General features: G+C 39.5%; 7 protein-coding genes across 18 annotated transcripts; 4 read left to right on the top strand and 3 right to left on the bottom strand.

Moving 5' to 3' along the window:
- The first annotated feature begins 35437 nt into the window (after positions 1-35437).
- Positions 35438-41453, top strand: LOC113068669 (high mobility group protein HMG-I/HMG-Y-like). 5 transcript variants are annotated; one of them, XM_026241476.1, is made up of 5 exons: positions 35439-35592; positions 36454-36563; positions 37728-37826; positions 38530-38589; positions 39405-41453. In XM_026241476.1, the coding sequence occupies exons 2-5, from the start codon at positions 36474-36476 to the stop codon at positions 39477-39479; spliced, it is 324 nt and encodes a 107-aa protein (XP_026097261.1). In that variant the 5' UTR covers positions 35439-35592; positions 36454-36473; the 3' UTR covers positions 39480-41453. The 5 variants fall into 5 exon arrangements, with proteins under 5 accessions (XP_026097266.1, XP_026097261.1, XP_026097262.1 ...); XM_026241477.1 differs by having other exon boundaries at positions 35446-35592; positions 36457-36563; XM_026241480.1 differs by having other exon boundaries at positions 35477-35592; positions 36415-36563.
- A 2944-nt stretch (positions 41454-44397) lies between these two features.
- On the bottom strand, positions 44398-46967 carry LOC113068666 (small integral membrane protein 29-like). Of its 2 annotated transcripts, XM_026241475.1 has the most exons (8): positions 46862-46954; positions 46626-46701; positions 46119-46164; positions 45830-45994; positions 45735-45760; positions 45064-45169; positions 44709-44785; positions 44398-44627 (listed from the first exon to the last, which is right to left on the bottom strand). In XM_026241475.1, the coding sequence occupies exons 4-7, from the start codon at positions 45935-45937 to the stop codon at positions 44717-44719; spliced, it is 309 nt and encodes a 102-aa protein (XP_026097260.1). In that variant the 5' UTR covers positions 45938-45994; positions 46119-46164; positions 46626-46701; positions 46862-46954; the 3' UTR covers positions 44398-44627; positions 44709-44716. The 2 variants fall into 2 exon arrangements, with proteins under 2 accessions (XP_026097260.1, XP_026097259.1); XM_026241474.1 differs by lacking the exon at positions 46626-46701 and having other exon boundaries at positions 46862-46967.
- A 903-nt stretch (positions 46968-47870) lies between these two features.
- Positions 47871-56659, top strand: nudt3a (nudix (nucleoside diphosphate linked moiety X)-type motif 3a). 2 transcript variants are annotated; one of them, XM_026241472.1, is made up of 5 exons: positions 47872-48155; positions 49164-49274; positions 52821-52865; positions 53739-53823; positions 54781-56659. In XM_026241472.1, the coding sequence occupies exons 1-5, from the start codon at positions 48057-48059 to the stop codon at positions 54951-54953; spliced, it is 513 nt and encodes a 170-aa protein (XP_026097257.1). In that variant the 5' UTR covers positions 47872-48056; the 3' UTR covers positions 54954-56659. The 2 variants fall into 2 exon arrangements, with proteins under 2 accessions (XP_026097258.1, XP_026097257.1); XM_026241473.1 differs by lacking the exon at positions 52821-52865 and having other exon boundaries at positions 47871-48155.
- A 3977-nt stretch (positions 56660-60636) lies between these two features.
- LOC113068664 (protein kinase C and casein kinase substrate in neurons protein 1-like) lies at positions 60637-103843 on the top strand. 2 transcript variants are annotated; one of them, XM_026241470.1, is made up of 10 exons: positions 60637-60870; positions 91505-91625; positions 94997-95153; positions 95332-95567; positions 95899-96042; positions 96180-96355; positions 96773-96893; positions 97546-97661; positions 98980-99176; positions 99497-103843. In XM_026241470.1, exons 2-10 carry the CDS (start codon positions 91566-91568, stop codon positions 99604-99606), a joined length of 1317 nt encoding a protein of 438 aa, XP_026097255.1. In that variant the 5' UTR covers positions 60637-60870; positions 91505-91565; the 3' UTR covers positions 99607-103843. The 2 variants fall into 2 exon arrangements, with proteins under 2 accessions (XP_026097255.1, XP_026097256.1); XM_026241471.1 differs by lacking the exon at positions 60637-60870 and adding an exon at positions 83227-83416.
- Positions 103844-108080: 4237 nt separating this feature from the next.
- On the bottom strand, positions 108081-112603 carry LOC113068623 (serine/threonine-protein kinase pim-2-like). Its single transcript, XM_026241399.1, has 10 exons — positions 112497-112603; positions 111716-111877; positions 111016-111246; positions 110198-110413; positions 109839-109933; positions 109597-109647; positions 109121-109502; positions 108781-108951; positions 108388-108510; positions 108081-108280 (listed from the first exon to the last, which is right to left on the bottom strand). The coding sequence occupies exons 1-10, from the start codon at positions 112564-112566 to the stop codon at positions 108258-108260; spliced, it is 1524 nt and encodes a 507-aa protein (XP_026097184.1). The 5' UTR covers positions 112567-112603; the 3' UTR covers positions 108081-108257.
- Positions 112604-116129: 3526 nt separating this feature from the next.
- On the bottom strand, positions 116130-122829 carry LOC113068662 (spermatogenesis-associated protein 2-like). Of its 5 annotated transcripts, none has more exons than XM_026241464.1 (3): positions 122494-122829; positions 118580-119350; positions 116130-118360 (listed from the first exon to the last, which is right to left on the bottom strand). In XM_026241464.1, the coding sequence occupies exons 2-3, from the start codon at positions 118928-118930 to the stop codon at positions 117047-117049; spliced, it is 1665 nt and encodes a 554-aa protein (XP_026097249.1). In that variant the 5' UTR covers positions 118931-119350; positions 122494-122829; the 3' UTR covers positions 116130-117046. The 5 variants fall into 5 exon arrangements, with proteins under 5 accessions (XP_026097249.1, XP_026097252.1, XP_026097248.1 ...); XM_026241467.1 differs by having other exon boundaries at positions 118580-119347; XM_026241463.1 differs by having other exon boundaries at positions 122388-122500.
- Positions 122830-122987: 158 nt separating this feature from the next.
- Positions 122988-128806, top strand: LOC113068663 (E3 ubiquitin-protein ligase RNF114-like). The gene is made up of 6 exons (XM_026241469.1): positions 122988-123305; positions 123827-123977; positions 125333-125439; positions 125621-125735; positions 125824-125931; positions 127488-128806. Exons 1-6 carry the CDS (start codon positions 123187-123189, stop codon positions 127551-127553), a joined length of 666 nt encoding a protein of 221 aa, XP_026097254.1. The 5' UTR covers positions 122988-123186; the 3' UTR covers positions 127554-128806.
- The last annotated feature ends 15373 nt before the right edge of the window (positions 128807-144179 follow it).

Genomic DNA, 144179 nt, shown 5'->3' with positions numbered 1-144179 from the left:
AAGGCTGCTGTGGGTTTTCCTAGCATGTGTTACAACTACTATTGAGCTAGGATGTCAGGTGCAGCTAGTGTGTCGTGAACCTTAACTTAGTGTCAGGTGTTCTACCTATTGTGAGGATGGCTGCACGTTTCTTCATGGTGGGTATGTGTAACTTTGTTACGCTAAAAGTTGGATATTCTACCTGTGGGAAGAATATGTTTGTTGACTGTGTTATCAGTAGATGTGTTTACCTCTGGGTGTAGGTAATGTTGTGTATTACTGGTGTAGTGCATGTGTGGTCAGATCTGTTCAAGTCTGTGTTGTCTCCCCCTTTTTCTAGCATGTCACTTAAGACTGGCTCTCAGCATCCTTGGCTTGGATGAGGGCGTGTCCATGGTCTAATGGGGGGTCAGTCCAGCAAGGCAGGAAGTTCTTTAGCAGACAGTCGGAGGCAGTTTGGCATGGCTGTGTGAAGCTGAGTTGCAAAACTTGTCTCCTATGTTGCATTCTTCTTGTGATGCCTTCTGGCCGTAGCAGACTTTCTGACCTTCTGTGCTCTGGTGGTTGCTGTTGCACAGACAGGGAATTTGGAACTTGGAGTTGGAGTTCATTTGACAGTTTGTTAGTGACTGAGGTGATGTCCTTTAGTACCTCAGATTTTTCATCAACAGTTGGCCGTGAAAGACTTGTTCATTCTGGGTTGTTGTTGAACAGGTGCTTGTCATCTCTGATGCGGTGCACCAGATGATCACCGGCCTTCCGTTCTGTCGCTGGTCACAGCGAGCATGACTCAACTTTGTGGTCACCTGCATGTAAATTGTCTTGAAGGAACTCTCTTAGTTGTTCCATGACTTGTTCCGTGTCTTCTAATGGTAAGCGGTTATGTTCTTGTGCATACTCAGCACTGTGCATGTCTGAGTGGTGCTGAGGTGGGTTTTGTTGTCGCTTACCCACACGAGTTGCTCTTGGATGAGTCAGGTGATTACCTTTGGATCTCTGGTTAGGTTTCCAGATGTTATCCTTTTGGTTTCTTGAGAAGCGTGGCTGGTCCCATGGATTTTTCCAGCAGTTGGGCTGAAAGCGGTCGTGGATATGGGCGTCACGTTCTCTGTGCTCTTGATGGAAGACTCTGGTGTTGTGATGCCACTGGGTGTCGTCCAGTGCAAAGCTTGAGTCTTTGTTGACAGAGTTCAAGAGTGTGGAGGTTTTGTTACCTTTCTTTGAGGCCAACTTCTGCTTGTTATAGGCCTTCTGTGTTAGGTCACGCAACTGTTGGATGGTCATGGAGTTCGGACAGGCCATGACACCTAGATGGTGACTGACTCCAGGGTGCAGATTCTTTAGGAAGAGGGTTTTGAAGTTCACATCCTCTTCAAGGTCAGAGTTGTTGTGTGCACCAAAGTAGGATTGTCGGAGTCGGTTGTAGTAAGCTTGTGGAGTCTCTTGACGACCTTGTTTGGTTTCCAAGGCAGTTAACAGTCCATGTTCAGACTCTGGGTCTGTAAACTCTTTAATCAGGACCTCACGAAGTCGCTGGTAGTTTGACTTGGTTTGACTGGGCTGTCGATCTAGAAAGTTTCGTACCTCGGAACTGGACGTGGCTCTAAGGAGGTATAACCAGTCTCTGTCAGTCACATGAGGTCTCACTTCCAGATGGAATTCGATATCTCGCAGGTAAGCTTGGATGTCGGGGCTCTCTGTGGAGTTCGGGTTGAACCTGCTGATGTTTTTAGACAGCTCGTTGAGGTCTTTGATGGTCATCCCGTGTGCAGCTTCAAGGCCTTGGACGGGAGGTTTTCTTTCGTTGGCAGGAAAGGGTTGTGTGGCGAAGGCAGGTGAGGTTTTGGGTTGTGGCCCTTCGCTCCTTTCGTCATATGCCAGTTCTTGGACGTGGGACTCTGCTCTGCTCAGCAGTGATGAGGCTAAGAGATGTTTCTCTTTTCTTGGCTCTAGTTTGTGCTTGTAAGCATTTTGGAGTTCTTTTCTGACCATGTAGAGCTCATCGTTGGTATCATCTAGTTGTTGGGTCAGATTGTCCATTTCAGTTCTGTACCTTTCAAGGTGGTCTTTCAAAGCACTGATTTCAGAGTTCTTGTTTCTGATGTCTAGCTTGGCTTTCTCTAGTAGCTGTTCGGCATACTGGAGTCTGTTTACCAGGTCTTTCTGAGCAGCCGTTGCATGTCGCTGGTCGAGCTGAGCTGCTGCCAGGGCTGCTAGGAGCTTCATAACTTGTTCTGTTGTATCCTGCTCCCTCTCGCTGGGTGCTTTGAGTTGATTTTGAACTTTCACTTCCAGCTTGTCTATGCGACGTTGAGCACGTGTCAGCTCCTCTTGAAGGTGGGTGATGTGCTTGTCGCTCAGTTCCAGCTGGGTTGTGAAGGCATAGCTTAGTGAGCTTGTGATCTTGACTAGCTCCTCGTGGTTGTTGTTCTGGCTTGAATCTTGTGTCAGGAATCTTCTCAGGATTAGGATTATTATTAAAAATAATAACAGTTCAAATGTCTTTGGAGTGAGGCTGTCTGTCATGCCTCTCAGCCACATGTTCACATCTTCCCCATGGGAAATGGGGTCTGCAGTCTGCGGCATGTTGGCACGCTGGGGAGAAGAGAGACTGACACAGATCTGTGTGGAGTAAAAGCCTATGTGTGGTGGGACAACTAAGTGTTGTATCAGTGATTGTGAACCACTAGTGAAATGTGGTGATGACTGTGTTGGTCTCAAGGTGTCTAAGTAGACTAGAGATGCGAAGACTTTGTCACTCTAATGAGGAAGAGGAAAAGAGAGACAGAGGTGAAAAACAAAATCAACTGACAAGCAAAATTTCTGTTTTTCAAATGAGGAAAATTATTTTTTTCCAATTAAATGTTATCAAAAACATAAACAATATTATTACATTTCTTGCTTTGGACAAAAGAATACAATAATAATTCTGATATCTCTTTTCTTAGTCTGACAGGATTGACACGTAGACCTTTCAGTTGGACCGCTCACCAGGGAGTCAGCGAAGGCGACAGTTGCTCAGCACGTATCTCTATTAAATTGATCTCAACGTTGGATGAGATGCTAAAACTTGGATTGCGTTTCCAAATGTAGGGAGGTTAGGAAGAACAAATGAGACGATGATTACAATCAAATTCATAAGGATGATTCGTCGTCTTTGGCACGATTGTGTATTTACTTCACTTAGAATTGATTGATGGTTCTTACATGTCCTACAAATGTAAAAAGAGAAGAGGAAAGTAAAGGAGAGAGAGGACGGAGATGGTAAGTCTCAGTAGCGGTTATCTCAACTACAAGGAGAGCGTTGTGTTAGTTGCTGCACAACTAATCAAACAAAATAAACTTTAAGTGAAAGAGGGTTGTCTTTCTAATTTATTTGAACTCGTAGTGAGGGATAACAATGTCTCCTTTTAGGGCTCAGGTTTGTCGTTCCCAGGCTAGGATACACAAAAGAAATGGTAAGAAATAGGAAAATTAAAAAAAAAATTAATAAATGGGCAAAATATGCAAAAATGAAATTAAAAAGAGGAAATCAATACGTAAAACAATAGTGGTTAAGTGTATAACCAAAACAGGAAGAGGGGTAAAACGCATTCAAATAAGTAAAGGTCTGAATAGCATATATTCAGATGGGTAATAAATAAATTAGGAAGAATAAGTTTACTTTAACTTCCAAAGTTCAAGGCTTATTCATTCCTAAAATAATTAGACCCAAAAGAGAATACTAGAAATAAAAGATCATATGAAATGATCTGAAAGGGAAATTTTAAATGATTCAAAATAAATTTAATGTTTCAATTAAATTTCAATTTGACAATTAATAATTGTGAGTCAGTATTTCCCTTTCTAGTAAAATGAAAATAAGTGGTTTAGTGAGGAAAGAGAGCACTAAAGAGAAAGAGACTAACAAGTGTTAGTTAAGATGTTTAAAATGGTTAAATCACGTCAGCGTTGCCCAAACACACATTATTCTACCACTGGATGGTAATGCTAACGGCTAACCTTTGAGGCTAGTGGCTTTAGTATAGACTTCAATGTAAATGCAATGGTTTCGTTAGCTTAGCGACACCGCGGAGTTTGTGCGCTGCGCGTGCACAGTTCAGAGTTGCTCCGGAAGTACGTTAGGCTTCCGGGTCACGATCGTCACTATGGCAACCAAAACACATTCTAGTGGATTAACACATGAATCGTTGCATTGTTGCAAATACAGTTAAGCATGTTACATGAAATGTCGGCTCATTTCAACACTGTACAAATAACAACACCGCCTTTCAGTTGGTTTTGCGATGTGGCACTTAAACTCTCAGTTTGTATAGAGTTAAATTTATCTTAATTCAAATAGCAGCTTCCTGCTGTAGTTATTATATCAATCTCAGTTTTTCTGGACACAAACATAAAAGTTTTCCTTCGCTGTTGGTACACAGTTAAAATTTACTTGATCAAGCTTTTAAAACACTCCCATTCAAATTACTCTCGGACACACGCAGTGTTACGCGAGATTGCATTCACTTTGTGAACGGATACAAATGGGCAAACATTGTTCTCTAATGTTTAACGTTAATTTAGGGGAGTAGAATATCAAATTTGATTCGGCAGTGGAACACGAACTGGCAATCAAACTATATGAAATATGAATACGGGGACTTACGGGGATAAATAGATTGAGGAACCCGCTCAAAACTATTCTTTATTCACCGATTTATATCCCTTTTGAAACACTAACAGTTTAGCTCCGTTCAGCAAACAGTGACTGAGATAGCGTTTGAGACACTGGAACACGCAGTGAAATCAAATCAGCTATAAAACAAGGCATTACACAAATGAGGAACACGCTCAATTTCTACCTTATTGTATGATCTCAGATGTTTACTTTTAAGTTCACTTACTGCTGTTAACAAAGGGGAGACGGACTCGAGTTAAAGTCTCCTCTAGCTCCTTTCATTCAAGCGGGAGGGCGCGCGCTGCTTACGTCACGCTCTCAAACACACACGTCTCGCAAGCTTCTCATCTTTCATTCCTTTAGCAAAACAAAGATTAAATAACTTGGTTTATGCTCACAATTTAGATTAAACTGCCCGCAATCATTCTCCACCATAATAAATGTAAGGGAAACAGGTCAATTTAGCTCAAAGGGAATCATTTAAGATTTTAAAGGGAATTTGAACAGAATCACTGTTTCACGGCTGTTCACGGAGACGCGCCTGCGGTTCAGTGAACGAGCCGTTTAACATCAAATCTGCGCTGGATACTAATATCCAAACTATAGTGAAACACTATCAATTAGCACAGTAACAAGATCAGCAGCTTAAGACATTAACTTGTAAGCACAAAACACAAGATACTTCTCTTTTCAATATGAATAAGGCTTTATTAGATAAATCTAAGACATATAAACTAATCTAACACATAAACGCACGCACACACACATTCACACAAGTTGCAGGAATATCGAAAGTTAGGGAAAGATGAGTTTAAGAGAATGGAAATATGGAATCCCAAGTTAACAGCAATACGTTAAATTGCATAGACATGAACAACCATCAATCACGTAATTAGCCCTTGCATTGAGTTCCTCAATGTGACTAAAATTATATTAGATACACCAGCACAACAAATATCTGGGGATACGTTGCCTTAGTTTCCTGTGAAAGGGACTCCAGTTGAAAGGGGTTTCCCGGTGTCGCTGATTGGCTGGAAGTTCAGTTGGCTGAAGTGACGTCTTGGGGAGCCCGTACTTGGGCGTTGGCTGAAGCTGGAGTTGTGTGGCTGGTCGGAGTTCAAACGCGCAGACGAGGTCGACGTTACAAAACTTAACTCAGAACACGAAACTCTCAAACGGAAAAGAAAAGAAATAAAGTTTGACGAGACTAGGTTGTGTTCCTTCTCATTGTGGCATAAGTAGCAGCAGGCAGGCACGCTGGAACCGCGCTCAAAGAACCATGATGACTAACCACATGGCTAGATGCTACAAGCTAAAGCTAGGTAGCAAAGCTACAAGCTAAGAGCAGGCATGACTGATAGCACGAGCAAGGCTGGAACTAAAAGCCGACATGGCTAATAGCAGCAGGCAGACTAGAACTAAAAGCAGACTAAAAGCAAGGCATGACTAAAAAGCAAGATTTAATCGTGTCCAAAGTTTTTAAACTTTCCTGTTGGCCACCCCTCAAATGTTGCCTTGACCAATCAGATATGTTCTTGGGGTGGGTATCATAAATCATTTGTTTATCTTACCAAGCATGTGGTTCTTGCCTCACAGGGTCTAATTTTGGACATGATTCCTATAACATGATTATGATATATTTTACAAATAAATGATTGTCAGGACAATATCAAGCAAGAAAATGCGATTATTTGAATACTAGACATGACTAGGTATCCTATAGTTATCAAAAGACATACACAATAAGTGATTATACATGATAGTCAAATGTGTGGGTTACACATAAATGAATATGGAGTTAAGCAATAGAATGATTCATTCATAAGTCTTTTTTGAGTTCATTCTGGTCCATATATAATGTATAAAAAGGGTTTCTTTGCCATTCTCTGGCAAAGGACTTTTCTGTGAAGACAAAGGTTTAAAGCCCTTCCCCCTTAGGAATTTCAGTCTGGTTTCACTGGCTGGGGGGGGAAGTCAATGCAAGTATTTAACTTGATCTCCTGGGTTTACATGTGATGTCCAGCGTTGCATTTCAATCACGAACAATAAATTTGACAATCTCTTCTTCGAATTAAAATTGTTAATAATTGTTCTATTGGTGTTAATGTTGAAAGCTGTTGTGTGAACAAGTTGGTTGGTTGGTTATCTTGCTTCGTTTCTGTGGCACTAGAACTGATTTATGACTTCCTGAGGAATTCAGCTCATGTTTCAGTGCACACAGCTCTGATAGACTCTTTGATTTGTCTGATTTGACTCATTTCTGCTACATCATATTGGCTGAACAGGTGTTTGACATCGGCCTCAGTGTGAGTGAGGGAGTCCTCTCTCCATCGGAACCTTGTACAGCTGTATTCGGTTACAGTGCTGGGGTAGTGTGCCCTGTCATCGGTAGTCAGGAGTCTCAGCGGTTTTCTCGGTGGCAGCTGTCCTCTCTTTGGCTGACAGCACAGCACGGCAAACCACAGCAGCATCCTGGTACAGATAATAGGGAGAGAGAGAGAGAGAAAGGGGAGAAAGAAACAAACAAGGCCTGTCTTTGGTTGGACAGGACAGTCTCTTTGCTTCGTGGGCGGCGCCTGGGTTTAGCTCGCCCTCGCCCATGTTTTGCCACATCTTGCTGCTGGCATGACGCTTGCCTCAGTGTTTTGTCAGTGGCTCTGGTGCTGCGTGGTGCAGCACATGCTGCGTCATGGAAATATATTGGCCTTATCCCCCTTTTGCTCCGTGGCATTACACGCCCTGGCATTGTGATGTCAGACGGTGCACAACCCACAATATTGTTCTGTGCACGCAGCATGGTTTGTGTATCATGCAGTGGTCTGGGGCTTTGGTTGTCAGTGACTGTAGACTGGTTGCCAGGGTGGATGGAGGGGTCTGAGAGGTGGTAAAGTCATTATCAAGGTTTCAGAAGCCCGCATGTCCGCTATGTTGGTCTGTGTAGACAACGGAGCCTGCGTAAGCGATTCTGAGGTAGGCAGTTTAGCTAGTAAAGTTCTTGTGCTGTGTGTAATCACTTCGACCGTGAATGTGGGTGGGTGGGTTGGGAGTGACCACAGAATGTTGTTTAGTGTGCCAGTTTTGGCAAGGGTGTCAGTGTGATCTTTAAAGTCCTCGTCTAGACTTGGTAACTTCGAGTGTCCTTTTTCCTTCTTCCAGTACACGATCACATTGTGTGTTTTTGTGATGTTATCACATTGCTGGAACAGGTGTTGGTGTTTGACATGCTTGTTGTTTGCAAGTGTGAGTCCGAGTTCCACACATTCAGGTGAGGATTGGAAGAAACCCAGCGTGTGGTGTAAGGTTTGACCACCTTGCAGGTTGAGCCGCACAGCGACCCCTTTGGTGTAAGCTGGTACCACCGTACCCTGTTTGTTGATTAAGGTACAGAGGCTTGAACTTGGGCCTGTTGTTAGGGCGTTGTACTCATGGCTGGCTGCTGGGGTTCCCGTGACCTCTGTGACCTGACCGTCTGGCTCTGTGGGAGTTCCCGTGACCTCTGCGACCTGACAGTCTGGCTCTAGCAACCTGTGTGGCTGGAGAGAAAGAGGTTCTCGCACTTGAGCAAAGTCTTTTAGCTGTTTGAAGTTCAGAAAAGGGTCAAAGTGTTCTAGCAGGTCTTTGTCGATGAGCAATGTATGAGTGTTCATTGGTGGGACATACATGGGATGTATTAGACTCATCGGAACGAATGTCAGGTGAATGGAAACAACCTGTTCAAACTGGATGTCATCCTGTCTGTACACCTGTACATTCAGTTCATAAGTTTGAGGTGTAAGAGTTCGATCTTGTCTCTTAGCTTCAAATTGGAGTCTTTTGAAAAGGTAAGATGAGATCACCGTCAGGTTTAATCCTGTGTCGATCAGGTCTTCCCTGTTGACTCCTTTTTGACCCACCCCCTTTTTGACAGGGCTGCCCAGGAATGTTGGCATTAGGGCAGGTGGGACGATCGGTGGGTGATGAGGACCGGTCTTGTGTAGCTCGCTGCGAAGGCAGGTAGTCAAAACAGCATTTTCTGGTACCTTGTGTTTGTGGTACCTGGTGTGAGGACCTGTGCTGTCTCGTTCAGTTAGCTGTAGCTGTTGACTGTGGAGCTCGGGCAGTGTTCTGGGTGCTTGGCTCATCTTCCTTGCGAGTATTCATGTGAAGAAGATCTTTCAGCACCCTCAGGATCTCTGCTGTCTCAGACGTGGCTGCACTGTGTTGCCCTCTGCTGGCTTGGAATGGTATTGACTCTCTGTAAAGATGTCTGTGACTGTGGTGTTGTAGAGCGCCATCTAGGGTTAACTCCAAGCAGTGCTCAGAGACAGAGACGTTGGGGTTTTTCACAGTCTTTTCACAAATAGTCTTTTGCTTGGTGCAAGCTTTGTGGGCTAAGTTCCGTAACTCTTGTGTAGTTCTGTTACAGGGACACGCTGGGACTCTGAGATGAAAACTCCAACTGGCATGTAGGTTTGGGAGGAACAGAGTTTTTAAGTTGAAATCCTGTTCCATACCTGGTTCGTTGCATGCTCCGAAGTAGGTGTTTCGTAGCTGACTACAGAAAGTCTGTGGGTTTTCAAATCGGCCCTGTTTGAGGTCCATAGCAATAAGGAGCCCATGATCTGAGTTTGGATCAGAGAATTCAAGAATCAAAGTCTGTAGCAGTTGCTGGTAGTACGCTTTGACAGTCTCTGGTTGACGATCCAGAAAGCAATGCACATCACGGCTGGCCGTGATTTTTAACAGGTACAATGTGTTCACATCTGTCACGTTGGCGACAGTTTGCAAATGAAAGTCAATGGCTTGTAAAGAAGCATGAACATCATGTCCTCCTGCAGGATCTGGAATGAATGTAGAGATGCTTCTGGCTAGCTTGTGAAGTTCTCTGTGAGCAGTGCAGGGTTTGGTGACATGCGTTCTCTGGAAGGGTTCTCTTCCCTCCGTTGTTGACAGATGTTCTTGTAAGCTGGCTGGTGATTTCCTTAGAAGGGAGATTACACCCCCTTTTCCAGCTCTGGGTTCTTGGCTGAAAGGGTTGGAGTGGCGGCCCGGGAGAAATTTTGTGGTGTGCGTTTCTCCGATCCAGCCACTCTGTAATCTGTGAAATTGTCTCAGTTCTGTGTGAACAGTGTAAAGTTCATCTTGGAGCTTGTCTCTCTGCAGAGTAAGCTTGTTGAATTTAGCTTGGGCCGCTTGCAAGTGTGTTTTGCAGGCCCAGGTTTTATAGTCTTTTTTTTTTTTTTAGTTCAGTCTCTGCTCTTTTTAGGAGAGCGTCGCCTTGCTGGAGTTTTTTGTTGAGTTCTTTTCTGGCTTCTCTCTCCAGATGTTCTCTTTGATCTGTGTCGAGGCGAAGATCTTGCAGGGCATTGTGAAGTCTTTCAACTCCTTTCTGTAGCTCTGGATCTGTGTCGTCCTCTTTCTCGCGCTGGTTCTGGGTCTCGAGGAGAAGCTGATCAAGATGACTCTGGGTTGGGGCCTGGTCCTTCCAGGCCTCCTCCGCGATGTTGCTCCGTTCACTGAGCGGTGCCTGGGCGACGAGAATGGGAACTAGGCTTCCGAAGATCCTGGCGAGTTCTCTGTAGTAGTCGCTTTGGTTTGGATCGCGTGCCATCAGTTCATCTAGCTCGGTGTCTAGTTGCTCTGGGTGCTGCAGGTTAATGGCATCCTTGGGCAGGAAGGGGGTCGTCACTGCTTTCAACCATGTCGAGAGGTGGCCCCCGTGGACTGCTGGACTGGATGCCTGGAACATCCTGATTCTCTGTCGGTGAGAGAAGCACAGCACACACACACAAAAAGACCAATGCAAGTTCGTTCTACGTTTAACGAGCTATATTCATACGGGCTGTGCCGTTTATGAGAATTTTGGGGCTGACTGATGCAAACAGTCAGACAGTTAAGTAGCCAATTAACTTGGGTCAACGAAGGACCTGAAATGGAGATTTGACAGGCAGTAGCCTAGCGGGTCGTGTGATGACACCGGCTGCTGGTGGTCGCTCTACTATTTAACTTCGTTGGTGGCTCCCAGGTTACTGTCTCTATGTGAAATGAAAGAAACAAATCACAACAGAACAGGTGGTAGAAAAAGATCAAAGTGAAACACAACACTTGAAATGAGATGAAAACAATAGAAACACAATGTGTTAGTGAGAATGAGGAGGCCTAAGCCTACTGCTAGGTTTTAAGATAGGGCCAACAGGTGAGTGGGCTATCTGGGTAGGAAACCTAGAAATATGGTGTGGCTTAAAGAAGCAAAAGGGTCAGAACACTTAAAATATATCCGGGGGAATATCTAATATTCTGTGGCTTATAATAAGTGGATAGGTTTTATCACTTTTGGTTCACCTGGTTGAATTGAAGTCATTCAGGTGGGAACCAGTGGCTTGGTCAACCTCCCCGGTGCTCCCCAAACACTGAACCGCAGTGTCCCCGGTCCTCCGTTACTCTGGCGTGTCGCAGGACAGCACGGCTTGTGACTTTTAGCACAACCTTTGGAGTGCCAAAATTGCTGATGTCTCTTGAGACAAGAGGGACCGAGTTTCACTCGCAGCCAGTATCGGTAACACCGGTCGGGCAGCCTTGCTCACTGGAAACCTGAGATGACTGTCCAATCACCAAGGGAGTTCTACAATCAAATACACAAAGGATGAACAAAGGAAACTTAAAGTTAATTAAGGTTTGGTTTGTTTAACATCAATTGAGTAACTATATGTAGAGAGGAAAGGTAACAGCTTTACCTAATCATGATAAAACAAAACAAATGAATTATGATAATAATGGTAATTATCAAAATAACCTAAGTCAAAAGAGAGAAGAAAAATAATAAACATCAAATTAAAAGACAGTAATGAAACAAGGGAGAAGGAGTAGCTGGTTTTCACCACAAGGGGGGGGGGAAGTACTGCTTCTCTGTCTTTAACCTGCTGAGCAGAAAACTTAATTCAAATTAAAAATTCAAAACTGGTTTAAATCAAAATTTAAAATAAGCATGTAAGAATTAAAAGGAAAATCGGAATAATATCCTATAATAACCATTGATAGCTTGTAAGTTATCATTAATGATCATGAAATTAATCAAACAGGGTGAGATTAATCAAAAGGGGTAAAAGTAGACATGCAGTTTCAAAACAGAAAGGAAAAGACAGAGGTCTGTTAGTCGATTTAACAGGAGACTGCCACTAGATGGCTTACCTTCTAAGTGGGTCAATCAGTGGTTGACCTGACACATCTAGATTTCCACTATTAACAATTACATTTTAATTCAAATCATGTTTGAACTAAACTCAAAGTAAATGTAAACAGTCAAAGGCAGGGAACATTCTTTTGTTTCCCTGTAATAATATTCGCACGAGCAAGAGTGTAAATGCAAATAATTATCGAGAATTTAGACATCCAATTCAAATATACATCACAGGGGATTATAAATTAGCAATCAGAGCGCATTATCTGAAATGGCCACAGGTTGGCAGCTTTGCACTCATGCAAGCTGGAATCAGAAAGCAGGGTGTACCCTGAAATTTCTAACCCACACGTTCCCTCTAGTGTTTAGATAGAGGAATTACAATTTCAATAGGACTTAGAATTTATCTGATCATTTGTCAGGCTGATTTTCTGCATCAAAAATCACAAGTAACAAACAGAAAGTTTTAATCTCTGAGGTGCTATATTAACATAGGTTGAAGGAAGGATCCATTCACTTCCGAAACACAAATGTAACAAAAACAGGAATTTTCCAACTGTTGACTCCAATAGACATTTATCAAAATAGCACTTATGATTTAAATGTTTTAGGTTTAAAATCGGGTAGCTAAGCCAATTCTAGACCAGGAGTTTTTATCGTTTATTTTTTTTTGAATATCATGTGGTTTACCATGAATTCAATAACGATATTTAATAACAAGGCCTTTTTACTGAATCAGAGGAACATCGCTCATGTTCAGATTTACATGTTGCAACTAATAAAAGATTTCTTCATCTTTTAATTATTCATATTAAAATGTTCTCACTGTAAAAAGATTTTGGTCTTTCTTAACAGGATACTTTTAACATTATACTGCAGTTTACTTTCATTAAAAATAACAGTGACTATACTGTTAAGTTTCTATGAATACCTAGGTGCTACTGACCAGCTTTTTGCCTCAGTCAGTTAGGAGTGGGTTCGCGTCTTGCGACTTACCTCACAAGTAACGTTACATAATTTCATAGTGCACGTGCAGAAATTATTAAAAACCATATACACAGATTGATTGCTCACAAAACGAAGTTTGAAATGGCCGCGTTCCTCCAGCAAAAAAAACAACAACAATGAGTTTTACATAGTAATTAACTCAAATGATATATAGGGAATTTGAATAATTAATCAAGAATTTGATTAATATATATCTCAGATGACAGTTACATTTAATTTTATTGCTTATGAAAAATAGCTCAATTGCCAATACCAATACTAATCACAGGGCACTGTAATTTACTCATTAATATGTCAATATTACATTCTTCATATCAATTATTGTGATCTCTTACTGTAAATTACTGCAGATCAAACCGTGGTATGTCCAGCACACCACTGTAGACCTATCAATTTTCAATAAAGTTATCACGCCTTATAATTCAAGGAAAAGTATTCTCTGGCCATGAAAATATTATCCTATCCTTATGATAAATTTAGTTTCTAAATTTAGAGCTTGTAGCTAAAGATCAGACATCTCAGTGACTCGTAATGTGAGTGGGGTGGAGTCCAGGCCAATCATTTTATATATGGGTTTTTAATAATTCAACTAGTAATACATCAAACTACAAATCACACAGAGTAAATATGCGTACGAAAATACAGACAATAAACATTTACAAGACATAACGGAATCCAAATAAAAGAGAGAGAGAGAGAGAGAGAGAGAGCGAGAGAGAGAGAGAGAGAGAGAAGTGTAGAAAGCGAGAGAGATCACAGAATGAGCTCAGGTATGAAAATCAGTCAGTAAACCTTAGTGGAACCAACAACGAATCAAATAATAGCAACACTTTAAAGCAGCATTTAAATCTCCATAGAAAACGATACTTGCATGGCCCAGTGGGTGAGCGTGGTACCGGCGACGCACGTGTGATGTCACGTGGTCCTTTGAAAACTGCGCGCGTGGGCCGGAGGCCGTGTGACGCGCGCGCAAGCTGCGCTGGATCTTGGCGTGAGCGTGGAGTCACGTGTTCCTTTGTTGCAAAGAGGTGTTCGTTCATCTTCGCGCGGTATTTGAAAGGTTCAACAAACAATGTTCCAGAATTCGTCTTCATTGTGTGGAGAGGCGAATAGTTGAATAAACTTAGTAAAGAAAAGAAAAGAAAACAACGAAAATGAAAGTTTCCAAATGAGCCATGAAAATGGCTTTCCTCTCCTCAGTCCGTGTGCTGAGGGGGGAGGAGAACTGAGCGCGGCCCGAGGCCGCGCGGAGCGACGTGTCCGAGAACGGAGAACGGGAAGAAGAGCAAGAAGAGCGCAAGAAGAGAGGGTGGACCTTGTTTGGTCAATTCTTATAGCTTGAAATAGTTCACGCCCATTTTCGAGGGAGCATCCAATGAATGTCCGCGATCTGAAGCGGAGGGAAAGTTCCTTTGTCTCGGTTGAGACAACCCCCTGATGATTTAGGGCCTGTCCGATTTCATCAGGAATATTAAAGCAAGTTCATTATTCCAGATTAAATACATTTTTCATTACTTTGCTCTAGATAAATGGGTCTGTCAAAGCATGACGATTAGAACAAGACTAGACATAATATATATATGACCAAAGATCTAATTTTTAGATCGAATTACACATTTAAAGATTTGTTTAACACATGATAACACTGCAGATGTTGGGAAACATCTAAATGTACCAAAAGGGAATACGTAATACATTTATAAAACATGAAAACAGAGAGTTAATGAATACATTCCATAGAATGCATTGTTCAAAAGAAGCCAGTGACTTGGCTTCTCTCCTGTCCTGTGTGGTCGTAAAATTTTACGAGCTACCAAGGAGTGTGGGGGTTGCAGAACATTTCCTTTTGAGAAAGTTAAAGTGAGGAGAGACATTTCCTAAAGTATGAGCTTGCAACTTATACTCTTCACATAACAAGGATTAACCATTTTATGCAATCCAAAAACATAATTAAAATACATATTAATAATAAAATGAAAGTAAGGAACTTATACAAAAAGGTTTCCTTTGTCTCCAGTGTGTTGGAGGAATTTGGGGGGGGGTTTCAGGTATCCTTTGAGGCTCGCATGGGTATCGTAAAGTAATTTAAGTCCAGCCAGGCTGGCATTTAGTACCAACAGTCTGAATTTATAAAACAGAATTTAACCCATGAATCGCTGACCTGCATATCTGTTACAACATTGAGAGCATAGGCCGTAATTTAGATATATTTTTGAGATGGAACAATGCAGTGTTACAAATGCTAGAAACGTGGCTTTCTAAGGAAATATTGCGATCAAGTAGCACATCTAGGTTCCTAACCGATGACGAAGAATTGACAGAGCAACCATCAAGTCTTAGACAGTGTTCTAGGTTAATACAAGCAGAGTTTTTAGGTCCTTTAATTAACACCTCTGTTTTTTCTGAATTTAGCAGTAAGAAATTACTCGTCATCCAATTTTTTATATCGACCATGCATTCCATTAGTTTTTCAAATTGGTGTGTTTCACCAGGCCGCGAAGAAATATAGAGCTGAGTATCATCAGCATAACAGTGAAAGCTAACACCATGTTTCCTGATGATATCTCCCAAGGGTAACATATAAAGCGTGAAGAGTAGCGGCCCAAGTACTGAGCCTTGAGGTACTCAATACAGCACTTGTGATCGATATGGGGATGAATAATTGTATAGCTTAATATAACATAAATGACGTCCCTACTTAAAATATGTAGTGGAAAACCCAGTAAAGATTTATGTTATTTTAAAAAAAAATCACATAGTTTTATACATATTTTGCTGTTTTAACTGCAATACAAGTCAGAATAGACAACTCGGAAAATAAAATGCTGATATGATGACTACAGCTCCTAAAAGAGCTTACAGGTGGAGATGGATATAAGCATAGGTTTAAACCAAATGCTGTATCATCACTTTCCTCCACAAGGAGTCTAAATGCCCCGGATCTCGAGGGGAAATCCGTGCTGAGAAACTCTTCCACCGGCCACAGCATCATGATTAGCATCGGCATGTTTACATCCTAACAGGATGGCATAGCGCTTCTCGTATCTGCCATTTGTAAGCTGTTTCACTAGCTGAGATCTAGTAAAAGACTCAAAAGCATCAGGGCTGAAGTGGAGAGAAAAAAGCGGGTCTTTAGTTAGTTTTATTCATTCACATGCATCTTCCCATTCTTTTGTCCTCTTCTTATCGCTAGGTGTCAGGGTTCTTCCATAAAATCTTCAGGAGGCATTCATAGAATATTCAAAATTACATTTTATTAACTGCCACACTCATATACTGTTCACAATAGTGCAAAAAATATGGGAAAACAAAAGAGAAAAAAACGAAAAAAAAAAAAAAACTAACTGATAAGTAAAATCAACATGCTACTGAGTTCTGGCCCTCAGCTGTTTCTCCAGGGATCCCTCACCAGAATTGACCCAGCCATAGACAAATCACACCCTTTTATCAAAACAGATCAAACCATTTTCTCATTACATATCTATATTTATAAGTAGGGGTATTGATGGTGCAGTGGATTACACACGTGCCTTTGGTGTGAGAGACCCGAGTTCGAATCCATTGTGAATTACCAATGTGTCCCTGAGCAAGACACTTAACCCCTAGTTGCTACAGTGGCGTGCGACCTCTGATATACAGGTCCTTCTCAAAAAATTTGCATATTGTGATATAGTTCATTATTTTCCATAATGTAATGATAAAAATTAAACTTTCATATATTTTAGATTCATTGCACACCAACTGAAATATTTCAGGTCTTTTATTGTTTTAAAGCTGTGGTAGGGAACTTTTGACACTCTAGCGGTTAATAAACAGAACTGCTTGCGTCTTGCGGAAGATCATCGTAGCCGGAACTACTTCTCTCTGTTTATGTCTATGAAGAATCACAAAGGTACTGGGTTACTCCGCCGCGGTGTCCCCGAAACAATCTAAAATAGTCCGAATATAAACACTTATTATAGGTGCACCCTAGTGATTCAGGACAAGCTAAAAACACGGTTTGGAAAATGGATTCATGGTGTACTCGATAATTATATACATTTTTCTACATTTTGAACACAAACAAAGTTACGGACCGCAGCTCTGATTGGTTATTTTTTACCGGGAGCGATGGAGTTTCTGCAAATGCAATAGGACCACTGGGAAGAGCCAGAGGAGCTTGATTTTTTTCACAGATTATCTGTCTCATATTCTACTGTCAGGACATAATGACAGGTTTAATAAATATGTAAAAAATATTTTTTTACAAAAGTTCCCTACAGCATCTTTAATACTGATGATTTTGGCATACAGCTGATGAAGACCCAAAATTCCTATGTCAAAAAATTAGCATATCATGAAAAGGTTCTCTAAACAAGCTATTATCCTAATCATCTGAATCAACTAATTAACTCTAAACACCTGCAAAAGATTCCTGAGGCTTTTAAAAACTCCCAGCCTGGTTCATTACTCAAAACCGCAATCATGGATAAGACTGCCGACCTGACTGCTGTCCAGAAGGCCATCATTGACACCCTCAAGCAAAAGGGTAAGACACAGAAAGACATTTCTGAATGAATAGGCTGTTCTCAGAGTGCTGTATCAAGGCACCTTAGTGGGAAAACTGTGGGAAGGAAAAAGTGTGGCAAAAACGCTGCACAACAAGAAGAGGTGTCCGGACCCTGAGGAAGATTGTGGAGAAGGACCAATTCCAGACCTTGGGGGACCTGCGGAAGCAGTGGAGTCTGGAGTAGAAACATCCAGAGCCACCGTGCACAGGCATGTGCAGGAAATGGGCTACAGGTGCCGCATTCCCCAGGTCAAGCCACTTTTGAACCAGAAACTGCGGCAGAAGCGCATGACCTGGGCTACAGAGAAGCAGCACTGGACTTTTGGACAAATTTTGCATGTCATTCGGATATCAATGTGCCAGAGTCTGGAGGAAGACTGGGGAGAAGGAAATGCCAAAATACCTGAAGTCCAGTGTCAAGTACCCACAGTCAGTGATGGTCTGGGGTGCCATGTCAGCTGCTGGTGTTGGTCCACTGTGTTTTATCAAGGGCAGGGTCAATGCAGCTAGCTATCAGGAGATTTTGGAGCACTTCATGCTGCCATCTGCTGAAAAGCTTTATGGAGATGAAGATTACTTTTTTCAGCATGACCTGGCACCTGCTCACAGTGCCAAAACCACTGGTAAATGGTTTACTGACCATGGTATTACTGTGCTCAATTGGCCTGCCAACTCTCCTGACCTGAACCCCATAGAGAATCTGTGGGATATTGTGAAGAGAAAGTTGAGAGACGCAAGACCCAACACTCTGGATGAGCTTAAGGCCGCTATCGAAGCATCCTGGGCCTCCATAACACCTCAGCAGTGCCACAGGCTGATTGCCTCCATGCCACGCCGCATTGAAGCAGTCATTTCTGCAAAAGGATTCCCGACCAAGTATTGAGTGCATAACTGAACATAATTATTTGAAGGTTGACTTTTATTGGTCGGATGAAATATGCTAATTTTTTTGGACAGGCATTTTGGGTTTTCATGAGCTGTATGCCAAAATCCTCAGTATTAAAACAATAAAAGACCTGAAATATTTCAGTTGGTGTGCAATGAATCTAAAATATATGAAAGTTTAATTTTTATCATTACATTATGGAAAATAATGAACTTTATCACAATATGCTAATTCTTTTGGAAGGACCTGTATATAGCAATTGTAAGTCATTTTGTATAAAAGCATTAGCTAAATGAATAATGTAATGTGAGCATTAAGTTATATTTGCCAAAAAGCAATAATAAAATATACTGGAAAGAATGGCCTTTATTATAACAACATTACAATTATCAAACAATCCAAACCCCTGTCGTACCCAAACTACATTTCACATAATTCCTAACACAGGATATAAAGGATTGGTATCTTTCATTCTATTCAACCATTTCAAAGCTTTATGATCCATTTCAATAAGGAAATCGCGGCCAACCAAACAATATTTCAACAAGTCAAGAACCCATTTCAAAGCTAAACATTCTTTCTCCACCACAGAATACCTAGTTTCTCTGGGAAATAATTTCTGACTCAAATACACGACAGGATGCCTTCCTCCATTCTCTTCCTGCATCAGGACCACTTCTAAACCTAAGTCAGATGCATCTCTTTGAAGTACAAATGCCTTTTCAAAAATCAGGACTACACAAAACAGGTTCATTGCTCAGCATCCCTTTTAACTAACGGAATGCTTTTTCTGCAGGTACTGTCCATTGCACCTTGGGCAGGTGATTACGCAGGTGATTAGCCCCAAACCCTGACAACCAGATTACACCATTCACGTATTGATGGTTGCACTATATCCATTTGTTGCATCAGTGTTACCTCATCCTCAAAAGCAGCCAGCAATCATTCAGGAATGCGGTAACTCATTAGTTTCGGCTGAGCATTTTCTTTTAGCATGATTCTATGCTTTATCAGTGTCGTGTAGCCTGGCTGATTTTTAAACAACTCTGGATCACATAATTGCTGAAGTTGAGTTCGCTGTTCTACCGAAAGATGGTTAAGATCAACAGGTGGCGAGGGCTGACTACCAGGTAAATATTGTTCTTCCGCCTCTTCCTCATCTTTAACCAGCCTGACTAAATTAACAATGGTGCTTTTACTCTGTGGGTACCATTCCTTCAACAAATTAATGTGCATCACCCAATGTGCTTGTGCCTGTCCTATGGTCACAATGTCATATGTAGTTGTTCCAATTTTTTTAGTTACTTCAAACTTCAACTTCTACTTCAAACGGCCCTTTACCCAAAAGTTTTTTTTCTGAGCTAGTGAGCATCACAAGAAACTTTTGACCCGGCTCGAAAGACTGCCACATTGTCTTCCTATCATACCATGTCTTTAGTTTTCTCTGTGTTTCTTTTAAATGGGCAGATGCAAATTCGGTCATTTTTTGTAATTTTTTGTCTCATGGCTAACACATAATCAATTACACTAGTTTTAGTTGACGTCTCCAAATTCCCCTCCCACAATTCTCTTACCAGGGGCAATGGTCCCTGCACTTCATGACCATACATCAGCTGGAACGTTGAAAACCCGGTTGACGCCTGCGGTACTTCCCTATAAGCAAACAGGAGGTATGGTAGCCACTGAGACCAGTCGGTTCCCACCTCATTCATGAATTTACGGAGCACTGCACTAGAGTTTGATTAAATCTTTCCACTAGCCCGTCTGTCTCCGGATGATAGGGAGTTGTTCTTAACCCTTTTATCCCCAACAGTTGATACACCTGTTGCAGAAGTTGAGATGTGAAGTTCGTTCCTCTATCGGTCTTTCTTTCGGAATACCTACTCTTGAAAAAAAATGGACCAGACACAAGGCAATAGCTTTAGCTTTGATGTTTTTTAAGGGAAACACTTCTGGAAACCGTGTCACATGGTCACAAATGACTAGCATATACTTATAGCTGGTCTTATTTCATTCCAGCGGACCTACAATATCCATTCCCAGCCACTGAAAGGGAATCTCAATGACTGGTAAAGGAATTAATGGGACTTTATGGGGTTGGCGAATTCCGCTATATTAGCACTCAGGCCAAACTTTACAAAACTCAGCGATGTCCTTTCAAGAGGACATCAATTCTAGAGTGACTCTCCCGTCTACCCAAATGTACTGCCCATGGGATGGAATGTCCATCGTTATCACTGTATTACGTACACTAAAAGGTAATACCATTTGTAATTGATCTCCCGTTTTACGATACAACAAGTCATTCATTACGCAAAAAGATCTCTCTTGAAACAGGAATACCTTTTGACCCCTTTTCCCCTGCCTCAACCTCCTAGACTTCCTTACTTTACATTGGTTCATAGACAATTCAGAGTCAAAGAAAGGCATAGACATCAATGGGATTTCCTCTTCACATTCATTCTGCCTGCTTTGTGCCTGAGTCAGAACTACATTACAGCTATACTGAAAGGGTACCAAATCCATCAGAGCAGGGAAATCATGACCTAAAATCACTGGTTATGGTAAGTTCTGTTCCAGTCCTACCTATAACTAATAGGTTTGCCCCACTATCCCCAGATATACATCCATGACAACATACTGCCGCTCCTCCCCGTGAACCCATCTCACTATTACTGGAGCATCACTACTAGGGACAGTCTTTTCTCTACTTCCTGTTGGCCTTCTGTAATCGTAGCTCTGTGTAGCTGTTTTTATTTTTATTTTTATCTAGAATCTTTATCTTACTATCACTCTCTGTTTTTTATAAAATATAACTTAATTCACACCATATTTCTGATATTATCGATCAGTCTTGATCAAGGCTGCATCTCATTTCTAGTCTTACTTGATCTTAGTGCTGCGTTCGACACCATAGATCATGACATACTCATAGATCGATTACAAAACTATACAGGTATTCAAGGGCAGGCTCTAAGATGGTTTAGATCCTACCTGTCCGATCGCTACCATTTTGTTTACTTAAATGGGGAGTCATCTCATTTATCATCAGTAAAATATGGAGTGCCACAAGGATCCGTCCTAGGTCCCCTTCTATTTTCAATATACATGTTGCCCTTTGGTAATATTATTAGAAAATACGGAATTAGCTTCCACTGTTATGCTGATGATACTCAGCTATATATCTCAACGAGACCAGATGAAACTTCCCAATTATCTAAGCTAACAGAGTGTGTTAAAAATGTAAAAGATTGGATGACAAATAATTTTCTCCAATTAAATTCAGATAAGACAGAGATACTAATTATTGGACCAAAAAACACTACACAGAATCTTGTAGATTACAATCTGCAACTAGACGGATGTACTGTTACTTCCTCTACAGTCAGAAATCTGGGTGTTATATTAGACAGCAATTTGTCTTTTGAAAATCATATTTCCAATGTTACAAAAACTGCATTCTTCCATCTTAGAAACATTGCCAAGCTACGAAACATGTTATCTGTTTCCGATGCAGAAAAGCTAGTTCATGCATTCATGACCTCTAGACTGGACTATTGTAATGCACTTCTAGGTGGTTGTCCTGCTTCTTCAATAAACAAGCTACAGGTAGTCCAAAATGCAGCAGCTAGAGTCCTTACCAGGTCAAGAAAATATGATCATATTACCCCAATTTTACAGTCCCTGCACTGGCTACCTATTAAGTTCCGTATCAGTTACAAATGATCATTACTTACCTATAAGGCCCTAAATGGTTTAGCTCCTGCGTACCTAACTAGCCTTCTACCATGCTACAACCCATCACGCACCCTAAGGTCACAAAACGCTGGACTTTTGGTCGTTCCTAGGATAGCAAAGTCCACTAAAGGAGGTAGAGCTTTCTCCCATTTGGCTCCCAAACTCTGGAATAGCCTTCCTGATAATGTTCGGGGTTCAGACACACTCTCTCTGTTTAAATCTAGCATTCGAATAATGTATCTTTTAAATTGTGAGTGTAGTTGCATCAAAGGTGCATTTTTATTCATTAGCTTGGGTTAAACTAATTTTACTTTGTTGGATCAGCAGCTATGCTAATGATGTCTGTATTTTGTTTCTATGTTTCGCCACGGGATTTACATCCTGTGGTATCTAGGATTTACACAAGCTCCAGTCTGGATCCAGAACACCTGAGAAGAGATGATGCTGACCCCTCAGAGGACCCCAGATGATGCTAACCCTGAAACAACAAACAGAACTAACAATTATTGCCAAATGTGTGACTGAATCATATAATAACTTAATTAATAATATTGATAGTTCATCGTCTAGCTGACTACGTCTTTTATTATTATTATTTTTTCTAAAATCCTGTCAAATGTGCACAAACTACTAGCTACTACTAAATATTGTAGAAACATAATTTTCTGTAAAGTTGCTTTGTAACGATTTGTTTTGTAAAAAGCACTATACAAATAAACTTGAATTGAATTGAATTGAATCTTATCAGATTAATTTTGATCATTCACTTTTATTTTATATCCGTGAGTGCAGTACACCTGCAAAGTGTTAGCTCTCATTAGCTTGTCATTAGCGTTTTCATTCGAACCTATCGCTGTTTTCTCTTCTCCTCTCCTCTCTCTCGCTCCAGTTTTTCACAAGTTCATCAAACAACCACAGCAAGAATATTTCATCAAGCACAGTGAGTAATATGGCTTCTCCTGCTATTGTTATTTGCATCTCTTGCCACATGTACAGTTTATCTATCTCTGTCGCTGATGAGGGATTCACATAAATTCAGGGAAATAGTTAGGCTGACAGAGAAGATTTCAGAATTAGAGACACGCATCCAAACTTTTATTGAGGACAGTAAGAATTTTAGGGCTCTAGATACGGTTTTGGATGCGTATAGCTCAGGGATTCCTGTACATTGTTCGGTTCCGGAAACAGAGCCCCTGCAGCAGGGCAACTGGGTGACAGTGAGACGTAGTCGTGGCAGCTTTATATTTCTTCGCGCCCAGTGAAACACACCAAAACTTGATGACGAGTAATTTCTTACTGCTAAATTCTGAAAAACAGAGGTGTTAATTATAGGACCTAAAAACTCTGCTTGTAATAACCTAGAACACTGTCTAAGACTTGATGGCTGTCAATTCTTCGTCATCAGTTAGGAACCTAGATGTGTTACTTGATCGCAATCTTTCCTTAGAAAGCCACGTTTCTAGCATTTGTAAAACTGCATTTTTCCATCTCAAAAATATATCTAAATTACGGCCTATGCTCTCAATGTCAAATGCAGAAATGTTAATCCATGCATTTATGACTTCAAGGTTAGACTATTGTAATGCTTTATTGGGTGGTTGTTCTGCACGCTTGGTAAACAAACTACAGCTAGTCCAAAATGCAGCAGCAAGAGTTCTTACTAGAACCAGGAAGTATCTTTTAAATAATATTTAATATTTTAAAATATTGCTTATTACTTATAAAGCCCTGAATGGTTAACACCTCAGTATTTGAATGAGCTCTTGTTACATTATAATCCTCTACGTCCGCTACGTTCTCAAAACTCAGGCAACTTGATAATACCTAGAATATCAAAATCAACTGCGGGCGGCAGATCCTTTTCCTATTTGCTGCCTAAACTCTGGAATAACCTACCTAACATTGTTCAGGAGGCAGACACACTCTTGCAGTTTAAATTTAGATTAAAGACCCATCTCTTTAACCTGGCATACACATAACATACTAATATGCTTTTAATATCCAAATCCGTTAAAGGATTTTTAGGCTGCATTAATTAGGTAACCCAAACCGGGAACACTTCACATAACACCCGATGTAGTTGCTACATCATTAGAAGAATGGCATCTACGCTAATATTAGTCTGTTTCTCTCTTATTCCGAGGTCACCGTAGCCACCAGATCCAGTCTGTGTCCAGAGCAGAGGGTCACTGCAGTCATCCCGATCCAAAAAAGAAAGAAAGACAGCGGAGACCAGGACAACTAGAGCCCCAGATACAGATCCCCTGTAAAGACCTTGTCTCAGAGGACCACCAGGACAAGACCACAGGAAACAGATGATTCTTCTGCACAATCTGACTTTGCTGCAGCCTGGAATTGAACTACTGGTTTCGTCTGGTCAGAGGAGAACTGGCCCCCAACTGAGCCTGGTTTCTCCCAAGGTTTTTTACTCCATTCTGTCACCGATGGTGTTTCGGTTCCTTGCCGCTGTCGCCTCTGGCTTGTTTAGTTGGGGTCACTTCATCTACAGCGATATCATTGACTTGATTGCAAATAAATGCACAGACACTATTTAACTGAACAGAGATGACATCACTGAATTCAATGATGAACTGCCTTTAACTATCATTTTGCATTATTGACACACTGTTTTCCTAATGAATGTTGTTCAGTTGCTTTGACGCAATGTATTTTGTTTAAAGCGCTATATAAATAAAGGTGACTTGACTTGACTTGACTACTAGCACATAATTCAGGCACCAGCTCAGATTCTACTAGGGTTTGTGTGCAACCTGTATCTATTAAGGCAGTGGCTTTTTTTTCCATTCAACTCAACAGTTCTTATCACCTGACTTGGAATGGGAAGGTTAACAGGTTCAGGTAGTGTTTCTCGAGGTACATAACATATATTAGTAAGTGTTTTTGTCAACTGGGGACACATTGGCTTCTCAGGACCTAATTGACCAGACTTATAACACTTAATAGTCTCTACACCAGAGCCACCAAAGTTCTCAGTTCGTGTTACACTTGCCTCGTTTGCAGACCTGCTTCCTTGAAATGCTGTACTTGAAAATGGTCGTATGTAAGATCTGTCCCAGGCTGTCTTCCAGTGGGAGAGACTCCAGGGCTCAGCTCTACGTCGTGCTGCCACGAAGATAATTTAGAAGGGCCGCCTCCTTAGCTGAAGATGGACTGTGTTCTTTGATCCACGTCTGCACTTCTGGGTTAAGCATCTGCAGAAATTATTCAAGAATAATTATTTCTCTGATCTCCTGGTTTGTCCTCTCTGCCGGTCTCACCCATTTCTGATACAAGTCTTTTAATCGAACATTCAGTTCTTTAGGGGTCTCTTCAAGCACCTCCATAGCACGAAATCTCTGTCGGTACATTTCATGGTTGATGGAATACTTCTTTAAGATAGCCTCTTTTACCTGCATGTAGTCAATTACATCTGTGACATCCATTGCCACATATGCAGCGCGCCTTGCTGGTCAGCAACCGAATGAGTCTAATGGCCTAATCTTCCCTCGGCCATTGGCACACCTCAGCAATCTTTTCAAATGCAGTTAAATAATGTTCAATGTCATCCGACTCACTCAGTTGTTGCATCTTTGGTTCCTGCAGCACATATCCATGGCTCCTATTATGAGAGCCACTAGAAGCTCTTGGCGATTCCTTTGGCTCATCGGCTCCCCTATCTTGCAAATCCTCCAACAAAGTTTGCCAGACGACCTCAACTTCAAATAAACGGAACTGATGCTGAAGAGATTTCCATCTCGTCTCTTGTCGAACTGCCTCTTGTGCTTGACATGCATCTCTCTCTTGCTGATCTCGCATAAACCGTTGAAACATCTAATTAAGCTCCAGCACTTCATCCTCCGACTCTTCATCAGACATACGGCCTGCCGCACCTGCCGCATCCTCCATCAGTATCTCTCCCCCATCTGGTACGACATCGATGTCAGCAGTAACACCAGCATGCAATGCTTTTTGGGCGCCATTCCTTCCATATTTGACTCTATATAAACAACCTCCTCCTGGACAGAATCCCACCGCTGCCACCATCTTGTCAGGGTTCTTCCATAAAATCTTCAGGAGGCATTCATAGAATCTTCAAAATTACATTTTATTAACTGCCACACTCATATAGTGAAAAAAAAAAAATATATATATATATATATATATATATATATATATATATATATATATGGGAAAACTAAAGAAAAGGGCAAAAAAACAAACTGATAAATAAAATCAACACGCTACTGAGTTCTGGGCCTCAGATGTTTCTCCAGGGGATCCCTCACCAGAAACCTAAATGAAAAAGAAAGATATAATATATACATAAATAAACTCTATAGGCATTAAATTCCATTCACCATAAAGCAATAATAAAATGTACTGGAAAGAATGCCCTTTATTATAACAACATTACAATTAACAAATAATCCAAACCCTTGTGGTACCCAAACTACATTTCCCATAATTCCTAACACAGGATATAAAGGACATCAGGAAACTATGCGCTCTTTTAATTACAAACCCTGGTTCCATGCTGCAGAACCACGGGTAAGATACTCAGTCCTTCAACTAATTAAAGAAAATATTAACCCCTATCTTGTGTAGTTTTATTCAATCACTAGCGTGCACTCTAGTAATGAATTATGTCGCTCTTTGATCTTCAATGGGCGCATAAGAGACAACATGCACAACTAACACTAAATGTTTAAGGGTAAATAATATTAAAGAGACAAAATAAATACATTAAATTTATAAACAAACAAAAAATTAATCACTTAAACAAAAATCAATTTCTCTTACAAAAAAAATGAATTAAATTAAAAGAAGTCTAGAACAATTGAAATGAACTACCGCAATTCTTACTACAAGTGTGGCCTTAGCCATCACACTAGGAAATCAGTGAAGTCTTCTATTGCTTCTCTTGTTGTCCTCCGACTGAAAATTACACCCCAAAACCACACAATGTGGTATCATTATCAGTATTTTATATTCTTGAGTTGTGTATTCTGAGTTGTGTCATGGTAAAAAGCGGCAGTAGCTCACCAAGTGCAACCATTTGACGTCATCAACGCAGAATGTACTGTGCAAATAAAATAATGGTACCCCCTATAGCGTAAAAACTATGTTGATTTTTTATTTTAATAACATACATCTCTTGTGGAATTCTATTAAATATCTCAATAAGAGACATCATTTATGTTACATTAAGCTATACATGTCTTAATATCCAGGGATCCCTTTAAAATCAGTTGTTGGTATATACAGGGTCTGCACTCTTCTACTTTCGGTAAAACGTCTGCAGACCAAGACTTACTCAGCGGTGTAACAAATATGGACATCTGTATCTTTCATGAAATGTGGTGTCGCAGTAATGAGGCTTTACATTGTCCAATAAGATACAAAGAAATTGTAGTTCCTTCATTATATACTTATATGGCACAAAGACAATTGCTAAAAATTTTACAATTGAAACTTCATCTATTTGTCTTAAGGTAAACTCAGTCACATCACAGCACAATCTCTAGCTCTGTGCACTCTATAGTCCGCCTCATGACCCCATTACAAAGAGCACAGCTTTCTGAACTCATAGACTGACTTCATGCACTTTCAGTCAAGAGGACATGTTCTTATATGTGGAGACTTAAACGCCAGAACCGGAAGAGAAATGATGTCAATATTGTAATGTAGATAATAGTCACATATCCAATGACACCACGTTTCATTCTTCATTAATTATCACACCAAGAAACAGCTATGATAGTTTAGATGACACCCATGGAAAACAAGTGCTCAAACTTTGTAAGGGTTTAGGGCTAACATCATTAATGGCAGAACCAGAGGAGATGGTTTAGGAAGATTCAGGTATTGCTCCAGGTTAGGAGACAGTGTAGTTGATTACTCAGTTACAGACACTGATACCAATTTTATTAATGCCTACAGTTAGACCCCAACTTCCCATTTCTGCCCACTCTGCCGAAGTTCTGCCGAACTCTAGCTAAATTATTCAGTCTGATCTTATGGTCTGGTGACTTCCCTGAGGCCTGGTCTGAAGGACTGATCACACACAATATATAAAGAAGGAGATAAACTGGTAATTACAGCGGTATCTGTGTGGCCAGTAACCTAGCAAAACTTTTCCACATATGACATTCCTCATAAGACACAACATCCTAAATTAATCATAAATAAGCTTTTTAGTAAAACAACATACAACCGACCACAACTATTGTCTTCACACTCTAATGAACACAAATCCAAAGCACAAACAAAGAAAAATATTTACATGTTTTATTGTTTTTTTTTTTTTGTTTTTTTTTAATTTTTTTTTTAAAAGCTTTCGACTCTATTTGCAATGAAGGTTCACTTAATCATTCTGATTACTCATTTTTCTTCTACTCATCTTTTACTTTGATGATGTAATCATATTTTATATTTTATTCTGTATTTAAATGATTTGGCAATACTGTAACTCAAATGTCATGCCAATCAAGCAACTATTTGACTGCTTTTTTGTTTGTTTGTGGTGTTCTGCCAATCACAGTGCACTGTGTCAGTTGGCCAATCAGAGCAGACTGCGCTGTCAGAAGGAGGGACTTTGTAGAAAACAACTTTGAGAGAGACAGCTATAGAGGACCTACAGTAATGTACAGTATTTTTTTTTTTTTTTTACATAATAGCATGTCAACATATTCTTTTACACAAAATACACCAAATAATGATATACTATTTGTGTGTTTTTTTTTAGTTAAATTCAATTCAGAGATTGAAATCAAAGTTAATTTTAAGTATCTTCCTCACAATATAAATATGACTCAACATTATAAATTGTAAAATACAAATACACTAGGTGATCAAAGATTTAGGTTGGATGATTGTAGTTTAAAATGTCTAAAAGAAATACCCTAACTCCCCTAACTCCTCCTCAAATTAAAAAAAGAAAAATAAGAGCTCTCTAAAAGGGGAATTCCACTGTTCTCTTTCTTTCTCATAGTTCATACATGAATCTCTCACAAGATGGCAGCAGAAACAGTGGTCTTTAGTCCACCGCTGAACACTAAAGGGAGACCTCTCAGTGTCTGGGACAACAGGTGTACCTCTCGTGAAATGATGAAAACATCTGTCCAAACTAATTTACGGAGGTTATGCAATTCCTACAAAACAAAACATTCGAGATCTTTTGTGTTATTATGATATGCATCAAAATATTATCGGTTCATTATGAGACTGGACAGATTAGACCATGGAGTCTATGTAAGTCGTAGCCTACTGGTTCGAGAGTTCGACTTCTAACCCTAGGGTTGTGGGTTCGAGTCTCGGGCCGGCAATAACACGACTGAGGTGCCCCTGAGCAAGACACTGAACCCCAACTGCTCCCTGGGCGCCGCAGCATAAATGAGGCTCACTGCTCCGGGTGTGTGTTCACTGCTGTGTGTGTGTTCACTGCTGTGTGTGTGTGTGTGTGTGTGTGTGTGTGTGTGTGTGTGTGTGTGTGTGTGTGTGTGTGTGTGCATTTTGGATGGGTTAAAAGCAGAGCATGAATTCTGAGTATGGGTCACCATACTTGGCTGAATGTCACGTCACTTTCATTTCATTTTTTAACTAATGGGAAACACTAATGAATAACTATACTCTCTTAAATATACATGTTCTTTATCCAGCAAAACGGTTCTTTAAAGAGCTGTTCACAGAATGGTTCTTTGGGGAACCCTGAATGGTTCTTCAGTACAAACCATCAGTCAGTAAAAAACTGTAATTTTTATGGAAAGGTATTTTTTTATGGAACCATTGATTCCAGTAAGACGCCTTTATCTTTATGAGTGTAGTGAGAGTGCAGACAGAGCTTATTGTTGCACTTACAATGCAACAGTCGTAAAGGGGGCCAGGAAAAAAATTAATGAAAGAAAAAATTACTTTTGTTGAAGTGCAAAGATGTTAAACCACTGTGTGTTGTAGTGCACATATAATGTGTTTAAAATGAAGTGCCTGCTGCTCTTTAAGATCTGTGATGTTTTGGTTTGTTGGAATTGTATAACCTCAGCAAATTTGTTTGGACAGATGTTTTCAGCATTTCACTAGATTTGTAATGAGAAGGGTTTGTACTCCTGTTGTCACAGACATTAAAATGCTGCTTACCAGTGTGCTTACATCCATGAAGGATGTTATTTATTTCTTTGGTGAAGAAAAAGTACACACTTTTGAGTGTGTAGTAGGCAAGCTTTGGGACATACTATAACATCATACACAGTTGTGTCTTCAGCAGAAAGCTCTGTCGTACAGTTACACTGTAAACTGACCTGTCAATCATCTTCTCACAGTTAATATCCTCCACATTTCACTTACCACATCAGAGGGAAAAGAAGAAGCACATTGACCTGCGAGTCAGAAGTAGAAAAACTCATATATTCTGCATAATGATGAATTTATATTGTTTCTAAAAGTTTACATTGTTGTTGCAGATTAAATATAACACAGGTCATAGCATTAAATTAATATATATATATATATATATATATATATATATATATATATATATATATATATATATATATATATATATATATATATATATATATATATATATATATATATATATATTAATTACCAGGTTAAATGTAGATTATTAGTAACTCAAACCCCTTTATCTAAACCTCTCTTAACTGTTATTCATGTTTTTTTTATATGTTTTTTATTCGTGTTTGTAATTATGAATCAGCTCGAGGCATATGTACTAACCATGCTGTTATATTTGTCAGTACAACAGTGAGGCTAATCAATGATGCTGTCTGCAGTATTTTTATTTGCTGTCCATTCAAAACTAGACCACTCAATTAGACAATGACTTACCGCCCCCTACTGTCTAGTTTTATTTCATTAATAATAATGATGAAATAATAATAAAGAAAAATATATATATAAAAAAAAAAAAAATTAATTAAATTAAAACTAAAATATCTCATTGCATTATTTAGCAGCAGTCACATCTCAGCCACTTCCGCTCTGCAAAGATGGATTTTGTTGATAGTGTTTTTATTTGGGGAAAACAAAGAAGAAGAAGAAGAAGAAGAAGAAGAAGAAGAAGAAGAAGAAGAAGAAAAACATGAATATATTCAATAAGGTCATACTAAAAATCTCCCAGGGGTCTCTGGGTCCTCCTCAGACCCCCTCTAGATTTGAGCTGGTTCTCGGATGTCTGGCTATAATATAAGCGGCTGCACTCATTCTGAATTTGGTATGATTGGACGATTTGTCTTTGTATTAAAATAAACGCAAACCCTTCACTTTTTGTTTGTTTGTTTGTTTTTGGTACTTAACCAGCCATTGGCTGTATAAAAAGCCTTTATACATTTTTGAGAGAGCTTCTGTCTTGGGGCGCGTGCACGGAAGTCGATTAACACTGAAAAGATATTGGTGGATGTTTTCGGTTAGGCTAAATGTTTTAAATTATTATCTAATGGAAACTCGCTTAGTTTCTTACTCAAAAAAATAAATAAATAAAATAAAATAACATCGTGCCCAAGTTTGTTGTCCTGAGGAGACAAATGCGTGCCATATAGTCTACTGCTCAAATATGGGATCAGTTGTTCAGTTACCGATGATGAATAACAGTCAAATGAGGGAGAAACGTTAGCTTTAAGGCATGTATTTACATCGGTGTATCACAGTGTAGTAAACACGTGCGCCGGTTTGTTCTGACTCACACTTGACTCAGTGATAGTGAATCAGATTTAAAAAATGGCGGGGGATTGTTTCTGTGCTCCACTTCCTTCCTCTGCCTTCATTCAGAAATAATACATGTTGTCTCTCCTCCCCTGTGTCCTCGAGGCTCGAGCCAGCCCACCGTGTGTGTGTGTGTGTGTGTGTGTGTGTGAGAGAGAGTGTGTGACTCAAACCACGGGGAGAAACCCACACACAACCCGGGACATGCGGTTCTTTCCAAAACAGTTTGTTTATTCATTCATTTACCTATTCCATCCCTTACGAAAATGACCATAGTTTTATTGCATATTGCAGTGAAAGTAGGAACCATTTTTTTGGTGTATTAATTACCATTTGTGTAGTCACAGTTACTACTAATAATACCATGGTTAAACTTCGGTTAGTGTCTAAACTATGTTTATTTGTGGTGACCACGGTTTAACTATAGTAACTATGTTTGTTTTTGGTTTTATTTGTGGTAAATCCATGGTTAATTTTCGTTAAGCTTCTCATTTAAATGTCTCATAAGAGGTTCAGTCCCTGTAAGTGTAAATTCTTCTTATTTATTATTATTCTTACATAAGAGTTACCATCTGGTGGTTTAAGGAGTAATACAAGACGGAGAATATCTGTGAACTTACACGCAGTGTGTGTGTGTGTGTGTGTGTGTTTGTGTGTGTGTGTGAGGGGGTGGGGGATGGAAAACACTGCAGGAAAAGCAGGAAGTGCATGGAGAAATTTAGTTGGGAGTAGTTGGAGTGCCAGAAGAGCACATGCTGAGCAGAGAAGAAAAAAATACAGCTGTTGATTCATATTTCATGCACTGTGTATTGCTGGGGGTACATATGTGAACATGACACATGCCTCAGAAAGAACAAGCTTCAGTGCCATTAAAACCAACCTCAAACAAGTGTAATATTAAGACAGGAAGTTGATGGAAAACACCTGAAATGTTTTGTCTGTTTGTCATCGGAGTCTTTTTTTTTTCAGTTTCAAATTCCAGAACAACAACTATTTATTTAATACAGAAAAAAAAACATAATTTGATCAGTGGATAATCACTGACTCACAATGACTCGTCTGTAAACACTGAGATCGGAGGAAATTAGTCATATTAGCATGTTATATCAGTGGCATGGTTTTGCATTTAAAAGATGTCTCAGTAAACCAAATGGCCCATTGTGAAGACACAGGACCGTAAAATGTGCCAGAGGCTGTCTTAATGGTGCTGTGCTTTTACTCCTATTTGCAACACAATAAGCACATTGGCCTGTAGCTGCAGCATCACACCTTGCTTTGTGTTGTAAATATACAGAAATTATTAGCCTACAGCCTTTCCAACAGGAAAAGAGCAGCCTTTCACAAGTCACATATACTTTTAACGCTTCTCTTTAGATGCATGCATTGATGTTTGCTGCATCACCAGAGCTGTTTATGATGGTGAATCAAAATGCTGTTTTTGTGTCGGTCAGTAACTAAACATTTTGTTGAACTTGAGAACAGTGTTGAGAATTAAATGTGCAACTTTCAGCACAAGTTTATGATTTTGTGAGGGACTGACCCCAACAAATACAACATGGTGAAATACTGCACTTCTTCAGGAAGAAAAGTCTTTAGTAATTTAATCGGTGAAGGAGATGCGGATTAGCGTTGTCGTCTGTGTCCCAGGACGTCCAGAGATGTTCTGTGTGTGTCAGTGTGTGCAAATGTTTTAAGTATACAGGTGCTATAACAAGTCTCAGCTTAACACAGTACAAGAGCAAGGGCTTTCAAATAATATAATAAATAAAAAGAAAACAGATAGAATAGATAAAGAATAGAGCAAGCTAGTGTTAGAGGTCTTTTTTGCTTTTGAAAAAAGAAAAATGAAAAGAAAATAGAATACAAAAAAGATTAGAAAGGTAGTTAGATTTTTTTAAAGAATAGAATTAGAATAGTGAGTGTTAAAGTTAGAGGGTCAAATAAAGATGGAAGAGATGCTTTAAGCAGATTCTTGAAGATAAGGACTCAGCTGCTCGGATTGAGTTGGGGAGTTCATTCCACCAGAAGGGAACATTTAATTTAAAAGTGACTTTGTGCTTCTTTGGGATGGGACAATCAAGCAACGTTCACTTGCAGAACACAAGCTTCTAGAGGCACATAAGTCTGAAGTAACGAATTTAGGTAAATGGGTGCAGAGTCAGTGGTGGTTTTGTAGACAAACATCAATGCCTTGAATTTTATGCGAGCAGCTATTGGAAGCCAGTGCAAACTGATAAACAGAGGTGTGACGTGTATTCTTTTTGGCTCATTAAAAATTAATCTTGCTGTCGCGTTCTGAATTAATTGTAAAGGTTTGATAGAATTGGCTGGAAGACCTGCCAAGAGAGCATTGCAATAGTCCAGCCACAGAACAAGAGCTTGAACAAGGAGTTGTGCAGCATGATCCCAAAGAAAGGGCTTGATCTTCTTGATGTTGAATAAAGCAAATCTGCAGGATCGGACAGTTTTAGCAATGTGGTCTGAGAAAGTCAGCTGATCATCAATCATAACTCCAAGGCTTCTAGCTGTTTTTGAAGGAGTTATGGTTGATGTGCCTAACTTGATGGTGAAATTGTGATGAAACGATGGATTTGCTGGAATCACAAGCAGTTCTGTCTTGGCAAGGTCGAGTTGAAGGTGATGGTCCTTCATCCAGGAAGAAATGTCTGTTAGCTACCGTCGGCTCATCAGGATGGAATGAGAGGTAGAGCTGAGTTACATTACTCACATTACTATATGTGAGTAATGTTGGTCTTGATGATTAATATGACCTTTGGCTGGCTCTCATATCTGATCAATCGTTTGATATTACCGGAAATTAAGGTTTAGTGCACCCAATTCTGAATCTATATATCTATTGATCTGTCTATCATCTATCTATTCATTGTTTATTTTCAAGACTGGTCATAACTTTGTCAGTTAGCTACATAAAAAGGTAGATTTGTCTAATTTGAATATGAAAATGTAGCTTAAGCTTGATTACCGCTCAGTTTATTGCCAGTTGGTCAGACTGGTTCTTAGTCTATGCCTTAAGATGTTGTCTATGGTCCCAGGCGATCTTTAAATACCGTCTTTTGCTGGGCACATAGAAATGTTTGGAAGAACATGCAGGTAACTCAGTTATTACAGACAATTACTTTAAATAATGATATACTAATGCACCCACAAAGAGCAATTTGCAGTCAATTAAATACTGTAGGGAACTAAAATATGATTCATTAAACCATTATAACTTTGATTAATTTCGGAGATTGTTATTGGTCTTTCAATCAAACATTTAAGTCCTTTTTAAAAGCCTTCCCACACAGCTTGAGTTTAAAATAGATCTTGATCTTTAGAAAAAAAAAATGTCGCAACTGAAAATCCACACATAGCCTACTAAAGCAAAATATAATACTCGTTGGACAGAGGCATACATAAATACAAAATAAGACACAAAATAAGTCCTTTTTTGCACAAAACTCTAATTTAAGACTCTTGAAATTATAATGTTTTCAAGCTCTAAAAGAAAAAAAAACGCGCCAAATTTTTTGCGTGTGATTCTAAAATTGGGGTAAAGTAAAAAGTGTAACAATGCAGTTAAGACCATTCTTTTTCTAAAAACGAGGGGGTCAGTAACAATAAAACCTGTAACAACACTGAAAGCGCTCGGGTGTGTCTGGAGCCGACGCGATCGTGATTGGCAGGGACCACAGCCAATGCAGCTTATTGGTTCGTGACGATCCCAAACGCACGTCCCGCCCACTGACTCCGCCCCGTCGGTCTATTTCCGGTGTGGAAGACCCCGTGAAATGCCCCTAAACTCCCGAAGAGGAGTGTTGTGTTTCATTCATTCGTAGCTCACAGACCGCGCGGCTTTACACGCTTCGGACATCGTCCCGACCGATCCTTTAAAAAGGGTACGTTTTAAATCTATATTATTTATTTTCAAGCTGGCTTTAGAAATGTTCGCTCTCTGCAAACAGGAAAACAGAAATGGGTGTAATTTGTTTGGTTTTAATGCACAGTTGAACAGGATTAACAAACACTAAACAGATTGGCGGGCTCGCGTGGCGCGTTTTTCTTTAATTTATAACATACGCCAAGTTCTAGTAAGTTTCTGCAATCCACACCCTTCTCAAAAATATATATATATATATAACAGTTATATATTTAAATATACCGCAAATATTGCAATCCTTAAAAAAAAACTCTGGGTTTTAAAACAAAAGGCCAAAATCGTTTGTCTAAAACCGTCGCTTTGTCTCTTGTTTGCATTCTCTTTTACTTTTATTATTATTATTTATCGTTTAAAGCTCTTCGCAGTGTAAACAACCGAACCGTGTTTTCACGCGCTCGGGGATTTAAAAGGGCGCGAATCTCGCGCTGAGAGTTCGTGTTCCGGTTCGTACTGGAGCTGCGGGGTATCCGTAGAAACCGTTCGCCTTTGAGCTTTCTCTTTTAAAGCCCCGCTGCAGCACAGCGAACCTCCCACGGATTGCATATATACTATTTTTAAGGTAATAATATCCAATTATTTAAACGGACACGACGCGATTTAAATACGTTTGCGTTGTAACCTACATTGCGTTGGGTTTGAGTTCACGCTAAATCGGGCCTAGCGCGTGTTGTAAACAAACGGGAAGCCGGTCGTTCCGCGCACTCTTTCACTACCCTCCATGTAAAGTTAATTTCTACCAAACGACCGCCTTGTAACGTATTTAAAATGTCTATCGTTTCAGCTGATATCGTGTTTGTTTATCGCCTGACTCTCTTTGCAGCAGTTTCGCAGTGAGGCAGAATGAGTGACTCTGGCAAGGACACCGTGGCTCCTAAAGAGAAAGACGGAGCGGAGAAGAGAGGACGAGGAAGACCACGGAAACACCCGCAGGTATGCACTGCTTTATATGGGCCACTGTGGTATTATATGGTGTTTCGTGTTGAACACCGCCTTAGTTTGTATTCTGGGCTAAAATGATGCATGCAATGTGTGTTTTTGTCCTTTATTTGTGTGTGTGTGGGGGGGGGGGTCTTGCACATGGGCTCAGAAAATCAAAACTATATTTTTGTGTGCTTATCTCGTAAAGCTCTGAACTGATGGACTGTGTTGAGGTCTTTGTTTGGTGCATCTTCGGCTCCATCGCACACGCTGAACATGCAGTGGTCATCTGTAGTGGTAGAATGACCAAGGCCTGTAACATGATCTCTTTAAACCAGCAGTAACCCACTTACTGCTTCAGCTGCGCACTGATTGGCCGCTGGGAAATGCCAGCATCTGATTGGTTCATCCCGCGGTCAGTCATTAGGGCCTTAAGAGTGCATTGGGTTTAAAGTTTCTATTACTCGCTCATGTAATCAGAGTCTTTGAGTAGTAATCCAGGGCCACCATCATACAGCAAGATGCATTACTTTTGCATCACTATTTTGGCTTCTTATATATAGCATATATGTTTACACCAACAGTTTAAAAACGTTTTAAGCATTTGTAAGTAATCTTTTCATTTTTATTGAAGTGGGCAACAGACATGTAACATGCTTAAATGGCTTACTTTCCGTATATTCCAGGCCTTTGAATTCCTTTCAATCAAAGGATGTAATTGCTTTATCAGTAAAGGATTATTATTATTATTATTATTATTTTTTAATTGTCAAATGACTGGGGCTATAAATGTTAACAAGTGTTGTTCTTTTGCACACTTTTCTCCAAGTCAGATGACGTAGATGCTAGTCTACATTGACGTAAACCTGGTTTCCTGTCCTTGAGATGCACAGCAGGCTTTATGCATTATTTACTGTTGGCTCGCACCATCCGCTTGTATAGACCTGACAGGAAATATTCTTTACACTGACCCTGAGCTGCTCATTTAACTGCTATAACACTGATAGTATTTGTAGTGTATTTGATTCTCTTTTGGCAACCAAGGCCTGCATGCCACCTGTTGGTCTAAAAGTAGCAAGCAGTTGTGTTAACTATGAACAGCAGATGCTTGATAAGTTATCCATCAGTATATGGTAACCAACAGTTGGCTCATTCATGTTATTTACCCTTTTCAAGGTTCAGCAGGAGGCAAGTGGCTCTCCTACACCGAAGAGGCCTAGAGGAAGACCAAAGGGCAGCAAGAACAAGCCCAGCTCCACGGCATCTAGGGGCAAAGTGAGTAACATCTCAGTGGTTTTGTGCACAACTAGCACCTCTATGATATTGCCACTAGAAACTGACAAACCTGCATCTGTCTTCCTGCTCTAGCATGAATCAGAGTTATTTATTGGCACATGCAACCATGTGCATATAGCCACTGTTGCTGACATGGAGTTAAATCACAAATATTGGCATCTATGCTTCCGTAAACATAACAGCCCATCATGTGTGTTTCGAACGTGTAAACATGACTGTTTACAATCAGTTTCTTGGCTCCTCCTCTTTGGTGCATCTTAAGATCTAAACAGTCTTGTTTTTTCGTCCGAGCCTGCAGATAAAGCAGTTGCTCAGTTCCGGTTGAGTGTTTTGGCTTCCTGTGGCGTAGCAGGCTCTGTGTGTTGCAGGTGCACAGGCAGATGATAGCCCCGCCCCCTGCTTCTACCCTTCCTTCCCCTCCATCTATTGTCATGACGACAAGTGACCCATATGCACACTGTCTCTTCCTTTTGTTTGTGTGTATGCTGTCGTTTCTCTCTCGGCTTGTACCAGCTGTCTCTCAGCTCCGGACCAGGTGGCTGGTGAGCTGCTCATGTCCGCTTCCAGTATAATAGCCAATGAACTCGCTGCCCCTGGGCGGCCTGCCAGCACGAGGACACCGGCGCCCTCTGTTGTTCAACTGCATGCAGAGCACCTTGTTTATTCTCCTTCTCTCTTTCAGAAAACGGCAGCGGCTTCGGCACCCGCAGGGACGAAACGCAGAGGACGGCCCAAGAAAGCAGTGAGTTTTCATTTGTTTTCTGCTTGGTGCATTTCGTGTGCCATTTATAGGGAAAACCACAAGGCTAAATGGGTGTTTGTGTGGTGGGAAGTTGCCATGAGCAGCAACACAAATATTTGTCTGATTCTCATGAGGGATTTCTTGTAGTTCGTTCTCCCCCTTCGTTTCTCCTGTCGGTCTTGTTTATAAGAACCGATCAAATATCTTGAAACCTTTTATTCTGCTGTTAAGTCAGTTTGGCAGAGCCCAGTGCCGCCCCCCGTTTCCTCGACAGCTCACTGTGCAGTCATCAGCCTCACATCTTTGTGCTGCATTCCTCTCACATGAGGCACGGTTCTGGCTCCGGGCTTTAGTTCTCCTCATTCAAACATGTCCGCAGGAATCCAGCGAGTTGAGTCACACAAACCTTTGGCTTTGAGTCACACTACAAGTTACTGTGGCCAGGCTGGGACGCTTCCTCCACTTACTCATTCACACTAAGAAAACAGGAGGCACTTAGAAGACTGCTTTAAGTTATTGGTGCAAGTTATGAGTCAGCAAGTCACCGACTCTCTGATGGAGTTTACACGCTGAAGTACAGTGCGTTAAAGGTTGTAGTGTTTTATGAAACTTTACATAGGCAAATCCTCCATGAAAATGGAGGTTTTGAAAATGTGATCTAGGAGTGTGAGCCATTGTAAAGATTGAGTCTGTCCCTCACAACCTTGTTTTCATCCACAAGAAATTCAATATGACATCTAACCTGAATAACATTTGCTGTCATGCTAATGTAAGTGTTCTCTCATCTGACTGTTTGTTGCTGTCTGTGTCTTCAGGAGAAGGAGGAGCAGCCATCTAAGTCCTCTGAGGAGGAGGAGGAAGAAGAAGAGGAGGAGGAAGAGGAACAGTAACTAGCAACTTGTGCTACCTCACAATCCAACGTTGTTTCTTCCTGTTGACCAGAGCTGGACTGACCCTCCCCACCCCCTCATTCCCCCTCTTTCCTTTTACACTAGTGCAACCCTCACCCTCCAATTCACCTTTACTCTCTAGCGCCCCCTAGTGTCAGGGAGGCTTGCACACTTCATGCGCCTTCTCTGTGTAACACCACTGGAAAATGACTCAAAATACTGTATGTCCATTCATGGATGCATGCACACGTGTATGTCTCGCACTCAATGGGTAATTGGTCGATAGTGTCTGTCATTATACTGGACAAAGATATGCTCTGATGGCGGCTTGACACAAAGCGATTTGCAAAATACTGAAGTTTTCTCTTCTCGCAAACAACAGTTTCAGGCCTAGAGAATTCAAGTTTATTTTTACAAGTCTAAATCTAAAATATGGTAGGTTGTGTGAAATTCATGTCGTTGTGTTCTGGACAAAGGTGAATTGACCTACTCGATGTTTTTACTTGGGTTGTGTGTGCGTGTGGTAACTCGATGTCTCCAGTTATACTTTTTAGCTACTCCGTGATTCAAGCTAGAAATAAAGAGCTTATTTTTTTGAGTGAGCATAATCTAGAGGACTTTTAACTTGTAATCAACATATCATTAATGCATTGTCGTGAAACATTTTTGACTTTTTTTATTTTTTTTTGAATGCCCTCCTCCGACTCGCCACCATGATTTCACTGATTGCCGTGATAAATTTACTGGCACACACATGCTACGTAGTGAGTTTCGACTCGTTCTCCGTGCAGGTCAGCTTTACTGGTTGTGCTAAAGAGCAGTTTGCTTTTCTGGCTATGTTCAATTTTGTTTTTGGAGGATGAAGATTGGTATTAATTTTTCTTTTTTTAAACCACCAACTGGTCCTTGTTCCAGAAAAAGCACCGCAAATGATTTGACACCAGCAGTGCTTTTAAATCGTTCAGCCCCAAATCCGTGAACTATACATGCGAACATTAATCACTAAACTAGAAAATGCTACGTCATTCCTTTCCCAGCCGTGTCGCTTCTGTCCCGTTACAGTCCACTCAGACAACTTCTGCTTGATGTGTTTTGGGATTTAGTTTCGGTTTCTTCACTCTTTTTTGACGTGTTAAATTCCATGTCAGGGAACGCTGATCGGTCCAGTGACTGGGTCTCCTCTCAGAACTTAATGCTGCTACAAACATGGTTAATTAAACCCGGAATACTGCAACCAGGTCAGTTCTACTCTGGACTTGACCGTCACGTTCATACCTCACTTTACAACAGCCTATGACGGATTACTCTGCTCTCTTCTGACGATGTTCAACTGGTCTCAGTGCAGCCTTTGGCAAGCGTGCTTTTGTTTCTTTCCAAGTGCAGTGTCTGATTCTTTTACAGCTGCCTCCAGTGTGGGGTTTTCATTGCTTTTTTTTTTTTTTTTTTTTTTACTGATTTTGCTTACAGCAGTGTGCATCAATGAACAGAAACTAATTTTTTTCATATATAAATGTCTGGACACACCACAGGAATTACTGCATTGGATCGGAGAGATGCAAACCATATTCACTGACTGTGGTAGAGCTATTTTGTGTTTTTAGTTAGTTTTTCTATACATGCGTTTGGTGCACTGAATTGACTCTTTGATCTGTTATATATCATGGACAAAATGATTTAGTGTGGCACCTGAAGGTTGGGGCTTTTTCCTCCTCTTCTTCCCTCTTTGTCTTTGTAATAATCGACATCCTGCTAGTTGCTTTCCCTGCGCCCCTGTTCAGTAGATCATGATGGTACTATGGCTGTTTGATGCAGTGTTTTTAACATGCCCCCTCCGTATACTGATGTCTTGTTTTTATGTGCCCGTGCACACAACTGGTTTGGGATCAGTCTTTTCAATGTATACACTCGGCATTTTCTATTGTGGACTGCAGGAATTTATATTCAAAATGGTAATAAAGTTAAGGATTCGTACAATCTTGTGTGGCTGTATTTCTTTAAATTATTAATTAGCATTGGACCAATGGCAGCTGATGAAAATATTTAATTGTTTAGCTGTCTGAAATGAATGGCCTGTAGTTTTCCTCAGAGTGTTAATAATGGAGTAAATCTGTTTTACACACCAGGAGTCACTTCAAACTTATTCCTTTCTCTTATCCTCAACTTCAGCTCCGCTGTCCATATAGACATCCAGATCCAAGCTGATTAAGAAACACAACAGATTCTACACTTAGTCTCTCTCAAGCTCTCTGTGTTTTTGTCCAATTAAAGTTCTGTATGGTGTTAATGTCTCCCGCCCTGAATTATAAATCCTAATTTGTTTGGGGTAATCAGTTTTGCTGGGCTAACTAAAGGCTATTAGCTATTTAAGTGTTAAAAATAAAACTCCCTTCACTCTCTATAATCAAACCTTTTAGGAAAATATTTACTGTAGGCAAATAACTAGAAGAAAACAAAGTGCAATAAATGGTTAAAATCTTTGACTTCAATAATAACTTTTAAAGGATATATATATATATATATATATTTTTTTTTTTTTTTCATTTTGCAAAACAGTCACTGGACTGCATTGCTGTGGATCATTGTGATGTTTTTACCAGCTGTTGGGACTCTTTCTGATGGCTCCCATTCAATGGAGACCATCCATTGATTCAGTGCTACATTTAGCACTAGCAACGGATGTCGACAACAAACAGGACAAAATAAGGCAAACAAATACATACTCACTAGTGTAGTAGATGAACACAAGGTCCTGCACACAGCACCAGAGGGAAGTCTTCTGTTATGACTGGAAGACTGGGATACTGACATTATGACGTGAAGAACTGTACATGCACTCCCCCCACCCACAATTCCTGCCGGCCCGAGACTAGAACTCACAACCTTTCGATTGGGAGTCCAACCCTCTAACCATTAGGCCACGTTTTAGACTCCCTAATAATGTACAATCTTAAATAAATCTTAAGAAAAAGAAATCTTTAAATCTTAAATCCAGATCCTCCTATCAACCCTACTGGCAAATGGCATCTCAGGAACCACGCTTCAATGGTTTAAGTCTTACCTATCAGATAGGTCCTTCAAAGTATCTTGGAGAGGTAAGGTGTCCAAGTCTCAACATCTAACTACTGGGGTGCCTCAGGGCTCAGTTCTTGGACCACTTCTCTTCTCTTCCCTGTCATCATTAGGTTCTGTCATTCAGAAACATGGCTTTTCATACCACTGCTATGCTGATGACACTCAACTCTACCTCTCAATCCATCCTGATGATCCGACGGTAGCTGCTCGCATCTCAGCCCCTGGATGATGGACCATCACCTTCAACTCAACCTTGCCAAGACAGAACTGCTTGTGATTCCAGCAAACCCATCGTTTCATCACAATTTCACCATCAAGTTAGGCTCATCAACCATAACTCCTTCAAAAACAGCTAGAAGCCTTGGAGTTATGATTGATGATCAGCTGACTTTCTCAGACCACATTGCTAAAACTGTCAGATCCTGCAGATTTGCTTTATTCAACATCAAGAAGATCAAGCCCTTTCTTAGGGAACATGCTGCACAACTCCTTGTTCAAGCTCTTGTTCTGTCCAGGCTGGACTATTGCAATGCTCTCTCGGCAGGTCTTCCAGCCAATTCTATCAAACCTTTACAATAAATCCAGAACGTGGCAGCAAGATTAATTTTTAATGAGCCAAAAAGAATACATGTCACATAAAATTCAAGGCATTGATGTTTGCCTACAAAACTACCACTGGCTCTGCACCCATTTACCTACATTCGTTACTTCAGACTTGCGTGCCCTCTAGAAGCTTGCGTTCTGCAAGTGAACGTTGCTTGATTGTCCCATCCCAAAGAAGCACAAAGTCACTTTTAAATTAAATGTTCCCTTCTGGTGGAATGACCTCCCCAACTCAATCCGAGCAGCTGACTCCTTATCTTCAAGAATCTGCTTAAAGCATCTCTTCCATCTTTATTTAACCCTCTAACTTTAACACTCACTATTCTAATTCTATTCTTTAAAAAAATCTAACTACCTTTCTAATCTTTTTGTATTCTATTTTCTTTTCATTTATTATGCAATTATATATGTGTGTTTATGTGTAGAGACCTCTGACTAGCTTGCTCTATTCTTTTTTTATTCTGTTTTCTTTATAATATTTAAAATCCCATGCTACGTGTACTGTGTTATCCTAACTGTGACTTGTTATATCACTTATATATCATTGCTCTTTTTGTTGTTTTTGATTGCCTCCATTGTCCTCATCTGTAAGTCGCTTTGGATAAAAACGTCTGCTAAATGACTAAATGTAAATGTAATGTAATTATAAACACACTGGTTTGGTGCATGGTTTTGGTTTGACTTTACTGCACTTTGTGATTCTTCTTCTTATGTCCCTCCAGCGGCTGATGAATCAGTAGTCTCTCACACATTCACAGAAGGCAGATAGAAACCTCTCTCTCAATAAGATCTGTGGCACACATTGAGAAAACACATGGGGTGAATTTCTATTACGTGACGACTTTAAAAATAAAAATTCTGTCATCACTTGGCCTCGTGTCACTCCAAACCTTTAAGAGTTTCCTTCTTATGCGGAACATAGATGATATTTAGAAAAACACGCTGTCTTCTGTCCGTATCTTTACAATCACTGGGCTCCAGTGTAGATAAGGGTTTGTAACAACACGAGGATGAGTAAATTACGGTTGTATTTGAGGGGTAACCCCATAGTTTAGCACTCTCTCCTTCTGACATGAAGCTGAAATCTATGATGTTTCCAGTGCATTAGGAAATGAACAGAGGAGACGAGTCACCTGACAAACTAGTTAACAAAGAATTAAAGATAAAACATAGTTTCTTGAGTGATGCTTTAACCCAGTCTGGTTTAGGTTGACTCACACAGAGCACATGACACATCTCGGTGCACACTCGGTAATATGAACAGGATTTATTAGCGCAGAAGACATACAACTAAAATAAATAAAAACGAACACAGTGGTGAATTCACATCCTGCTTGATATTGAGACAGTAAAGCTGTGCTTCAGCTGGAGCATCCCCTGAGGTGAATGATACGCGTCTGCAGTCTCCTGGAGCGCTCTACTGACACTAAAGCTCTTCGGGGAAATCAGTCAGTAACTTCCCATCCTGTGAATCTGTAACACAGGACGATGAGACAGAATATGAGCAGAGCAGGTCCACAGTTTATGTGCAGAATCTCCAGCTTTGAGGCGAACCTTGATTCTCATGCATCAGGATCCTTTGAGGTCAGGGATCTGCGCTGCTGATACGTCCTCATCCAACCCTGCACCACCTGGAAGGCCAGAAAGAAAAGCTTGTTTTATTACAATGATGAACGAGTTGAAAATGACAGCACGCAAACGTGTGCCTGTAAATACGTGGAACTGTGAAAACATCCCATACTCCCATTCCTTAAATCTACTTAAACATGATCTGGTCTAGTCATCATCTGTCTGGTGGCACGTGTGTTTCTCTGGAGCACATGAACATCTAATGACTGACATCAGTGGAGTGACATGTGCTTTCAGTATTAGATATCAGCGTTTTTCATTTCATAACAGGACGGATTACCTTTGTGTCTTCCTCCTTCCAAAGGATGTCCTGCTCTGCCTCGTTCAGCTCTTCGGTCGGGTCGTAAGTGTAAACTGGAAGCAGCTGATGGCGCAGTCTATCGATCCTAAAAGTGCACCGACACAAGCGGCACAACTGAAACAAAGTCTTTCTGACTCTGTTTTATTCCACTGATATAGAAAACAGGCTGCCTGATATCTACTTCAGTGTTTCATGAAGAAATCCTTACAGGTTTACTCATTTTCTTGTGAACTACACTATCGGCAGAAAGTCTGGAATAGCTATGATTTTTAATGTATTGGAAAAAAAGTTTCATCTACTCACCAAGACTGCATTTATTAAAAACAGTAATACTGTGAAATATTATTAAAATTTTCAACTGTGTCTAATGTAATGTATTCCTGTGATGCACAGCTGTATTTTCATCATCATTCCTCCAGTCTTCAGTGTCACATGATCTTCAGAAATCAGAATAATATGATGATTTACTGCTCAAGAAACATTTCTGATTATTATCAGTGTTGAAACAGCTGTGCTGCTTCATACTGATAATAACAAGGACCATTATTAATACTCGAGCACTGTTAAAAATGATAATTGAGCAGTTAATCAGCATATTAAAATGATTTCTGAAGGACGCAGAAGACTGGAGCTGGAGTGTGTTTATTTACCTCTGTCTCCTCTTTATGTACATCACCTATAAAACAAGAAGACACATTAGCAGTTGACTACAGGACCACACATAAAGCTGTGTGTCAGCACGCACCACTGCTGCGACGCTCCCCAGGACACAGAGGACGAGGACGGGCACCAGCACGCTGCTGAGGGCCGTGTCTCCGCTGAGGGTGTGAGGGGGCTGTGTGCTGATGTTCATGCTGTAACACACTCTGTTCACTGCTCATCTTCTGCTCTCACCAAGCACTGTCAGATCCTATATGACCCAAGGGATGCTGGAGAAGAGCTGGAGACTGTTAATCTCTTTTATTTCAAACTTGTTTGCACTTCATTCATTTGATCAGTCAAATGGACTGTTCCTGGATAGATAGATACAGCACCTTTAACTGCAGCGGGGGAAGCTCACCAAACAGCTTCAGGGTCACTCTGAAATCAAAAGAAAAAAGGTTTTGTTTTTTCCCCTCATTATGTCAGTTTCTTTAGGATAATCCACCTCTCTAATATTCTAATGTCTGGATTATTCATTTATTTGTAATTTTGTTTACTCTCATCGTGCAATGCAGCATGTTTTAAAACGTACACTGTGTTTTCTTTATTTAAATTAGCATTTAAATCAAAGCCGTACACAAATAAATAAACCTATCATAATATAATATTGCAATTCTGAGTAATATATTATTGCTATAGCATTTTTTAGCATTTAATGCGTATTTTGTATTATGGTTATCACGTTTTATATATACAGTATTGATCGTAAATACCACGGTTTATAAATATCCTATTCATAATCATATTGTGCAGCATTTTATTTCTAAAGCAGTTGACATGACACAACGGGACTGTCATCACCAGTCATTTAATATACAACTGCAAACCACACAACTTACATTTATATTAGGGAAATATAACGTTTAATACAACACGTCCAGCAAAGGGCTGATATAAGGAGAAAGCGTCATGACACTGCGAAAAGAAAAAACAACGACAACAACGCATTCAGGGACATCTTCTGCTGCAGTTTTACTGTAGTGATCATCGATAATAGCATCAATGTCATCAAGATAATGATGAGCGCTAATAACAGCGTGATTCATGAGCAGACAGACTGATAAAGCGAACCCACCTGAGTCCGTCAGACGAGCAGGACGAGGACATGAGTTCATCTGTCAGTGTTGACGGAGAGCAAGTCCTGCAGTGAAAACAAACCGATGACGTCAGAGCTGGGGGGAGGAGCCACGCCTGCGTCATTCTCAGTGAACAACAGCAGATGTCGCCACTGCATACGATCACACAGGTCAAGTACAAATATTATACAATTACAGACCTCAAACATACTTCATCGGATTTTATTTGCAGGTTGCAGCAATACTTTTTGTAGCATCACTATATTTGCATTTAAAATAGATTAGATTATTTATTAATTGTTAGATTTTGTAAATAATATTATATAAATGCTATGTCAGAATGTCAGTAAATGCATCCAAAAGGATCGACAGGCAGAGTGCGTTCACAGGACAGCCATTGTCTTTATCTTATGTGTAACGTTATTTGATTTAATCAGACGACGGGTCAATTAAATTAGGATTTTTGTGCTGATTAACATCTTAGAAGGAAGAGCTTGTTACACAGTCTTTCAGACACGGTTTCATATTCATCCCGTTTTCTGACAACAGAAACAGACAAATATATAAATGGAAAAAGTTTTATTGGGAATTTGGTTGCACTAAAATACAGTATGTAAGCCATAAACACAGGGAGGCAAACGACGCAATGACGTCATTAATATGCTAACTAGCGTATGACTTTTGCTTCTCGTTTCTTTACATTGAAAGAAGTTGACAGCAGTGGAGATTTCTTTTACAGCTGTCAAGTTATAAAGATGTATAAGGTCATGCCACTATGACGATTGCTTTTAGAAATGACAATAATAATAATAATAATAAACACAAACTTTGGTTTTATATATATATATATATATATATATATATATATATATATATATATATATATATATATATAAAACCACGACTCTACGGAGTTATGTAATATTTAAACGTTAGTCCGAGTTTATCCAGTTACACCTCAACTACGCAGCATCATATTCACGAAGAGGAAACACGCTTCGGGGTTGTCCATAACGCAACGCAATTTGCGCAGAGCTCAGAGTAATGGCGTCTGTGCGAGACAAGCTCACAAGACTCACAAAATGAAGAGACGGAGGGGCTATATATGTTAGCAGAGGGCCTTTAGAAGGGTTAGTGGGTGCGGGATTGCAGTGAGACTTGACGGAAGTGGAGGACTTTCATCTGTTGAGCGCGATGATAAAGCTGAAGTCTAAGCAGACGCGCACGTATGACAGAGACGGCTATAAACAGCGCGCGGCCTGCCTGTGCTTCAGGAGCGAGCGCGAGGAGGAGGTGACTCCAGCAATCACTGCACCTTACACACACACACACACACACACACACACACGCACACACACCCACACACACCCACACCCACACCCACACCCACACACACCCTCGCTACATGTGTCAGCTCGTGCATTCAGACATGTCTACAGCTCTGTGCGTATGTATGAGGGATTGTGATTTTATGATTCCATTAAAATATTTACGGACTCTCAGCCTGTTATTTGGGGGCATTTTACATGTGTAAATCACATGCTTTTACCTTGCATTGTCTTGTAAATATCAAATGCACTGGCTCGTGGTTATCGTATGCACAGTGGTATTGAATTTATGATCTAAATCTGATACCCTCACTGTACCATGCTACTGTCACCAGTTATATATATAACCGTGATGGCTAATATCAGATCAGGCTACAGTAGCAATCACAAAAGTATCTACAGCATTTGCACATAGTGTTACATATGTAACTCTGTATTTGTTAAAATGTTATAGAATACATTTTTGGTGCCCTTAATCATTATTCTCCCTCATTACAAACGGTAGTTACTCATTCTGCAAATTTTGACATCTGCATTAGGAAACCTGATCACCTGCTGAGATGTCCAGTTGGCTGGATGCTTCAGTCCAGACCATGTAGACAGGTTCTGAGCGGAGGATATTGCTAACAGTAAACAGTTACTGTTCAACGTTTTAGGAGAAATTTGAGTTTGTGTACACATTTCTAATAAGCAGATCTTGTTTTCCCCTTCTGTTTATGATGTTAAACCAATAATTATTTGTCCAGTTTGAATACATTTTTTTATTATTTGTGTTTAAATTTGATAGTTATTGGGTTAAACATGAATAAATGAATGTTTAATGATGATCGCCACATGTAGAATCTGGGTCTTGAAGAAAAGTCAGTTGAAATCCTTTGGCCTAGAGTTATCTTTTCATGTGTGTGTGTGTGTGCTGTGCACCGTATCTCTGATGTGAACCGTATCTCTGACGGCTGTGTGTTGTCTGTGTCAGGTGCTGCTGGTGAGCAGCAGCAGTCATCCGGAGAGATGGATCGTTCCTGGAGGAGGGATGGAGCCGGAGGAGGAGCCCAGTGTTGCTGCTGTCAGGGAGGTGTGTGAGGAGGTAGGCCTTCCTTCCTCAGAAAATATTATAATGTGTTGGTCATGTTTCCAGTGGAGGGTTTCTGATTTGCAATCTATTGCACTGGGGAATTCAGAATTGTGTAGAATTTGAACAAACCTCACACTGTACCGATGTGATTAGGGATTAGGGGTATAACGGTACACGTATTTGTCTAAAAATATTCGGTACGAGTCTTTAGGTTCAGTCAGCCAGAAACAAAGTCTCTTCTTTTTAAACGATGTCTTTTTTGTTGAGGAAATTCAAACAATAAATGCTGTTTTGACGCTCTTTGATGTGGCACGACAGATTGCTGTTTAAACAGCTCACTTCCTCTTTACTACTAGTTTAAACGTGAAATAAACATGAATGAACATCTCCTGCCTCATGTAATCACTCAACCAGTGCTTCAACCCATCATCTAGATTTCATTTAACTCATTAGTGTGCTATGAAAGAAGTCTAGAGAAGACTTTATAGTCATTACATTCTACTTTACCTGTTAGTAATGTTTAAATAAATATATTATGAGAAGTTATGAGAGCCACTGCAAATTAATCTATTTCAACAACGAATAATTTTTTTTACAATTAAGAAGTTAATTTAAAAACTACATTATGTGAAATTTACGTTTTTGTTGATTATTATGTTTAAAAATAAATATTAACTCAATTTAAGTTGTTAATTTTAACCTTATAGTAACATAAAAGGGCTCACTGTAGTCTTGAGCATTAGCTGAGGTAGATTTTTATTTCTAAGAATATTGGGTAGCAATTTGTTCAGTAAACCAGTGCAGTTTAATAAAAAAAAAAAAAAACAAGTTTAGTTTTTCCCCTGCTGTGAAGAAACTGTGAAGTCAAAACCGAGGCACGTACTGAACTATTCTGTTTGTGTACTGTTACACCCCTATTGGGGATGCGCCAATATTTCAAATATGGCATTTTCATATTTTGGAAGAAAATATAAGCCCTGCCATGCTTTGTTTAGAGCAGTAACCAGGGAAACGCTGTAAGCTCCGCCTGCTGCGGTGTTCATAAGTGCTTCGTTTACAGCGGTAACCAAGGAAACGCTGTAAGCTCCACCTGTTGCGGTGTTCATAAGTGCTTCGTTTACAGCGGTAACCAGGGAAACGCTGTAAGCTCCACCTGCTGCGCTGTTCATAAGCGCTTCGTTTACAGCGGTAACCAGGGAAACGCTGTAAGCTCCACCTGCTGCGCTGTTCATAAGCGCTTCGTTTACAGCGGTAACCAAGGAAACGCTGTAAGCTCCACCTGTTGCGGTGTTCATAAGTGCTTCGTTTACAGCGGTAACCAGGGAAACGCTGTAAGCTCCACCTGTTGCGGTGTTCATAAGTGCTTCGTTTACAGCGGTAACCAGGGAAACGCTGTAAGCTCCACCTGCTGCGCTGTTCATAAGCGCTTCCTTTACAGCGGTAACCAAGGAAACGCTGTAAGCTCCACCTGCTGCGCTGTTCATAAGCGCTTCCTTTACAGCGGTAACCAGGGAAACGCTGTAAGCTCCACCTGCTGCGGCGTTCATAAGTGCTTCGTTTACAGCGGTAACCAAGGAAACGCTGTAAGCTCCACCTGTTGCGGTGTTCATAAGTGCTTCGTTTACAGCGGTAACCAGGGAAACGCTGTAAGCTCCACCTGTTGCGGTGTTCATAAGTGCTTCGTTTACAGCGGTAACCAAGGAAACGCTGTAAGCTCCACCTGTTGCGGTGTTCATAAGTGCTTCGTTTACAGCGGTAACCAGGGAAACGCTGTAAGCTCCACCTGTTGCGGTGTTCATAAGTGCTTCGTTTACAGCGGTAACCAGGGAAACGCTGTAAGCTCCACCTGTTGCGGTGTTCATAAGTGCTTCGTTTACAGCGGTAACCAAGGAAACGCTATAAGCTCCACCTGCTGCGCTGTTCATAAGCGCTTCCTTTACAGCGGTAACCAAGGAAACGCTATAAGCTCCACCTGCTGCGCTGTTCATAAGTGCTTCGTTTACAGCGGTAACCAAGGAAACGCTGTAAGCTCCGCCTGCTGCGGTGTTCATAAGTGCTTCGTTTACAGCGGTAACCAGGGAAACGCTGTAAGCTCCACCTGCTGCGGTGTTCATAAGTGCTTCCTTTACAGCGGTAACCAAGGAAACGCTGTAAGCTCCACCTGCTGCGGTGTTCATAAGTGCTTCGTTTACAGCGGTAACCAAGGAAACGCTGTAAGCTCCGCCTGCTGCGGTGTTCATAAGTGCTTCGTTTACAGCGGTAACCAGGGAAACGCTGTAAGCTCCACCTGTTGCGGTGTTCATAAGTGCTTCCTTTACAGCGGTAACCAAGGAAACGCTGTAAGCTCCACCTGCTGGCAGAAAGTGAATCTGCGTCTGTTCAGCTCTTTCATGCAGATATTTTTTACGTATAGTTTCATAAAACTGAATTCAAATCATTCTGTTTTTGCTTCAGATATTGAAATTATACAAACTAATTTAAATTAAAAACTGCTCATGTTGCATGTCTGCAGCATCTTTGTTTGGATCATGATTAAAATGCAGTTATTGCCTCTCATTTTAAATGCAAAGAGCACAGACAAAGCCTTAGTTTGTTTATATGACGAGATTTATTTTATTTGTGTTACTTATTTGATTTAGGCTTGTTTTAAAATGTCAATTTACATTACATTATATTTACATTTAGTCATTTAGCAGATGTTTTTGTCCAAAGCGACTTACAAATGAGGACAATAGAAGCAATCAGACCAATAAAAGAGCAATAAATTAGTAATAATAAAGTGCTATATTAGTATATTATAGTGTTATATTTCCATTTCACAAAGAAATAATAAAACTATTAACATTATTATTAACATTAATACCAGTAACATGTAATGACCAACATTGGTTACTGTAAATAAGCAAATATATATAATAACTGCTGTAAAAGTATTGCTGGCTGTTATCACCCAGTGCATGAACTATAGTGGATAAATTCTATTTTGTAAATTTTATTTGCTTTTCAGATTGTACAGATTTGCCTTTCTCTGTTTTTGTTTTTTTGTTTTCTACATTCATAAAACCTTTCTCCATCTCTTACATCTGCATCACATGATGTTTCCATGCTTAATCAAAAAAATTGGTTAAAGGTAAAATCACAAACAAGCCAGTAATCTCCGGTTGAGAAGTACTTCTGTTGCAGTGGTTTGTTTGCTGCAGTATGTGCAGATCCATCCTGTTGATAGTTTCATATGGCTCTCTGATTTAGAAGAATTCTGTCAGCTTTCCCACATCTTGACTCAGTGGGGTGTGGATATCATTTCTACATGTTTTCTGTATGCAAATTATTGTTTCTTCCAGGTTATTCCAGCCTTTTACAGTGAATTAAAACAGTTGTGTTCTCTTGTCCTCCTCCACTTTGCAGATTTCTGTGCAACTTGTGAAAAAAAAAGATTTTTTACATTATAGATTTTTAACTGATAGATGCTGAATAAGAGGTTTCAAGATGCTTTAAAATATTGCAGTACATTATAAATGCACTGAATTCAGTGTTTCACTCTATATTTTATTCCCACAGGCAGGAGTAAAAGGTACATTAGGAAGATTGGTAGGCGTTTTTGAGGTGAGTGTTTTCTGATGGGAAACAACAAGGTCAAAAAGAATAAATAAAAATAAATAAATAAACAGGTTTTGAGAATAAAATTTATGATAGGAATCTAACAAGAATAGTCAAAGTTTCAAGATTAATAGTAAAATGAAGACATTTCTGTCACTGATGGGGTTTTGGTTCCTTGTCCTTTGGCTTGTTTAGTTGGGGACACTTAATTTCTGGACTTGACTGATTGCACAGACTAGGCCTGTCACAATAATCAATATATCAACTTATGGCATAATATATGTACATGAATCATTTTTGGTGGCACAATTTATTAAGTGGTATTTAAAAACATGGTGACATTAATTTTAATGTAAATATAATATATTTACATTAAAATTAATGTCACCATGTTTTTACATCCCACTTGTGCCTGTGTCTTCTGCAGCTTCTCGTTCATTACATGGTGTAGTCACGAGGGGCTCGTTCAGATTTAAAACAGCTTCATCTGCAGATATGGCCTTGTTTAGGGATCTGTGCCTTTGTGTATACAGACATCTGGCTGCTGAGTAGTGATCCTGTTTTTCAGAAATACAGTGCACCCTTAATTTACAGAGAAAAGACAGACCGGGAAAATCTGTAGATGGAAAAATCTCCATTTCAAACAAAAGCATGTAATTTGACCGCTTTCCCTGTCAGGTGCTGTGACGCATAAGTCTGCTGTTTCCCACGTTTGAGCTACTTTAAAATGGGAAGAATCAGCAGTTTATTTGTAGAATTTTGTAGAATGTAATGTTTACATTCAAGCCTTTTTTCGCACATAATGTGTAGCATTAGCATACTTATATATATGATTTAGTATTTCCTGTGAGGCTGTTAAAAATGTTTTTTTCTTTACAGAACCGAGACAGAAAGCATCGAACGTATGTCTATGTTCTCATCGTAACCGAGGTTCTGGAGGACTGGGAGGACTCAGTAAATATTGGTAAGAATGTACCAATATTATACAAGAATATACAGTGTTCACACAATATATCGGCTTTGGCAATATATCAGTCGACCACTAATTTAAACGTCATTGAATTACGCTGTAAAGTGAAGCATCGGCAGGACATTGGCGCCCTCTGCAGGTATGTTATAATACTTACAGTACATAAGTAGGTTATGTTCATATTATTATTTACAGGCATATTACATATTCTGACAGTGATGTTCAATAAACACATGTGATTACTTGGTTTTGATACATTATTTGAAACAATTATTATTGTCTCATTGTTAGTTCAATATATATGTAATATATATATCAGTCAATATAAAGCATTCATTTTTCACTTAATTAGGTCTATTTTGGCTACAAAAAATATCAGATTACTCGGTTGTCAAAATTAGTCAGGATTATCTTGGTAATTTTCCAAGTGTATGAAGAAGCTTTTACTCTTCAGGTAATTCATATAGTCATTAAAAATTATTTTGAATAAGGAAAGCGATAACTTTGCCATGGTATCTTTTCAAGTTGCCTCAACCATTGCATGCTTTGCATGTGCTGCGCTTTATTTTTTACCATTTTGTTTTATTAGTTTATTTATTAGAATTTGAAAGATGATAACAATATTGTGATCTCTGATATTGGTCCTTGAAAACGAAAAAAGAAAAAAAGAGAAAATCTTAAAGTCCTTGAAAGTACTGGAATTTAATTTGGCAGTTTCCGTACGAACCCTGGAAAGTGGCAGCAACCACATCAGCAGAATTTAGATATGCATTTTTTTTTTTTCAATTACACTTACTTTTCTAAAATAATCGTCAGTGCATCAGTTTGTGCTGTGAATAGTATTGCCATAGGATCAAATAGGACCAGCTCAGAGCTCTCCTAATCACAGTTATTCAGAGGCTCATGAATGCAGCATGTTGATGGTGGTCTGGTGTCTCTTGTTGTTCTCAGGGAGGAAGAGGGAGTGGTTTAAGACCGAAGATGCCCACCGTGTGCTACAGGGTCACAAACCTGTGCAGGCATCTTACTTCAGAGCCCTTCAGCAGGACTGTATGAGCAGCAACGGCACGTCTCTGGAGGACACTTACAACATGAATCACAACTCTCTCTCCAGCATCAGATAACTGGCACAACAAACACACAAATTCACCAGGATTTTCAACCTTTTTCTCCCTGACTGAACTCCTATTGCAACTAGTACGGTTTTTTTAATTTCAGCACAATGAAAATGAAATCTGATTGCCTTACCAGTCTTTTTAGTGTTCAGATGAAGATCACAGTCTGGGCTCAGTGAGAAAAGTCCTAGAATACTGCTTCTGCTTATTCTTACATTTGAATGAATACTTGCATGAGATTTTCTTTTTTTAATGCAACCTCACTTTACTATCATGTCTTGAAATGAGTAGTGTCTGTCATGTTGTTGCAGCGTTTGCCTTTAGCCTCTATAGATAATCTGTTATATAGAGTGGGTTGAGTGGGTTTGCATGCATCGCATATTCAAAGTGTTAGTTCTTTAAACTGCTTAACAAAAGAGAGATTTCGTCTTAAATTGATCAAAGTAGGTGAAAAATTGCCAATATTACAGAGTCACGTTGGGGATTTCTCTCGTACGCAGCTTCTCATCCGGTTCATTCTCAAGAGCACATTTGCTAAATGTTGTAATGTCTATGGGGTTTACTGGTTTGGGAGTGCAGTGCTTTTACCATTCAGGCTGGTTTTGATTGTGATTGAAGGAAAGTCTTGTGTGGTGCTTTTTCTCAGACGCACCATTTATTGAAGTGACTGGTCGGGCCGGTCCAGTTGAGTGCACTTGTTTTGTTGTGGTACAGGACTTCGTTTCAGACAGAAGAGAGGGATGAAAGGAGATTGTGAGCTTGAATTGTACATCTCAGCAGCTGTCAATAGCCCATTCTTCCTTTTCTAGAGTTTTGCACTAGTATTCATATAACAATGGCAAAATATACACATTGTTCAGATTTAGTTGGGATCATTTCAGTTTGTCCCGCTTATAAACTTTAACCCTAGCTTGTGTGTGTGTGTGTGTGTGTGTGTGTTGTGTACAGTACGAGGGTTTGTGTGTGTGAAGTAATGTGAATAATTAAAGCACTAGATGCCATGGTTAGCTGTCTGTGTAATACATTGCCTCTTGTGTAAGAGGATTGATTTCATTTCAAATGTTTACAACTTGATTGTATTTTCTGTTCAGACACTGGATATCCACTGACCTCCTTTCATTTGTTATAGAGGACTGGTAATGGTGCCATTTCTTTTTTTGAAATGCACTTTCCTAGGTCTCAGATGATTTAGTCTGTCCTAATACTAAAGTTGTTTCATTATTTTGTTTATGATTTATGTAATTGTCACAAGCATGTACTTTAAATGAGGATTGTTTAGGTCTTACTTTCACCTGTCTTATCAGTATTTCAGTGTTTTTCTCTTTAATCAGAAAGCACAAAAGTTTATTGTGAATAATGTATTAAATTACCAAATCTAAGATGTTCTCCATGGGCTAAAAACAGGAGAAATGTCCTGTGTTCTTGTAATAGGATTATGTAGCTGGTCCTCCAGTGTTTGTATAAAGGGTTTCTGTTCTTTCAGTAGTGAACTCAAAAGCTGTGACCCAGTGAGAGCGCGTGTAACCGTCCTGACACAGACTGATGCTCGTCTAATGGTGAATCATGGGATCATTCTCTGCACATTTATTCCAGTCATTAGAGGAATGGGAATAAGCAATGATCAAATTACTCTGCCATTCATTTCTCTGCAGGTCTTTGTACTGAAATAATGCCAGACTTACAGTCCTTGAATTCTAAATGCTCCATTATTAGGAGATATATATATATATATATATATATATATATATATATATATATATATATATATATATATATACTACTCTGCAAAAGTAGGCCATTAGTATTTTCACCAACAACAACAAAAAGCATACTAGTGCTCTAAGACTTCTGCACTGTAGTGTATTTATACATATTGGAGTTTTTAAATGTACCAAATCGTTGGTGTTGTTGAGATGTTTTGGTGAAAGTATTCTTAATTTCTTGAGTAGACTGAAAACATTTCAAGAATCTCTAAATCGTTCCTCAGCTGCTCCCCTTGCCTTTCATTTCAAGCACCGTTTACCCTGTATCACTGCTGTATCTGATATTGTGAAAATCAATTCTGACTCAAGACTGTATAACAATTGTGTCAACAATCTATAAATAAAAGCAAAAACTCTCCATGCTCTACATGAATTGCAGGAGCCGTTGTTGTCAGTTCAATAGAGTCAGTGGCAGGCTAAAGAAACTGTCTCTGACCGGTGCAGGAAGAAACCTGTGCACAGAGAACAGATGCAGATTACTCACAAGAAAGAAAAAGATATTCCATTTGTTGTAAAAGTGCACTAAATGTTGCATTATGCCTATAGGTTTCGTAAAGGAACTGCACAGTGTTTCTGAGTTTAATGAAAATGTAAAAATGTAAAATATATATTTTTAATGACATCATCAAAATTAATAAATAAAACGCTTATTAGATAAATGAACTTGTTTGTTTACCTGCTTGTCTTTTGAGCATTAATCAACAGTCAGAGTATAGTGGACGTGCAAATGTGATACTTAATTATTGTAACTTTATTTCAAAATCTCAAGGGGGACTTCAAGTAAATATAAGATGAAAGAGCTTCAAATAAAAAATAATTAAAAATATTTGTGAATCCCTGCAATAGAAGTAAATAAGAAATAACTTGATTTTGTGGATTTTTATGTCTTTGAAAGACAAAAGCCTTCCGATAACATATCATGCATGCATTGTTAACTTATTGAGTGATAATTCATATAAAAAATAAAATAATTAGTGTTGAAACTCTTTTTAAACCTGAAATGCTCTTTATAAATCCATTGGTCAAATGCTGTGGTCACCTGACCAGTGATTGCTCAAACTGAAGACTTTCTGAAGCAAAGACTATTTCAGTAAGGAACACTTGAAAGATGAACAAGAGGAATTTATTGCTATTAAAATAATATGTACTGTAATCATGTAATAAAAAAGTAACTGTAGTCTGGATGTGAGTATTTAAAAATGTAATTTAATATTATTAAAATGATCATTTTAAGTACTACATTTTTGATTATGTAATCCAGATTACATGTATTCAGTTACTTCAAGCTCTGGCCGAACTAGTCTCAGAATTACTCAAACGACAGCGATGGTAGCTGCACATGGGTCCTGGTTAAATGTTTGTCACAGGATGTTCTCAGGTTGGTCTGGAGGTTTGAATACGGTCGGACTGTCAAGGATTAACAATGCTTGTGAGTATGTTTCCCATAAACACATTTCCCCAGACAGAGGAGAGGAAATGAGAACCTAAACATTTCTACGCCATATACAGGTGCTTCTCAATAAATCAGAATGTCTTGGAAAAGTTTATTTCAGTAATTCAACTCAAATTGTGAAAATCACGTATTAAATAAATTCAATGCACACAGACTGAAGTAGTTTAAGTCTTTGGTTCTTTTAATTGTGATGATTTTAGCTCACATTTAACAAAAACCCACCAATTCACTATCTCAACAAATTAGAAAATGGTAGCATGCCAATCAGCTTAAAACACCTGCAAATGTTTGCTGAGCCTTCAGAATGGTCTCTCAGTTTGGTTCACTGTGCTACACAATCATGCTGATCTGACAGCTGTCCAGAAGACAATCATTGACTTCCTTCACAAGGAGGGTAAGCCACAAACATTCATTGCCAAAGAAGCTGGCTGTTCACAGAGTGCTGTATCCAAGCATGTCACCAAGAGAGTTGAGTGGAAGGAAAAAGTGTGGAAGAAAAAGATACACAACCAACCGAAAGAACTGAAGCTTTATGAGGATTGTCAAGCCAAATCCATTCAAGAATTTGAGTGAACTTCACAAGGAATGGACTGAGGCTTGGGTCAAGGCATCAAGAGCCACCACACACAGACATCATTGAATTTGCAAACTGATCACCTCCATGCCACGCAGAATAGAGACAGGAATTAAAGCAAAAGGAGCCCCTACCAAGTATTGAGTACACATACAGTAAATGAAAATACTTTCCAGAAGGCCAACAGTTCAGTAAAACAAAGAACCAAACACTTAAACTACTTCAGTCTGTGTGCATTGAATTGATTTAATACACAAGTTTCACAATTTGAGTTAAATTACTGAAATAAATGAACTTTTCCCACGACACTCTGATTTACTGAGAAGCACCTGTATATCAAGGCAAAGCAGATGACAGGGATCCCCTGTAGTGGAAAAAGGGAACAACCTTCTTCAATGTTTTATAGACTAACAGAAGGTTGAAGAACGGATGACACTTGGTTTCATGACTGATTCAGTATGTTCAATGTCTTCATGAACACGCTTCAGAACCAAACAGTGAAGCAGATGGGATTGGGGGAGCAATTCACACTTAAAATAGCTCTGTGTTCTCGGTCTTTGTGTGAATCTGAGCCAGAAGAAATAAAGCCTCATAAAGACTTCCCAAACCAGTGAGAAAACTAGACAGCTTTAGACTTAGAGATGTCAAAAATCTGATTCAAATTCATCATAATTCATTTTTCCAGATTTGGAGAAATGTAGCATTGCATCAGTGTCTCATCAATGGATGCTCTGCAGTGAATGGGTGCCGTCAGAATGAGTCAAACAGCTGATAAAAACATCACAATAATCCACACCACTGCAGTCCATCAGTGAACATCTGGAGAAGACAAAAGCTGCGTGTTTATAAGAAAGAAATCAATCAAGATGTTTTGAACTTTATCCTACTCCTTCTGACTAAAATACCAGTCCATTATCCACTGATTTCCCCAGTAAAAAAAATAAAAATCTCATCTGAGTCAGAAGAGAAATATGCACAGATCGAAACAGCTCTAACAAACGTGGCTGGATATGATTTGAGAAACAACAGGAGATGGACTTTTTCACTGGAGAAGTGTTATTATGGATTATGGACTCATTTTTTTTTTTTTTACACGAAGCAACAGTTTGAGGTTAAAAATGTTTGTTTCTCACAAACACACAGCATTTGTCTTCTGCAGATGTGAATTGATGGACTGGAGTGGTGTGGATTATTGTGATGTTTTATCAGCTGTTTGGTCTCTCATTCTGACGGCACCCATTCACTGCAGAGCATCCATTGATGAGACACTGATGCATTCTCCAAATCTAATAAAGAAACAAACTCGTCTACATCTGGATGGCCTGAGGGTGAGGACACTCTCAGATATTTATTTATTTATTGGTGAACTGTTCTTGTAAATGTCCCCTGGTCAGTGTAAACATGAATTACAGAGCTTCAGTTTCTGAGAAATATTGGGTGCATCACCTGGCTTTACTCCCACACAGCCATTCATCTGAGGGATATTACGCTGTAATCAGATTCATATAATGTTTTATAAGTGAGATGAAAGAGTACTTGTCAGTCTTACTGACAAAACATGTAATGTGTTTTACATAATATGTATTTCCCCTGAGCAAAGATTATATAAGTGTTGAATGTTTGGCTACCCTTAAGAGCAGGCATGGGTGTATTACACATACATTAATATAGCCATCCACACAAAATCCTCAGTGTGTTGACTTCACTCTCTCAGTATTAGACTGAAAACTAAAGACTCCAGAAGAATAAGATGACATGCTCTTTTCAAGAGGCGGAGTCTGTGGGCACGAAAAATATATACTGCACTATTTGTATGAGAGCTTAATAGGAAAATAAATCAAGAGATAAAGTGTGGTACCCCCATGAAGCAGCGTTCAAACAATGCTAATAAAGCACGGACTGGGTTGTAGAAATGCGGCTGTTTTCCTCGCGTCATGTTTCGCGGTGGTTCCGTGTGGTTGGGCATCACGCGTGTGAAGGACACACAGCTCGGGCTGAACCATCCCCCACCGGCGGAGAGTGCGCGAGCACATCGCTGCGCACATCGTGATCCGGTGGATGCGGAGGGACATGCGCGCGGGGTCACCTTCTGTCACTGCAACGAGACAACCGCACGGAGCTCGTCCGTCATTTTCGGTAGGAAACAATAATGATTGCATCTTTCGGCTTATGCTGAATATTCATGTATGTTGCATATTTGACCTGGGTGTTGCTTTGCGTAGAAGCGTTTCTGTTCAAGCCTTTTATATCCTAAACATTGCTTGTTTACGGTGTATTTCGTGCACATCACGGCATCATGTTAAACACCTATGTGTTCATAAGAAGAAAATAAAATACATAATATAGCGTGCGATTCAGTCGCGTCGTTATGACCTTACTTGATTCTATTATAGCTCTTAACATTAACTACAGGCTTTCCATCTAGAACAGAAATAAAACGTCACAGCAGTTGATAAAATGTCGGGAATTTCACTCAAATCAAAACCAGGTTGAGCGCAAATCAATCATTTTAGCCAAATCTGAGCAAGGCCATGTTGATAATTCAGCATCTCCTCACGGTTATTTCTAACGTAATGAGCATCAAACATGACACACCAGCTATGCTTTCATCCACATAGATGTTTTTCTTGAATTATTATTCTTCAGTAGCATCTCTGTTTGACAGATGGCCTAAAACAAAACAAGAAAACCTCGCCACATCTGAAGTATAGGAACAGGCTATCAATCCGTTTGGGAATATTTTACCAAATATACGATTGAAATGAAATGCAATAAAACCTGTCGGGAAATATAAGGAGTGCGATGAATGAATGCGTCCCGACTGGTCGTTATGTAACAGCTAACAACAACAACACTTGACAGTCATCGGTGAAGAAAAGCCCGAAGCATCACAGAGACATGCAGCACACAGCGCGAGATACGAGTCAAGTGTTTGCATTTTGTGAAATAGTGTAGTATGATGATGAGTAGTGCTTTAAATCGGTCTCATTCCTTAACCATGTTTAAATGCATGAAAGGCCTTATTCCTATACTCGGAGCAGAAAGAGAGGAAGACTTTGATGGGCTTCAGGGTTTGATGCGTCACCCACTGAATGCTTATACAGATCATGATTTTCAACCAAACTGACACATTCATTCAGCTCACATCTGCCAGGCCACTCTTTCAGGCTCGTAAACATCACACTCTTGTTATACTCATATACAGACGAGTGCTCGAGTAGTTTGATCAATGGTGATATTTGAAACCAAATGTCAGTTCATTTAAATATGGAGTTATTTCATTAAATGATAGAGTGGAGGTTACTGAATCTTCAGTTCATCTGCTGTGTTTCTGCTGATAGAGGGAGCTCTGGATTACAAAAAGAGACAGTATATTTTGTTTGACTATTTAGCTCAGTCATATTTACTTCATTACTGGACAGTGTGATGGCTTTGCTCGGGTAAATATGGTTGGTTTAGTTGTGTATGTTGGCTGTGGGGATGCTGGTGGAGCTGTCCGCGGTGCTGAAACCAGATGTGCCCTCTGTCTCTTTAATAGTGATAAAACCACATCTAATGTATGATATTAAGAGTTTAGAAAATGGCTTTAGCTAGCGTTTCCATTGCCGTTAATGAATACTGTTAAACACAGTTAATTAAAAGTAAGAGAAAACTAGAAATTGTCAGAAAGGTGTAAAACAATGGTTTGTTAAATTTAGTCACACATTTTAAACAATCTGGGTGGCAGTGTGAAACACGTCAGGTTAGTGTACTGTATCATTATAAGCCTTTATTACCCTGTTTTCCTGCATTTGTATTGAAATGGATATACCACAACACAACAGAGAGGAAATAAGCGTTTCATATTTAGAGTTTAATTATGATTTAAGTTCTAACAGAACATACAGTATTGGCAGATGCATTGAGATCACACAGACAACACTGACTAAATGGATCTGAGATTTCATCTTAAACACTAATGAATGACTGTATGTAAAAGCTTCAAGCTAATGAAGTGTGTAACGCTTTTCGGTACATCAACCTGAAACATCTTTCATTTTAAGAGCCCAATTTAACAAGAGATGGAAATCTCTGAACCTTTATTCATCAGGGAAGGTGGGATTTTTCCATGACTTTCATGAGCTCACAGCTTCAAGTCTGTCAAGTCAACGAAGGACAATAGCAAAGAGTAATATTTAGCTCATTGGTGATTGTAAAAGAGTTAAAGTCAGTTCATTGATGATTCAGTGATATCATCATCCAGTTCAGGACAGAAATGGAGAATAAATCTTGGGAGAAACCAGGTTCAGTTGGGGGCCAGATCTCCTCTGACCAGACAAAACAATCATGGTGTGGTTTAATTCCAGGCTGCAACACAGGTGCACAGGAGTCATCTGGTTCCCGTGGTCTTGTGCTGATGGTGGTCTTCACAGGGGATCTGTCTCTGGGGTGCATCTAGTTAACATGGTCTCCTCTGATGTTCAGGGCTGTAGAGGTCATCTCTGGATGCTGAAGCTTCAGTCCTCCTGAAGTAACCCATGGTTATGTGTCTCGATTAAGGGCAAAATTGTTTCATTTGCAAGTACTGTATTATTTACAGTTAACTACTGTAATATACACTGTATTCTGGGTATTTTTACAGCATTTACAGTAATTTACTGCTAATAGGAATTTGCAGTACTTTACTGTTTATACAAAAGCAGTAGTGCTACTGTAAATAAAGTGATACTACATTTGTGCAGATGAAAAACATGAACTTGCTTTCTCATTTCTCTCATTTAAAAATTATCCAGCATGTGTATAGCTTTAGTATTTCCTCTAATAAAGGAAAAATAAAAATAAATACATCCAATAATCCACAATTGCATTTCCAATAACTTACACCCCACAAAATCTAAATTATATTTGAATGGGAAGCCAGAGCAACAACCTGTCAGAGGTTATATAAACGGAGGTTTGTGTCCGGTGCACACTTCCCTTCTGAGAGGATCGTCAGATGTCACCTCGAGTTTTCCTGAGGTAAGTACTTCTTACTTAACAAATCTTCCTTTTAAAATGTAAACCATTACCAACAGCAATGAAAACATTTACGCCTGTGTATACGCCCAAGAAAAACAAGTAAAGACATTAATTCAATAGTTAAAATACATTCCTCATTATGGCTTCTTGTTTGTTAATAGAAGCAAAGTCTCTAGTGCTCTCTGAACTTTCATATTCATTTTTTTATGTTATAGTATATATTCTCCTCTCTCTTTTTTCAGTGTTGATTGTCATGTGATTGTGTAAGTGATCAATCTAGAAGTCCTCCTAGATCTGTGATTTATCAGATTTATCATCATTAGTGATTAGTCAACGATCACTGATGAAAAATGATGATTCCTCTTCTTCTCTCTTTTGCTTGTTTCAACAGAAGCTAATGCACCCAAAGGCTCTTGTAAGAACCACGGCACTGAGCATCTATGGCTTTGTGAGTATGTGTTTTTACTAACTATCAGATGCAGTAAATTAACATTAGATTAACTGCAGCTATGCTACACAGCAAATTTGTGTAATCAGTCTTAAGACATTAAAAAGATGTTTAAAAAAAAAAAAAGATCAAGCATCCAGCAAATGTGATTTGCCATTTCAATTACATACTGAATTAGTCAATAATTATTTATGCTAAAGATTCACACACATGTATGCAATATCTCTCACACATTCATTCATTGTAGTTCCCTCATTTCCTTCCCTTTTGCTTGTGTGTCAGCAGGAGCTAACTGCACCCAAAGACTGTCTATAAACACATTTAGATCAGATAAATTCATGACATAAAGATACTGAGATAAACCCATTTCTCACACATTTTCCCTCTGTTTTGTTTCAGATCAGCCATCAGTGGTTATGGAGGGGGATGCTTTTTGTTGCCATATTGTCATGATCTTTGCTTTGATTTGTTGCGATGAATTCATTTCTCTATTATAATTATTATTAATGTTGCAGAATAAAGCACACTGAAAAATTGATGTTTTTAAAAGTGACAATGAATAAAAAAATTATACTGTTATACTGCAATGAATTAAATTCAACACATACATTCATGTTAAATATTTGAAGATTTGCTTAAATAGTGTAACATGAATTACGGTAAAGTTATTGTAATATTGTTATACTGTAAAACTAAGTTGCAGTAAGGATATTTCACTGTACAATTATCTTGTGGTAAGGGTATACTGTAAAATTAAATTGTGGTAAGCTACTGTAAACGGCCGGTTAGTAAGTTACCGCAAAATCACAGTAAAGTGTCTATCAGTGTATGGTACGGTGTGTCCAGATTAACGGGCAGCAAAGTACAACATTCAAATCATGAGTCCTCTGTATTGTCATAAATGATTGTTTTCTAGATTATTATAATGCAGAGTTGTGCTGTGTATTACTTTGTGCCTTCCTGAGTTATTGCATCATTTCTAAGATAATTATCTCCTTCTGAATCACTTTTCTTGTATGTTGTTTTGAACTAAAGTTTCTGTAAAATGCTCACATATAAATCAAATGTCAAATTAAATGCAATCGGTCACACTGCTGTGAGTTTGCTGTCACTTCAGAGATGATTTTAAATGTCACATCCTTCAGAAATAGCCTCTTTGTAAAGCTGCATTATGACGATTCATAAAGCAATCTGTGCTGAAATGTATCGCACAAACTGTAAAGATCAAACTGAACTGATCAGGGATCTTGTGAGATATAAATGGCAGACGCTTTTTGGGCTTCTCCACATAAATGTATAGTTTACACGAGGATCACAGATTTGTTCGGACTGAAAGAAAGAAAGACACTTGCTGAATACAACAGCCAAAGAACAAACTAAACGCCAAGACAGTCTGCTTACTGCAAACCAAATATTTACTATTTTTAACGCTGTTTTCCAGGCCAATTCTTTAACATAATGTTCTTTAGTATATTTGTCTTATTTTACAGTATAAATATATTCAATCAACATTCTTGAATCGAGATACATTTACTTGAGAAGCAAAATGCCTTAAGATATTGGGTCTCGTTTTCTAAAAATCATTATCAAAATTTTGTCAGTTCTTTTTTCTTTTGGGAGAAAAATCTGGGGCCAGACAAATGATCTCGTTTTCCCTTTGAATTAAGCCCACTAGCAACTCATTTTTGCAGTGTAGGCCTATTTACACCACATCCATGTGCCACTCGCCAGTGTTGAGCAGCTGTCAGTGCCGTCTCTTCAGTGGCAGGACTCTGGTTCCCAGCATGCACTGCAGCATGGACGTCTCTGTTGTTTACTTTGCCGTTTGCTCTGATGTTGAGTTTGTTGCACCTTTGAGGCACGTGTCATGTACTGGAGTGTGAACTGCACATCTGCTTGTGATTACTGAATGCCACCATTGAGTAGCTTCTTCACACAGAAATGAATATCTGAAGACTGTGTTGGTTGCTCTTTCCTATACAACTACAAAGAATGGATGAAGCTTTACCAAAGCAATTATCTTTGTTTGAGAAACAGATTAAATGTACAGTTTTTTCTCATGTTTCGAACAATGTTTTCTCATGTTTGCACATATAGTTTGAAATCAGTCTGAACTAGCGAGCTACACTGACTGATGGTGTCTGTTTGTGCCAGCCTTCAGTCGTATTCAGGCTGAACCAGTGGCACGCTGACTCTCACCTGGCCTTGCCACTGCTTGACACTGACAGGAGATATCTGTTTAATTGACAGGGTTAGTCTTAACTGAGGACTTGTGTCTGGCAGTGGTCTCTGCATGTAGCTAGCTGTGCTCTTAGCAGCTGTAGTAGCACAAAAAGCCTCTTGAATGTCTCCTGAATGGCACTTAAAGAAATGAAATATGCTTTATGAATAATCAGTTACATTAATTAAATGGCTTGGCTTTTATAGCATTAGCTTGCTCAGCAAAACCTTAACTGAGTCAGCTGTCCACACTGAAAGCATCAAAGCTAAGAGTTCAAGGCAACTGTCAGATGACATTCTTTGGTATGATAAATATTATTAAAATGTTTTTCTGTCGTGTATAAATTAGAATTGAAAGATGCTTTAAAATAATCGACCGGGAACATCAGAACCTGGTATAGATGTGACAGACAGATTATTATTTTTTTAAATTTGTAACAAACAAATAAAATAGATGCTGTTGTTCATAAAGTGGATCCTGCAACGAATACCTCTGTTTGTTTTAATGAAAACGATTTACTTGTGCTGCTTATTTGGATTGTAGTCAGGTTGTTAGCCAATCTTCTGAGAATATTACATTTTAATACATATATATATATATATATATATATATATATATATATATATATATATATATATATATCTTAGTAAATAATGACTCTTTTGTGGCTCTATAAATAAATGACTTGCATTTTTTTACTCAGGAGACTGATCTTTCTATAAACTGCTTTACTTTATGAGATGCCCTCTATCACTTAATCACACAGAAACTGATAAGCCATTTATCTTATTGTTCCAAGATTAACTGCCAATCCAACATCTGATTACTTGATCCATAAATGTACCAATTATCTAAAAAAAACCTTGCAAACCATGTGCATCATTGCTGTACAAATGCTACTTTAAGAACCCCGTAAATCTGCAGTTACTCCGCGCTAACAAACCTGAACAAACGTTTGGACAGTTGTCTAACACGCTTCACTTGGCGCTGTAATGATTCGTTTTTCTGGAGACGGTTCAGATCAATCAATGAAACTGCAGCAACACATATTAATGACTGCTAAATGTCCATTTAATGACTGAATTCATTGATTACAGACCTCGCTAGTGGACAAATCTGATTAATCACTAAAGACTTAATCTTTTTTATTTATTTTATTTGAATTAAAAAGTAGTTTTATGTAGAGAAGTCATTGAGTCCTTGGTGATTTGCAGTGTTTGGCCTGGAGGAAGTATTCGCTGCTGGCTGGTGTTGGTGAGTTCAGGATGCTCTTGTTGTGTTCGTGGCTGGAGCTGGCTGTGTGTGAGTGATCCCCTGCACCTCTGCTGCTGGGCTTTTATACGGTCAGCATCGTGTGAGAGCTACTCAGCATATTGGGAATGAACAGCAATGCTAAAAAAAAGTGATTCATAGCTTATCTGGTATTTGTCTTGACTAAGAAATACAAAACTGGTAAGGAGAGACTGAAAGATGTTGGGATGTTCATAATGTCTGTCCAGGGTGCCCTTTAATCCAGATCACACACTCTACATAGGGCACCATCTTACTCAAGGAGGGCCCCAGGGATGTTATTTAACCTGTCAGTAACTGGGAGAGCTTGAGAAACTGGAGGAACCAGCCTGTCGACCTCAGGGAATCAGTCTTCTGATTCTGATGGGTCCTTCAGTATCTGTTCTTCCTCTCCCAGTTCGTAAAGAAGGCATGCCAGTCCTTGAATAGTTTGGAGGCGCAGATGAGAAACCTCAGAAGTCATCCTTGGCCTACATCCTTCAAGGACACGTTGCTCTCTCTCTCTCTCTCTCTCTGTCATGCATCATGAAGACCTTTGAGAAGCTCATCCAGAAACATGCCCGACCACTGATATGACATAAGGACATTAGGTAGTCATAAATCACCCAGAGCAGAGGACATCACACACACACACATATTAAGAAAGACTTGGAAAAGTCCCCTTGCCATTTAAATGCATTGCAACATGTCTACCATCCACACGTTATTAGTTTGAATAACTCTGAACTATATGCTTCAAAGAGACAAAGGAAGGCAGCACAATATAGATGACATTCCTTCATTTCTTACTGTGTTCAACACTATTCTGCCGCTTCATCTTTAGAAGGCAAGGCTGACATTAGCTGCGTCTGGTTTCGCAGGCTGTCCTTCAGCCCAGAGATGGCGTTTATCAGTGCATACGGAGACGCTATCATTTAAAGTGCTCCTATTAAGCTGTTTGAAAAGTTCATATATTAGATTTGGGAGTCCCCAACAACAGGTTTACATGCGTGCAAGGTCACTTAAATTTTCTTATTATATGCATTAAATTTGACCTTATTTCTCAACGACTCTCAAACTTATTTGTTTTAAGGTTCATCTTTCCAAACCCCTTCTGTGCATGATGTTTCTCTGCTCTGATTGGTCCGATACATGGAGTACTGATAAAGCACTGCAGTTTGTAAACCAATGTATTGCTACATCCTTTATCATGACTCCAAGTAACCAAGGTTTAATCTTTAATATTTAACAGTTTGCGAATGACTCATAATTGTATCCTAATTTAGTTACTTGGTGTTCTGTAACGAAGCGCCTACTTTGCATCAGCAGCACTGATTTAATGACAAACAGTGAAGGTAAGCTGAACAAAGTGATGGCACCTGAATTCATAGCAAGTTTCTAACTAATTTCAATAATTTGAATGTTAATCATACATATTATAATATATTTTGTGTCAGGTATGCAATGGTATGCACAATCATGATCCTACTGAACAGCTACTTCAATTAGGGCACAATATTCAGCAATCAAACATTTATTTATCAATCATTGGATGCCTATTTGGAAGTTGAAAACAAACATTTTAGCTTTTCAACAATTATTAAAGGACCAATATGTTTTGTTTTTAAATGTAGCCAGAAACGTAGCAACAGAACTTGTCAAGGAGTATTACCACACTCCAACCACTGAATCTATTGAGAGACATAGAAGTAGAGGACACATACACATTAATAGTGTAGTAAGTATATTTACTTATAATCCAAAAGAGAATACTACAGAGCAGCTATTCCTAAACAACTGAAACGTTTTAACAGAAACGGTCAAACGTATGTGTTAAGCTCCACGCGAGTTTAATATTACACCAATATTGTGGCATTAAAAAGTAATGTTGTACAACACTGAAACAGTGTATTATTATTATTTTCACGTACAACCGATGAACTTAACATAGGCTCAAAGTAGCAATCTAACGTTTATTGTGGGGCTGCTGCTTGGTATAATAGTTTACTAAAACGAACACCAAAACTTAACATGAACTGTTAAAAATTAAAGCAATTTATGCAAAAAAAAAATAAATAAATAAAAAAATTGGAGAGTTGGCAGACTGCACATTTCTTACCTTGACCACCTTCTTCCAGATGCATACATTTTCTGTTCTGATCTCAACCAGTTTGGGCAAAGAGCCGATTGAGTAGGGACCAATCAGAGGCCGCATTGTTATGATGTCATCATGTAGACTTCTTACAAAGTATTTTACAGTATTTTAAAACTACAAAAATACATAAATAAACTGTTATTTTGATACAAAATATGAAGCCATTTTCATCAACCCTATCAAATACAAATTACAAAATACTATTTTGCATTTGAAATACATGTATCATAAATACTGCCCATCCCTGAGCACAGAGCATAGCATCTTCTCTACATTATGTTATCCACACCAACAAGATTTTTGAGGGGGGTTCAAGTTTTTGCGGGATGTTCACAGGTGGGCATTATGCAAATGTGTTAACTTGTGACATGTGAACTTCACGGAAATGGGATTCGAATTACAAATGACTTGTTTAAGAGGTTCAGAATCAACTCTTTCTTTTGAGAGACTTTATTTATGATGCACTTTCAGCTTTACAACATTGTGTGAAAGGCCATTTTCAAAAATCTATAGTAGGGGCACTTTAATAAAATGATCTATGATTTTTTTCTGAAGATGTTTGATTCTTTTAGAAACAGTTTGTTGATAAATAGCATAACCATTTTTAGACTTATTGAAATGTCTATTGAATATGAGATAACAGAGTGAAACGAAAATCTCCTTGAGGATGTGTTTAGGAGTTCTTGTTAAGGATGAAAATGCTTGGATTTAATGCATATTAATATTGTCAAGCAATAGTTCTAGTTGAGTACCTTTGGAAGAAGCTGAAGCTTTTCATATAAAATATAAGAAATACTGAAATAAAGTCAAGAAGTCTAATGTCCTATTTATCATATGATCTCTAAGAGAAAATCTCATCTGGATTGTTCATAAGGATCAGGTGTAATTTGTTAAGCGAGCCATATCATAAAAGAAGTGGACTTCTCAGAGAGGTCCCAAACTCATCCTGTTTCTATCACAATAACCTGAACTGATGCTTGGAAGAGAGGTTTAACAGAGCAAGCTCATTAAAAAGCAGCAAGATCTGCTGAAAAAGAAAGTTTGCTGCTTCAGTTACTGATGCTGTAAGAGAGCAAACGAAACAAACGGACAATCAGACACAGTAGTGTGTGCCCTCAGCAAAACAGCTAACCAAGGCAAGGCAAGTTTATTTATATAGCACATTTCGTACATAATGGTAATTCAAAGTGCTTAACATAAAAGAAAGCAACATAGTCATGAAAAAAAAAAAAGAATTTAAAACAGTTAAAAACAAAAAATGATTTTACATAAAATAAAGTGAATACGTAAAATATAGTGCAATCAGTTCGGACATTGCTCAGTGCTCATTCAATAAATGCACAGCTAAACAGATGAGTTTTGAGTCTAGATTTAAATGTGACTAGTGTTTTAGCACATCTGATCTCTTCTGGAAGCTGATCCCAACTGTGTGCGGTATAGTAACTAAAGGCGGACTGGTATTTCTAACTGACTCGATCCTAATGATCTGAGTGGTCTGTTTATATTCAGTGAGCATATCTTCAATATATTTTGGTCCTAGGTGATTGAGTGACTTATAGACGAGTAAAAGTACTTTAAAATCAATCCTAAATGTAACTGGAAGCCAGTGTAAGGATCTGAGGACTGTTGTGATACGCTCAGATCTTCTTGTTCTAGTCAGAGTCCTGGCAGCAGTGTTCTGGATGAGCTGCAGCTGTCTAATGGTCTTTTTGGGAAGGCCAGTGAGGAGCCCATTACAATAGTCCACCCTGCTGGTGATAAAGGCATGAACTAGTTTCTCCAAGTCTTGATTTGAAACAAAACATCTAATTCTTGCAATGTTTTTTTAGATGATAGTATACTGATTTAGTTACTGCTTTGACATGACTACTGAAACTAAGGTCTGTCTCCAGAATCACACCAAGATTCCTGACTTGATTTTTAGTTGTTTGACCCCTAGAGTCAAGGTATGCATTCACCTTGAACACTTCATCTTTGTTTCCAAATGCAATGACTTCAATAGTTTTTTCCTTGTTTAACTGAAGAAAGTTCTGGCACATCCAACTATTAATTTCATCAATGCATTGGCAGAGGGAGTCAATGGGGCTGTAGTCATTTGGAGATAAGGCTAGGTAAATCTGGGTATCATCAGCATAGCTGTGATAGACAATTTGGTTCTTTCTCATTATTTGACTTAGTGGAAGCATATACAGGCTAAACAAGAGCGGTGCTAGAATTGAGCCTTGTGGCACTCCACATGTCATGGACGTCCACTTAGACTTATGCTCTCCTAGACTCACATAATAACCTCTCCCTTCTAAGTATGACCTGAACCATTTGAGTACCATCCCAGAAAGCCAGACCCAGTTTTCCAGTCTCTCTAGTAGTATGTTATGATCAACAGTGTCAAACGCAGCACTGAGATACCAGCACCTATAATCTAAAATTGCTCAACATGGTGTTATCAAGATTGCTCTTTTTCAGGAGGGGCTTAACAACTGCAGTCTTTAGGGAGTTTGGAAATGTCCCAGACAGAAGTGAGGCATTCACCACTTCTAAAAGATCTGCTTCTAAGCAGTTAAGCACACTTTTGAAAAATGATGTGGGAAGTGTGTCAAGATAGCAGGTTGACGATTTTATGTGCTGCACTATTTCTTCCAAAATTTCGCTATCAATTGCTTAAAAAATAGACATAGTATCTTTTTGATATTTTGGCCGAATCTGTCTGACCTCTGCATTACTTGAGGTTGTGCTAATCTCCTTCCTGATATTGATGATCTTCTCAGAAAAGAAAGAAGCAAACTCATTTCATTTGCTGTCTGAGAGCATTTCACTGGGAATCTGACTTGGGGGGGGTTGTCAGTCTCTCAACAGTGGCAAAAAGAGTATGAGTGTTATTTAAGTTACTAAAGTTTATAAGGTCTGAGAAGAAATTCTGTCTAGCTGTGGCTAGTTTCACATTAAAAACATGAAGGCTGTCCTTATAGATGCTATAGTGAATTTCAAGTTTCTAGAACAGTGACTGCTGAGATATTTGTAAAGAAGAGGATGGTGTGCAATTCACAACCCACAGGTGGAGCTGACAGTCATCTTCAATCACAAATACACAACACAAAGCATGCATGCATTGACAACAAGACTATACACCATACTGATGAATGTCAGTACTACACAGGCTCTTGGACTAGTGCTCAGGATCATAGCAATGAACTCACAGCCTGCAGAAAAATGGTACAGCAGTGCATTTGGAAAGGGAAATTAGCATACGCTATTGTCCAGCAATCGCTGTCATTGTTTTTAATCATTGCCAATTTTTTGGCAGCTATTGTTATATGAAACAAATGAAATATATCTCTTTGATGGGTTGCTTCTATTAAAAAGTTGAGTCTTTGAAAGAAAAAGAAAAGAATCAGAAAGTGACTTGCAGTGCATTGATGTTTTCATCTGTTTATTCCTGCAGCTTTAATATTGGGTTAATTGGGTTAAGATAAAAGCTTATGAGAAGTCTCTAAATTGCAATAAGACCTGCACTGTGACAGTATTTGTCAAAGTGAATTGAATGAAAATATAGGCAAGTGGGAAATTACTGTTTTCTCTCTATCTCTCTTTGCTTTTAACAATCCAAACAGCATAAATCTGGTAGTGGAGAAATGAGTGCTTTTCTTTCTCACCTACATTAAAAGTAGACGTTCTGTTCTGCTTCTCTGTCTGTCGATTATGTTTCTGGGCTGAGTAGTCTTCTCTGCTAAACCCATGAAGCCATCCTTTCAGCTCAAGGAATCAGAAGAAAAGTGTGTGTTTTTATTATTATTGTTGTGTAACTTGGGCTTAGTCAAGTCACCGTTATTTATGTAGAACATTTAACAATACAGATTGTGACAAAGTAACTGAACAGCATTAAATAGGAAAATAGTGTGTCAATAAAGCAAAAAGGCAGCTCATCACTGAATTCAGTGTCATCATCCAGCTCAGATCAGTTTAAATAGTATCTGTGCAATCAAGTCGACGATATCCCTGGATATTAGTTCAGGAACATACTGTAGCCTTTCAATGTTGAGTCCTTGAGCAAGACACACAGCCTCGAGCTTCTCCCTGTCCCTGTATTAAATCAATGCAAATCTCATTGGATAAAAAAGGTCTGTTTGATGGCGGGTAACCAAATATCAGTCAGATCAAACCTCAAACCATTTGTTTTCATATCAGCAGCTCTCTACTCAAAATAGAAGCAGAAACATCCCGTTGTGTCTCATTGCAGAAATCTCTCAAATTAAAACTAGAAATGTCTCTTTGTGCTCAACATTTGAGGAAATATTGTATATAACCATCATGTGATTCCTTAATGCATTGTGATGTGCTCACTGGAAAAGATTCATACATGATAGCAGATGAAAAATACTGATTTAAATACATTTTATTGCCATAAAATACCATGTCCTTTGTAGTAAACGTTGCACAGATGTGAATTATGTACGTCACTGTAGGAGTTCAAGTTTGATAGCCCTCTTATGCTATCCATAACTATAAAGAAAGAAGGATCTCATCTGAAAAGTCTTCCAGTCCTGTTTCACGTCTGAGATCTGATGATCTTGACACGTTTGACCATTAGAGAGAACAACAGTCTTGTATGAGTAGTTTCAAAACCAGAAGTGCTGAGTTGTCTGGATTTAATAACATCACCTGCTTCAGGGAATAGTTTCTGTGGAAGCACACAGAACATCTGTTCAACAAACTAGCTTATTGTTTAACGCACTGTTGTGTGGCAGATTATTCCTATAGCAGCATATGTCCAGTGTCTTGAAGGGTAATGTGTGTGTGCGCTGTGTTTGTTAAATCCTGATGGCAGACAGGCATTTTTAGTTTAACTGCTTTCTTCTGCCTGTGGTAAGTAAACGAGAATGTATACAAAATGTGCTTCGTTATGGGATGATCATTTGACAGGAATATTTTCTTACAAAGTTAAATATAAATAGTTTATATATTATCAATAGTAAATAAAACTATTTTATTTCAGCTAGTTGAACATTTTAATTTAGTTCAAGTTGATTTTTTATTTAAATAATATATATATTGAAATGAATTTTAGATGCACAAATACACAGTCTACTTTCCCTCTGGTCTTGTCACTGTGTCTGTGACTCTACTCTCATTGAAGGGACACTGTGACAGATCTGCATTCAAAAATAAAAACATACTTTCAGTGAAATGACAAATATCTGGGAGTACAGTCTTGAAAGACAGCCGTCTTCACCTCTCATCCTCCTCCTGTTTCTCTTTCTCTTTCTGGCGTCTTGATTTTGGCCACATCTTCTCTTGCCAGTGATCCGATGGGAGCGTTACGAGTGTGTGACGTGCAGAGATAAACCACTGAACGTCTGAAGGGGGAGTCCCTTCAACTGATCGTCTCCCATTATCTGGACAAAACACTCTTTATGTTAGCTTACTTGTGCTTAGCAAATCACAAAATCATCCTGCAAAATAGATGTTACCAACAACTATGTTTCCAGAGGATCACAAATGCACACACACACACACACACACACACACACACTGACTGATGAATAATCTCCTAATGGCCATTCTTTCTCACTACAACAGACCCCTTGAACCTCAGTCACATGACTTGCTTAATCATGGCTCGGCCAATCAGGCTGCTTCTGATGCAAGCTCTCTCTGAGGGAGCGCTGTCTCCTAGCAACTCCCAGCATGCTCTTCTGGCGTGCTGTAAGCTCCTCAGATATTAGCTCCGCTCTGAGCTGCTTAGATGAGATAACAGACTGTAGCCAGAGCTCACCTGCGGGCCGCTCTCTCTCTCTTACACTCCTCCTGTCCATATCACCACACATACAGCGGCAGTTTCTTCTCTCAGTGTTTGGTTCTGCAGAAAAAAAAAAAAAAAAACTTAATGGTAATTTTTCACTATGGACATTTAGTTGAATGTCACGCTTGTGATAAAAATGTATCTGTATCAGAGCATGTTGCATTATCTACAGCAGACTGAAAATAATTGCACTAGTTGGGGTCATTTCATCTACAGCGATATCATTGACTTGATTGCAAATAAATGCACAGACACTATTTAAACTGAACAGAGATGACATCACTGAATTCAATGATGAACTGCCTTTGACTATCATTTTGCATTATTGACACACTGTTTTCCTAATGAATGTTGTTCAGTTGCTTTGAAGCAATGTATTTTGTTTAAAGCACTATATAAATAAAGGTGACTTTGACTTTGACACTGAAATTAGATTGATCTGATATACATTTTAGCAGCATTTTCTTTTAATCTGAGCATAGATGAGCCAAACCCATCTGTCACATGATGAAGACAGAGAGACATGGTAGTGCTCAAAAATTATGGTTTGATCTCAAGCAATTGTTTTATTGTATTTTATTTATTAAAAAAAAAAAAAAAAATCGGTCTGATGAGATGTTGTTAGACTAGACTAGGCTATATGTCAGTAAAACACACTCCCCTGTCCCATCAGATGCTGTACTGTGCTCACGGCGCACACTCTTCAACAGTAGCCTACGCAGATATGTGGAGCACACTCACTTCATTATAAATAACCCACACAAGAAATATGAGAAAACATAACTAGTTCTGTCATCAGTCATGAAATCTCCAAAAAGGCAATTGAAGCTGCAAACTGTGTATGTATTTTATCACTATCTGCATGTCTCATCCATGAGTGTGCAATGTTGGACAGCAAGCATTTGGGAGTTTTGAGAAGTTGAATGCTCAATAAAGCTACAGTGAGCCCCTTTATTAAAATACCTGGAGGTGAGGAATAATACAGAAACAGTCATATTCACTCAGTATTACCTGACAAATATCTCAGTTACTGTTAAGTAGAAATTAATTGTACTCAGTTGTGTTTTAGGCACAAAAAAAGTCCAGTACATTATAATTAAACACATTTTTATACTGAAATAATGAGGATATATCAACTATTTTTTTTTCTGCATTGCATTGTGCAATTTCATTAAGTCAGTGTTTGAGCACAATCCTGTCTTCTTTCTATGTAAATTAGACTCATTATAGATTGTGCCTGCTATGATTACCACTGCACTATTAGTGCATGTGAAAAGCAAACAGATTTTTAGTTTAAAAGAGACTTTTTCTAGCTATCATGGCAGCAGTGATTTATCAAATGATGGAGTGGAGCAGTTTATGAGCTTTAAATGACAGAGAAGAGCAGGGATGTATCCAGTCAAACACATTTAAAACGTCTGGTTTGAACTGCCTTCTCATCTGTTTCAGATCAGCTGTTCTGGACGCAGCGAGTCAGGGTCGGCATTGCAAATCATCATGAGTGATTTTAAACACAAGTAATCTAATTAACTTATCCCGAAATGAGTTGTTAACTCCATTGTTTCACAATCTTTGTGCATGTATGTAATTAATCTTGTACTGAAAATGCATTTTGCATGTAACACAAGAGTGTCAGCATACAAAAAGTTAGAGCATGTATTATGGATGCACTTATTGCTTTTGCATTTATGCTCTAAGTCAGTGTATTTATGCGTATAAAACGTATAAAAGAGACAATAGCAGAAAACTGTTCAATATCAGTTCATCTGAGTAAATTCATAAGACTTGTCTGCAGCAAACCCTGTTGCTGCAGGTAGATGAGTGCGATATATTTAGCAGCAGTCTCTGAAATCTGCTTACTATAATAGGTTTACATGTATGTACAGCAGTTTTCATTCACTAGACATGTGTTAACCCTTCACCATGATTTCCCAAAGAAACCCATCCTATTAACCTCACTTCAAGAAATAGTGACAATATGTACTATAAGCTGCAGAAATGAATTATGTCTCTCACGTGGGCAGCACAAGTCAAGAGTCCCAATTGCTGTTAATTAAAGAACGTCCTTTAGTGTTTAATGCTCATGTCTTCGATGTTCCTGTTGCTTGACTGGTAGACAGACCTCAGTGCTAGAGACAGCAAGGCTGCAGGCCATACTACTGTGGATAAAAGTCAATTTAACACATTCATTTACTACAATTGTAAAAATGTATGCTTTTAAAAATGTGCATGTTTAATAATGTTCTGTGACCTCTGTATAAAATCAATAACAAGGTGATTTCCAACAATCAGAACAATTAAAGTTTTATGTACAAAAAGAAAAAAAAAATTGTGAGTTTGCATGTCGGTCCAGATCAGTCCAGCAGCTGTGCCTTCAGATGACAATCATGAGGAAATATAGTGACTTAGCCAATTTGTGTCTATAATCCATCTGCAACATTAATATAATGACTATATATTAGATATATATTCTAGACTTTCAACTATATATATATATATATATATATATATATATATATATATATATATATATATATATATATATATATATATATATATATATATATATAAAAACATAGTTTATACATATTTCAGTGGTGCCTTGGGCAGAAGAGGGACTGGGGGGAGGGACGGGATCAAGTTCGGGACATCTTTGTTGCTAATGAGACCCACCACAGCTGTGTCATCTGCAAACTCAATGAAGAGGTTGGAGTTGTGTGAAGGTGTGCAGTCGTGGATCAGCAGAGTGAAGAGGAGGGGGCTCAGCACACATCCTTGGGGTTCCCCAGTGTTCAGTGTGATGGTGCTGGATGTGTTGCTGCCGACCCGTACTGCCTGAGGTCTTCCAGTCAGAAAGTCCAACAGCCAATTGCACAGTGAAGTGTTGAGCCCCAGCTGAATCTGTTTGTAAATGAGCTGCTGAGGGGTGATTGTGTTGAATGCTGAACTGAAGTCTATGAACAGCATTCTGACATATGAGTCCTTTTTGTCCAGATGTGTGAGTGCTGAGTGGACGGCAATGGTGATGGCATCATCGGTCGACTGGTTGGACCGATATGCAAACTGGAAGGGGTCCGGGAGGGGGTGGGGGTTGGTATCCGGGGGGGTGGGGGGGGTTGGGGCAGACTTGATGTGGTGCATGACTAGCCGTTCAAAGCACTTCATGAGGATGGGGGTAAGTGCAACAGGACGGTAGTCATTGAAGCAGGATGGAGATGGCTTCTTCGGGACTGGGATGATGGTGGTAGTTTTGAAACATGTGGGAACAACAGCCTGACTCAGTGAGATGTTGAAAATGTCTGTGAAGACATCAGTGAGTTCTGCTGCACAGTCTTTCAGTACAAGCCCTGGGATGTTGTTAGGACCCAGAGCTTTGCATGCATTGATCCTGCTGGTACAGTTCATCCTGTGCTGGTACAGTTCATTTAGTGCGTCGTTCCTGTTGCTGTTGATGTTGTTCGGGGGAATGTAACCCGAAATGAGCAGTATGGCAGTATATTCACTATATACTCCCGCTAAGAGAGCTCTGTCTGCTCGATAGCACGTCAGCTGGTCCAGCTGAATAGCACCGTCTGGAACGCTGTTGCTGAGCCATGTTTCCGTGAACACAAAAACACAACACTTTCTTACAGTCCTCTGAGTTGAGCGTAGTAATTGAATGCAATCCAGTTTATTGTCCAATGAGCGTATGTTAGCCAGTACGATGGTGGGGATAGATGGCTTGTGTGGGTAAGCCGTTAGCCTAGCCCGGATACCTCCGCGCTTCCCCCTCTTCTGCTTCCTCTCACGCCACTTGTGGCACCTCCCATGTGGGCGAGATACAGTAGTGGGGGTCGGTGATGGTGTAGGCCTCCGTTGAAGACAGAGATCCCGCAGCTCCTCCGCGTGCACGGAGTTTAACTGTAAAACAGACGTGATGACGACGTACAAAAACACTGCGACTCACAAGACAAAAAAACATGTCTTAAAGTCTATTAACGTCTTATTCTGCATATCATTTTCTAGATCATTTAACCTTTATATTTAACAACTACAACAAATACCTGCTTTCTGTCAATAACCAGCATATTATTCACTTACTGAGGAAAAACCCTTAAACTCTGCAGACCCGGTACCGGGTCCGAAAATAGCATGCCAGATGTTTGTGTCTCATTTGCATATCCTTCCTTATATGGCATTTGCCCAAAAATGGGTTCATTTGAAAGCTTAGAGTGTTTTCTTTACAAAGAATACCATTAATTGGGGTTTTATGATACATAAAGTAGTCAAATTAAGCTAAGAAATATATTTCCCCCCCCCCATAAATTTCCATCTAACGATTGCGAATACGTTTTCGTAAGAATGTGTATTTAAAATATTTTTCACAAAACAGTCAAGTCATATATCACAAGAAAGCTCTCATTCTCAGGAATCTGATGATGTAGATCATTTTATTGTGTGACAATCACAGATCGAATGATCTTCAACAGAATCGCGATGTAAAATTTCTCACCTTATTATTTATACATTTTGCACCGCTTCAGTCAGCCGCAAACAGCCACGCATACCTATATACTCGATATAATCTTTTAGATTAGAATCTCTTCTTTCAAACAAGACCATTTTTACGTTTCTGCGTGCTTCCATTGCTGAGATATAAAGCGTTTTGTACAAGTGCGCAAAAGCGCTCCAAGGGCTGTATTATTGAAAAGATCTTCAAGTCATATAGACGGGTCTAAATGCCTTTCTTCTGCTATAGACGTCTGACCTCTTTTGTGAAGCGCTATTTGTCCTAATTGCTGTCATTCACAAGTCGTTCCCTCCAATCGAAGCTGTGATTCAGCACCGCGGGGGTGCTGGAACTGGACAGCGACTGCCCACTCTTTTCCACTTGTGGAGACGCAAAGGTCTCTGGGAAACTGAGTCTTTGGCTGCTTCTAAACAAAGGACACGCGAGGAAAAACTACTAATGGCCGAAGCTCCGGATTTATAATGCATAATATTCATAAAACAAGTTATGGGTGGCCAACTTCGCCGTGGAGAGGTCAGGACGCGCATCTGGTAAGCCTATACGCGTGCTACTCGCTTTCATACATTTGATTCTTTATTCTGAGGCTTGGAAGCTTCGCTAGCAATAAGCTAATATGTTTATTTTCATAACTGTGCAGTGTTCGACCGCATCTCAGTGAATGTACAGTAATCCGTACAGTACTGGGGGAATAAACATAAATTAGTTTGTTGACGCTCCGAAGTTCGCGCAAAAGCTTCGGGGAGCTTGTTTACGCTGTATAGAAACCGAAGCCAAAATACACGCTGATGAAAAATCAAAATATGAAATATGAAAGAGACAGGCGAGGTCTCTCAATCTCTACACGATGCAGAATAGACATAAATGAAACGATATGAAGCTGGAGATTGTGGATTCTATTTTAGATTGTGATAGACCAGATATTTTAATAATTCTATGCATGTCGCTATTGCGCAATATGATTTATTCTCTTTGAAAGACTGTTCAGAAAACCCACACACAAAAAAAGCACATTGTATTGAGATGGTTCATCATATGTGAAACAACATAAATAATACTATTTGTCACAAACAGCAGCTTTTTATGTAACTTCTGAGTGTTTTCTGTCAAATAATATACAGAGATCACATTATTCCATACTGCAAGTGTGCAAAAGATGACTTCATACTTATTTAGACAAAAATTTTATACAAAAATGGTATTATTCCTTCCTTCAGTTGGAATAGAATAACTTTTGCATAGATTAGGATAGAAAGAAATTTCTGTTTTCCTCTAATAGCTGACAGTTGGAAGAATCACAAGACATTGGTCTGAAGTTGCCAGCCCCTTCAATGCCTGAGTTATACCATTTCAAACTTCAGTTTACACAAATAAAATAAAAAAGCGCCTTGTTTTTTTCCCTATTTATTATAACACAGACAGCATATATTGTCATTTTTATCAATTTCAACAGTGTTTTATGTAATTTCAAAGGGTTTCCTTTGAAATTATACCAAACTTTCTGAGCTTACACTGTAGCATTAGTATAGGCAGACATTCAAAATTAGGTAGGAAAATGAAAAACGGAAATCCCCAAAATAGCATTTGTGCTTAAGAGTTATTAATAGTGGGCATGTGTTCCCTAAACTTAAACGTTACCTTAAAATGATTCAAATATTGAACTGACAGTCCTGAAAACAGAAGAAAGATTGACAGATGACAGTACAAACAAAGTCATGTTAAATGTCTTTCAGTTCCATTTATTTTTTCACAGACATGGAAGCTATTTTCCAGATGAACATGTTGGATGTAGTATTGTAGAAGCAGTGTGATGTGGTTATTGTCATTCCAGCTCTGAAGGTGCACCGTTTGAGAGTGTTTTTCTAGAGAATCAAAGCTTCTTTCAGTTGTTTGTCAGCTTGACTGGTTTGATGTGATTGTTTGTTGAGTTTAATTTTACCATATGACGGGTTCCACAGCTTCATCTTAAAAACACAGAGTGCACAAATTTCCCCTCACCAGAGCGACCCTGCAGCTTTCCATCACAGTGTTCCCCAGTGTGCTGCCTCCCGACCCGACCTCTCTCTCTCTCTCTCCCTCTATCTTTCTCTCTCTTCAAGGCATGATATGTGTATTGTAGTGTTGCCAAAGAATTTGAAGTATATGTTAAATACAGAATATAATAACAGCACCTAAATAATAAAGGAGACAATAAATGAGTAACAAATAAGAGGGAAAAAGAGCAAACAGTATCTCTAATATTAATTATAACAATTATGTACAATGAAGAATATGTAAAATAACCAAATGAACCATTTGATGTGTATGGTGTAATTTAGTAATTTAGAGTAAAGAATGAACAATTCAGTGCTTCAGACTGTGGAGAGTATGTCTCTTGTAGTGCTGTATTTGGAGCAGACGAGAGGAAAGTGTTTCTCATCCTCAGTTTGATTCAGCTCACAGTGTTTGTATAATCACTCTTCTCTCTGTGTCCAGGATCTTTTATGTCTTCCTTTCTCTATTTCCAAATCATGATCACGGAGTCGATATTTTGAAAGGATTTGTCTTTATTTAAATTTTCTAAATGATAATAATTAGCATTTTGGTATTTCAGCGTGTAAGGGGTATAAGCCCAGGTCAGCGCTGCAGGCATTGCTAGAAGTACCTCTGTTTACACTTGGTGATTTAATTTGATCCATGTTTTAATTGGCAAAACCGTGGTTTGATGGCATTAAATGCCCCCCGTGCCTCTCATTCAGGGTCTTCACAGTCAGACTGAAGCCCCCTGATGCTGAGATCTCAGTGTAAGTGTAGCTGCTGCTGTGCTCCAGAACTGAACTGCTATCTGACCCTGGTTTGATCAAGGTCGACCGTCAGAGCCCACTCCTCACAGTACTGTTCTTTTTTTGACCGCACATTTACTGTTTATATGGATGATAACATCAAATGTTTTCCACCAATGCCAATTTGAAACAATCTTTATAGTTAACAATCCAGCCAAATAGAGTCGAAAGCGTCTCTCTCTCGTTCTCTCTAACTCTCTTTCTTTCTCTCTGTCTCTCTCTCTCGTTCTCTCGCTCCTCCCCGTTACCCCTCGTCTCATGCCGTCTAAGCCATTCAAGTGGAACACTGCAGGATTATCCTCTGCATGAGCTCCAGACGCACTCCACAACCAAGACCGCATAAGAAACAAGTACTGAACTAAAACAATAAACACTGCTAATATCACCGACCGGACCTGTGTAATCATATCTGGATTATTTTACTCTTAAAAATCCTACCATTGTCTGTGAATGGGTTCTCCGGTGGTAAGTCCATAGCTTGATTTATCAAAACAAAGAGCTGGATACTTTGTGCATGGAAGGTTTTTTGTCATTTGGAGTAGATTTATTTTGGGGCTAGTTATTAAAAATTTACATTAACAACAGCCTTACCAACTGTTAATAAGCAGCAGATAATTGTTTATTGAGACAAAGGGTGCCGTTAATAGATAGTTAATGGTAAGAATTGATCACCAAATGAAAGTGTGACCAGTAAATTATAGTTAAAAGTGTCCAGCATATGTGTGAAGTCTTACAGTACTGTGGTAAAAACCTCCTTTGTGTCTCATGAAGGTGGTTGAGAGTGAGTAGAGCTGTAATCTACACACAGAGAAACTGTCTGACGCTATTTGAAAAATCTCAATATCAGTATACCACTATAAATTACCTTTTTAGGTGCACTTACATAGCTAGATGATCCAAAACTCATAATCACACAATAATATAGCAGAAGATTCAGCGGTAACGCATGCTTTGCAGTAACAGCCTTTTCAAGTCAAGTCACCTTTCTTTATATAGCGCTTTAGCAATATAGATTGTAACAGAGCAGCTGAACAGCATTAAACACCTTATTTAGGAGCTCTTTTAGGCTGCTCTCTTTAGGGTGCGAGTGTGCTCATTATACCACTGTGCCAGACTGTTTTCCTTAGCCTTCCTTTAGCGTAAAGGAGCAACCGTATATAAAATGCTAAATTATGAGTCCATAATTTCTGTAACATCATCAAGTTGTTCTGAGTTTTTGGATGTGCTAAGGATGTGCTAAAAGAGATAGCTGTGGAAGCATTTCCATCAATATTGCTCCTCTGTATTGTTGGCAGTATAGCTGTGGTGTGGACTTCACTATTGTCAAAGAATTAGAATGATTAAGACTTTAAGTTGTAGTTAAGTTATCGTATAGTTATCATCCTTGGTGTAAACTGACCTTTATTATTTACTCTTATGGAATTACTTCTTAAGATACCTCTAGTGGAGACACAATGTCCTTCCACTTTGGTCCTCATAATCTGAATGAGTGAGAGCTGAATATGGACTCGCTGTTGAAATCATGAAATATTAATATAATTACTGAAACCCAACTGAACACAGTGCTATTCCTGATATTAAGTCAAGTGAAGTCAAGTCAAGTCACCTTTATTTATATACCGATTTTAACAATATAGATTGTAACAAAGCAACTGAACATCATTAAATAGGAAAATAGTGCAAATAATGCAAAAAGGCAGTTCATTATTGAATTAATTTATGTCATCATCCAGCTCAGTTCAATTTAAATAGTATCTGTGCAATCATTTGCAATCAAGTTGACGATATCGCTGTAGATGAAGTGTCCCCAACTAAACAAACCAGAGATAGCAAAGGCAAGGAACCGAAACTCCATCGGTGACAGAATGTAGAAAAAACCTTGGGAGAAACCAAGCTCAGTTGGGGGTCAGTTCTCCTCTGACCAGACGAAACCAGTAGTTCAATTCCAGGCTGCAGCAAAGTCAGATTGTGCAGAAGAATCATCTGTCTCCTGTGGTCTTGTCCTGGTGCTCCTCTGAGACAAGGTCTTTACAGGGGATCTGTATCTGGGGCTCTAGTTGTCCTGGTCTCCGCTGTCTTTCAGGGCAGTAGAGGTCCTTTCTAGGTGCCGATCCACCATCATGTATGGATACGTACTGGATCCGGGTGACTGCAGTAACCCTTTGATCTGGATACAGACTGGATCTGGTGGCTACGGTGACCTCGGAAATAAGAGAGAAACAGACTAAAATTAGTGTAGATGCCATTCTTCTAACGATGTAGAAAGTACATTGTGTGTTATGGGAAGTGTTCCTGGGGATTAGGGATCTCCCGCCAGCTGTTGATTTTAAAATTCTAGATATTATCAAATTGCCAGTTTTGAGAACGCAGTGGATGTGGAAGACTATAATGTAACAAGAGCTCATTCAAATACTGAGGTGCTAAACCATTCAGGGCTTTATAAGTAATAAGCAATATTTTAAAATCTATACGATGTTTCATAGGGAGTCAGTGCATTGTTGACAGGAACGGGCTAATATGGTCATAATTCCTGGTTCTAGTAAGAACTCTTGCTGCTGCATTTTGGACTAGCTGTAGTTTGTTTAATAAGTGTGCAGAACAACCACCCAATAAAGCATTACAATTATCTAGCCTTGAGGTCATGAACGCATGAATTAACCTGTGTGAAAGAAATGTGGCATTGAAGGGAAAGATTGCTATCAAATAGCACACCTAGGTTCCTAACTGATGACAAAGAATTCACAGAGCATCCTTCAAGTCTTAGACAGCATTCTAGGTTATTACATGCAGAGTTTTTTGGTCCTATAATTAACACAAAATTTAGCAGTAAGAAATTACTCCTCATCCAGGTTTTTATATTGACTATGTATTCCATTAATTTTTAAAATTGTTATGCTTCTGTGAGTGTCATCAGCATAACAGTGAAAGCTAACACCATGCTTCCTGATGATATCTCCCAAGGGTAACATGTAAAGTGTGAAAAGTAATGGCCCTAGTACTGAGCCTTGAGGTACTCCGTACTGCACTTATGATAGATATGATACTTATTCATTCACTGCTACAAACTGATGGTGGTAAGATAAGTACAAATCCTCACAGATACCATTTTTCTCTAAGAAGGAATATAATTGTTAGGATACTGCCTTTTCTAGTATCTTGGACAGAAAAGGAAGAATCGAGATCAATCTTTAATTAACTAGTTCTTTGGGGTCAATTTGTGTTTTTTTTGATGAGTTTGATGGTTTTGGGGACATATAATAATTCTTTACATTTATATAGCGCTTTTCTAGACACTCAGAGCGCTTTACATAGTCAGGGGGTATCTCCTCATCCACCACCAGTGTGCAGCATCCACCTGGATCCTATCCTAATGACAATGAGGAATTAATAATAGTCAGAAGAGGATCTATGACTTAGATGGTATAGGGTCTAACATACATGTTGTTGGTTTAGATGATTTGAATTTATACAATTCTTCCTCTCCTATAGTAGAGAATGAGTGGAACTGTTCCCCAGGAGATCTATAGTGCACTGTCTGATGCGATACTGTAGCTAATGGCAACATGGTTTATGGCTAATGTTGTAGTCTCTGTAAAGCCTTAATTGGCATTAAAACAAGTACACACAGGAGTTGTCACGCTAAAGAAGGTTTCAGAACAGCTCTGCTGGCCGGTAAAGTGGACAAAAGAACTGGCTAGGGAGTATTTGAGACCGGTGACAGGAGTGTTGCGCAGAGTCAATAAAGCTAGGTGAGGCTCATACCAGACTGAGCAGTTTTCAGCCTCGATTTGACAGTCTTTACGGCTCTCTCTGCCATGCCATTGGACTGAGGGAAATTTGGGCTGGAGTGTGTGATGTTGAAACCCCAGTCAAGAGCAAATCGAGCCATTTCAGCATTGGCAAATGGTACATGATCTGCAATCAGGGTCTCAGGCACACCATGTCTTGCAAACAATTTAAAAACAATGTGCTATCAGTGAGGCTGATGTTTTGTCTGACAACTTTAGGACTTCTGGATATTTAGAGAAATAGTCCACAATCAGAAGAAATGAACGTCCCTGTAAGTCAAAAATGTCAGCACCTATTTTCTGCCAGGGTCCCGTTGGAAATGGATGTGAGATAAGTGGCTCCTTTTGATTTTCAGGACGACTCTCTTGACAGAAACTACAGGCTTCCACCATCTGATGTACGGCTTCAGTGAGTCCTGGCCAGTAGAAGCATGGTCTGGCGTGTGCTAGAGACCGCTGTATACCCCCCTGATGTGCAGCATGAAGTCGTTTAAGCACTTCTGGTTGCAGTGCATGAGGTACGATGATGCGATCATCTTTCATGAGTAGCTCATCTTCTATGCTAATAGTGTGTCTGACTGGCCAGTAAGCTTGAGCAGCCAGTGGGACATTTTTCTTTCTGTCCGGCCATCCTTAGCTGCTGTTTCAGTTGAAGCTCAGGATCTGACTGTGTGGCTTGTTGGATCATATGCATGATGTTACCACAAGGTGATTCTCCATTCAGTGCATAGATGACTTTCTCTTCACTCAGGTCTAGACTCTCCATTGCATCAGACCAGATGTATGCTCTGGACATCGTGTCAGCGATATGCATCTGGTTGTAAACAATGTGGATGTCATACCTTTGTAGCTGGAGCAGCATTCTTTGAAGGCATGCTGGTGCTGCGCCTATGGGTTTGGAGAATATCACCTCAAGTGGTTTGTGATCCGACTGAGCTCTAATGGGTACACCGTAAACATGCTGGTGGAACTTTCTCAGAGTGAAGACTATGGCCAGTAGCTCTTTTTCTATCTGGGCATAGTTCTTTTCAGCGGCAGATAGCTCTCTCGAAGCATATGCAATTGGTTGCTGTTGCTGCATTAGAGCGGCCCCCAAGCCGTCTTTTGAGGCATGTGCCTGCACTTCTATTGGCTCCTTTGGGTTGAAATGTCCAAGGACAGGTACAGTTGCTATGGCTGTTCTGAGTTTTTCAAGTGCTAACTGCTGTTCAGGATGCCATTGCCAGTCTATGTCTTTCCTTAGCAACAGCCTGAGTGGTGCAGTGAGGGTGGCTTCATTGGGAATGAATTGCGACAGGTAGCGTGTCATACCTAGCAGACGTTGAAGGGAATTTCTGTCAGTGGGAGGGGAAAACTGCACCTTTGAGATTGCACCTTTGAAAATCAAGACCTTGGCCTCATCAGGCTTCACTCCATCAGGGGTGATTAAGTGGCCTAGGTAAGTCACCTCATTGACCATATACTGCAACTTGTCTTAGTTGAATCTCACATTTAGACTCAACGCTCTGTTCATCACTTTCTCTAGGATGACATCATGCTCTGCTTTGGTGAATGCCGCTATGAACATGTCATCAGCCACCATGAAAACACCTTAAATGTCCCCAAAGCTTTCTGAGTTCAAGCGCTGAAATACCTAGCTCGCTGACTTTATGCCAAAAGGCATGTGATGAAAACGGTACATGCCCCACGGCGTGTTGAAAGCACAGAGATCTGCTGACTCCTCATCTAGTTGAATCTGCCATTAGCCGTCCTTCTCATCCAGGATGGTGAACAACGTTTTGCCGGCTAGCTTACTCCATATGTCCTCCAGAGTGGGAGTATTGTAGTGGTGGCAGAGTATGGCCTTGTTAAGGTCTCTGGGGTCCAGGCAGACTCTCAGTGTGCCGTTCTTTTTTCTGTAATGCAGAGACTGCTAATCCATGCAGTAGGTTTAGACACTTTGCTTATTAAACCCCTTTTCTCCAAGTCATCTAGTGTCTCTTTAAGTCTGTCATGGACTGCATATGGTATCTTCCTGCAGCCGTGTGTTACCGGAGGAATGGACAGGTCAGTGTGAATATGGTGCAATCCTGGAAACTGGCCCAAACCTTGAAACACTGATGCACAGCGGCTGAGAAGCTCAGTTTTTGTGGCAGGTGATGACGGGGCGAGAGCGTCTACTTTTCTTATGAGGTCCAACTGCACACATGCCTGTCTCCCCAGTAGGGCTATATCTGATGCTGTAGTCACAAAGAACATCATGTCAGTTGTTTTATTGTTAGCATGCACATGTAGTTAAACAACACCTTCTGGTTTGATGCGGGTGGCTCCATACGACACAAGCACTGTGTTTGTCTTTTGGATGTTCACAGGAACCTGAAGCTGATCAATGATTTTCTTTGGAATGACATTTGCTTCGGCGCCCGCGTCGAGCTTGAAATCGACAACTGTGCCTGCTATACTCAGTTTTGTGTACCAGCCAGTATCTGATGTGTTTGAGTATACTACCAAACCACAAACAGTGCGTCTATTCCAGATGCGCCTATTCCATCTCAGTATCTATGTCAATCGCGTCCATTTTGGCTTTAGATTTGCACACTAGTGCAAAGTGGTTCTCTTTGCCACATTTTTTACATACTCCATTATAGGCAGGGCACTGCGTTGGCATGTGAATGCATCCGCATTTGCCACAATTTTTTTAATGTGCTCTAGTTGGCGCTGTCATTTGTTTGTGCACTGCCGGTTTATTTGTTCTCCATTTAGGCTGCTGACCATTTTTTGTGAGGGCATGCACAAATTGTGTTTCTGATGGTGCTGCCATAGCTGTATATTGTGCCCTCGTGCCTTCTTTAGCTCTGCACATGTCAATGGCTTTTGAAAGGGTTAACTCGTTAACCAACGTTGGCTACCAGCCATACAACAGTGGGTCATACCAACTACACAAACTGTTCATGTCTGCGGTGTAACATGGGGTTTCATCAAAATTATGGGTTTTAATGACATGATTCATGGGCAATTCTAATTCAATCAGTAAGACTGTATGTTGATGCAAAATAACTAGGTAATCTAACAGTGGGCTGAGCAAAATAAAGTTTAAAATGTAAGAACTGATTCAGTGTAAACGGTTCATAGTCTAATAAGTTTTGTTTAGTGTACAGTTGCTGTTGTTCATGAAGAAAATACCTTTTTAAGAAATTAATATAGAAATTCTCAATAAACCATCCATTTATGTTCAATTATGTATTTTTCTTAACCTTTCTGGTAATGAATTACTGTTCAGTGATTCAAGTCTTTTTTGTAGGGCAGACATCATTAATGCTTTTTTATGTTAAATGCTTCATATTACTTGGCTATTATAAAGCCACGATGAAACCTGAAGACTCTTGCCAGATGGCTGTCTGTGTCATTATGGGTCCTCTGTTGTGCTCAGTATGTGTCATCAGACATCGTGGGCTTAAGGAATTTGGGTTTTTAGAAACTGGGTTAAAGACTCATTAAACATGTTCACTTTCCCATTGCTCAGGGGTCCAGGTTTACTGTGATATCAATCTATTTATATTTGTCTCAGCTATACTTCTAGCTTTGTGAAGCCCATGGCTAGTAGAGCAGGTCACACAGGTTCTGGTTTATTGATGTAAATCTTTTTCACAGTATACACAACTTTTTTTTTCCCGCTGATAAAGAATTTGTGGTAAATGTGTTAATGAAGTAGCAGGAAGTAAACTTTTAAAAAGTATTTAGTATGGAAATAATTAACTTTGCATGTAGAATATTGTCTTGACTATGAACTGAATGTAATGTTTTTTTGAATATTTAGTTGCATATTATTTGCAATATGAATGTTGCAAATGGTTTCCAAAATGAAAATGTATTCGTTTAAATTTATACGAAATGCAATTAGTTGAAATAAAAAGTGCTTGTTTCATCTTCATTTGCAACTTCATGATTATTGTATTGTATTAATCTACAATATTCATGATTTCTATAGTCTTTTTTAAGGTTAAAGTGTACAATTTAGTACATTTGAAATATATGACCTCTAAAAGTAATATTGGGGAAAACATTACTGTTAAAATAACTTTACATGCACTTTAGTATGTCAGTCAAGACATTAAAATAAGTGTTTTTAATGTAAAATAACTGCTTTAAAACATGGCAAAAGATTAATTTGGCATTATTATAAGTGCTCTTTTTAAATGTAAAAACATATTTTGAATATTTAAGAAACAATCATGAAAATGTCTCTTGAAATACACTTAAGCAATCATTTATCTCATTAATATTATATATGCAAAACATTTTTTAAATACTTTCTACATTTAAAGGAAACTACAAGTGCACATTCATTATAACTAAGCACACTTCCTTTTCACAAGCAAATGCATAAATGTCAAAGAAACCGTCTCTACTTCATTTTACCTCTTGACTGTCTGATTTCTAAAAGTCCTTGTATGATTTTTTCAATAGACTCTGATAAACAATGTTGAGGCTCATGAAGTGTTCTTCATCTTGAACTATGACTGAGCATCATCACTGATAACATTGTGTTGTTAGCACTGCGTTGTTCATTCTGCTGCTAACCAATATATTGCATACTAGCATAATATATTCTAATATTTGGCTTCTTTATTTTGAATATGACCACCTAGTATTTTATAATTTCAGACAGATGTTTTGTGAAAATTGAGCTTATGCTTTTTTTCAAATGAATTTGCCAGTTTTGATATTTCATTCTCAAGTGCAATTGCATTCATACATTAATTTGTCTCTGTCTCTTTCTCTTTAGTGCTTGAGGAAGTCCGCTTTTCTGCAGACGTGCACAGTATTGCCTCACATCACCCAGCACCATGTCTGGCTCTTACGATGAATCCGCTGTTGCTGATGAGGCCATGGACAGCTTTTGGGAGGTACAAAGACCACCATTTCCTTCCTTTAAATGTTGCATTGCTAAGTTATTCAGCCGGTCATCAATAGTTGTGTTGTTTTTTAGCCAGCTCTGGTTGGAAAACAGGAGGATGCTGTGTTCACAGTATCTCAATCTGCCAGAAAGCTCTCAATGAGCTCTATTTAGATGACACTGTCGGCTCCTGTGATGTTGCCAGAGCTCTTCACATCACCCTTTATGAGGCTCTGGCAGCACTACAATCTTAACATCATGTCAGTATTAGGTCAAAGTAATGGCATATTCAATCAGTGCTCAGTTAGCGATGTAGACCAAGATTTTAGTGTGTTTTTGAGCAGTTTTAAGTAGATTCTCCAGCACAAGGTCTATTGAGTTCCAGAGCAGCACCTGCATCCTGACTATAGTCTGAAAGCATTGGAAGTGCCAGATTCACGTCTGACTTATATGGGTTTTTATTTACAGGCTTATATGACTCATCAGAGCTTGTGTGAAGGTCAGTGTAACTGAACATGAGATATAACCTGACTAGAAGAAGGACTTTAATCTAAAGGCTGTTCAGAATGGAATATTACACTGTAAAATGTAATAAGTTGAGTATACTTAGAAAACAACTGAAACTAATTGCCTTAAAATGTTCACAAAAAGTAGTTCATTATTTTTTAGTTGATACAGCTTAACACAACTTTGTATAGGTAACCAGAATATGAAGGTAATTCGTAACTTAATTTGATAAGTTAAAAAAGAACTGACTCAAACACAAAGAATTGTTTTTCATGAAAATAATGAAAACAAGTTTTATGTTAAAAACATAACATAAACATTTTTTTTTTTATTTACCATCGACTGGTTAAAGGGGGGGTGAAATGCTCGTTTTCACTCAATATCCTGTTAATCTTGAGTACCTATAGAGTAGTACTGCATCCTTCATAACTCCAAAAAGTCTTTATTTTTATTATATTCATAAGAGAAAAATAGTATGTACCGATTTTTCCCGGAAAAACACGACCGACTGGAGGCGTGGCGTGTGGGCGGAGCTAAAGAATCACGAGCGCCAGTAGGCTTTTGCGTTGAGAGCGTTTGGAAGCTGTGACATTACCGTGAGGAAAAAACCAACCAAAACAAACCATGGCTAACAGTCAGATTCAGCGTTTATTTATGATCCAGAATCAGATCCAGAGGCTGAAACTGAACGAGAGCAGCAGCAGCAACGACTCGCTCCAAGCGGGGGCTCGAACCCGGGTCTCCGATGGGAGGCAGACGCACTAACAAGAAGGCAGAGATATTTGAAGCAGTTTTACTCACCGCCTGCGGTTCCAACACACGATCGTGACCCTTTTTCGTTGGGATTGCATCATCCTTAAGAAATAAACGATACGCAAATCCGTCGTCAAACTGGGCCTTGTTTGTAAAACAAGCATCTTCGAAATGCAGGGAACAAACACGAACACTTGCACAACTCCGTTGATGCTCTGTAAAAATAAACTCCATCCACTGGTTCCTTAATGCTGTTTCTCTTTTGGTAATCTGTGCAGGGTTGTCTTGCCCTGGCAACCAAAAACACACTTCTTTTGTGACATTTCGCGACGCTCTTGCTCTGATCAGTGATTGTCTGTGCACAGCCTCTCTCTGCTCTGCTATACGGGAGCGCGCGCTCTTCCGGCAGAAGTGCCCTTAGGACCCATATAAGGAAATTACGCTCCATCTAACGTCACACAGAGCCATACTCGAAAAAAAACTTTCCGAAACTTGTGACAAACCGGAAGGAGTATTTTTGGAACAGAAATACTCCTTCAAACGTACAACTTAATTCTTGAAACTTTGTCCATGTTTAGCATGGGAATCCAACTCTTTAACAGTGTAAAAAACTCAGTATGCATGAGATAGCATTTCACCCCCCCCCCCCCTTTAATATTTACAACAAACCTTTGGCCTAGTGTTGCTTTGGTCTGAACACAAACTGCAGAAAGTGCTGAATGAAAATGTAAGTCCACTGTCTGACAGCAGGTGGCGCATATGGAACAGCCGAAATAAAACTGTTTCCTGGTAACCGCTGTAAACAAAGCAGTGCTGCACTTATAAACACTGCTTTATTATGCATTTCACTTGCGAATATGAAAAGAAAATGCCATCAAAACTTTTCTGAATATAAGCGGTTTCCCCCAATGGATTCATACAATTCATTCAATCATGCATTTCTCTCAGCAGTCTGCCTTAATGCAGCCAAAACGAAAACAAAACGAAACCTACTCTGCGTGAGACTCTTTCTAACTTTGCTTAAGGCTGAGCAGTTCAGTATTTACCGTGAGTTTTTCCAGTCCTTATGATCAAACACAGATTTAATGATGATTAAAATGCGAAATGGGATAATTAAAATAACCTCAAGTCAGCACAGATATATGATTTGCATTGGATGGGTGGGACACCCGTCTATATTTGCTCACTCTGATTAGATGAAAATTATGTCTTGGAGAGCGCCCTCCAGTCAGGCCATGAGCTTCTGGTAGCTTTCCAGTGATGTGTTGGAGACCCCTGCACCATATACTGCCCTATAGAGCTTTATGTCAGTATTTTTCAGCATTTGACAATATTCAATCATTTTAAGTATTCAGATAACCTGTATTGTTTATAAGGTCCTGTTGACATAACTGCAGTGAGGACACATCATCCAGGATTAGAGCTGGAGGAGTGCTCGGACACAGAGCTGTGGCAGTCATTGCGTAACTTCACATGCACCAGAATGAATGAATCCCATCCCCCTCTTATCACCCGCTCTCTTTCCTTTCTGAGGCCACCTGCAGGCACCAGGGCAATGGTGCACTGTATAGTGTTCCTATATGAGTAACTCCAAACATTTTGGGGGAAAAGGCCATGATTATATGTGACCCTGTCTGTGAAAACCCAGCTAGTGTCATTTTTTGTTGATTTATTGTTCATAAGGTAAAGAACTTTCTGTGAAAAAGTAACATTGATATCTTTATTACTGACTAAGACCATGTCAACGATTGAAATCATAGTGACATTAATGGTTGAAATCAAAGATTTAGATTTTGAGACTAGCCTGGATTTCACAGAAAGATTCACATATTATCATGTTATGTGTTTGTGTATATTCAGTTGTAATAATATTTCACAATATTACCATTTACTATATTTTTCATCAAATAAGTAAATGCAGTCTTGGTGAGCAGAAGAGACTTCTTTTAAAAACATTCAAAATATCTTAGCGACCCCAAAGTGTTAAATGGTAAGCATATCTGTTTCATCAGAGCAGTACTAAAAGCAAATTTCCAGAATATCATCTTGCTGATTGTACATGGGTTATGTAAACGTTTGAGCAGAATTGTGTATCAAGGTCTGTGTAATATGATTTCTTAGGTGGGAAATTATAAGCGCGCTGTGAAGAGAACTGACGACGGTCATCGACTCTGCAATGATCTGATGAGCTGTCTTCAGGAGCGTGCCAAGATCGAAAAGTCCTACAGCCAGCAGCTCACCGAATGGTCCAAAAGGTGGAGGCAACTGATCGAGAAAGGTCCCAAATCTACCGCTTCTTTCTTCATCCTCAAGAGTTTTTCAAGCAGTTATTTACATTTTCAGAACTGTTTCTGGAAAAAGCCACCTGTGATGTAAAGCATGCAAATAAAGTAGCAATCTCAGTATATTATTATATGCATTCCTGATTGTGTGTGTGTGTGTGTGTGTGTGGCCAGGGCCTCAGTACGGCTCTGTGGAGCGGGCCTGGTTAGCCATGATGACAGAGGCCGATAAGGTGAGTGAACTTCATCAGGAGGTGAAGAACGGTCTGATGAACGAGGACGTGGAGAAGGTGAAGAACTGGCAGAAAGACTCCTACCACAGACAGATAATCGGTGGCTTCAAGGAAACCAAAGAGGCAGAGGAGGGCTTCAAGAAAGCCCAGAAACCCTGGGCCAAGAAACTCAAAGAGGTACAAATAATACGTTAATTCTGTACCTTCATGGGATGATTCCAGTAATATACATGTAAATGATGCATATCAGTAATTTAAATGCATATTTAATATTCAGCTGATGTATTAGGCTTACATTATGTTTACATAGTCTACTTTTATGATACTTTAAAGTATGTAAAGCCTGGAAGGATGCAAGCTGGTTTGGAACAACTCTTGAGAGCATTGTAGCGTCCTGAGAACTGAGCCTGACTCTGTTATAACAGTCAGTTAAACTAACCCTTCTCTAAGCTTCATCCGTTCATTTGCAGCATTGTGCTTAGTTAAAGTGTTGCATGTCTGGCTGCAGATGGAGACGGCGAAGAAGACCTATCACATGGCATGTAAAGAGGAGAAACTGGCTGCAGCGCGTGAGGCAGATGCGTCCGCGACTCCCGACCAGCAGAAGAAGCTCCACGAGAAGACTGAGAAATGCAAACAGGACGTGCAGAAGGTGCGCGAAACTATGATGAAACACATTCAAGTATTTGCTCTAAATGCTCTTGCATTGGTACCTTTGCTCAACTTAGCTTCGTGTTCTTTTTTAATGTTGACTGTGTCCCATGCTGTGTGTTTGTGTGTGTGCTGCAGGCGAAGGAGAAGTACGAGAAGTCTCTGGATGAGTTGTCGAAGTGCACACCTCAGTACATGGAGTCCATGGAGCTGGTGTTTGACCAATGCCAGCAGCACGAGGTCAAGCGCCTCACCTTCCTCAAAGAGGTCCTCCTGGACATCAAACGTCACCTAAACCTCACCGAGAACCAAAAGTCAGTGTGAACCCCAGAATCACAAAGAGAATAGTTTGAGACCAAAACGAAATCCAGATCTCATTTGTGATCAAATGATCTGAGCTGCTCACATTCAATTAACAGCATTGTTCTTTTAAAGTCTGTCAATTGTGTATTTTTTAATTTTAGGTAATAATATAGTCTCTTGAAGCACACAGTAGTGATTTGGTGATGTAATATAAGTCATTATACACTGACATGGTGTGTTCATGAACGTAAAAGCTGTCTATTTAATGTCAGTTACTTTGAATGAACCCAGTGGCTCATGTTTCTTGCGCAGTGATCAGCAGCTCACTGGAGTGAGAGCAATACAGTTGTCTAGTTTATGTTTAGTCTAGTTTAGGTGTACTTGTCAGAGCCCACTCATGAGTTTGTGTGTTTTGTTTCATGTTCTAGCTATTCGTCCGTGTACCGTGAGTTTGAACGCACCATTCTGGCCGCCAACACACAAGAGGATCTCAAGTGGTTCAGTAATAATCACGGTCCTGGCATGCATATGAACTGGCCCCAGTTTGAGGTACACAAACTTTAATGAACAAAAAAAAAAAAAAAGGCTTTATCCGTCTTGTGGCTTTTTAAGGTTTCTGGGTTTATTTAAAAGATACAGGAACCAAGGGTTAATTGCTGCATGTCAAAGTAGTCACAATATTTTAAATCCCAGTACGGCTTTAATCAAAGGGTTAATTGCATGATTTCTGCCATCTAGAAGTTGATTTTCTTAAACCATTTTTTTAAACTATGTTAAATTATATAAAAAAATGGGTTGCACTTTATTTTACAGTGCGTTTACTTACATGTACTTATAGTGTACTTACAGTGTATTTATCTAAGAAAGTTTTGGTAATACAAGGTAACTACATGGGCTAGGGTTAGGTTTAGGGGTAGGTTCAGGGTTAGTACCTAGTTATTACATAGTTATTGTAATTACTATAATAAGTACATAGTATGTACATGAGGAACAGGACTGTAAAATTAAGTGCTACCAAAACATGTTCCAAAACTAGCAACACAGATTAATCGATCAATTAACTAAAACTATCATATTCTCTTCTTTAGTGTGTACACTGGCATGTTAAATGAACTTATTTTTTTCCTGAAAAAAAAAGGGAATGTTCAGTTGGTGTTTATAGTGAAATACTGATTTTCTTTTCTGAATGTGCTCCTCTCAGGAATATAACCCAGAAGCCACCAATGCTGTTGCCAAGAGAGAAAAGAAGAAGCCAGATGGAGTCGCTCCTGCTACTCCGAACACAGAGCATGCAGGTCAACCAGGAGACCGCGGCAGGTCAGACATCATCCCTGCCTTCCCAGCGCACTCTCCTTTATCTACAGTGACCTTTTCTCTTTTTAGAGGAAGATTGCTGTCATCTTCACGCTTTAAATAAAAGGATTCTGTGGAGTTCAACAGAGAACTCTATTCTGAAAAAAAAAAAAAAAAAAAAAAAACTACAAAAAAGAAACATTCTGCCTGTACAGGGTTCCTGAGTTGAGTTGACTATAGGAATAAAAACAACCTAAGAATAAAAGGTTGTAGGTATCATTGTGCAGAGTTATATAAATATAAAACTATATTTTTAGTCATTGCCCAATATTCAATCTCAGTATTTATATAATGGTTCTGAGAAGGCTTAAAAGGGACATTGGATGGCCATTCTCCACAAGTTGGTGTGATTCTCTAAGGTCGTCATGAAATGTCTGTCTGTAACATACTTTGGTTAAAATTGCTCAATGGTCGTGTAAAACAACAGATTTATCTTGTCAAAAACAGCTCTGTTCATAGTGAGCCATTTTTGTGCATGTCTCTTTAAATGTTAATGAGCTCTGCTGACCCCGCCCCTCTCCTCTGTGGGGCATAGGTGTCAGTTGCTGCCTTGGACTCCATATATGGTTTTGAGGTGGTCTTATTCAAATATATTTACGTGGAAACCTGCTGCAGATTGAAATGGATTTGGCGGTTTCAGACTCAGCAGCCAATAACGAAATTTATATATATATATATATATATATATATATATATATATATATATATATATATATATATATATATATATATATATATATATATATATATATATAATTTGATATCTCTTTTATTTCAGTAATAACAGCCCTGTCTTAAAACTATGATGAACACCTTATAGCAAATTATCAACATGATTTTCAGGACTTTTAATTTGACTGAACGGATGCATTATAAATCATGATATTTAAAACATTTAATTTTATTTGTAATTTTGCCAGATATTTTATGCATGCCCTGTGGTAATTAAATAGCTGTTTTTTATGTACTTTGGCAGGGGTTACACTGGACGCTTAATCTAAATGGACAAAGTAAAAGCACTTAAAAATGATCGTAGTGTTCACAGTATTGTGCAAATTTAAATCTCAAGTAAAAACATCATGTATTGTGACCATTCATTATAATTCAGCCCCAGAGCACTGATTGATTGATTGATTGAGACATGATGCACATGGTTATCCAAATGGCCAAACTTCAAAAGTTCTGTTGGCTGTAAAACTTTAATTTATAGCTTTACGAGTGCACAAACTAAGGTGGAACGGGTTGTTCCTGCTAACAGCACGTGTGCCCTGTGTTTGACTAGTGTGAGCAGCTATGAGAAGAACCAGGCGTACTCCACTGAATGGTCAGATGACGAGCAGCCCGCGGGGTACTCGGGGAACGAGACCAACGGCGGAGCGAACTCTTTCGAGGAAGACTCCAGCAGCAGAGGAGGAGTGCGGGTGCGAGCCCTCTACGACTACGAAGGCCAGGAGCAGGATGAGCTAAGCTTCAAAGCAGGTGAAGGACAGCAAAGCAGAATAAATGATGGAAGATCATCACTATATCATTAAACTGTTTCACAATTCACTCACCCTCCACTTGTTCCAAACCGGTATGAGTTTCTCTCTTCTGCTGAACACAAAAGAAGATATTTTGGAAAATGTCAGTATCCGAACAGTTGATGGGCATCATTTACTCCTATCAACTGTTCGGACACTAACATTTTTCTAAATAACTTCTAGGGTTCATGTAAATGATGAATGATGACATCCACACACGATGATGTTTTGACTATACGGTGGGTACTGTGTGTCAGTTAGACTCTGTCTCACCCACAGGTGATGAGTTAACAAAGATCGAAGAGGAAGATGACCAGGGCTGGTGCAGGGGGCGTCTGGACAGTGGCCAGACAGGCTTATACCCGGCCAACTACGTTGAGGAAATCTGATCACCCGACTGGAGGACAACACACGTTTGAAGGCAGCTCTGATTGTCCGATCGATCGACACGGCAGAAAATGCCAAAGACTTAACGTGAACGACTTTCCCTGAAGATGTGCAATGCAGTCTTGTTTAAAATCCAAAAATCTTAGTAAAGAAAACCACACTGTATATATTGATCGTATCTGGGAGGAGAGGAAGAGCTTGCTCACTACTAATATCTATTTGCAAATATTTAAAAAGTATATACATACATACAAACGAACAAATAAATGACCCGTCAGTTATGCAAGTACAGGCTACACACATTATATGTGCAGATTAAATGTTATTTGAAATTCTATTACTGACATTAGCATAATATCCAGCTGAACAGATATCCATGTGGCCACGCTGCTGTATTTGAGTTCAAAGTTCATCAAATGGAGTCAGTGTGCAGTTATGGGGTACTCGTCCAGTGTCACGTGTTAAACAGAAAATGACTCACAACGGGCTATTCGGTTTTTCTCTTACTCTCACCACCGGTCTATGCCTCGTTGCGCTGATTGTTATATTAGGTATCGTTCTCTTGATGTCTGTGTCTTTATGCATAGCAGCATGTGCTATGGAGCATGTAGCCGTTGATTCCTCAGGCCATCTGTACTGTATACAGTTCCCACAGTGACCACAGAGGGCAGCAGACTCATGTTAACCTCTCACCTGGAAGTGAAGGCAGTCTCAGGCTATGTTCAGAACAGAATACTACCTAAGCAGCAGTATGGACACCGCAGACTATTATTGAAGATAGCATGTGAACAGAATCATGCAATAGACCTCCGTCAGGGTAGTGTATTTAAACCGAGGCTGTGAGGGACTCAAAGTACAGTGTGTTCAATGGATTGATTTGGTGTTTAACAACATGTTTACGAGAAACATTCAGTAGACAAAACTTCAAAGTGTTTTGAAAGTTGTGATTTGGCAAAATGACATGATCTAGGACCTTTATACAGTGTGTGTCACTGTAAAGACTGTACGTCTATCCCTCACAGCTTCGTTAAACTCAGCGTGGTGTCTAACCTGGCTAAGATCTATTATTGCATGCAAGTGGCATCCAGGTATCATGACATAATACAATCAGACACTTCAATTGAATTATTCAAAGCTGTGGTTTTCATTCATCAAGCTGCACATTGCATAACGGGGTCCGTGCTATGTTGTAAATAAACGAAATCATCCAGGTATTCCGTGCATTTATGAACTTTGTGTACTTTACCCAGTATGCATATGATAAGCAAGCATGATGTTCTGAACATAGCCCAAAATGTCTAACTGGTTGATCATTGTCATCTCTTGTTCTCAAAATCATGTTAAAGAAGGTCTTGTACAAGCATTATCTATATTTGGCATCTGTTCATGGTCACCTCTTGATACCAAATAAGGTTCTTCAGATGGACATGAATGTTTCCTGTGCTTTATTTGGGCTAAATCCATCAGTGAATTTCACACCTGTACATCCACACGCATCGAGCTCAGAAGCTACTGTTATCTATATTCACAACTGATTCTGTGTAGTTTCATGGCCTGTTAACTAAGAGCGTATAAAAATCTTTCTGAAATACTAACTAAAATAAAAGCTGAAACATGGTGCCAAACTATGATTTGCAGGCAACATACTGATCAGTGAGCCAAAAAGTATTTGGACACTTTAAGGGATAGTTCACCCATTCATTTACTCTCCCTCAAGTTATTGCAAACCCTTTGTTTCTTTCTTCTGTTGAATGCAAAAAAGAGCACATTTTGAAGGACATGTATAACCAAACAATTAACAGTAGCTACTGACTTCCATAGGCATCATAGTCAACTGTTTGGTTACACACATCCTTCAAAGTATCTTATGTTTGGAACAACTTGATGGAGAGTAAATGATGACAGTTTCCATTTTTATATTAAAATATGTATCAATCCTAGCACAAGCACACTTTTCAAGCATACATTTCACAAAAAGTAGTTATAGGTTTGTCGGCTAGATGGTTAAAACCGTGTGCAGGATTTTTATTTAAGTGGGACTCAAGTGTCCAAATACTTTTTGGGAGCCCTTTGTTTTTATTCCTCTCACTGCTGAAGTCTGATATGATGGTAAGCTATGATTCTGATAATACAAGCCGTGCTTCTCACGTGCCTGTTATTCAAGTTTGTTTCCAGGTGGCATCACTCAAAAGAAACTGTGAATATATGGATGTGCATCGCTCATGGAGTTTAGTATGGGAGTGAAAAATGAATAATACATTCAGAGGAAAGATCCCCCAGCACCTTTGTGATTTGTCTAAAACTGTTCAGTCTAGAAAAAAAGAAAAGCGAGAAAAAAAAAGACCTCGGATTGTTAAAATATTCTGTAAAATGTACACAAAAAGAAGTACGAAGGGTACACATATCGGGCTTGTGGTATTGGGGAGTATCCTCTTCATTATAATCAGTGTGTATGAGTTGTTTATGTATAGAAAATAATAGTGTTATTGTAAATGTTGGGTAACTACAGATCAACGCTTTGAAAAAATAACACTGTAATGCTCTATAGGTACCATATTGTATTAATTTGGTTTTGACTGCGATGAAATCACTATGTACCATACCTGTATAAATGCGTGTGGGTCCACGCCGTCATATTTGTATATGATGATGTAATTTATTAAGATTATATTCTACCGTAACTGTACAACTGTGTTGAGTAGAAACAAACACCTAAGTTGAGAGAGTAAAGAGCGTGTAATGTAAATGCTATTTTTAATGTTTATTTGTACTTTATGCAAATGAAGGGATGAAGGTTTATGTTGTGAATGTTTCTCTTGCAGTGTAGAGGATGTGTGTGTGTGTGTGTGTGTGTGTTCATAGTTAGTTGATGTAGATCGACCTCCTTGCTGGTGTAGTGCCTCCTCATCCATAACATAATGTTCATTTATATATGCATAAAGTTAATGATGATGAACATGATCAAAACAATGTCAAAAACCTGATTTGAAGTTTTTGTGCTAATGTCAATATTGCAATTTTAGTTTTTGAACGAGAAAACATGTTCGTTGAGAAAAAAACTTGCAAAATGTGTGCCCCATTTTTTTTGTGTGTGTATGAAATCGTCACATTGAGAAGTTTAAATTAGTTTCTTCTTTTAGCAAAATACTTGATATGCTTTCAGTTGTATTTTTTAACAGTTCATTTGGAAAGCTTCATATTAGTGTAAAGCACCTAATTAGAAATTATTGCACAACATTTGCACTTTTCACAATGCACATCGTCCCAAAGCAGCTTTATAGACAGATGTTTTCTTAGGAAGACGACACTGGGAGGAACCAAGACTCTGTCAAGGAAAGGTTGTTTCACAGTGGATTACTGTATATTTGAGATACTTCATCAAGACGTATTTCTTAAAAATCTAATCCATGAAGTAAATAATGGAAAGTTAGTAGGGACCTGTATCGGATGAGCTACAGGAACAGAAAAAACTGGGATGGCAAATGTCCATGAACCACATAATACATAAAATAAACACTTAATAATTGGTTACTGTAAGCTGAAAACCATCATCAGCAGGAAGTGGATGATCATTCTGGGTCATCTTTTGTATTAATTTGATGCTGGCTTGCTCTCTCCGACCTTGTAAATCAGGTCAATCAGTAAAGTAAGGTGCTAGCAATGCCTGAATCATGGGTTCCACCTCAGGTAATGAACATGACTTTAAAATACCATATTTTAAATGCAATGCTGGTTGCTTTGTCTAAAAGTAAATATAAACATAAAAGCCCTTGAGCAGGTATCTTCTCCTGATCAGGTAATAATAATAATAAAAATAATAATAGATACATGTGTTCTTTTCTTTTCTTTAAGTCAGCTATAGGTGGACATTACATTTACTTGCAAGACATGCAATATGCCAAGCTTAGGTTATCAACATTAAACAGTTAAATGTGTCACTGTTGCTTCTTGTTTGGAAGGGTGAAAATAACAGTATATTTGTATCAGTTATGTTAACAGTTATTAAATCAGATACAGATAGTGTCATGCCCCGGACTGGTTTTGTTGTGTTTTCCCTCCCCATGTGTTCCGTGTACCAGTTAATTGACTCATTCCATGCACCTGTGTTCCCCTGATTGCCCTGAGTTGAAAAGCTCTGTTCAGTTTGTTTTTGTTGGGTTTACTTATTGGATGTTGTGTGTTTCCCGTGTTCCTGTTGTGGATTTTCCCATGTGATTAAAGCATTAAAGACTGTTGGACGTTTCTTTGTGTCTCCATCGTTCTTACCACAGCATCTTCACGACAGAAGACCCAACACTAAACAGTTACCTCCATGTGTCTACACATCCATTTTTGTTTCCCATTTTCTCTCAGTGTTTTTATTTCCATTGTGTTTCACTGGATGGATGCCCTTCTTCACCCCGAATACCTCCTCCTCCTGCTGGAGCAGGGGGACAAAGCTCTCAGGGACCATACTAGACTGTTGTTTGCTGCTAGAACACACCACCAGCTACCCGGACGATGGGCTCTGTGTGTTCTTCGTCACCAGTCTAAACACTGAGTGCAGAGCGCTGTCGTCCAAAGATTGTCCTCGAGGATTTTGCCGCGTTTGTGGAGTGGATTCTGGTGAGATACGGATCACCTCTCACGTCACTTCTGAGGATGCAGTCACCAGATCTACTCCCAGAGCCCAGCCAGCCGTGGATGGTGTGAGCATGGAGTGTAGTGTAGCCCCTGCACCGCAGCTGAGGGTGAGCTGATCATACATCTGGGCGTGCTAGACTTCAAGGAGGACCTTATAGACTGGGAAACAGAGCTGAAAGTCTGCTTGCCCCTTCTCTCTTTCATCCCTGCTGGTCACATCCAGCCCTCCTTCATAGCCTGTTCCCACATCCTACCCAGAGCGGGCTCCTGTTTCCCTGTCCAGCCGAAAGAGAGACCCTGTCCCTGAGTCCAGTCAGGAGTGGGCTCTGATCCCCAAGGGCAGCCCTGAGAGCCCGGATGCTCATGGATACCCACCCACCCACTCATGCCTCCTCCACCGCTGTCATCTGGCAGCACGATCGTTGACTCTCGCACGTGGTCTGATGGTCGCCAGAACCCCCGGCTCCATCCTGGTACCCCCGGATCCTCAGCATCCCCCTGGCACATTGGCTCTCCATCTCAGGCTCCTCCACCATCTGTTCCATTGCTGTTGGTCACCCCCCGGTCAGTGGCCATTCCTCCACTATGGCTCTTCCCTCCATCGGCTCCACAGTGGGTTGACATCATGGTTGTGGCCTGGGTGTAGCTGGGTTCCTCCTGCTCTGGGCTCCTCCTGTTTCCTTCCTGGCTCCTTTCTCCTTCATCAGCGTCCTGGACTCTGTCTGTCATGCCTGTTTATTCGCGTCTCCATCATTCCTCCCACAGATAGAGAGGCAGATAAGATTATTTGAATGCATTTTTGAGAGCATGATTGCATATCAGTTAGTCCTATCTAAGCTGCATCTCTCTACTATTCGTGAAGCTGTGGGTTTGACACTGTCGATCATAACATACTACTAGAGAGTCTGGAAAACTGGGTCAGGCTTTCTGGGATGGTACTCAAATGGTTCAGGTCATACTTAGAAGGGAGAGGTTATTATGTGAGTCTAGGAGATTATAAGTCTAAGTGGATGTCCATGTTATGTGGAGTTCCACAAGGGTCAATTCTCGCACCGCTCTTGTTTAGCCTGTATATGCTTCCACTGAGTCAAATAATGAGAAAGAACCAAATTGTCTATCACAGCTATGCTGATGATACCAAGATTTACCTAGCATTGTCTCCAAATGATTACAGCCCCATTGACTCCCTCTGCCAATGCAATGATGTAATTAATAGTTGGATGTACCAGAACTTTCTTTGCACTTGTTATTGCATTTGGAAACAAAGATGAACTGTTCAAGGTGAATGCATACCTTGACTCTAGGGGTCAAACAACTAAAAATCAAGTCAGGAATCTTGGTGTGATTCTGGAGACCGACCTTAGTTTCAGTAGTCATGTCAAAGCAGTAACTAAATCAGTATACTATCATCTAAAAAACATTGCAATAATTAGATCTTTTGTTTCCAGTCAAGACTTGGAGAAACTAGTTCATGCCTTTATCACCAGCAGGGTGGACTATTGTAATGGGCTCCTAACTGGCCTTCCCAAAAAGACCATTAGACAGCTGCAGCTCATCCAGAACACTGCTGCCAGGATTCTGACTAGAACCAGAAAATCTGAGCATATCACACCAGTCCTCAGATCCTTACACTGGCTTCCAGTTACATTTAAAGTACTTTTACTTGTTTATAAATCGCTCAATGACCTAGAACCCAAATATACTGCAGATATGTTCACTGAATATAAGCCTAACAGATCACTCAGATCATTAGGATCAAGTCAGTTAGAAATACTAAAGGTTCACACAAAACAAGGGGAGTCCGCCTTTAGTTACTATACCGCCCATAGTTGGAATCAGCTCCCGGAAGAGATCAGATGTGCTAAAACACTAGTCACATTTAAATCTAGACTCAAAACCCAACTGTTTAGCTGTCTGAAATTATTTCACTGTATTTTACATATTCATTTTGTTTTCTCAAATCATTTTATATTTTTAAATGTTTTCAATTCATTTTAAATAAGCAATTTAACAATAATAATTTTCAAAGTTTTTAAATTGCTTGTTTTTATTTTTGTGATTATTTTTCTTCATGATTATTTTACATTCTTTTATGTAAAGCACTTTGAATAACCATTGTGTACGAAATGTGCTATATAAATAAACTTGCCTTATATCATAAGGGTATTCTTAAGGCATTATAATGAATGCATAATGCATTCTAAAAAAACATTATAGTATATTATATCAACTCATGAATAATCATAAAAAATTTATAATACATCATAATACTTAAGCATTTGTGGTTATAAGTTTAAGAGAATGATTATTTATAACACACAATCAACACCATATTAAATCTACTTCATTTACAGTATAATGGACTGTATCATATCTAACTACAGCTTGTGAGTGGTTAGATGTTAAGTGGTTGACCACAGTCAAATACAAGCTAACTGCACCAAGTAACGCACTTCTTGTGCACATGTGGTCTTGCAGGCTTGCAGTTTGTGTGTTAAGTTCACAAGAGAGAAGGGTGTCCCATTAATCATGTTAGGTTACAGTAGGGTGGCAGTCGTGATGCATCCTCAATGTACATGTCTGCCGAGCTCCACAGCAAACTTCTACCTGACAGCTGAAGTAGCATTACGTCATGAACAGGGGTTTAAACTAACACCCACCAATCTGCCAAATACAGGTGAAATTCAGCCATGCTGGTAATACTCGAATCAACCCACAAGACAGTTTTGAGGGTCAAAAAATCCTCCAACAAGGAGCTTAAACATTGCACAAAACAGTTTGTAAAGAGGGTCGCACACTGGATGAGAAGTGACACTTCTTGGAAGTGGAACACAGTTTTCTATGAGTGAGGCACTTTAAAACAGTCAGTGACTTTGTTCATTCACTGTTTTAGACTGCCTCCTTGAATTTGAGAATATAAATACAGAATGCCGCATCCATTGTGCGATACCTGTGAGATGTCTGAAGTGCGGAAAAGCATTTCTTGTTCTTAAACCTACAAGAGGAGGCCCATCCTTCTTCATTTATCCCCCCACTGAAGTGAGAGATTTGTGTGTGTGTGTGTGTGTGTGTCAATGGAAGAGAGGCTTCAATACGAAGTACACTTTAGACTTTAGAAACTGCTTGTCCGCTAATCTTCAACATGTTTACCATTAAACATGTCTATTTACCATAAAATAAACGTTTCTTTTTATAAGAGACGTCTTATAAAAATTATTTATAAGATGATAAAAAAAAAAAATATATATATATATATATATATATATATATATATATATATATATATATATATAGTATCCACAAACAATGACTGTAAAACTGTAAAACTGATTGCATAAACTTATAGGCTGCTTCTCTTAGTCATTAACTTGGTCATCTAGTCTTTTCTTCATGGCTGGTTATGACTTTAAAGCACTTTGAGACAAAACGAAACTGATACTGTGGTGCTGTTTTTGTCAAGCGGTGCAACACAACACATAAATAGACAGTGTAAGTAATTATGTCCCCACTGGATGCAACAAATGCCTTGTTTGTAATGGGTTTTATTGGTTTTGTCTCCTCGTGCTGGGACTCGACATCACAGTATGTCAAGGGGCGTAAAATTTCCGTCACACGCTTGAGGCATCCGGCCAATCACAATGCACTGGATAGCTGGCCAATCAGAGCACACCTCGTTTTTCAGACCGATGAGCTTTGTAAAATTCTATGTTTCAGAAAGACAGGGCACAGAGGATAACTAATAATGTACATTATGTGGAAATTTATATTTTTTGAAACTTAAACCACATAAACACATTCCATTACACCAAATACACAACAATGTGTTTTTAGCAACATCATATGACCCCTTTAACACATATAAAGCATAAGATGTAATACTTGTTTTACACTTTTCACAGTTTGCTCCTTTTTGTGCAAACAAATGTGCTCCTTTTTCCATTGAGTGTGCTGCTGTTCAATGTTGTGCTCCTTTTCTACACTGAACTCGCTCCTCTGGATGTTCAGGCTGTCTGATGGGTTCTGCTTGTCCTCACTGGAGCTCATTTGATTCATCTGCTTAATTAATCAATATTAAGACAACTTCAAGCTTGTGGTAGCACTGCTTCAGCTTTCACAATAACTAGTTTGAATGTACTTTCTTCACTTCTACGTTACACTACCTGACTCCTGAGCTACTGCTGGATCATCTTCCTGTTTAAACCATCTGTGATCTAAGAGCTGCTGTAACGTCGCTCTGTCGTCTGGATCACGTTTCAGGCACCGGCTTATCACATCCTGGCATTCTGGAGGTTTTCATAAGACTGCTGGTTAGACACGTATGTCCTTAGTGTGTCACATGGACAAAAATGTTGTCATGTGTGGAAAAGATTACACAATATGCAGCATGTTGTGTGTTAAAGGATTTTTTTGTGTGTAATTTGTTCCCTGGATTCTGTATATCATTGAATCATTTTAAGTGTCCTCTCTGCCACTTTGCATGTGATATTTAGGGATTAGCTTTTGGTAAGACCTCCCTGAGATCATGTGTGTCACTGTCTGTGTTATTCTCTCACCTCTGGATAAACTGGAGTCAAAGGTCAGATTGCCAGCTAAAATGTCCTTTTCAGTTTTTAAAGCATGATGTCCAGTTACCATTCTGAACAGTGCAAGGCCCAGCGTCCAGACTGTTGTTGGGCCCGCGTGATATTTGTGTCTCGTGTAGTACTCAGGTGGGCGATATCGTCCTGCTCATCAAAGCAAGAGATTTTCAGCTCAATTCACTGATGACTTTTGCAGATATCCATTTGTCTGTTTCACATATCTGTTCTTATACTCAACACACAAATCACTACACACAAGATGATCTGATCCTATTAGACCTTACTGCACTAGTAACAGAAACAGCCAGCTCACCTCTGAACTCATATTGGTAGCCAGAGGTTTTGACAAGGTCCCCGCAGCCGAAGTCGATTAATTTGACCCTCATGGTCCTTGTGTTGAGGAGTAGGTTATTTAGCTTGATGTCACGGTGGAAGACGCCCTGATCGATACAGTGCTTCGCTGCGAGCACTGCTTGGAGCATCAAGCTGCGAGCCGACGTCTCATCCAGTTTATGGCGATTGTACCGGAGTAACGTCTTTATGTTGTGGCAGGGCTGGGGATACTCCATGATGAGGATGTGCTGATCTTCCTCCTCAAACCATTCCAGCATATACACGATGTTGGGGCTTATAGGAGCTGTTTTCAACAGGAGATTCAGAGCTACTTCCATCAGCAGTGGCTTGGGATACCCAGCCTAGAGGAAAAAAAGCTTACTATGAGTATGTTTGATTTCACTTTAATTAAAGACACATGTATTTATATAGTTTTATTAAGATTAGCCAACTTACCCTCCTAATATACTGGTCTGTGCTCCTCTTAGGGATAAATTTGATGGCAACCTGCAAAAAAAGAAAATGAATGTTAAATCTTTAGACTCTATAAATAAATAACATTACATGTTTTATACCGTGACCAACACAGTTTTCCTTTTAAAATGATTTTGACATGCTTTGATCTAAGCTTTGATCAGTGGTCTGATTTGCATGGTTAAAATAAATAACTAAATAACTAAATAAACAAGGGCCCATACCTCCTGACCATCAGATCTGTGGATCCCTCGGAACACAGTGCCGAATCCTCCCGAAGAAATCTTTGTCCTCACTTCATAAAGGGAGGCAAACGAAACTGCGAAAACATACAAAAGAACATGTTAATATATGAGTTTGCAAGTTTATTTGGTTGCCTCACATGAACGGCAGTATCTCAGGGGACCAGATAGCCACAGACTAAATGTGATTAATAATCAAATATCTTTAAATCAGGAAAATGCTACTTGATTAACTAAATGATTCATGACATTCTGAATAGCGGATAAAGGATACAATGCACGAGCAGGAGCTAGTAGACTAGAAACAACACACAATGAGACAGGACAGAAGTGACATGAACCTTGGCTGGGGTCAGACTGGCCTGGACTCTGTAGTTCAGCCGAGTCACGTCCAGGAGAACATGGCTTCTGTTCAGCTGCTTCAGATGGACCCGGGTCAGTGTTGGGCTGGGGTGCAACTGGCTCCTCCTTGTTTTGCTTTGTTGCACATTTTACAGCCCGCAAGATTCTCTTGACAAATGCAAAGATGCCTTTCTTCTTTATTTTTGGTTGCTTTTCTAAAAAAATAATAATAATTAAATCAGGTATAGAAACATGGAAGAGAAATTAGAATTAGAAATTAATTCTAGAAGTAAGATATAATATAATGAAGAACGTCATTTTTATGGCTAAATGCTGAATGCATAGGATCAGACAGACATACAGTAGGGCCAGATTTAATTGCATTAAAAAGCTACTGTCGAGATTTTCTAAACACGTGCAGTGAAACATTAGCAATGAAAAGGCACGGACGCAGTTATTCTAGAGGTTTCCCTTTTCAGAAAACTAAATTTATGGGAGGAGAGTATTTAAATCAGGCAAGGTGATTTACTGATGTTTGCGGTAGTCAATTTAATGCCAAAACACGTGTTTTAACTCATCTTGTGCCTGTGTTGTTAGTAGATTATGCACACTTGATAATGCTCTTGGTAAATTGCATTGGCCATTATGGAAATGATCTGGCTGCATTCGCTCGTGTCTCTGTAAAGCTCATCATCTGTAGATCATTCTCACACTAATCTGTCCTGTTTACGAAGTCTTAATAGGGCTTCTAGACACAGGCGTGAAATAACATTCGTTTAATTCTTTATTAGACTAGAGTAATAATTAGTAGACGGACCTTTAGCTGGCTCAGGATCAGCTGGATCTGCATTGGGACCGGTCCGGTCTAAATCAGGGGAAGACATCGCCTCCAGGGATGAAGCCTGCTGGAGATCAGCTGGATCTGCCTCTGGCTGAAAAGGCATCACTCTGTTTTCTCTGAGGTGACAGCGGTCAACACACTTTACAGCCTGCCATGTTCTCTTGAAGAAAGCACAGATGCCGCTCTTCTTGTTTTTTCTTTGTTTTTCTAAAAAGCAAAGAAAAAAAGGGATTTATTAAACATGAAATGGCACAAAAGTGCCTGTACACAACCTGACAACCTCAACACAAACAGTCCATCAGCGCGTGTTTGTATTCTGTATCACGGCTGATAATAAAGATGTATTGTATTGTCTTTCATTTAAAAAGCCAGTCCTTTGCAATGGGAACTTCACACAGAGATCTCAAGGAAGGAGACTGATTCAATATTTTGTGCATTTATCTATTGTGAGGAAAAGAGAGCCAGTGTATTTCTGTAGTTTATGTACGTACACACAGCTTTATCTTCTGTTATGGGATTTGTTACAGTTGTTAAATATTCTATGAAGATTATTGGCCCTGTGCACACTACTCGTACTATTAACTGAGATGATGTAACCTCATTCACAGCCATAGACTACATCCCGTGACATGTATATGTGGATGTGACTGGGTCTGTCTTTAATATTGTCACAGACCTGTCGGGTTGTTCTCCATACCGCCTGCTGCTGGATCTGTGTTTGGCTGGAAAAGTGTCACTTTATTGCCTCTGCAACAACAGCCGTCAGCAGATTTCACAGCCTCCCATGTTCTCTTGAAGAAAGCACAGATGCCACACTTCTTGTTTTTCGTTTGACTTTCTGAAAAGGAAAAAGGCATTTATTAAACATTAAATGGCACACAACAAATAGGCCTACCTGTACACAAACTGAACATAAACAACATTAAAATGGTTATTAAAATGTCAACTTGGTTGTGGTCAAAACTGACTAACCGTAAAAAAAACTCCACTATTTATCAGCCCCTAAAAGATTCATACACACACACACAAACACTTTTGTTTCACTGTATTAGTGTGGAGATTGCATATACTTCCACTGATTCTTTAGCAGATTAATGAAGTCTTCTATCGGCTAACCCAAGCTCTACCCCTACAGTTACCCATCACAGAAATATCTGGAAAATATTTAGCCCTTGCATATATAGTTAAACGTGTGAAATGAGTATATGATTGTAAGCATTACTGTAAAATCAGGTTTCTTAGGCTTGAGATATCATTCCTTTCCCCCAGATGGCAGCAGTGTGGAATTTGCTTATACAAAAAATTATGGTGAATAAAAATAAATTTGCACATAAATAAGATGGAAATAAGACCTAAATGATCTAAATTAAGTGCATCATTGTACTTTTGGTTTTATTTGATTTCATTAAACTCTTAAATAACTCGAACAGCAAGTGTGCCCGAGGGTTATTAAGCACCTGTCGCTCCTGCTGCTGATGGGTTTCCTCCTGCTGACAGCAACAGCGCAGGACAAACTCTAGCGCTCATGATGCTCTCTGTCTGAACACACTCACCTGCGCGAGGAGTCTTATTCAACTGAGAACACGCGACTGATGACGCGGTGCTACCAGCCACTGTGACGTCACAGATGCTTTCACTCGGAATTTGATTCTCGCCATGGAGTGTGGACTCTTTACATGCATTATTCTAAATGCAAATGTAAATACTTTAGTTTTTATTAGGTGTTTTATTTATTTATTTATTTATTTTTTAAAGATGGTAATTTGTTTTAAAACGGTATATTGAACGTTTCTGTCTAAGGGGGGATAAAATCTATAAATAAATGGAATTGAAAAGTGATAAATTAATAATTAAAATGATAAGAGCAATAAATTAAGACAATAAATATCACTATACAGGCAGCTGGACTAGTAGAATATCAGTTATGTACAAATAAAAACGTTGCCTAGGCAAATAACGCTTAAAGGGGTCATATGATGTGTTTTCATTTTTTTCCTTTTAATTTGTGTGTTATGCAGCTGTTTGTGCATGTATAAGATCTACGAAGTTAGCTCAAAGCTTCCCACATAAGGATTTTTTTCTGTCTAAAAGAGAATAAAAGATGGCTGATCTAAACCACATGAAAACACCTAGATCAAAATCTCACATACCTACATCATGTGGAAATATTTGCATAATGCCACCCATATTAATATGCAAAAGAAGATGGGGTTAAAGTAACTCAAACTGTCCCAGCAGGCATTTCAACATTGATTCACCGGTGAATCCATGATTGAATCAACGCTGGATTATGTTTCAAAATTGATAAATGGATCCACCTTGAAATCGCGACGTTGTTTCATGGTCTGACCTTCATAATGGGTGAATTAAGGTTGTTCTGTAGACATTGGATAAACCTTGAATTAGGTGTTGATTTTGCAAATTGAATCAACGTTGATAATGCAATGTTTCTCTGTCATACCATTCAGCATGGGTGTCTACACAACTGTACATTCAATTAGAGCCTAGTCTGCATTTAGATCAACACTGTACATTCATCAGGTTAAAAATCAAATGACTGGCAGCAATGGCTTTACAATCCACTTTAATAAACTACCACATGCTCAAAACTGTAAAACAGCAGTTTTATTTTGGAAACATACTGTCTCAAACAGATGAAAATAATCCCAAACTTTAACTTGAAGTGTTTGTGCATGGATGTATTGTTAAAAACCTGTAGAAGAACAATCCAAATACAACAGTATTGAAAGGTTTTTGTAAAATAATATACTTTTTGTGCTGAACTTGCAAGAGAAACCCTTGCACTTTTATGACAGAAATCATCTGATCTTTTATTTAGAAGACTATCGTTTCTGTGAAAACATGTTTTCCTTCTGTGTCTCATACAAGAGATGTGTACATCTGTGCAGTGAAAACTGTTGAACAGTTTGAGGATGGAAACTGGGGTGCAGTGGGGGGGTGACGTGGGGCTCCGGCATCAGAGGGGGCCTTGAGGGGGAACTGCACGGACTGGCGTCTTTTTTTACCGCGGGGAACACGGAATGTGATTTGTACCGAGGGGGACCCTTGAAGAGTCCCAGCTCTAGGTCCTTTCTGACCCGTCCCATCCACTCTCTCCAACGTGTGCGCTTTCTGTACGGTCCTGTATTAATAAAAACAATAACACCAAAATAAATCCTCATAAAATTTCAACTTTGTATCAACAATATATGATTATGATTATGGGTGCTCCGATACTTTTTTTTTTTCGGTTACACTTTTAATCAGAACCCTAGCTATACAGTGCATTTAGTAAAACAAGTAAAATCAAATTAAGTACATTCTTATTTAACTAAGTAAAATCACAACCTATCACAAAAGGTCAGTGACTCTCTAGCAGAAGTGACAGTGCAGTGCAGCAGACAAACAATTTCTTACCAATGAGCCAACAATAAGCTGGATCCTTTGACTCTACAAGAAGAGAGAGGAAAGGGTTAAAAACAGGATTTCATTGTATACCATTTCTTTAAACCAGTGGTTCTTAAACTTTTTAAACCAAGTAATGTTACCATTTCAGCCTTATTATTTTTGAAAGGTAATAGACATGTTCTTACCTCAGTTTGCAGGACCTCGCAGATCTGACCCTTCTTGTGTTCTGTAACAGGAAAATCTAAAATAACTTCTTGATCGAGCGAGCAGCGGTTTAGTCAGTCTCACTCTGACAGATGAACAGTTTCCTGGATCACTGTTTCTGCTGTCCAATCGTTTTATATTAGTGTGTCTCTGTGTGTATTTAAGTAACTAAAATATTTGTAGTTTTGTAGAATATACAAAAGTTACCTAAAACATGTCACTTGCAGTGCATTGCTTCATGCGTGTACATGCAGTTTGTCTCTAACATTTTTGTTCTTGTACCTCCTGACAGTTCCCGAGCTGTAGTGATCCAGCTCATGATTTATCCCAAACTCAAACACCAGAGCCAGTGTTTTTTGTAGAACTTTATTTTTGAAATTATTTTATAAAATCATCGCTTTTAATTAATTCATATAATTATAGGATTATACTTTCACTGACAAACATGTTGGCTAACTCCCATCACATCTCCACTGAAGATCAAACTGGTTTGCCAGAGATCGGACCTCTGCAGAGGTGAATTATGCTTCATGGACAGGGGAAACACACACACACACACACGTCAGGGTCCACTCACTCATCAGTTCATCTAGTGAAGTCACCACACAAACTGATCAACAGGTTGAGATGAGAGAAAGTGGTTTAGTCACACACATTATCCTCCATCACCCAGGGTTCAGACGGCACACGAGCAGCTTCTGTCTTCACAGCCTGTGGGTGTTTGGCACATTGCACTTCTGATTGGTTAATCATGCTGTCACACGAGTGTTAAATCCAATCAAATGATCCTTGGCTGCCGCTGTGTACTGGACACAACTGCATAGAGTATAAGAAGAGTTTCCTCCAACAGACAGACGAAGCTAAAGAGAGATAAACCACTGACTGCATCCATTAGCACTCGTTTCACTAAATCAAAAACATACTGACGGTACTTCATAAAACATGCCACCGTTATGTCTTGTGCTAGTCTCTGTTCCCCTGGCTCTATGACACTGCAGCCTTCAGCTGGACGCACGGAGCATGCTGGAAGAGCTCCCAAATGAAGGATATACTGACTCAGTTCTGTTAATACAGCTGCACAAAGTTAACAAAAAAATAAATAAAAATAAAAACCTATATATGTATATTTGTATTTAGTGTTATCTTCAAGGAAAAATCAGGCCAATTAGGGTGAATCTCAAAAAAAACTTGTCCAAGTCATATGTTACCCCAAGTAAAAAATGAATAAAAATAAAAACACAACATTTTATTTTATGTACAAAGAAAAAATATTTTTGCAAGTTCTAAATCTCATAACCGTAATGTGACAACATTTATAAAGTACCACTATAAGAATAAACCGTGGTAGTATAAGTCAAAGCAAATGCAGTTTATGATAATTATATATATATATATTCTCTGGATCATGAAGGAAGTGTTTAAATACTGCATTTCTGTATTTTTGCACTGCAGTAATGAGAATATATATATATTTTTTAATGTAAAATATTGTATCTTCATTGGATTGTGGGGTAAAATATGACCCAATAAGTAATTTGTGACATTCACCCAGTTGTAACACTTTAGTTTATCATGGTGTGCGTACACATAATCATACATGTATTGTACAATAAATTAACAAAAAAATACTTGTTTCTAATGACAGTCAGCATAGCAAAATATTAAATTATTCTCCATTTCAATGTCTTGACATATATTACAATATTTTTTAACAGGCTCCTTGTAAAGGAAACCTGGACAGAGGAAATCAAATATCTACTGACATAATCATTCAGTATGTGCATGGAGTTCAACTAGAAGAGCTTCATGGTGTTTGCAAAGCATGTCAGAGGCCAGGAGCGCTCCCTCCTGGGTAACTTCAACAGCAGCATTTTGATCAGTGTAGGCTGACTTCTTAGGGGTTAAGAAACCCACAAGGCATTTCTCGTCAGAGGACTCGATACAGTGACTCAACAGCAACTACAAGTCCCATTCAACTAGGAAACCACCCCACCATGAGAGCGATAGTCTACATAGATCTATAGATTCACAATTCAAAATATATACTATTTACTTCCAGTGTAATTTATTTATTTGTTCAAGTTTGAGAAGTTCCCACTTACCCGATTCAGTTCCAGGGTGGAGTCTCTGCAAGTCATTCACAGTTTCTATGTGCTGCATGGTTATTTCTCTAGTTATCAAACACTGATACAGAATGGAAATATCCGGTCAAACTGTTTTTTTTTTTTTTTTTATAAAGTAGAGCTACTGAGGGTTAGGAAATGCACAGCAAGATCACATGACCAAAACCAAACAACTGCCAACTGAGAAAGAAAGCGGGAAAAGTTAACTTAAAAAAAATTCAAGGGTGGAAACAGCAGAGATAAAAGAGGTGTAGTGCGCATGTGTTCCTGGTCTATCGGTACACAAGGTGGGATATGGTGCTGGACTTGAAATTGAGCTGATGATTGGGCACAAAGTTATGATGAGGGTTTTTGCGGGTGCACACGTCACTGCCGTAGAGGCCCGTGCACATGTCACATGACACCTTGGAGCAGTTGACACAGGTGTGAGAGGCGCCTGGCTTGTTGCAGAAGCCACAGCGGGAGCCACCCACACTCATCCGCTCGCCCCCGCTGCTGATGGAGCCCACCACCGGACTGCTGCCCGAACCCAGCGCCTTACCGGGAAACAGCTTGGTGCTCATCACAGCTTTGTCCAGCAACAGCGAGTGGGACTGAGCGTGGGGAAGAGGGTGAGGGTGAGGGTGAGTGTGCGAGTGGGCGTTGGAGTAGACCGACAGCTTCTCCTTGATGGGCATGTAGCCGTCCAAAGGGCGGGAAGTTTTCGTGTAATCCTGGAAGCCACAACAAGGCGCCGGGTCCACGGCGTGGCAGGACGAACACAAGATCATGTCGCACCTCTGGCAAGAGGAGAGCGAAGGACAGCCCATGCCACAGCCCTGGCACTTCATCACATGCCCCTTCAGGACCCAACTGTCCCGGGACTCTCGAGGCTCCCGGCTCTGTGGTCTTGAGGGCGCCTGGTGGCCGCCCAGACCCCGCTCAGTGTACAAGTCCACCTCATCCAGGGAGGACAGGTGGTAGGAGTATGGCTCAGACGGGGGCGACTGAATCGGGAAGAAGTCAGCCACTGGGCTGTAAGAGGGCGGCGCGGCCACAGGGTACAGCGAAGGACTCGGGCGGAGGATTTCATCCTTCAGGTCTTCTTCTGTGTCGACGAACAGTGGCTCTTTGCGCAGGCTGAGCGAGGCCTTCAGCACTGGCTTGCTGGCTTGGTGCCAGTGTCCTGCGCTGTCTGTTACATCCACCGACTTGGACGGCCGACCGCTTCGCCTTAGATGGGCACGGTCCATGTCCAGCGGCCGCACCGACAGGCGGGACAAGTCTCCTGTAAGGCTGTCCCGTCGGCGGAGGGCATCAGCGCACCCTGCCGCATCTTCTCTGGTGTTCTTCCTCACCTCCACAGCCTCCAGCTCCGAGGCAAAGCCCCGAGACATGGACACCACCTCGCCGAGCAGACGGCACTCAGCCTGGGCCAGGAGCAGCTCGAAGGCCAGCTGCCGGAGGTGCAAGGCTCCACCTGGATGGTCCCGAACATGGTACTGCAGCTCCTGGTCTCTTGAGTAGCCCATGGAGCGCAGCAGCGAACGCAGGTCTGCGTCACATATCACTGACTGCAACTGGTACACGTACGGCCCTGTGAAGGTCTGCAAGAGTGAGAGAACAGTCAAAAGAAAAGATATTTATGGCGTTCATGTGGTCACGTCACACTTTTCACATTCACAAACTTTAAAGGCTGAATAATTACAGTACAGTCTCTCTGAAACTACACATTTCACACTGAAATACAATCAAAAATTAACATCTTTACATGTGTGCTTCACTGAAGAAACAACCACAATGAATCTCTTAATCTGTTTGCTCACTTTAATGCAGCGGAACTCTTTCTTCCAGGGAAAGAGCAGTAAGTTGGTACAGATGGTTTCCAGCGTCGCAAAGGCCGTCTCCAATGTCCGCAAGTTTGCGCTCCTCTGAGTCCTCAGGGAGTTCTCCGCAGTTTCGTAGAAGCGAACCATGCGGAAGCGCTGCCCTGGATCCAGCTGGTACGAGCCCAACAGTGCTGTTGCAGTAGATATCAGTGCCTCCTCAGTCTTGGCTCCTTGTCGATCTCCTTCAGCGGCCGCCTCCTCAAGCCGATTCTCCAAAGATGCCACATACCTGCGGAATAGATCTTCTCGCAACTTGGCATCCATCGGTGGCAGTGGGCTGCGTAGCATGCAACCTCTTATCCTACAATCCAGCAGTTTCTTTTAAACGCGACTCCTTGCCATCTCAAGTCCGCTCTCCCACTGGACACCGGAAGACCTGGGACAGCGGTGCAGTGTGACGGGGTACAATCAGCAAGCTGCGGCCATCCTCCAACGAGCAGTATGGAATAATGAAAGTGAAGATGTGCTTGGTTTAATTTGGGCGTACGCCTTGCCCAGGGCTTGTAATGGGCATCTCTGGGTTGCTCATTAGCCAAAAGACCTCAAAAGGAGGAACATGACATAAGAAGGTGGTTGATTTGGGAGCTGGATGGAGAGTCCTCAATGTATTAAGCCCTCACTGCCAGGCTTCCCCCCTGCAGCATTTGAAGATCAGGGTTTGTGGAGAGGAGCACACATTAAAAACACCATGTCCAATGCTGCCAGCTGCTGCAACGACAGAAGAACAAAACCTGTTTGAAAACACCACTCAGGCTGCAGTATCATAAGTGAGGACTTGCCTCAGTCACAGAGCTAGTTCATAATACATGCACACCTCACAGAGACCAAAGCAGACCAGGAGAAGGACAAGTACATAATCACGATGGTCTAAATTATAGTTTGAGCTAGATTCAATCTGTTTGACATTTTCTCTGGTTTTATTTGTTTGTTTTGGTTTTTTGAATAATAATGTGTGGATAATTCTTTGGATTGGATTTGTAAGGGTTCAACTAGAGATACACCGATTCAGTGTTAAGAACTATAATTGACAGCATATACAAACAAAAATCTACTCTTTTTTTTTATGCAAAAAATGTAAAAAGAAATTACAGATAATAATAATAAAATAAAAATAAATAAATTATTAAACATTACAATTTCCCCCAATCTGGACTAAGTTACAGATGTCCTCTGACTTAAACAACTCACAAAAGTCCTCTGTGACAGAAAAAAATAAAAGAGGTAGAAATGAGTTGCTGTAACAAAACAGATGCCCTTTCCCACCATGTTTATAAATGGGCATTTTTTCTGACCTTATTAAATGTTTGTATCATCTTTCCCATACAATTCTTACATTGTTTCACATAATTCAGTTAGAATAATAAAGGAAGCGTAGAGTTGTCATCATTTGAATGAAATCAGCATCAACAAACTCTATCTTTCCATGGCTGCATCTGAAGTGGCGTTAGATGTACTGTATTTACACAGACTGGTTAATGAAGCTGAGAGCTGATTGTTAGAAGATCTTTACTATACAAATAAGAAATGCTGGGATAAATGCAATGACACTTTTAATATGAACCCAATCCACCAGCAGATGGCGGTAAATGACTGTTTGAATGAGTGAGTCATTTAGTCATTCATTCAACCGATTCGTTCAAACGGCTGATTCATTTAGAACGGCTCACTAGGTGTTTCTCAAGGATCCTTGGAAGCAAGTATTTCGCGGATGCTACGTCATCGACATCCGTCGAAGGACTGTTCCAATGTCGAGTATCCTCAGAATTTCAACCAAGGACTGAGTCCTTCGTTTGAAGAATATCCCATACACAGGAAAGGATGCATACATGTATCCTTCACGCTCTTCGCGCTCTCAAATCACCCACAATCCTATGCGCGCAGCTTTGCTATCTTGTTCAAAAATTCAAAAATGTTGAACGTTAACGTAGTCGGAGCGGTAACGGTTTTTATTTACGTTGCCAAACATTTGTTATAACTGTAGTAAATATAAGTAAAGTTTGACGTTTAAATGCAAGTACAAATTACTACCGTATTGATATTGTAAATTATACAAATACAAATGGTTAACAGAACCGGACCTGTCATTTAACAATTGGTTGCGTCATCGGCATTTCTTTTATAAATAACTAGTTAAGTTGTCCAAAGTAATTTAACGATACCATTCACAGCGTTATTCAAACGGACCTTTTCACTGACGTAATGACGAAATTAACATGCACTTGCTAGCCTGTTCCATTTACGTGTTCTCCGTATGCTAAAGAGGAGTCTCACCTAGCCTCTGAAGGAAGTGACTTGGAAGGATCAGTCCTACCAAGGAAGTATCCTTGACATTGAGAAACGCTTACTGAATCCTTGACTCACTTGATTAGTTCAAAAATTAATTCAGTAATGAAACATGTTGCTGAGACAAACAACAGTTCTGCTGTGGATTGGAATGATTTTCATTTGCGAAATTGTGCAAAAACTATAAAATATAAGTCACTTAATTTTAACTTCTTGTTTATTGAACTACTATTGTATTAAAACAGTGTCCCGTTGCGACATGTTTACATGTGTATGGGTGCAGATGTGACATCGAAACGGGCCAGCTCAGAATTGGCACGGGGTGAGGCTGACCGGCCCATGATCCCCGGTCTGGGAAGGTCACATGGAAAATCGTCTGATTCCGGTCCCTGGCCGGTCAATCGGTGCATCTCTAGATTCAACTGAGAGAAACGTGTGAGAGTTTGCATCCTGCTCCTAGACGACAGAATACCATTTTGGGAACATTTTTAATTTATACTTTATTTTTTCTATACAAGCAACATATACACAGCAAGTGTTTCACTACAATAAACATGATCTATTTTTGGTGGCAGTTAAAAAACTAAAAAGCACAATGGACTAAACTTTTGACCTGTTTATTTCCATGAATGCTAGAGTTAAGACAGCCAGCAGCGAAGCGCCTGGGACTGTGTTTCGATCAGACAGTTAGTATTCACTGCTCAGGTGATCGGTTTAAAAATGTCTGCGCAAGACCAAGTTCCCATCAGCAGAGATGAACAACAGTGCATCCAGGGGTCCTGCATTCATTCAGATGAATGGGGATGCTAACAGATAGCCCTCTCCAGGTATTATAAACATGACCCTGGCTGAAACCAGTTGACTGGTCAATTGTGTGAATGACAGAATTCAGAACTCTCCCCACAGCTCTGCAGGCACAGATTTCAGTGATGCAGGCTGTCATTTCAAAATGCTACATTCACACTAAGACTAAACATCAGGCATGTACATGTACTTCATCAACAGTGTGTCAATACATCACAATATCGTAATCACATCTTAACGAACATGGTAAAGCTAAAAACTCCAGCTAAACCCATCAGGGTTCGCAGAGAACACGGTAAAGTGTTAATAACTAATTCTATTATATCTGCATTCCACTGCTACAGTGACACAAACAGTGACGTGTGTTAGCCACACAGCTAGTCTGACAGTCTCCTTTACTTTAACGTTACAGCAAATAAATCTGTCAACGCAGCAGTCCGGCTGATCTGTGCCCACAAATAGGATTGTTGTTGTTGTTTTTAAAGGGACAGACATTACTGAAGTCGTCACTCTACTCTAACTCGTTTCAACCTCATCTTTGACAGCTATCAGATGCAGCTAGCACAGCACGGCTAACATTAGCGCAGTTGCAGGGCCCTGTAAATCCACACACCACCAACTTTAACAGTACATTGTACAACGATAACTTGTTAATTACCTCAGTAAAAACAAGATGTGAATGTAAACATGCCTGTTCAGTGTCACACAGAGCTAGTTAGGTCCATTACCGAGCCGCCCTCTCCCCATCATTCAGTGCCTCTTACCTTCATGTTCCGCTGGAAATCCCCATCGCCGCACTGCGCATGCGCCACACTACCTCCCCTGCGCGCTCCCGAGGCTGCAGGCTGCAGGAACGTTCGATTGATTCAGAGAGTCGGTTCGCCTTCACGATTCGATTCAGTGGAGTCATCGCTCAAAATAGTTCCCAGAAGGCTCCGCGCGGCGCTTAACGCCTTCTTTTCTGAGCGTTAAATAAATGTTTGCTCAAACGCCGTGCTGTTTTCAGTTACCTTACACGCATTAAGTTTTTAAGTGTATGAGTCAGTCGGTGACAATGTGCTCCAGTTTGTTGCTGTCGTTCCAGTTGACACCCCTTTTTTCTTCAGTAAAATATCTCAGCCATCTCAGTTTCACCCTCGAAAATAATCTACCTCGCAGTCGAGTGATTCATTTTCACACTCAGGCCTTCCGAATCATTTAAAAGATCCGGTTCATGTCCGCGATTCGCTCAGGAATCGGATACCACTAGCCATATCGCACTCATAACTCCTCAATAAAAGACTACACGCACACTCTAGGTAGTACATTGCAATCATTTGTTTACCCACAACGCTTTTTGTTGTCATTGGTCAAACGAGGCAGTAATGCTGTATTTCCTCACGCGTGTGCACGAGATCAGCTGAGTAGATGCTCCTCCCTTGTTAGAGTTCAAGAAGACGGAACCCAGCGCAGCAGACATGGCTATGCTCACAACACAGCCCCAAACTGATGTGATCGATGCGGAATACGAGGACTACCTCTGCCCCGTGTGTCTGGAGATATTCATCTCTCCGATGACCACAGATTGCGGACACACGTGAGTATCCTCGCGGGCTCGAGCCTCGCAGCAGTAACTTCTCGTTTGACATGTTGATTAGTTTCATGTTAATCAAGTTATCACGTGAAACCGACGCGCATCCTCCATGCCTTGTAATTAAATATCTACATGACCGTGTTTAATAATCATTAATGAATGCAATTGTGATGAGAATTTCTCAAGAGAGAAATTGGTTACTTTCAGTTTTGCTTGTGTACAAAACTTGTGCAGTGTGGCATGCTGGGAGTTGTAGTGCTCGCTTAATAATGCCTTTAATTTGGATAAAACTACAACATATTGCCCTTCTATGAATACTTTTTGGATGAATTTTAAAGCTCGTACATAACTGACAATCATAACATCAGTATAACTGATTACAAGAGAAATACCATGATACCTTATTGACAGCCTGCCTGGATATATATATGTGTGTGTGTGTGTGTGTGTGTGTGTGTGTGTGTGTGTGTGTGTGTGTGTGTCTTCTATGTTTTAGTGAAGATAACTCCTTTTGTTTTGGCCAGGTTCTGTGAGAGCTGTCTTAAGGAGTGCTTGCGTCCCCAGAAACCTGTGTGTGCAGTCTGCAGGTCTGACCTACACAAGTGGAAAAAAGCAGAGGATATACAAAATGAGATGAAAAGATCAATCGGAAAGTGCAAAGGCTGTAGAAATGAGGTGTGTGGTTCAACTGTTGAAGTTATATTTAAATGCTGCGCAGTGATATTTATAAGTGTTATTCCACCCACTTTAGTCGGGAGGAGACCGTCAGAGCGATATATAATCAATAAAGCAGTCGTTAGGGACATGTGAAATACACTGTACAATAATAATAGATTCAGGGATAATAGAAGACAAACTTGAATGGCTGTGCAGGGAATATTGAAGAAACTAGTGAGAATTAGGAGTGTGAACTTGACAAAAAAAAGTATCTTAATATTTTTGGGGGATTTTTCCAGTCAGTATCTTTCTGTGTGTGTTTTTGTGCTAGTGTCTTGGTTGATTTAGTCCTGTTATGGACAACTGACCCCCAGAGAGCTTCATATTCTGTGTGTGTTGTCATTAGTTCACAGTAGTGACAGAAATATACTTTATCTGTAGGGGCAACATTTGCTCCACTAAATTGATTTCCAGGGCATTTTTTACCTTTTTTATAAGGGCTTTTTTTTTTTCTAGCCCTAACAAATGTATCTGTCATCTTATCAATACATTCGATTTGAATAATTAGACATTGTAAGGCTGTTAACAGTCCAGAAACAAACTGAACAAAAGCCATCTTCACACTGCAGAAGTGGCACACGAACCACTTCTTAAAGGGATAGTTCACCCCAAAATGAAAATCCTCACGTCGTTCCAAACCCTTAAGACCTTCGTTCGTCTTCAGAACAAATTAAGATATTTTTAATGAAATCCGAGAGCTCTCTGACCCTCCCATAGACAGCAACCCAACTCTAATAAACGAAGTAAAAGACCTCAGTAAAATAGTTCGTGTGATAGAATAGAATAGATCAGTGGCTGAAGTTACATTTTGTGAAGCCACAAGAATACTTTTTTGCACAAAGAAGAAAAAGATAATGGCTTTATTCAGCAATTCTTCTCCACTGAGTTACAGTTTTCCTCTGATTTAGGGAGTATCACAATGCATGCACACATTTCCCCCAAACGCAAACAACGCTGTATTTACTATGTTTCTGGACCCGGGAACATTTCAGTTGTGTTGCTGTCTATGGGAGGGTCTGAGAGCTCTCTGATTTCATCAAACATATCTCCATTTGTGTCCTGAAGATGAACGAAGATCTTAGGGGATGACATGAGGATGAGTAATTAATGACAGAATTAACATTTTGGGAGGACTATCCCTTTAAGTCTCATTTAGATGTATTTACACCGACTGTTTACAGAGGTGTCAGAACGCATTCACACTACAATTAAAGTTGCATAATTAATATATAATTTTGAAATGTGACATGACAAATACGAACAAATAAATGAGTTTGTCGTGAGTCTGAGGTGTTTTATCTCCTCTCCGCCAGGTTCTTTTGTCTGACATGAGAAGCCACACAGGGGCTTGCTCTAAATATCAAGACTTTATCAAGGAAGGTATGAAGGCCATTTCAAAGAACCAGCCTTCCACTGTCAGGTAACATATCTGTGCTTCAGTGTTTACACATGCATGAAAAAAGACATTACCTTCAAACATCACATTAAATTACACCAAAAGTCACTCGATCAACGCCATGATCAGATCCTAATTCCAGTTTGAATAAGAAAAAAATGTTGAAGTGAAATGCCTTGTCCCCCCTGGTTTCCTGTTCCTTCAGCTCGGTGCCGAACCGGTACACGTTCGCCTGTCCCTTCTGCAGCAGACAGCACTTTGACCAGGATGGTCTGGTGGAGCACTGCACCTCGAGACACGCACACGACCCGCGTCCCGTGGTGAGGCTGCTGGTGTGTGTGTGTGTGTGTGTACAGTATAACAGAGTGAAAGGGCCGTTTCTGAGCTTCTTGGTCTCCACTCCTGCAGGTGTGTCCGATCTGTGCCTCAATGCCCTGGGGCGACCCTAATTACAGGAGCGCTGACTTCTTCCAGCACATCCGAATGAGACATGCTTTCTCCTATGACACCTTTGTGGTAAGTACATCACAACATTACCATGCTCTGGTTTCCCAGTGTCCAAAGAAACTCAACTAACCCATCATAGTGTTGACCAAAGAGAGCTTGTTCAGATTTATTTTATATCTATACCTAGTTTGCAGTGTACACTCTGTAAAAAAAAAAAAAAAAAAGAAAGAAAAAAAAATTATATTGATTAGAAGTTAAATACGGAAGTTCTAAGCGGCCATGCATTATAATTTTTTTCCTTTTTGTTTTCTCGTTATAACGACTTATTTTTCTCATTATCTCGACATAACGAAGTCGGTTTTCTAGTTATAACGACTTATTTTTCTCGTTATCTCGACATAACGAAGTTTGTTTTCTCGTTATAACGACTTATTTTTCTCGTTATCTCGACATAACGAAAGTTTGTTTTCTCGTTATAAGGACATTACAGTGTTACTGTTGCTATAGTAACGAACTCAACTTTGACAGGCATCTGATGGACCATGCAGGCTCTTACTGTAGACTATATTTCAGCAAATTTAGCTTCTCCTAGGTAATAACGTCTACAATACTGTACATAAATAAAGGCTGATCGATTACTGTTGATTTTTCCAGAGACAGTACAACGAACGTTTTGTTTTTGTAAATAACATGTTTAAATGGCAACACCGTGAAATTAGAGCTGCTTGGATTAAACTCACATTTCATTTTCCCTTTATTTGAAATAAAATTATATATAATTTATAATTTGTAGTAGTCATCATATGATGTGGCAGATATCATGTGTGTTACAAGCTTCTGTTTGAAAAGAGCGTCCATGTGTAGGACTACGTGTAGTGTGTGTGTGTGTGTGTGTGGAAAAAAAACTATTACATTATAGAACAAAACTGAATTGAATTAGCCTATGGATTTTACATATACATCACATTTCTCATCAATATGGTTAACAATAAAGATTAGTAATAAGGAAAAGAAGCACATCAGCCTACATCGTAAAATCCCGTCCTACTGTAGATAAACAGAATACAGTGACGTCAACCTTGGTTTTGATAAGCAGTTATTTTATGACACAGAACGCGTTGGTGAAACTCATGCATCTAGCAGGAACTTGATACACAAAATATTCATATTGATTCAAGACTTTAACATTTATGAATTAATTAAATGTCAGTAATGAAGACTGCACAAATTACAGCGATCACGATTATGTCGAGATAACGAGAAAATTAAGTTGTTATAACGAGAAAACAACAAGAAAAAATATTATAATGCATGGCCGCTTAGAACTTCCGTTGTTAAAAAATAAACAAATAAATAAACATGTAGGTCAACCAGCATTAGTTTTAATTTGATTGCATTTTTTTAATGCTTGTGAAGCTCATAGTGATGAGCTTTTAAAGTGTATTAAAAGCAAACTCAAACAAGAGTTTTCATAGAAAAAAACAAGCACTTAATGTTTCGATCATAAATGCCTTCCATATAAAGTGAAAATAGATGACTCCTCATTTGAAGATTGAAGTGGAGACTGAGTGTGACTGGAGCTGAGACTGTAATCAAGAGTAAATCATATCTGTTGTATCTTTTAGGACTACTCTACAGATGAGCAAGCCATGATCCAGGAAGCTCTACAGCGCTCGCTCTTGGAAAACTGATGAGAGGAACATACGGATCCCCAGCTGAACACCACCAAAAATCAGTGCTTGAGCTTACGAAAGAAAGAAATAGATTGGGATTCAGGGCTATTGTCATATATCATTCTGCATACACTAATGTTGGTCATGCCAAAGTTCCTGTTGGTGTAATTGTGGTGATTTACTTATTTAAACGCAGTCATATATTCATAAATAAAATATTTCCATACACCTTCTTAGCTGTCAAAATACATAAATCTATACTGCCAGTCTATAATTAATTCAAATGCTATAACTGATTTTGGTTTTTATAGTGCAGTTTGCGTCGCAGATTTGTGCCACTGGAACAGAGTAGTCTGATATAGATACAGGTGAGTCTTGTCAGAAGCTTTTAGGGTAGAACATACTGAAATCGAATCATTAAGGTGAGATTCGTGAGTGTCAGCTAAGTCAGAGGAATAAGCTTTTCTCGTGGTGTGTTTTGTGTTATTCTATGCTTTTAAGAAGCGGTTCAACCAAGCCCTTGTTGGAGGTGTGTTTTACTCTGCAGTTAGTGTACTGAATGAGTTCTTGTTCAAACCAGTAGAGGACAGTATTGTATCATTAGTTTCTGGTCTCTGCGCTCTCTGACTTCTCTATAGTGCAGCTGATGGCTTGATCTGACTGTGTACTGAGAGACTCTGCTCTTAAAGGGACAGTCCACCCCAAGATGACAACCCTGCAATCATTTACTCTCACTCTGCTGTTCCAAAGCCTGTATGCATTTCTATTCTGTGTGGAACTCAACAGAAGATATTATATACAGAAAATATGAGCCGAGTAGTTTTGGACCACACTGACGTTCATTATACAGATAAAAACAGATCTTGTTCTGTGTTTCAGAGGTTCAGAATGACATGAGGGTGAGTAGAAGATGAGAGAGTTTGCATTTCGGGTGAACTGTTCCTTTAGGCTCCTGATACACTTGTGTCACCCAGTAGAGGAAGTTAGTCGAACTGGACATCGCAGTTTAATAATATGTTAAAGTTAGTCCGTTTAATTGGCAGTAGTTTGAAATCTGTTGGACCAAATTGTAGTTTTGCGTTCTGTAAAGTCAAACTCGTGTTGCATGCTGTTCAATGTGGACTTTACCACTGTGAAGATGAATCATATCCTGTGCCTGTTTCATTCACGTGTTATTATTAGTGTTTAATGGTAATGATTCATTGACCTGGATGTTTTTTTGGGTGAATTGGTTTTTGTATTAATAAACCTTTTCTCAAAAGCCTTTTAAATGTGTGTAATGAAACTGCTATAGCATTATCTTTTCTCACTTCCTTCAAGCTCATTCAGAAACACACTTTATTACCCCCCCCCCATCCACCCGTTTACTGCATGTGCCTTCAGTGTTGTTACAGCGTCTCTCTCTCTCTCTCTCTCTCTCTCTTTCTCTCTCCTCCGCTCTAACTCCTTTACTGTCGTTCATTTCCTGTCCCCCAGCGACCGTCAGCTTTAGTGTCTGAAGGTGCTAAATCCTGATAAATTAAAGCCCTTTAATTATTGAAACACTGGACGCTGAAATCACTGTGAGTGATTTATACCGGTGTGTTAGACGTGTTGGGCCAGAAACAACACCCACCTCTCTGATTTATAAATACAAATGTGCACTATTACAGTTACAGGATCTTTCCCAGAAACCGTTTTCTCATGTTTTTTTTTTTTTTTTTTAAAGACACCCATCACAAAATATAATATTATACTGGAAATAAGTGTTTTTACAGCCTGAAGATACTGTATAAAAGGGATTCCCTAATTTCTGTATGATAGGAAATGGGAAGTTTTATGTGAGGCCATAGATGAATCTGCTTGTTAAGTGGATGACCCCCCACCCCACACACACACACACACACACACACACACACAAAAATAAAATAATTAAGTCACCCTCATGTTTCAAATTTGTATAAATGTATTGCTTTTGTTGAAAGATACTAGAAGATATTTTAAAGAATATAGGTAAACAGTTGCTGGTCCCCATAATATTCCAGAATATACACAGTAACATCTCCCACATCCAAACAACCAACAGTGAATTACGCTCACCCTTTGCTGTCGTCTTGCTGAAAGATCATGATCTCAACCTTACGTCTACTCAGATCTCATTTGGATAGACAATGTTTCATAATTTATGAATCAATAAAATATTGGTCTCTGGGACACCATGAGAGCGGAGGCTGCAGTGAACACTGATAATTATTGTTGAGATATGCTGCAGAGGAATACAGTGCTCATAAACAGCTCACTTGAACCGTCCCTGAGTACACCTGTGTGAAGAGCAGAGCCTATCAAAGCATATATATATATATATATATATATATATGTGTGTGTGTGTGTGTGTGTGTGTGTGTGTGTGTGTGAGACGGGGTGAAGCAGCATACGACACGAGGATCAAGGTAAGTTCCACGAGGGGTGGATTTTATTGAAACGGTGAAGGAGGAAAGTAGCCAACGTGAGGGGTTTCCGGTGCTCAGTGCTCGGCCTTCTCTTCTCCTTCGGTGTGCAGTGCTGTGTGGGTCCGTGAAGTCCATGTCCTTTGTGGGCTGCCAGTCACACTCCCCCAACCCCCCGCCATCAAGCGTTTTCCTGTCCCTGTGGAGAAGATGGGAAATTGGGGGAGGGCGGGGAGTGGAACCTGACAGACCTGTGAAAGCTGACCATATCCTCGAGAGACCATCGGCGTTCGTGTTGGCCGTCTCCGCCCGGTTTTGTACGGTGAAGTGGAAGTCCTGGAGCGCGAGTAATATCCCGCCAACCCCAAAAAGGCCCTTACCTGAGATTTGGTGGTGGGCCACTGCACGGAGAGGATCGCTGCCACCTTCTCCTGGGGTCGAAAGAGGTCGCGGCCCACTTGGTAGATGAGGTACTTGACTTCGGTGAGGGCCAGGTGACACTTACGGGGGGGTACGGTCAGCCCAGCCCGGCAGATTTCTGACAGCATTTTTCGCAGCCACTCCAGGTTGTCCTCCAAAGTCTGAGAATGTATGACTACTTCGTCCAAGTAAACCCGGTGGACGCCTGGGGTACCTCCCGGATGCCGAACAGGACCTGAACAGGACATAGGGCAGCATCTTGTCCCAGTCACGCTTGTCTTCAGAAGCCACTCACCGCAGCATCTGCTTCAGTGTTTGATTGAAGCGTTCGACCAGGCCGTCCATTTGCGGGTGGTATACGGTGGTGCGGAGCTGTTTTATCTGTAGAAGCTTGCAGAGGTCAGCCATCACCCGGGACATGAAGGGGGTGCCCTGGTCAGTCAGTATCTGGGATGGTAGGCCGACCAAACTACTCAACAGGAAGAGCTCCTGGGCAATGGCTTTCGCGGCGGCTTTGCGGAGTGGCATGGCCTCAGGGTAGCGGGTGACATTATTATAATTCAGGTAACTTTGGTGCAGGTACGGTTTAGTCTGTTATCATAATACTGTGTGGCTTGTTGGGGAGACGTGTGCTGTTACTTCTCTAAAAGGTCTGCTCTAAAAGCAGAAGATCAGCTACTGCAATGTAACAATCTAGGCTCATTGGGAAAATGTGCCTTTAACTACATTTCCAGTTAAAATTACCACTCTTAAAAATAAAGGCGCTTCAAAATATTTTCTTCAAACGATGCCATACAAGAACCACTTTTGGTTCCACAAAGAACCGTTTAGTCAAAGGTTCCCAAAAGAACCATCTCTTTCCATCTCTGGACTTCTTTGTGAGTGACAGAGAATATATGAGGAAATTCTTCCCAGCGATCAGCGTTTGTTTACATGCTCCACAGGGACAGAAGATGCTTCAACTTAACCTCTGTTGTCTTTCCTTCCCACACACTGTTTCTGTAATTAGTTTTCAGATCTCCTGCCTCTACACAGTAAATTCTCTAACCTGCTTGATGTTGCTCTTTTGCTCCTGGCAGATGTAGAAGTTCTCTGAGTTTGATCTAACAAGTTACTGTAGGGCTTGCAGGCAGGAAGGAAGTGGTCCTGCAAAACACGGTCTCTCGCTCTCACAGTCTCTTTGTCTCACCCCTTTTTGGTGGCAGTTGTTTCGAGGGAAGATAGAAAAAAAGGAAGAAGAAGAAAGTGAACATACAGAATGAAAATGTCATAAAGTTGAGCATGTGGCTTCTTTGATGAGAGAATGTGAAACAGTGTTTTTACTCAGGGCTGTGTAGAAGCGGCGGTCAGCGTAGCATGTTCCTGCTGGAGGCTTGTGCTGTGAGAGAGATGATGCTGTACCTTCGTCAGTCCCCCAGCGAGGAATCATCACCTGTTGGAAGTGATTGTGATGACGAGCACTCATCATTTCTATGGCAGCAAAGTAGAACTGAAATTGACTAAACTGACATTTTGACAATGCCAAAGTATAGCTACTAAAATGAGCAAAGTGTTGTCAGCATTGTTAACACTTTTTGCCATGTCAGCACATTTCACACGTGATTCATTATTATAATTATTATAATCCAGGTAACTTTGGTGCAGGTATGGTTTGGTCTGTTATCATAAAACTGTGTGGCTTGTTGAAGAGACGTGTGCTGTTACTTCTCTAAAAGGTCGAATGCATGATTTTCACCAAGCAGAAGATCAGCTACTGCAATGCAACAATCCAGGCTCATTGGGAAAATGTGCCTTTAACTACATTTCCAGTTAAAATGACCACTCTTAAAAATAAAGGCGCTTCAAAAGGTTCTTCAAACGATGCCATAGAAGAACCACTTTTGGTTCCACAAAGAACCGTTTAGTCAAAGGTACCCAAAATAACCATCTCTTTCTTATTTTTTTTATAATCTGAAGTACTTCCTTTTGTGAAACAGAAAGGTTCTTCAGATGTTAAAGGTTCTTTATGAAACCCATTAGACAAAAAGGTTATTCTATGGCACCTTTATTTTTAAGAGTTTAGTGCTAGTAAAACACCAACAACTTTCATTTATCTGTCGTACACTGAAGCCGTTCCGGCAGATGACCGAGCACACACCTCTGAGAAATGCTAGTCTCTCGAGTTCATTTAAAGAAGCAAATAAAGCTAAGTTTCCTTACTTTAGCAAATGAAAACCAGTCTCTTCTTGGTTTATAGCTAAATCCTCTGAAAGTTTTCTTTACAAATCCTCGGTTTGTACTTCTAATTCGTGACTGGTGTTTTGTTTTGTTCTCTATCCGCATTCGTCACTAGTCACACAACGCCGAAATGCTACGTCATCGAACGGCTTCAGTGTATGACAGATTCAGAAAGTGAGACTGGATTCATCTGAAGAAGAAAGTCATATAGGATGCTTCGAGGGTGAGTAAAACAGTCTAACTGTAATTTTTGGGTGAACTAACCCTTTAAGTTTATTAATTGGCTTATTTTCATGCAGGTCTTTGCCTGACATACTGTGTCATGAGTTCAGAGGTCCATACACGTGGCTTTTCTCCAGTACCCACTGAACTCTCTTTCACATCAGAACGCTCTTGATATATGCTCCCATTAACATCATGTTCACTCACGGCTGTGTACTGTTTATCTTGTGCCCGGAGAGTGAAGGTTTTTCTCCTTCATATTTTGCTGATCCAGGTATATATGTGCATTTTGATCATAGCATGGGGAGTTTGCTCACCGCCAAAATTCCTCACCGTCAGGAGAAACAGGAAGCCCAAAACAGGAATCCCGCCACATGCCATGGCGATGCGCGGCAGGTTAATGCTTTCAAATGTTTGAACAGAAACGGCCACCGGGCATCCCCGACTTCAAGACCCAGTCTGCACCACTCTTCCGCTGCTAAACTCCTGCCGTCCAACTAGCAGCTCTTCCTGTGTGTGGAAGTGGTCCTGGCTTTGATTTTATAACGCCTGAAACCAACCTGGCACTGAATCAGCTCTTACCACTCACCAGGCTATTCAGGTTTACACTCGATAACTTCCTGTGCCCCGCGTCAGTCTTCAGATGCATTAAAGAGAGAAAGTGGAAGGAAATAAGAGACCTTAGTTATACATATTTATATATAATGTGTAATTGTTCGATATAGCCCTTTGTTTTGAACTCACTTAATGTGACCTCCAACAACACACTTACATGAAACAATCGTCTTTCTTTCTTGAATAAAACATGAATTTAAATTGCAGTTGTATGGTTTTTACTTCAAACTCATTAGTTTTGAGGAAAGGAGAAAAAAATGAAAAAGAAAAAAGAAAGAAATACAAACACGGTTGGCTGTAAAGCTAAAGTCTATCTGCTTTTTTGTCTTCTTCTTTTCCCAAGCTCTTCCCAGTTTTTGTCTAATAATGGGAACTGCATCAACACAGGAAAAAATAATCCCATGAGGTCTTTAAAAGCGATGAAAACACTTTTTTTATGCTGGATGAGGAATAGAAGATGGAAGAGAGAGAGAAACCTTCCTCATAAAATTGGTGAAAAGGGAGTGTATGAAGGTATCCCGGGATGGCGAGGCCCAGGGCTGTTATTCCCACATTAATTTTTCTATTTGAATTCAAGCCTTGCTGGGAGAGACTTCAGGAGGGGCTGATGGGACGCTGGGAATTGCTGGCTTTCTGTGAGAGGAAGCTGCAGAGGCTTCAGTGCCCAACAGGGGAGGCAATTTCACTTCCCAAAACCCCATCTAACCATGTCTTTCACATCTGTCTACTAAACCCTGGTTTGAGGAGAGACTCTCTCCCCAGCCAACTCCATCCTCCGCTCCGCCTCTGGACGTGTTCCTGTTAATTAGGATCCATCGATGTCTCAGAACATCTCCTTTATTAAAATATGTGCTATTCTCTCTTTCATACGCAGCACGCTGCTGTTCGGATTCAGGATGGGAATCTTACAGAACTTGATTCCAGTTAGCAGCTCCATTCCAGAATGATTCTTTATACCTGAATAATAATTGATCTGAAGTACTGAACAAATATATTAAAAATGTATTCAATTATTATTTAAATTAACATGTATTATGATAGAACACTTCTTTAACCATATAAATCTGTCATTTGAACAGTCAGTATTTGCTTGGATGAGAGTAATATCTTGCTATTTAGAGAGTACTGTAAGAACCACTCTGATTATTTCAGTGAGTGGATTATTAAGATTATTTCAACTGATTAATCATGAGTTTGAGTCTTTCTGTTTTATCCATTCAATTCTTTAAAAAGAATCAGTTTGTGAATGACCACACTAGCCAACTTAAATCACAACTAAATGATCATTTCTTTTAATGATGCACTGTATATTCACTAGCAATACAGTACATTTGCCAGAAGAAGAAATGTATGATCTTCTTCTTTTTTTCTTCATATATTTTTTTTTTTTTTGGATGAATAAAAATAAAAAAAAATAAAAAATAATAATAATAAAAAAATAAAAAAATACGTTTCGGGTCAGTTTCGTTTTTTTTTTTCTTTTCTTTTTTCTTTTTTAGAAATTAATTATTTTATTCTGCAAGAATATGTCTTAAAAAAATAAAAATAAAAAGTGATAATAAGGACTATTGTAACATGCTGTTTTTTTAAGATTTTAAAGAATCCTGAATAAAGAATCACAGGTCCCAAATATTAATGCAAATGATAATAACTAAATAAATAAATATTAAAAATAATTAATAATTAATTATATAATATTAATAATAATAATGCTGGAAATTCAGCTTTCCCACCACATGGGATGCATTGTATTTCGAAGTATATTAAAATAAAAAACTGTTATTTTAAATTGCAGTGATATTTCACAATATTAAAGTTTTTACTGTTAAATGAATATATAGAATATATTTGGAATATATTTTTCAAATTAGAACTGGATTTGAATAAGCACCGAATTTGAGTTTACTGCTTTGACAGTGATTTCTGTCGTGTGGAAGGACAGTGTGGAAATAGAGAGGGAATCAATCACTAGTGCCATGAAACAGGTTTGTTTAGTGTAATGTTGTTCTGGCTGTCATAAACCAGGTTAGTGTGGACACATCACAACCAGTGATTGATGACACCCCGCTTCTCAAACTTATGCTGTCTTACAGTAGGTACACTGGATGCATCATCCTCTTTCTGCACTGAACAGAAGACACACACACACACACACACACACACACACACACACACACACGTCATGGACCAGCAACCATTCAGTTACACCTATCACCAACAAGAACCCAAAAAGGAAGTTGCTTGCAATGCCTTGAGAACACACTCCACACAATAAGTAACCCATCTGAACACACACAAATGCTCTCTCATCATTTCTATTTAGACCTCCCATTTCTCTGTGATTTCAATCACTGGTGTGTCTCCTGCCTCTGTTTTTATTCTTTAGGGGAAAAAGTCGCAGTTAGCTCATCTGTCAATCAAAGCACATAAGTTGTCTGTTACGCGCCATACACCTCCACAAGCTCGTGGCTCAATTATTAACGGGCAGGTACTAAGGCAAACTGCTGACGGGACGCCCCCTCTTGACAGCTCATTTGGAAGACAATGGCCCCTTGCCCCCTCCTCCCCCCACTTAACTTGTCAAAGCAGTGAAAGCACCTTGAATCTGCCTGGTGTGGCGTCAATTACCAAGCCGTTAGAGAGAAGGATATCACCGTTTAAGAGAGAGATTTATGAAGTCACCAGCCCAAACACATACAGCTTTGCTGTTAAAATAGGGGTACTGGTACCCAGGAGGGAACAGTCCCCCCTTTAACTTTCCAAATTATACATTTTGTAATGAATATTAACAAATAAACATACAAATGTACAAATAATATAAATGCACACCTTTAAATTATGTATGGAAATTAATGCAGGAATTGAATATTATGCATACCAATAAATCAAATAATTGTCATTTTAACTTAGGTGTAAAATAATTTTACAGTATTCAATTTAGATAATAATTTTACTTTAAAATGTTCTAAAAATATTGTCACATTTTATTTTATAAATAATAATGACAATAAAAGGTCAGTTTTGTTATGAATTACGTATGTGCACATTTTGAGCACCGTTCTTGGAAAGCTTTGATCGCAGATTAAATCATATTTCACCTGTTTTGTGTACTGTTATTATAACCTTTTTAGAAAAGGAAGGTTGCTTGTTAAAAATGATCATTTGTAGTGTACTTCAAATCAGAAGTGTATTTTCTAAACAACTTTACTCGCAGATAACAACATATTCATTAAATAAAAAGCCACTCAAGTAATTACATTTAAATAAAGATGTACCTAAACAAGTCATCCTAAAGTGTACCAAAAAAGCACTTTAAAGTTAATTTGCATTTCATATCAAATTAGACTATATTTATATAATATAATATAACTATAATATAACTGTAATTAACGAGCCATTGTGTGTCCAAACCATTAAACTCCTTACAGCAGCCGCCAATTCTGAAACACCAATGTAAAGAAACATTTTTCACAGTGCAGACACTAAAAATAAAATAAAATCATCCGTTACAACATTCTTCAATATCATGATTACAGATCATTTATCATTGAACAAAAAGAAAACCATGGTGTTCTTCAACCGCAGCTTTCTGTGCAGCACTTTCCTTCGACGGTTTATCTGCTTTACGTTATGATGGAAGATACAAATAACTGGTATGATCAACGGTGTCCCTCAAGGGCATAGAGCGCGAAACAAACCATCACGTCACAGTAACGAACCACCCCTGAGCTCTTCTGAACATCTCCATCCCGCTCTCTTAGAGCTCAGCTGTCTGCGCTGGAGTTTCTTCCCCTTCGTTTGAGAAGAGATGACGCGGGCAGATCTGTCATTCCTCTTTTCTTCACTGCTGCCACACATCTTCCTCCTCTCACATCTGTTTAATAATTAACCAGACAGGTAGAGAGTCGTGGAGATGGGGCGATGAGCTGGCCTAGGGTAGACGGCTTTGAAGAAGGGTAGGCATGATTGTTGATTTGGGTTTGATGGTTTGACAGAGCCGTCATTGGAAAGATCAACGTGGGTGTTATTACGCCTTATTGCAGGCTTCACGTGAGCAGATATAGGCTTTGTTTAGACCGGCAGCATAAATCAGATTCTGGGCATATCTGAATCCATTAATATATTTATTTTCAGTAGTCTGGACCAATGGTTTCCAACCTTGTCCTGTAGTACCTCCAAAATACACCTTTTAGACATCTCTTGAATCTTATCTGAAACCAATCTCAGGTCTTGGAGTCTTTATTGATGACCTGAGGACTAGATTCGGGTAAGTACAGAATCATAGGCCATGTTCCATTCTGAAGGGTTTATCCTTAAGCCACAATCCTCTGGAAAGGTTTACCCTCCAGAGTAAGGGATAACAAGAGACCAAAAAGTGTCTCAGAATGGACTCCTATGCCATCTTACAGAGCCTGTTAAGATTTACCAAACGAAACCTGTGCAAAGAATCAAAGGAGAATCAAGGGAGCGATGTGTCCATCAGTAGTACTCTTTGAAATCCTTAATCCTGAAACATCCTTTGAAGTGGCCAGTGCTGAGCACTTCAGTATGGTAGCTATGATTTCTCTCTCTCTCTGAAGTGCCTGTCAGAGGTGGCTTTAGGCCATTTGGAGTGCATCAGTACATAATGTGCAGAGTTGGTCTCCAAAACTGGTTTGAAATCAATTTATTGCCTTGCAGTCTGAACTTTCCATCTTCACTGTCATCTACTCTTGGTTGTTCAGCATCGTGCTTACGATTACATCACTTCAATAGCAGCCAGTGTTGAAACAGCAGATACTGACTGCACTGTCTGACAAACAGATCCGATTCATATTCACCAAATGTGGACCGTCAGTCCTAAAGACTGAATCTGATTTGTGCGAACAAAGCCTAAAACTATCTACTGAGGCCACGATCTCAAGCCTCGATCTCTCTGCATGGTGCTCTTTGATGAGAACTCTGTCATGCCATCAGCGGAGACAAGCTCTTTCAGTTCTGCTGGGGTACTCGGCTAAACATTAACACCACCGCCTCCCCTCCAGGCGGAGGACACCCTTACACAGGTGGAGGGACAACAACGGGGAGCACTCCTCATTGCGCTGCATTTATTTGTACCATCAGCAGATTCTTTCCTTTCTTTGACATCTTTATGGTCGTGTTTTTCAGCCCTCCCTCATTCAGTTCTTTCTTCTCTGTCTTCTTTTACCCAAACGTGTCTCTCATGTGCACATTTTTGGCATTCCCTGTCATGAGCTACTCAGGGAGTGTTGTAGAAGAGGGGAAAACAAGCACGCTTTAAAGTTTTCCCGTAATGTCCGAGCGGGCCGAGGGGAAGCGTGATCCCGGAGGGACGGAAGGACAGGAAGGAGCTCTGGGTCAGAGGACAGCAGGGAAACGGTCAGGACATCATGTGAGGACACACCACGCAGCTATCACACGGACTGATGTTCAACAGATATTACCCATTACCCACGGCTTATTTATTTACTCATTAATGTGTGTATTAGTGTCAGAGATTAATAGACTTGTTTACTGCACTTAAGGTTAACACAAAAACAGAAGAATGACTTTTGGACGGTGGACCTGCCCCTGCAAAATAAATAAATAAATAAATACTACTATTATGGTAATATGGTAATGTAAGTTAATGTATTTGATATTAGTACTGTGGTACTTTAAAATACACTGATTGCAATATTAATGTACCATTGTATTTACATGCTACTCCAGGGTAGGGCTGCTAAAAATGGGGGACAACTGGACCTTTTGTCCCGGCCTGGGCTTCAGGGAAATTGATCCTGGAGGGAAAAATGATTGTGATTTCATCTGAGGGGGATACTTTTTCCCCAGGTCTAATAAATGCTTACTATGGCCATTATGATTATTATTATTATTTTATTTTTTATTTAAAAAACAAATTTTGTCAGAGAATCTGTTTTGATCTGTAAACATTTGTAATCTTTAACCCACTACTTAATATCTTTATTAACACTTTATTTTTAGGAACAGTTCTCACTATTGTCTAGAACTTATTTAGATCCCTTAACTTTACTCAATACATAAACTTGACAACTACCTTACTAACTATTAATAAAAAAGGCAAGGGTTGTGGTTTAGTGCCTAAACAGTTTTCTCTTTTCTTCGTTATTATTATTATTCAATGTATTTTAACTCTACCCCCCTGAACATATAACTTTTATTGTGGCTTTTAAACATATCTGTCAGATTTGTGTGTAAACGCTCTCCTCTGTGCAGTCAGACACATCCTCTCTTTCGTTTCTCTTCTACTGAATTATTAACTGCAGCTCGAGGGACTGAATGCTTTGTGCTGAGTGGACAGAGAGAAGATCCGGCTCCACACTGCCTCTGTTTAGGATCTAGTTTAGATCTATCTATCTATCCAGGTCAGGTCATAAGCACAGAAGATCTCTGTTGTAAACACAGTGAGTACAATCAATCAGCGCTCATTTACTCTATGGTTTCCCGTCACGTTTAATGACTCATATACACTGATATGGGGAGGGCCTAACCTTGCACTCATACATCCGGAGGAACATACATTTCTAGGTATTTTTTCTCTCTTGACAATTCAGTAAAAGGATGCATTTCTCATCCACACAAATGGCAGGAAATTGTTCTGTTCGTTCTGGCTGTCTGCAGATCAGCGGCACACTCTGTGACCTGAAGGGACAGACATCAGGTTTAAACATGTGTTCAAGAAACATATGCCTCGCACAATTCAACTCTGCTCCATCACATAAAGATTTCAAACACCGTCTCTTATTGAACATCGCACAATTACTTTACTCTTATTTCCTGTTTTTTTTCTTTTCAGTATTACATTTAAGTGCAATATTTAATGAATTAGGAATATCGTACTGAAGGACAATACTAAATTACTATTTAATTTGAATCACTATTCAACATGACAATAATGATAATATTTGACCAGTTTAATGACAGCTGTCCATTCATTTTATTGCCATTAGGACCATTCATTTTTATTTTATTTTTTCATTGAGGTAATTTTTGATCATTACTGTAATACGAACAAAACAACAACAACTAATTCTTATACTTCTGAATGCTTCTTTTGAGTCTGTTTGTATTTCATTATTTTTAATGATGAATGAAGTATTGAAATAAATAAATATTATTTTTGTCTATTATTATAAAACTTGTATTATTACATTTTTATAGTATATTTGTCCCACTTGTTTATTATTATTATTATTATTATTATTATTATTATTATTATTATTATAGCTGATTTTGGAGTGAAATAAGAGATTTTGTGACATAGATGTACTTATAAGGTGGACGATCATGTCAAAATGTGGGGTGCTCTTTATTTTACATACTGTGTGACAGTTGATGAGGATTGATAGAAAATATACCCACAATTCCACAGTGCACTAATGGAGCTGCCAGGGGCTTCTCGCCGGTGTGAGGGTGTCCCCGTGGAGGCTTCCTTACCCCCCCTTTAATCAATGATTAACCCCAGCAGTAATCAATGATTCTGCTGACCGTGATACATTACTGGAGTCTTGCAGCTGCCATGTATAGGAAGCGTCTACTCTTTGCATGGAGTGACGAAGCACATCCTATTCTGTCACACACACAGTCACCCCCCCCCTCCCACCTCTGCACCTGAATGCCAACACACTCACTGACAGGGGCTTCCTCCTCTCTGAACCAGCTATGGCTCAGGACTGTGTGGGTGTTGGAATGAATCTGGTTTAAAAAGAAACAGCAATACAGAGGAAAAAGAGAAAGATGAGACTGGAACATTCTCACGACCCCTTTTTTGAAAATCATCAGAGGAAAGATTGAGGATTCCTCCCACCCCATATATATATATATATATATATATATATCATCTACTGGTCTCTGTGGTAAACCAAGATCATTATTTGTATGATCATTTTATTTATTATTTTATTTATGTATTTTTGGCAAAAAATAAAATAAAATTAAATTAAATTAAATTAAATTAAATTAAATTACTGTTAAACAAACTGTGGGAACTAAGCATTGTTTTAAATGTGACTTTATTCTAGGCAGTGTTAGCCAGGGCATTTTTTGTTCTTCAAGAACTGAATTAATGCAGAAGCCTTGGTGACTGAAGCTGATAAAGCTGCTCAGGGATCCTTTTCAGAATTATGAGCATTGTCACAGGAACTAATTATTTTGTTTGAGAATGTGAACAGCTCTGAATAGTTTCTTTAAATTGTTATTTTGTAATTACAGAATTAATTCCAATGAAATACATTACTTCAAAGCATATCATGGCACTGTCATGGTACTTTCTCTGAGTGTCTCTCATATGACCGCCATCAGTTCGTAGCAGTGAATGAAGATGTATCATATCGATCACAAGTGCAGTATGGAGTACCTCAAGGCTCAGTACTAGGGCTGCTACTTTTCACGCTTTATATGTTACCCTTGGGAGATATCATCAGGAAACATGGTGTTTGCTTTCACTGTTATGCTGATGATATGCTGATCCTTTTTTGAAAAACGAACGGAATGCATAGTCGATATAAAAAATTGGATGACGAGTAATTTCTTACTGCTAAATTCAGAAAAAACAGAGGTGTTGATTATAGGGCCTAAAAACTCTGCCTGTAATAACCTAGAACACTGTCTAAGACTTGACTCTCTGTCAATTCTTCATCATCAGTTAGGAACCTAGGTGTGCTACTTGATCGCAATCTTTCCTTAGAAAGTCACGTTTCTAGCATTTGTAAAACTGCATTTTTCCATCTCAAAAATATATCTAAATTACGGCCTATGCTCTCAATGTCAAATGCAGAAATGTTAATCCATGCATTTATGACCTCAAGGTTAGATTATTGTAATGCTTTATTGGGTGGTTGTTCTGCACGCTTAGTAAACAAACTACAGCTAGTCCAAAATGCAGCAGCAAGAGTTCTTACTAGAACCAGAAAGTATGACCATATTAGCCCGGTCCTGTCCACACTGCACTGGCTCCCTATCAAACATTGTATAGATTTAAAAATATTGCTTATTGCTTATAAAGCCCTGAATGGTTTAGCACCTCAGTATTTGAATGAGCTCCTTTTACATTATAATCCTCTACGTCCGCTACATTCTCAAAACTCAGGCAATTTAATAATACCTAGAATATCAAAATCAACTGCGGGCGGCAGATCCTTTTCCTATTTGGCGCCTAAACTCTGGAATAACCTACCTAACATTGTTCGGGAGGCAGAGACACTCTTGCAGTTTAAATCTAGATTAAACACCCATCTCTTTAACCTGGCATACACATAACATACTAATATGCTTTTAATATCCAAATCCGTTAAAGGATTTTTAGGCTGCATTAATTAGGTAAACCGGAACCGGAAACACTTCCCATAACACCCGATGTACTTGCTACATCATTAGAAGAATGGCATCTATGCTAATATTTGTCTGTTTCTCTCTTGTTCCGAGGTCACCGTAGCCACCAGATCCAGTCTGTATCCAGATCAGAGGGTCACTGCAGTCACCCGGATCCAGTACGTATCCAGACCAGATGGTGGATCAGCACCTAGAAAGGACCTCTACATCACTGAAACACAGCGGAGACCTGGACAACTAGAGCCACAGATACAGATCCCCTGTAAAGACCTTGTCTCAGAGGACCACCAGGACAAGACCACAGGAAACAGATGATTCTTCTGCACAATCTGACTTTGCTGCAGTCTGGAATTGAACTACTGGTTTTCGTCTGGTCAGAGGAGAACTGACCCCCAACTGAGCCTGGTTTCTCCCAAGGTTTTTTTCTCCATTCTGTCACCGATGGAGTTTCAGTTCCTTGCCGCTGTCGCCTCTGGCTTGTTTAGTTGGGGTCACTTCATCTACAGTGATATCATTGACTTGATTGCAAATAAATGCACAGACACTGTTTAACTGAACAGAGATGACATCACTGAATTCAATGATGAACTGCCTTTAACTATCATTTTGCATTATTGACACACTGTTTTCCTAATGAATGTTGTTCAGTGCTTTGACGCAATGTATTTTGTTTAAAGCACTATATAAATAAATGTGATTGATTGATTGATTGATTGATAGCCTACAGCATATGCTGTACATGTATTTCTATCCTTGGCACGTGTTTACCTAACCTCCTCATGAACAGAAATCTGTGCTGGATTTGTTAATGGAGATTGTAGGTTAATATTCTGACTAATTGACTTTGAACTTATCGAATGCTTGAGTATCTAAATAATCCTATAACCCTGCGTTAGACTCACTCACTTCTGAGGGTGAAGGTCAGTGATTTGAGAACAAGGATTTCACTGGTTCACTTTCATGCACAGTATAAATGAGCAATACAAATGTACCATGTTTGCTTGTAAGTGTCTGGGTAGTGTGTGTGTGTGTGTGTATGTGTGTGTGTTTGTGGAAGAGAAAGAGAACGAGAGACAATATGCTGATGTCAGTAATTTGTCACGGTGGTTAACTTTGTCCCTCTGGTGAAACAAAGGACTGTATTACTCAGTACAAACTACAGCTCTAATGAAATCAGTTAATTATATGATATAACGAGTTAATCATCTGATGATGAAGGATAAATCAAAGCGAAATGCCGGCTGTACACCACTTGCAATTTTTACACTGATTCTAAGAAGAGGTCTGTAAATGGAAAAACTTAACTTGAGCTTATGTAATGATGTTGTAAGTGGAGATAATTGATGTTTTACTTGTCTTTCTGGCTCAGCTGAGGGCACTGAATCATTAACCT

Source organism: Carassius auratus, linkage group LG48F (genome assembly GCF_003368295.1).
Source record: "Carassius auratus strain Wakin linkage group LG48F, ASM336829v1, whole genome shotgun sequence".
Lineage (NCBI taxonomy): Eukaryota > Metazoa > Chordata > Actinopteri > Cypriniformes > Cyprinidae > Carassius > Carassius auratus.
This window is presented reverse-complemented; position numbering and strand designations above follow the sequence as displayed.

What these genes read in the sequence shown, in the direction of transcription:
- LOC113068669 (XM_026241476.1), top strand. Translation starts at nt 36,474, where the DNA reads ATGAGTGACTCTGGCAAGGACACCGTGGCTCCTAAAGAGAAAGACGGA. An exon ending in GACCACGGAAACACCCGCAG is followed by an intron (nt 36,564 to 37,727) that starts GTATGCACTGCT and finishes ACCCTTTTCAAG; the next exon opens with GTTCAGCAGGAGGCAAGTGG. An exon ending in GAGGACGGCCCAAGAAAGCA is followed by an intron (nt 38,590 to 39,404) that starts GTGAGTTTTCAT and finishes CTGTGTCTTCAG; the next exon opens with GAGAAGGAGGAGCAGCCATC.
- LOC113068666 (XM_026241474.1), bottom strand. Translation starts at nt 45,937, where the DNA reads ATGAACATCAGCACACAGCCCCCTCACACCCTCAGCGGAGACACGGCC. An exon ending in TGGGGAGCGTCGCAGCAGTG is followed by an intron (nt 45,761 to 45,829) that starts GTGCGTGCTGAC and finishes CTTGTTTTATAG; the next exon opens with GTGATGTACATAAAGAGGAG. An exon ending in GGAAGGAGGAAGACACAAAG is followed by an intron (nt 44,786 to 45,063) that starts GTAATCCGTCCT and finishes CTGGCCTTCCAG; the next exon opens with GTGGTGCAGGGTTGGATGAG.
- nudt3a (XM_026241472.1), top strand. Translation starts at nt 48,057, where the DNA reads ATGATAAAGCTGAAGTCTAAGCAGACGCGCACGTATGACAGAGACGGC. An exon ending in GGAGCGAGCGCGAGGAGGAG is followed by an intron (nt 48,156 to 49,163) that starts GTGACTCCAGCA and finishes TGTCTGTGTCAG; the next exon opens with GTGCTGCTGGTGAGCAGCAG. An exon ending in GGAGGACTCAGTAAATATTG is followed by an intron (nt 53,824 to 54,780) that starts GTAAGAATGTAC and finishes TGTTGTTCTCAG; the next exon opens with GGAGGAAGAGGGAGTGGTTT.
- LOC113068664 (XM_026241470.1), top strand. Translation starts at nt 91,566, where the DNA reads ATGTCTGGCTCTTACGATGAATCCGCTGTTGCTGATGAGGCCATGGAC. An exon ending in TGAACTGGCCCCAGTTTGAG is followed by an intron (nt 96,894 to 97,545) that starts GTACACAAACTT and finishes TGCTCCTCTCAG; the next exon opens with GAATATAACCCAGAAGCCAC. An exon ending in CAACCAGGAGACCGCGGCAG is followed by an intron (nt 97,662 to 98,979) that starts GTCAGACATCAT and finishes GTGTTTGACTAG; the next exon opens with TGTGAGCAGCTATGAGAAGA.
- LOC113068623 (XM_026241399.1), bottom strand. Translation starts at nt 112,566, where the DNA reads ATGAGCGCTAGAGTTTGTCCTGCGCTGTTGCTGTCAGCAGGAGGAAAC. An exon ending in TGATCCTGAGCCAGCTAAAG is followed by an intron (nt 110,414 to 111,015) that starts GTCCGTCTACTA and finishes TTATTTTTTTAG; the next exon opens with AAAAGCAACCAAAAATAAAG. An exon ending in ACAGATCTGATGGTCAGGAG is followed by an intron (nt 109,648 to 109,838) that starts GTATGGGCCCTT and finishes CTTTTTTTGCAG; the next exon opens with GTTGCCATCAAATTTATCCC.
- LOC113068662 (XM_026241464.1), bottom strand. Translation starts at nt 118,930, where the DNA reads ATGCTACGCAGCCCACTGCCACCGATGGATGCCAAGTTGCGAGAAGAT. An exon ending in AAGAGTTCCGCTGCATTAAA is followed by an intron (nt 118,361 to 118,579) that starts GTGAGCAAACAG and finishes TCACTCTTGCAG; the next exon opens with ACCTTCACAGGGCCGTACGT.
- LOC113068663 (XM_026241469.1), top strand. Translation starts at nt 123,187, where the DNA reads ATGGCTATGCTCACAACACAGCCCCAAACTGATGTGATCGATGCGGAA. An exon ending in CACACGACCCGCGTCCCGTG is followed by an intron (nt 125,736 to 125,823) that starts GTGAGGCTGCTG and finishes CCACTCCTGCAG; the next exon opens with GTGTGTCCGATCTGTGCCTC. An exon ending in TCTCCTATGACACCTTTGTG is followed by an intron (nt 125,932 to 127,487) that starts GTAAGTACATCA and finishes TGTATCTTTTAG; the next exon opens with GACTACTCTACAGATGAGCA.